This window comes from Oryzias latipes, chromosome 8 (assembly GCF_053564925.1).
Source record: "Oryzias latipes strain Hd-rR chromosome 8, Olatipes_Hd-rR_3.1".
Classification (NCBI taxonomy): Eukaryota; Metazoa; Chordata; class Actinopteri; order Beloniformes; family Adrianichthyidae; genus Oryzias; species Oryzias latipes.
In genome coordinates this window covers 5720314-5850662 of record NC_136244.1, presented here as the reverse complement: position 1 = coordinate 5850662, position 130349 = coordinate 5720314, and the positions used below count along the sequence as shown (strand labels likewise).

General features: G+C 41.5%; 9 protein-coding genes and 3 long non-coding RNA genes across 23 annotated transcripts; 9 read left to right on the top strand and 3 right to left on the bottom strand.

The window, feature by feature from the left end:
• The first annotated feature begins 7290 nt into the window (after positions 1–7290).
• On the top strand, positions 7291–21759 carry tom1 (target of myb1 membrane trafficking protein). Of its 7 annotated transcripts, none has more exons than XM_023957752.2 (16): positions 7291–7666; positions 10890–10974; positions 11056–11134; positions 11208–11357; positions 12232–12366; positions 12469–12591; positions 12772–12888; positions 13092–13222; positions 13307–13349; positions 15238–15376; positions 16822–16885; positions 18409–18478; positions 18706–18771; positions 19063–19125; positions 19896–19935; positions 21194–21759. In XM_023957752.2, the coding sequence occupies exons 1-16, from the start codon at positions 7402–7404 to the stop codon at positions 21286–21288; spliced, it is 1665 nt and encodes a 554-aa protein (XP_023813520.2). In that variant the 5' UTR covers positions 7291–7401; the 3' UTR covers positions 21289–21759. The 7 variants fall into 7 exon arrangements, with proteins under 7 accessions (XP_023813520.2, XP_023813519.2, XP_023813523.2 ...); XM_023957751.2 differs by having other exon boundaries at positions 13089–13222; XM_023957755.2 differs by lacking the exon at positions 12469–12591.
• Positions 21760–28679: 6920 nt separating this feature from the next.
• gcat (glycine C-acetyltransferase) lies at positions 28680–33236 on the top strand. The gene is made up of 9 exons (XM_023957756.2): positions 28680–29003; positions 29835–29965; positions 30045–30146; positions 30230–30376; positions 30531–30685; positions 31099–31181; positions 32184–32355; positions 32481–32602; positions 32694–33236. Exons 1-9 carry the CDS (start codon positions 28784–28786, stop codon positions 32843–32845), a joined length of 1284 nt encoding a protein of 427 aa, XP_023813524.1. The 5' UTR covers positions 28680–28783; the 3' UTR covers positions 32846–33236.
• Positions 33237–35956: 2720 nt separating this feature from the next.
• On the top strand, positions 35957–39787 carry mcm5 (minichromosome maintenance complex component 5). The gene is made up of 16 exons (XM_004073590.5): positions 35957–36284; positions 36460–36586; positions 36668–36796; positions 36871–37043; positions 37119–37274; positions 37351–37520; positions 37607–37778; positions 37869–37980; positions 38055–38198; positions 38266–38331; positions 38401–38577; positions 38659–38771; positions 38865–38993; positions 39080–39222; positions 39322–39449; positions 39524–39787. Exons 1-16 carry the CDS (start codon positions 36112–36114, stop codon positions 39623–39625), a joined length of 2214 nt encoding a protein of 737 aa, XP_004073638.1. The 5' UTR covers positions 35957–36111; the 3' UTR covers positions 39626–39787.
• On the bottom strand, positions 39782–43764 carry hmox1a (heme oxygenase 1a). Of its 2 annotated transcripts, XM_078951322.1 has the most exons (7): positions 43513–43764; positions 41916–42018; positions 41790–41852; positions 41575–41686; positions 41246–41461; positions 40893–41165; positions 39782–40078 (listed from the first exon to the last, which is right to left on the bottom strand). In XM_078951322.1, the coding sequence occupies exons 3-7, from the start codon at positions 41837–41839 to the stop codon at positions 39926–39928; spliced, it is 804 nt and encodes a 267-aa protein (XP_078807448.1). In that variant the 5' UTR covers positions 41840–41852; positions 41916–42018; positions 43513–43764; the 3' UTR covers positions 39782–39925. The 2 variants fall into 2 exon arrangements, with proteins under 2 accessions (XP_078807448.1, XP_004073637.1); XM_004073589.4 differs by lacking the exon at positions 43513–43764 and having other exon boundaries at positions 41916–42230.
• On the top strand, positions 43311–51615 carry foxred2 (FAD-dependent oxidoreductase domain containing 2). The gene is made up of 10 exons (XM_023957757.2): positions 43311–43470; positions 45807–46023; positions 46115–46420; positions 46490–46741; positions 46833–47150; positions 47220–47386; positions 47495–47660; positions 49266–49492; positions 49565–49735; positions 50857–51615. Exons 2-10 carry the CDS (start codon positions 45809–45811, stop codon positions 51090–51092), a joined length of 2058 nt encoding a protein of 685 aa, XP_023813525.1. The 5' UTR covers positions 43311–43470; positions 45807–45808; the 3' UTR covers positions 51093–51615.
• Positions 51616–52085: 470 nt separating this feature from the next.
• ankrd54 (ankyrin repeat domain 54) lies at positions 52086–56690 on the top strand. The gene is made up of 6 exons (XM_078951019.1): positions 52086–52458; positions 53832–53924; positions 53995–54093; positions 55725–55796; positions 56332–56456; positions 56523–56690. Exons 1-6 carry the CDS (start codon positions 52086–52088, stop codon positions 56688–56690), a joined length of 930 nt encoding a protein of 309 aa, XP_078807145.1.
• hmgxb4a (HMG box domain containing 4a) lies at positions 56523–67137 on the top strand. Of its 3 annotated transcripts, none has more exons than XM_078951243.1 (13): positions 56523–56630; positions 60852–60936; positions 61118–61254; positions 61338–61413; positions 61494–62072; positions 62149–62349; positions 63435–63613; positions 63694–63775; positions 63851–63915; positions 63988–64084; positions 64219–64382; positions 64454–64576; positions 66565–67137. In XM_078951243.1, exons 2-13 carry the CDS (start codon positions 60915–60917, stop codon positions 66607–66609), a joined length of 1770 nt encoding a protein of 589 aa, XP_078807369.1. In that variant the 5' UTR covers positions 56523–56630; positions 60852–60914; the 3' UTR covers positions 66610–67137. The 3 variants fall into 3 exon arrangements, with proteins under 3 accessions (XP_078807369.1, XP_011476859.1, XP_004072014.1); XM_011478557.4 differs by lacking the exon at positions 56523–56630 and adding an exon at positions 59304–60199 and having other exon boundaries at positions 61118–61224; XM_004071966.5 differs by lacking the exon at positions 56523–56630 and adding an exon at positions 59304–60199.
• A 1654-nt stretch (positions 67138–68791) lies between these two features.
• Positions 68792–72719, top strand: si:dkeyp-69e1.8 (GTPase IMAP family member 7). 2 transcript variants are annotated; one of them, XM_011478559.4, is made up of 3 exons: positions 68792–69645; positions 70003–70145; positions 70639–72719. In XM_011478559.4, the coding sequence occupies exons 1-3, from the start codon at positions 69633–69635 to the stop codon at positions 71449–71451; spliced, it is 969 nt and encodes a 322-aa protein (XP_011476861.1). In that variant the 5' UTR covers positions 68792–69632; the 3' UTR covers positions 71452–72719. The 2 variants fall into 2 exon arrangements, with proteins under 2 accessions (XP_011476861.1, XP_011476860.1); XM_011478558.4 differs by lacking the exon at positions 68792–69645 and having other exon boundaries at positions 69764–70145.
• Positions 72720–85438: 12719 nt separating this feature from the next.
• Positions 85439–102189, bottom strand: LOC144994127 (uncharacterized). 2 transcript variants are annotated; one of them, XR_013657548.1, is made up of 5 exons: positions 101347–102185; positions 87248–87292; positions 86114–87171; positions 85709–85834; positions 85439–85610 (listed from the first exon to the last, which is right to left on the bottom strand). It is a non-coding gene; the product is annotated as an uncharacterized LOC144994127 (long non-coding RNA). The 2 variants fall into 2 exon arrangements; XR_013657547.1 differs by having other exon boundaries at positions 85709–87171; positions 101347–102189.
• Positions 102190–111795: 9606 nt separating this feature from the next.
• On the bottom strand, positions 111796–112749 carry foxd7 (forkhead box D7). The gene has a single exon (NM_001160454.1). The coding sequence runs from the start codon at positions 112747–112749 to the stop codon at positions 111796–111798; it is 954 nt and encodes a 317-aa protein (NP_001153926.1).
• A 786-nt stretch (positions 112750–113535) lies between these two features.
• LOC144994126 (uncharacterized) lies at positions 113536–124345 on the top strand. Its single transcript, XR_013657546.1, has 3 exons — positions 113536–113683; positions 114875–115036; positions 121652–124345. It is a non-coding gene; the product is annotated as an uncharacterized LOC144994126 (long non-coding RNA).
• Positions 124346–126941: 2596 nt separating this feature from the next.
• On the top strand, positions 126942–128368 carry LOC111947713 (uncharacterized). The gene is made up of 3 exons (XR_002873607.2): positions 126942–127373; positions 127569–127642; positions 128044–128368. It is a non-coding gene; the product is annotated as an uncharacterized LOC111947713 (long non-coding RNA).
• Positions 128369–130349: the final 1981 nt, after the last annotated feature.

Genomic DNA, 130349 nt, shown 5'->3' with positions numbered 1-130349 from the left:
GACACATTGGAAAAAGTAGATGAGGAACCTACAAGGAGTAATTTGGTTTTATTGCTCTTGAGTTTGAGGAAGTTTAAAGTGATCCAGATTTTTATTGTAGACAGGCAGGAGGAAAGGGAGGCAGGTAGAAGAGAAGAGTTGGGTTTACTGGGCGGATAGAGGTGAGTGTCATCTGTTAAATCAGTGTTGAATTTACGGAATGTATTGCAGAGGGGCAGGAGGTAGGTAATGAAGAGGAGGAGACCGAGAACAAAAACTTGAGGAGCAACAGAGGAAAAGGAGTGAGGTTTGAGGTTTAAAGTATTTCAGGGGGTGGACTTGAGGCCAAGAGAAAAAGTCTGTGGAGGAGGATGGAGTGAGATATGGTGTCAAATGGCGCGCTCAGGTCAAGTAGGATGACGATGGTGATGAGTTCCGAATCAGCTGCTAGGAGAAGGTCATTAGTGATTTTCAACAGGGCTGCTTCAGTGCTATGAAGGGGCAAAAATCGGATTGAAAGATGATGGTGAAGTTGGGAGGCTACATTTTTGAGCATTTTAGAGATGAAGGGGAGGTTAGAAGTAGGACGGAATTGGGATCAGAGCCGTGTTTTTTTCAGGATTGGTTTGACAACAGCGGTCTTGAGAAGTGAGAGTATACAATACCGGATGTAAATGAAGTGTGGATGATAGCAAAAATATAAATGAGGAGGAAGATTGTCATGTGGTTGAAAGATATTATTCATTAAAGAAAAAATAATTTTGGAATTACTCTTATTTGCATTAATCAGTTAAGTAAAATAACTCTTTTTAGTATAACTAATATTTAATAAAAGGTTTTGCTCATTTGGGTGCCAAGGTTTAATACATCATATACATGGATATTGTTTACTATAAAAGGCAAGCATAATATAGGCCCTTTAATATCAGGTTTTGGTTCTGAGTCCTTTCGAGTGACAAAAACATTGCTTGTTTGCACACGCCTCATAAATATCAGCACACCCCCAGGTTTGTTGACGGTGGCCATATTGCAGTTGTTCATTTTATTACTTTCAGCCTCTCTCAGCTAAGTGGGCTCCATTTTTCAGTTGGGGGAACAGCTTGCCAACTGTCATCAGCTGAGCGAACCCTGGCCCACCAGCCCCTTCCAGCAAGAGGGGAACCAGCTCTACCAGCTGAGCAACCACAAGAAACTGCTTCTCATTGTGTAAAGCAGACAAACAAAGCCTTCACAGCCACATTTCTGCCCATGATAAATAAACTGCATCCACTGCTGCCTGGTTCAAATATCCACCGGGAGCTAGAAAAAATGCAGCTGTCTTTGACAACAAAAACAGACTTTTAGAGGATCTTTAAAATAAAATAAAATAAAATAAATCGTGTTGCTCCTTGGTAGCAAATAAGAAACATAGATTTCACTGACACAATCGAGCAGCTGCCATCTTTGGCCATGACAACAGCATCCAAAGATGAGTGTGCTGATGACATTAATGTGAAGAGTAATAGATTTTCCACATACCTCAGCCTCATTTACATCTTTTCACAAACCCATCGCGGTCACTAATGACTCACTCAGTGGACTTAGAGATTCATTTCCTCCACGCTAATTTATTCAGTTCTGCAGCAGAGATTGGTGAGCATCCAGTGACACACCGAGCTCCTTTTGTCTTTACTTCTTCTGGTAAAGACAAAAGCAGTGTGGATTGGCAGTGTGGATTGTTTTGAGGTTTCATTCTCTCGGAGGTTGATAAAAACCAACACAGCTGCGAGCAGACCACCGCAGAGGCGAGCGGCACTCTCTACTGTCTTTACTTAAGAGCTAAGAAGACTAATCAGTGGGCTGCACACTGGGAATGTGGACATGCTGCAGCCAGCCCCTGCTAATTAGGCTCCACAGAAAAATAAAGCTGCTTGCTATTAAACACAGCACTGCTCACAGTCCCTGACAGGAGGAAATTATGGTCTGCCAATTATCAGCTCTGTGCTTTTTCCCCTTTTTCTCTTATTTTTAGTTAACACAGCTGACTCAAAGTTCCTGGTATGAGTGGAGTTGTGTACAGCAAGATGTTTGAATTCAACTTTCTGAAAAATTCTTTCCATTTTATTGCCTAGAAAAATAAAAAATAAAACTTGAAATAAATTTGTATTGGATCAAACTTGTAAACTCCAAATCCTTAAAGAGGGAAAAAAATTCAAACTATTTTCCAAAAAAAGCAAGATGTCAAACTTCCAGGGTGTTACTTGAAAGTGTGATCTCAATTTGTACATTGCGAAAACCTCAACCTTATTTAGTACTGGGGGTGGGAGAGTTTTCGTTTGAAATGTTTGAAAATGTAATTTTAGACAATTTAATGAGCTGATAAGACATTCTTTTTAAATAAAAAATTTTAAATGTCAATATATTACTTATTGCACAGACTTTTCATATAGCTATTTGTGAAAAGACACATTTTCTCAGTTTCCTTCATGTCAGGTGTTTTTTAATTACTTTGGGGATGAATATAAAGTGAAAAAACTGAAGAAAACATGATTCCTTTTTGCAAAAGCAGCATCTCAGTGTGTTGTGGTATTTCCATTCCAACTTCAACATAAGCAGGCCTCCATCTACTTATTGAACCACTGGTCGGATGTAAAACAGTTCACACTGCAAAATATTCTCACTTTACCAAGTTTTGTCTCTATTTCTCATCCAAGAATAACATCATACTCATGTGAAACACATTAACCAAGTAGATCACATTTTATTAGATGAATTGAAATGTTTTTTGCTTTTGTTTTTTTTAGAAATTACACTCCTTTTTCACCAACAATACACAAGAAATTCTCCTGATAAAACAAGGAAAGTATACATATTTTTAAGATGCAGTGTATTGGGTAAAAACAAGTCATTTTATTTTTACAAAACTGTTTGTTGTTCACCCTCCGGGACATCCCGTTAGGGGTCGCCACAGCAAATCAGCTTTTTACCGACCCGCACACTTGGTTTGGAAGAGAGAGTTACGCCGGATGCCCTTCCTGACACATCCCTGTATTTTATCCTGGCTGGGGACTGGCACAGGGGGACCCAGACTCAGGCCACCCTATGGCTACATAATTAGGCAGCAGTGTGAGCATGAAGCTCATTGCACGCCCTGGGAGTCGAACACCGGTTTCCCAAGCGCCAGTCGTGCAGCCAGTTAATCGGTTGATAAACTTTAGTTTGATAAGGCTGAGAATTCTTGCCAAGCACAAACAATGACAGGCAGGAGACTGTCAGACAAACAGCGGCAGCTTTTGCAAAGGGTAAAACTCTCCAAGGACCTGAATGACCATCAACACTTTCAAATGTCCTTCAACAACCAAAAAACCATCAAAGGAGCTGCACACTGAATGGCAAAGGGCTGTTTGGGTAAAGGGAACAGCTTGAAACTTAATAAGCTTAAAAAGCTTTTCATCAAGAAGAGAATCTGGGATAAGCTTTATTAGAAATCACAAGGATTTATCTTCTCTCGTGAATCCAATGAATCCATGAAATCTAGTAGAGAACTGAAGATCTGGAGTCGCTAAAGCAGATTCAACTCAACAGATACTCGTGAATTCCTCCATAACCAAGATTTTCTGTTTCTGGAAGAAATTCACCTCTGAATTTGATCAAAAGAGAGATGGATGGTCGCGTGCCACATAGCCTAGTTGAACTGTTAGAATTTTTGCATCAGGAGCATCAAGTTTTCCACCAAAGACATTAGTGGGGAAGAAGATAGAAATGTAGTGATATGGAAGATGGACAACCCAGTAAGACTCTGTGGTGTGATTAGAAGCTTGGTTAAGGTATACAAGACCACAGAAGCAGCAGATGGAACACCCATAGACGGTAAAAACAAGGGACTAGTCGAGGTGTGACGTCACCCATAGTTAATGCCTTACATCCAACTCTTGCTAATTGAGGCCAAATCCCTCACCATTGCTTCCTGATATGGGCGCCTCCATGTTATATCAAGACAATTATTAAAAAGATCCTGTAATTTGATTCTTGTTTTTATTTTTCCCTTCTTAAACTAATGTGGGTCACAGAGACACGGCCGTAGCGCCAGAAAGATGCTTTTGCTGCAGGAGACTGAATGATCTCATGAACCCAGACATGGAGGCGTGATTACCGGTGCTTCTGTGGAGCTCTTTAAAATAAACGAACCCGATCTCTAAACATCCTCCATATTTTCCATGCATTGTAATGAGATGTATACAGACTGAAATTTGAATGGATCTACTGCATTGTTCACATTCGTGTTTTTGAATTTTGACTTATCGTGTGAGTTGGTTTGTGTTTATTTGCATAATTATGATTTAATGGAAACAGTATTTTTGTAAATTTTCTTTCAGGTCTACATTTTCAGGTCATCTGCTTTATCAGTTTTTTTTCTTTCTCCACAGTTTTTGTCCTGTTTTGTCCTGCATCTGATCTGGAGCTAACCAACCATATTTTTGAGCCAGATGTCTGCTAAGACAGAGGGAAGCGGAGCAGGGAGCTTGTGGCCCACCCAGCATATTTTCTATGTTACAAATTCTCTTCTTCTCCAACTGCTTTTTTCACCTGCTCCTGATTCACAACGATTTAAATAAATTAAAAAATCTCAGAGAAGCTTTTTTAGTCGTAATTTTCTTTATGTACCTCATCATCAGAAAAGCGCTACAAGAACACGTTAAAAACACGCAATTTTATTTTTACGTATTTACTGTTTCTGTAACTTTAGTGTTTGTAGTCCGGAAATTCATCCATGAAAGGGGTTCATCCTGCTCGGGAACATGTATAAATTAAATAAACAAACTAACAAACAAAAACGTAAAAAATAAATATTGGGTCTTAGTTTAATAACTAATTAAATATTTCACATAATTTACATGTCAATATTAGTCTGCGTGTTGGATAAAGATCTTTGCATCTTTTTTTTATTTTATTCTTTTGTATTTTTTCATTGTTCATAAATGCCTTAAACAATATTTTTGCTTTGACATTTCCTTGAAAAAAAGTAAATATGTTAACCAAGACATGTCTAAAAATGTAAAGAAACTTACAATTTTTATTAAACATGTGTTGACATTTATCTAGTAAAAATTTAAAAGAGCTAATAATTTTAGATGCTCTCCAATTTCTTTATTTGTTTTAGAGCTGCAGATATTGTTGCTTATAGCCAGCGTGCTTCTCTTTGTAAACCAGCAAACATTTTCAGATAATAAAATGGCTTTTGCGAGATACTGAGACTGAGATGATGCTCATCAGAGTGATTGCGATGGTGTGTCTGACATTTCAGCCCACAGCATGAATGCTGGGCTGACATTTCAAGTTGCTGAATCAACATGATACTCCCACAATGAATTTTGACTTTTATTTTGTGAGCCTTTGTTTAAGGTGAACAACATGGGAGTGTTTGAGTGTTTAAGCTTCATTATGATCTTTATAAGGAGACATAACCTCCGTGGCTTTTTGTTTCCTTTGAAGTTTTTTTTTTTTTTAGTTTGAACTTGATTTGACGATAAAGAATGCATAGAAATGTATAGAACAATGTCCTTAATAAATCAGCATTCTTTGTCAACGTTTTGAACACGTGGACAAAATAAAGCACTTAAGGTTTGTGAAGGAGCCAGTTTTTGAGCAAAGTGGTGAGGAGTTATGATAGGGATATATTTTAATGCTCCTAGACGTCTCAGGAAAGACTTGGCTGATTGGATTTTATTATAACTTTGATTTATAGCATTTTATCCTTTCATGTTTAATTAAATATTATGGGCTGTTTTTTTGTGTTTCTTTTGCCTGATCGTTTCCAATCTATTGATTTTATATTGAGATTATTCTTGTGTTTGTATTTCTTCGCAAAAAACTGCAAGAATTTGTAATTTACTGGATTTTTTTAATGTATTCATGCAGAAATTATTCTGTGTTTGAAAAAAGATGGATTATAAAACGGAAGTACCTGCTGGCTCCAAGAAGCCAGAATCCCATTGACTTCTATTGAGAAATAAACAGTTATGACTCAGTCATTCTATTTGCCAGAATAACTGTTCTTGCTCTGATAACTTTTTCTCACCATGTTCTTCCCAATCTTAAATTTTAATGATATGTGGTTCTTAATTGCATGTTACTCAACGTAAAAACTGACCAACCGGATGCCTCGGTAAAAGAATGTTGTCCGCGGTGGCCCCCACCTCAAACATTTGTTTGGCAGATTTTCCCGGGCCGCTTTCAGTGGGAGGGGTGTGGACCTTGAACAATCCTACTCCTGATTTGCCATAGAAATTTTGACTCAGACCGATCCGGACCAATCACTGTCGACTGGCTCCAAATGGCGGCGCCCGCATTGCGGAATAATGGCGACTGAATTGGCTTAATTTCGCTGGAGTTGGTGGTGGGGCATTTTCTATGGGTGACGTCACACCTGGCTGCGTCCATCTCAATATACGTTCTATGGCCAAGAGCCTTCACACTACTGTCTGGTACAGGGTTGTGTCAGGAAAGGCATCCGGGGTAAAAATCTTAGGATTGCTTGCATGTTATGGATCACATTTTCCACGGATAATTATTATCCTTATTAGAAACATTTTGTTTAGTAAAGAAAAATGTTCCCATAATTAACAGAGTCAGAATTACTTTATTGATCCCACTCATGGGAAATTTGTTCGTTACCATAGCAACTGACAGCAGAGAAAAAAATAAGAAGAAGAAGAATATAAAGACCAGAACACAAACATGTAGCAGTTGTGGTTTAATTTAAAATGCAATTTACAGAACAGTGCAGGTAAAAAGATGTGCAAAAGAAATGTGCAAAAAAAAGAAAATACTGTGCAAAGGTCATCTGTTGCATTGTGAGTTATTTTATTGGGTATGAAGGATTTCCGGTACCGGGCAGTTTTGGAGCGGAGCTGTCTGAGCCTCCTAGAGAAGGAGCTCCGCTGTTTGTCCAGAACAGTTATGAGTAAAAATAAGTAATTATGAGAGATAGCCCTGAAACAAATAATACAAAAACAATTAATTTTATATGTAATTTTTTTTTAAATGTGCCAAGTTAATGTAAGCAGAGCCAACATATTTTTTTGTATGTGGATTGTTTGAAATATGATGAGAGGAACATGGAATGTCCTCCATTTCTGTAATGACCCCCATCAAGAAAAAATCATTAAAAAATAAACTTTAACTATTTTTGTTATATAGTAACACTGTAACAATGTATTAGTTCATTTTTAGATTAGGTTATGACTTCAACACTGTTTTTTTATGATTTTCTTCTTAAGGTTTTGTGTTTGCTTTTTATTTATTTATGTATTTATTTTTTCCCATTATTTTTTAATTCTACAAGTGAATTTTTTATTGCTTTTTAAAGTTAGCCTAGTTATCGTTTTCATCAAAGTTGCCGAAGCAAATGAGTCATCAAAGAAAGCATCAAACTGCGCTCCCATGGTGCGTTCACGGAGCAGAAAACCAAACCGGCCTCTAGGGGGCGCAGTTGCGTTAAATGAGCCCCATCAGACAGCAGAAGGCTGCTTTCCCTTTAAGCCTGACGTACTTCAACTAGTGGCCCACTTTGTGGAGGGAGCAACGGCAGCAGGCTGCAGGAAAGCCGCTTCTCGTCGCATAAGAGTCTCCCCGCCGGGCCCCTCTTCCCTCACGATGGAGTTTTTCCTGGGAAATCCGTTCAGCACGGCGGTGGGACAGCGGATCGGTGAGCGCCTGTTGAGCCAAGAAGGGTTTATTGCGTAAAAGCGCAGCGCTTCTTTGCGGTGGCTCCCTCAGCCGCTTGCTGCAGCCTCATCTCTGCCGAGCTGCGCCTGTTTGCCTCGATTCACTCCGGTCTGATGCGCAAAAAATCCTCCTAAGGAAAGCGCAGGTTAAATGTAACGCAAACAGGCGCTTAGGACGTGGCGTCACTGAGACAATGACTTGGCAGAGGAGCGAGGATGAGGTGCTTAAATCGATTGGTTGATGCCTTCTCGGTTTAACCCGTAAATGGCTGGGCGGGACATCCCCCTGACCCAAATGTGATGCAGCATATGGTCAGCTGAAGCCATGGATGTGGAACATTGTGTTATTTTTAACGCGTGAGGATGGAGAGGTGGACGCGCACAGGAACTGCATGATTAACACTTCTTCATTAATATCATGTTAATTTTTTCCCTAAAGTGTAACTGTGACTTTATTCTCAACTCTGGCCAAAGTATTGTCTTCCTAAAAACATAACCCCTGTTTTAAAGAGTAATAATCTAAACATACACAAGTTTATTATAGTATAATATTAATGTTGCTATAAAATAAGGTTTTCTTGCCAACATTTTAATAAGACGTAAAAACTGATGAACAATATTTTTCTTCTTGCTTCCAAATTTGCTTTAAACACATATAGACAAAGTTATTCGTTTATGTTGTTGTTTATTTTATGATATTTTATGTGAGCATGATAAAAAATGTACAACCAAAACTAAAAGAAACAACAACCTTGCCTTTGCCTCAGTGCATCCTGATTTTTATGACCATCTGTTTTCCTCATTACCATCTATTTGACATGAAAATCTATATTATTTATCTTTGACTTTACCGTTCCAAAGCTACCTTTGTCTTTTTGTATAACTTTGAACAGAATCATTTACACGTTTCAAAATCTAAACTGTTTTCTGTTATTTGTTTGTGACATTAACAGCATTTGTGTGGGAAAAACATTTAATTTTCATGTAATTACTACTTTACATTAAGGGATGTTGCACAGGATGAACACATTATAAAATGGAAGAATATGACAAATAGACTGTTGGAAACTTTATTTAAAAACCTTTGTTAGCATTTAAACATAAGAAAACAGAAACAATGTACAGTTTCGTGCTGCGGTTACTTGAACTGGCAAACTTGACAAAAAGAACGGAATCAGAAATCTATCTCTTTAAGCATTTTGATGAGCTTGAAACATGCAAACGGAGTTTCCTGAAGTTACCTGATTTTATCTTCATCACCTTCATGACTGATTATCTATCATCCATGATTGCTTCTCCTCAGCCCATTTTTCCCCTCTCTTTTTTTTGTTTGTATGGGTTTGTGTAATTACCACCCCTTTCCGGTGTTTTCAGACAGTTTACGCCCAAACTGTAACCGGCAGCTTCTCATTTTCTTGGTTCTCGCCCTAATGTTTGCAGACATCTGAGCTGTGTCCAGCATCTTTTTGTTTATCTGTGCATTGAATTGCCCTCTTAGAGAGTCTTATAATCCTTTCCATTGTTTCCTGTGGACAGCTGTTTGCTTGGCTTTCACAAAGCCAGGCTGTTCAGCCGTTAAGTAAGATGTCATGTTTTGATGTTTAGACTGTTAAATCCACATTCTCTGTTCATCCACCTTTGTTTTGTTTTGAAGAATAGGATGTGGTCTGAGTAACACTTTTTTATGACCATGATCTTTTAAAGTCTCACTCTGATCATCTTTTAATCTATTTCAAAAGTATTCCCAGTGAGTTTTTTTAACTATGATTTGTATGGTTTGTAGCCAAAATCGAAAAACATATCCTTTTCAAGAACGTAAATTCTGCAGAGCAGCAGTTAGAAACATCCCTGTGAGTTCTGGGCGGGACCACTGGCATGGAGTACGCTAACACTCACTTCCCGTCACCCATTTGTTTATAAGCTCTTCTTTAGTTTACAGCCCCCACAGCCCCAACCTAACATTAGCAATGCAACAAAAATGGTGATCAGTATTGGAGCTATGACGCCGTTTAGTTTTCGGACGAGGAAAACACACGTGGATTTAGTTGTCTGCAAGTCGATGTGTATCAGAGTCTGATTTTTTTGCCAACTGCCTTTTTTCGTCTGCTTTGATTCACAGAGAATAAGGAAATACTCAGAAAGGCTATTTTAAGCAGAATTTTCTTTATATACAGTATATCCTCCATTATCAGAAAAAGGCCACAAGAACAGATTAAAAACACCAAAAACACAAGTTGCTTACTTTTTGTTCGTTCCTGCGTCATTATTTTCTTAAGCTTTCTTGCTCTAAACTTGAAGTTTGAAAGCATAGTTTATTATATGTACATTGATGTATGACATTAATGTGCACAAAAAAAATTGTATTTAGACAAATTTCTCAAATTTGGGAGTTTTGCTCCTTTTCTTTTTTGTCTTATCCTTGTCACAACATTGTTTTGAATATCACCAAACCCTCACAAAGTTGTTTCTTGTACTTGTACTTGTAGTTAAAGGGTTAACTGTTGCCATCAAAATACCATCAGCAGTGGACGGTCAGTTCACGTGCTTCTCAGCATTGCAGGGCATTGCCTCTAGGTTTTAGAATAGGTTTTTAAAATTAAATTAACAAATGAAATTAGTCACAGTTCATTTTTATCTTCAGAAAGTGAAAGGAATCTGGAAAAAAAAAATTGTTAGACGTAAAAATCTAAATCTGCAGAAAAACCAGGGTGAGATGACGTTTTTGCCCAAAAATCCATGAATGTTCCACATCCATGTAGATTTAATATTATTTTAAATACATTTTGTACAGTATTCGTCTTTCTCACTTTTCTTTCTTGACCTAGTTGCAAGTTTTCACAGAGAAAGAAAATACAAACCAATGACTTTTTGTAGTTTCTTTCAGAAAAAGTTCCATGATTAATTTTTTTTAATTCCTGTGTACGAATTTCAAATTTGTGTCTAAAACTACAGTCATTTGTTCTCATCCATTTTGTTTTTAAAGAAAAAATAATACCTTTCAAAGTCAAATGAGCATTGAAAAATATGGGGTTTTTAAAACTTTTTAAATCATAAAATGAACCAAAAGGGAAATGGATTTTGTTAGTTTTACATTCAGAAATGAAAGTTTTTTGTGAAACGTAAAATCATTTGTGAAAAAACACATAACCCTTACTGTATGGTGTTTTCTGTACATTCATGTTCCCTCTGACTTGCTTTTGCCAGAGCGGGCCACCAGCTCCAGCTTACAGTCTGAAGACTGGGAACTCAACTTGGAGATCTGCGACACGATCAACAGCTCAGAGGAGGGGTGTGTGTTTTCTGTCAACATCTGGGAAAAGTCGTCCGTGTGGAGCTGCACACCTCAAAATCCTCTAAATACTCTTCACAGGCCCAAAGATGCAATCCGAGCAATAAAGAAGAGGATCATCGGGAACAAGAACTTCAAGGAGGTCATGCTGACACTGACTGTGAGTTCTGCTTCGGTTTGTCATTGTAGAAGCTGGATCGTTTTTCCTCTTACCTGTGCTGGTTGTACTTTAGGTCCTGGAGACCTGCGTGAAGAACTGTGGCAACAGATTTCACATCCTGGTGACAACACGGGATTTCATAGAGGGGGTTCTGGTACGCGCCATCATCCCGAGTAACAACCCTCCGCTGATTGTGCACGACAGAGTGCTCGGCATCATACAGGTGAGGCGTTCAGGGAGGAAGAAAAGTCGGTTTTACTGGCACTGCAACATTTTTTACCCATGCATTAGCAGATGGGTGAGGTAACACAAGTCCTTTGGGCTCCAGGCCAAAGGGAGGTGCCAGTGAGTACCAAAAAGACTTAAATAAAGATTTAAAGTTCATTTTTTACCAGCTGCTGCACACTTGGGTGTGTGAAATTTGTTCCCAGGTTTTTTAGTCCTCCCCTGCGCTGCAGTCAGATCTTCTTTCAGAAAACATTTGATGCTTAAACCTCCCCCCATCCAACCACTTATCGCTTAGAGTCAAGCATTTGATGGACCTTTACTAATGTAAACTAATGTAAACTTTACTAATTTAAGTCTTTCATGACGGTGCAAAGCCTCTGTTCTCTGCAACAGAATCAATTGAATAAAATAAACACTTTACTACTGTACAGTGTTGCATATCAGCACAAACCTGCCTTTCTCCACTACAGAATCCGCTGGATTTATGTTAATTGCATAAAATGGTTGTTGAAAGCTCCAGTGTTAAAGGGTTAGTTAATTTGTTTTGCTTTTTTTATGTTTAAAATCTTTTAATAGATACTAATGATGTAAATGTAGTTTACATTTCACATTTTGTTTGGTTATTTATAAAAAATAAGTCTTTCCACAGCTTTCATTCTTTTAGCGTGTTCCACTCTCTTTATTTTGTCTTGTTGTCTTTAATTCGCTCATCACTTTAAATAAAAATTATGCCTTATTGACCAAATGTGAGTTTATTATATACAGTAAGAGTGATAACATGTGGGTGGAGAGGCCTCATGTGAATTTTTGCCCTGGGCCCTATATTCTCTTGCAGCACTCTTGCATGTCAATAATTCTTGTCTTTCAAGGCGTGGGCTGACGCATTCCGGAGTTCGCCTGACCTTACCGGAGTGGTGTCCGTGTACGAAGACCTGCGCAGGAAAGGACTGGAGTTCCCTGTGACTCCACAGGAGGGCTACATGCCGGTCCAAACCACAAAAAAGGTGCAGGCAGGGCCGGATGCCGGTTTTCTTCCCTCCTAACCACTGTTTGACATCTGCGGTCGTTTTCTCTTTCTTGCTGCTTCTGCTCCTCTTGCCTGTCAGACTTTGTCTGGAAACGGACCTGCTGTCACCGCTTTGCCTGCTGTGCGTCTATCTTCCCAAACTCCTCAGACCTCTGTGCTAACTCTGGCTCTCGACGGGACCAATCCCTTCACTCCCAGCCAGGTGACACAGCAAGAAAATGGTTATCTTAACGTCCCGCTTGTCTTAGTGAATGAACAACGTCTGCAAACTCAAAAGAGACACTGTCAGCATACACAACTGCTTTTGCTCTGTGTGGTTCTCAACTCATCATGTTTGCTGTCATGCAAAGTGCCTTCTAACAGGAAAATATCACTCATGTAGGTGCAAAGGCTAAAGACTGATCTGGGAATGGTGCGAAGCAACCTGAGCATAATGTCAGACATGATGCGTCAGCTGGACCCCGTCACGGTGAAGCAGGCAGACATGGAGCTGCTGGAGGTAAAAACATCAATCTTTGCTCCTTAGTCCGGAAATATTGAGGCTATTTTTTCTCTCAGGTTGCTGGATTCTTTTTTTTTTTGTTATGTGGATAATGCTTCTGTCCCCTTAACTGATCTAGCTCCTTATGCGTTGTGTGATGCATCGGCCCCCTCAATCCCCTCCCCACCCACACATTCTTTGTGTCGTTGTGTCTTTAGCAGCTATACACAGTTTGTAAGGAAATGCAGGACAGGATAGTGAAGATCATCCCCAAACTCAACGAGGAGAAGCTGATTGAAGAGTTACTGGCCGCCAACGATGAAATGAACACTGCCTTTACTCGCTACCAGAGGTACCTGCAATGGTTGACGTTCGCTCGCTCCGCTTCTGCCGAATTTGTTTTATTCCTCCTGATGGGTTTTTGTGCTGCTTCCAGGTTTGAAAAGCGAATAACAAACGGGCAAGGCTCCGATCTTCAGGTAAGCACCTCTGTTTGATCAAGTTCTTTGAAGAAAACGTTATCATGTGTCAATTTTATTTTCCTCGTTTACAGTTGATTACCGGTAGGTCAGTAACCTTAAAAAAGAAAAGAAAAGGTACTCAAATTCACATTTTCAATTTAAACAAATGCTTTCAAGCATTTCTTTGTGTTGGGAATAATTTAATGCAAAAGTAATATATTCGAGTAACTTCTTTTCCTGTATCAAAGCAGTGCAAGATACTTCTCAAATATTTTCGTAATGTTTTTCTGTTTACAAGTTCCGTAACTATTATTTTTTAAGATTCAGTACCAACCATCCATAAATCTAAGACCCAAAAATTGTGTTTTTGGTGCTTTTTTTCTTCTTTGTGGCATTTTTCTGATGATGGATGTCACATATGAAGAAAATGAAGCCTTAAATTTCCTTTCTGAGGATTTATTTATTTAAATCGTTGTAAATCACCAGCAGATGAAAAAAGGCTGTTTGAAAAGAAGAATATTTTTTTGACATAGGAAATACACTGGGCGGGCAACAAGTTCCCTGCTCTGCTACATTCTGATGCATACACTTGTAGACAGATAGATTCATATATGTCTTTGTTTTCCTCATCTGAGCTGGTATCTGGCTCAAAACTGTACGACTGGATAGCTCTGGTTTTGCTTGCATTTTTTGTTGTATTACTATTGTTAGATTTGGGAGTGTGATGGGCTGTAAGATAGCGGGAAGGCACGTAAACAGATGGATGACAAGAAGTAGGGACAGTCTTGTTGCTCCACGCCAACATTCAGAGGTGAATTTCTAATGAACACTTGCCACTCTGCAGAAACTATGTCCTAGAAAATGACACACGTCTTTTGATTTTGGCCAAAAACAGCATAATTGTAATTAAAAGAACACTGGGAACGATTTTACAATGCAATACACTTACTGAGTCACTGAGCCAAATTTCCTTGTTAGACTTTATAGGAAAAACCCTTTCATTGGTCCCTAATATGAGTTTCATGCCCTGCAGCATACTGGAGGTACCTGTCCTGGGTGTACCCCAACTTTGCCCAACAGTAGCTGGGATAGGCTCCAGCAGCCTTATGACGCCAAAAGGGATTAAGAATTTTTGGAAAAGGAATGGATGGATGTATGGTTGAGTGTTTTTAACCTCAACGTGTTGCATTTTAACCTGCTTTCATCAGGTTGCATCATGCTCTTTATCTGTTCTGCATTTTGACATTTTTCATAGTAGAAATTCTTAAATTTCTTTATTATGAAGTAAACTGACTGAAGCTGAGGTGTGGTCTTCCATTTGGGCTTCATGTGCTTTCATTTACCAAAAATAAACTTTATTTTAGAGATTATCATTAAACCATTTTGCCTAAAAATGTGAAAAAAAATAGCTGTACACTTGTAATTTTATATTCTACTTTTGTGGGTTTTACAAAGGAAAAACATTTAAAAGCAAAACAAGAGTCATTAAACGCATTACAGTTCTGACAGCAAGATAGTAAGGTATGGGTTCACTTTAAAATATCATTAATAAGTAATGTATAATGTTATTAATCTGTTACAACAGTATTAAATAAAAATCCAGAATTTGGGTAATATTTTGTGCAAACGCAAACTAAAACTACCATTTTTCTCTTACTAAATAATATTAAAATTAATCTACAACTAATTAGATAAAATATTTCGGCATTGGGAGTCCAAACCAGCTGTGTCTAAAGACCTACTGGAGACTGTATCTCCTCTTTGTTTGCAGCTTTTGTCTTCAGAGAGGAGCGCTTCTTTCCCTCAGAACATCAACACAGTTTGCAGGGGTGGTCCCTCCTTCCTATGGCATCTGAACACAACAATGGAAAGGTTCAAATGTGTGTTTTTCATTTGTTTCTTTCAGAGCCACACCTACATCAACCTTGCGGATCAGGACGGGAAGAGCGAGACGGTCAGCCGGTCTGGCATTGCCTCTGTGAAGAGCGACAGCTCCCTCAGCCTGTCCAAACCTGACAGTTTATCCAGTCAAATGGCCAAACTTAGTAAGTTCTTTGTTTGGCTTCCTCTTTTTGTTGTTGCAGTGAACAACGACATAAATGGGAAACATTCAGGCCACTCTCTGTTTGTGTTGTTCCTGCTTCTCCATGTCGCCTTCTGCATGATTTTTCCCAATCAAAAACACATCATGACAACAGCAGCTCCTTAAATATTTCTAAAATCCTTTAAATACGGGTGGGAAATGATGTCCCGAATAATCCCGAAGGAAAATTTCCTTCGGGATTATTAAAGTCTATCTATCTATCTATGTCCTGACTGGTTTGCAGCATTAGACAACGTTCAGAGGTCTAGAACCTCCAGGTAAAGGAAAAGCAACCAAAAATCTGTAAAACTGTTTGACAAAGTGTGTCCGTTGGTTTGTGTTAAGTCCATTTCAAAGCCGTTTTTGTTCATTGGTTGTTTTCATATTGGCTAGACGTGACGTTTCTAAACTTTCCAAAAAAGGAAGAAAATAGGCGAGAAAGATCAACTTGTCAGTTGCTGGAACACACCCAACATGGCTGAGCTCACATATCATCAGTCACCTGTCAATCAAAGTAAAAAAACATGGAAAAAGATCACTCTTCAAACAGCTGACCTTGATGTTAGGTTACAGACAGTCACGTAAAGGCAAAACACGGGTTCTTAAAGACACATTTAGCCCACGGTGTTTACACTGGACAAGCAGGGAGGGGCTTCTTCTTCTTCTTCTGTTTTCTAGTGCATGTCCGCCACTTACAGTTGGAAGAGTATTGGTGTGAAATGTCAAAGTGGTGCAAAACTCACCACTCTTGCTCCAGGCTGTTTCTTTCACAGCTCTATTCGGATATATGAAAGACTTGGTGTCATAGAATTCCAGCCGGGTACAAACCACGATTATTATTTCCCCCTTTGTGATCAATGTTTAGACGGTTGGCACTTCTGTCAAAGTTTGACAAGGTTTCAAAGGACGCACCTTTGGGATGTAGAGCTGGAATACAATCTTAAAATTGGGCACAGCCACCCATGTATGCAGGAGTTTTAAACGTGGAAGCCCGAAATGGGAAAACATTTACGTAGAATTTTCATTAGAAGTGGTTGCTATGTTGCCAAAGCCAATGTGAACGTAGCTTCAAAACTAATCACACAGTTAAAAAAATGGATTACAGTAAAATTATGTACATTTCTGTTGTGAGGGTTGTACCATTATTTATTGGAATGAACGGACAAGCAGGCAAACATATGTGGCTTTCAAATGTAAGTGTGCTTCATTGTGGAAGTTGCCCCTTGAATATGACCTGAAATGTTTTGGCTTTTTGATGTGTTTAAAACCAAACGCCTTTGACATTAATGCTTTCAAAAACACCCCAGTCTGTGCGTTTGCAGTCATGACAGTTTTGCTGCAGTAAGCCAAAGTTCTGTGCCGAAAGCGGTCCGTGCTCTAACAGTGTTTCACATGTTGCTCTTGCAGGTACGAGTGAGTCAGATGACACTTTATCACCCAAAACAGAAGTCCTAAGTCAACCGAAAGCCGGGTATGGAAACATGCAATCAAATGTTTGTGGTTTGGTGTTTTATAAGAAATTCTCATTTTAGGAAACGGATGACAAATCACAAAAATATCACAAAAACAGGATTTTATCATCTAAAAAACGTTGCCAGAGTCCGCCCGTTTCTCTCTCTTGCCAGTACAGAGGTGCTAATGCATGCTTTTATTACCAGCAGATTAGATTATTGTAATGCCCTGCTCTCTGGTCTTCCCAGAACAAGAATAGCAAATCTTCAACTGCTGCAAAATTCAGCAGCACGCGTTCTGACGAGGACCAGGGGGCGGGAACACATTACACCAGTTTTAAGATCGCTGCATTGGCTCCCTGTGCAATTCAGGATTGATTTTAAAGTTCTTTTATTGGTTTACAAATGTTTTTATGGTCTCGGGCCTTCATATTTATCTGACATGATTTTAAAGTATGAGCCCCTCGCGGACCCTGAGGTCCTCTGATACAGGCCTTTTGGTTATTCCAAAAGTAAGAACAAAGACATACGGCGAGGCCTCATTCCGTTTTTACGGACCTCGCCTGTGGAACAGCCTCCCAGAGAGCCTAAGGGCCGCAGAGACTGTTCATGTTTTTACAGGAAGGCTTAAGACCTACCTTTTTAATTTAGCTTTTAGTTGAATTTTAGGATTTTAAATTTTCTTTTTTTATTATTTATTTATTTATTTATTTATTCATTTATTTATTATTTTTAAAATATTTTAATTATTTATTTATTTATTTTTCTTTTAACTAGTTTTATATGTGTATGTAAATACATTTATTTATTTATTTATTCTATTAATTTTTAAGTCGCTCTTACTATTTCATATGCCTATTAAGGTTTATGTAATTATTTGTTTTTGTCCATGTTTTATACATATTTTAATTTTATTCCTTTTACATTTTATTACACTCCAGTGTTTTCCTCTGAGGGATCCTCCACATCAGTGACTGACCCTTCTCAGTGAGCGGGGACGCTGCAGTGGGATCTCCTGGGTCTGACTCTTTTGATCGGATCTGGGGGGTTCTGTGGTAGTGTTCTCCGTGAACTTGGGTTGGGGGGTCGCTGGTGTGGACATGTCCCCAAAATATCGTTTCCCCACGTCAGGACAAAGCCTGGTCTCTACATTCTATCATTTTATCACTTTTTTATTTATTTATTCATTTATTTATTGATGTGTGTGTGTGTGGGAGTGTGTGTGTGTGTTTGTGTTTTTGCGCGCGGGGGGGGGGGGGGGGGGGTTGTCGCACAATTTGTCTTGTCATCTTGTTTTTAAATTTTATTGTTTTTTATGCACAGCACTTTGAGTGACATATGTTGTTGAAAAAGTGCTATATAAATAAAGGTTGATTTGATTTGATTTGATGAGATCCACACAAAACTGAAGCTTTGAGGAAATGTGAAGCTAGTTTAATAGTTGTGTTCTGTGGACCAATGACTACTTAAAACAGGTCTCTCCTTGTTGTTTTGCTCTATAATCTCATTTATTGGCCCCTAACATGCGAATGGTGTCCTGCAGGAACAGCAGTGAGGACACAGCAGATGGTTTGGCTCAAGCTCAGAACAGCAGTCTACAAATCAGTGGAATGGTGAGTCGGGACGGCGTGTCATCTGTGTTTTTCTACGGTTCAGAAGTTCACTCATGGCCTTAATCGGGCTGCTGATAAATCGGCTCCTGTGTGTCATGTGATCTTTAGAAGAAAACTGAAGGATCTCCCTCTCCCTAAAGACGAAAATGTGCCAACTAAACTTTAGTGAATGTTGTTGGTATGACTCAGCCGCTCACTCCTGTTATATGAACTCTGTGTGCTCTAAGGATGACAGTCCAGCCTCGACCCGCAGCTCTTCACCCAAGTTAGAATGGATGATAAAAAGGGGAATGGTGGGTTCTTCTCAGAAAATGACTGTCCCTGCTTGGCACCCTCCAGCGCCCCCTGCCTGTTGGTTTTAGTTGTGACACTGGCAGTTCAAGTGCTGTGGTCTTGTTTGCTTTTTTTGGGTTTTCTGTTTGAGGGTGGTTTGCATGCCGTTTGTGGAACATATGAGCATGGGAATGTTTGGTTCACGTTGTTCAGAAACGATTTTGTCTTCTTTTGGGGGTCTGGTGGCGTGAGGTGTTAATGGTGGTGCCCCTCTAATTTGAGTCACTAAGCTGCTCCTGTCTGTCTCTCAGATTCCTCTCAACCAGTCTTCTGTGATGGATGACATTGAAAAATGGCTTGCATTGGAGGATGAGGTCAGTATATCACATTCACTAAATTCAGAAGATGAATATTTACTTTCTTATAGTTTGTCTGATCAATTCATTTTTGAGGAATTGGAAGCAGATTTGACAATCAAAGAATCTAAATTTAAATTCTGGTTGAGGTCATTTACTGCTTCCCTCATCTCTGACCTCCAGGTTATTCATTCAATGATGGAAAGAAATCAGCTAGATCCCTCTGGGATGCAACACCAATGACTTTGTGTTTGAGAGAAGAGACATTTCATCTGATTTTATGGGCAGTGAGCTTAAAAAGAAGCCCATTGGACTATAATTAAACTACATATATTTCTATTTATTCTTCTGAATTGCATCGTGCATCAATTGCTGCATTTTAAAATAAATGATGTTCTCACTTTGTGGCATATTCTCTTCTAAAATAATGAAATAAAATGTGTTTTCTTTTTGAATTTATAACAGATGAATTAGTGCATTTAACAGAAACTGTATTGATAAAAATGTAAACCCCTGAAATGTATTTACCAGTTAAATGAAGCGTTGTTGCTTTGTGTCAGTTTGATATATAAAACCATAAATCTCTCTAACTTCTACATAAAAGAACTTATTGTACTTGATAAAAACACATACTTTCCTGAATAACATTTTACTGAAAAACATTATTATGGAAAATAAATCTAATTATTGTCAACTTTCTGCATGAAGCAGAAAGAATCTTTTAACATGTTTGCATTTATTTATATTTTTTATAATATTTCTTCATGTGTGTTTGTTTTGTGTGGCAGTACGATGACTTTGAGGAATCTGATGGTGTGACGAGTGAAGGTGAGGACCTCCAAACCTTGTTTTTACATTTTTCCAAACGCTATCAATATTTTGGTGAAACATTATTACCCTTTACATTTTAAAAGGAGGCTGCTGCATGAAATAATTAATGTTTGAACTGTTTTTGACTGTTTTGAACTGTTTAAAGACCCACTCTGATCATCATTTGATCTATTGTAAAGTCTTTTCCAGTGGTCTTTAAGTATGATTATGCCGTTTTTAGCCAAAGTCTAAAAACCTGTCTGACACAGTTTCTGCAGAGCAGCAGGAGTTTACTAGAAAATCATCTTTGAGTTGTGAGTGGGACTGTTAGGGCAGAGCCAGCCCGCCCCCACTTCCCATCACGCATCAGTTTATGCACTCTCCTGCTAGCTTACAGCCCCTCAAACCCCCAACCTAACATTAGCGGTGCAGCAAAAAGGGGCGAGAAACTTTGGAGCCGTACAGTTTTAAAGCAGTCCGGCTCAGACGAGGAAAACGAAGACGTACATAGATCTACAAGTCTGTCTAAAGGCAGGGATGCCCAGTTTAGTTTAGTTTGTTTGGTTTAGTTTGAAGTCAGTTGTTGTATTTTATAACTGATTTTATGTTTTGCACAATGAGTGAAGGCTGTTGAGACAACTGTGTTGTAACATTAGACTATATAAATAAGGCTGAATTGACTTGAATGGAGTGGAGCAGGAAGCTTTTGGTCCAACCAGCATATTTTCTATGTCCCTAGAGACAGCATTTTATTCATCCGCTCCTGATTTACAGCCATTGAAATGAAAAAAGTGCAATTTTGAGCTTAATTTTCTTAATATATATAAAAACATGTTAAAATACCTCAAAACACCATTTTCAATTTGGAGTGGGTCTTTTAAAACCTCAAGTTCCAAGAAGTTTCCTTTAAACTTTCAACTTCAAACCTCAATAAAAATGCTGAATTGCATATTTTTTACCCTCCATAGATGAAACAAAACTCTCACAACCAAATGTTATGACACAATTGATTTCACTTCCACAAAATGTTTTACGTTTTTTTCTTCTTCAACAAACTGGACCAACCATAAAGTTTGCATTTCTGTCCTTTTATTTTATTTTTTTCTTTATTCTTTATTATTTCTATCTCTTTATTTTGGATTGTTGGCTAGATTCCCTTAAATAACTACTTGGATAAATCCAGTTTTGGATAAATCCATTTGTTTGAGAAACTTTGACCTAAAATAGTGACCACAGTCCTTTTTCCATGCTGAATCCTGTCTTCCTGTCTCTGCAGAGTTTGACAAGTTTTTGGCAGAACGAGCAAAAGCAGCTGAGCGCCTGCCGTCTCTGCGAGCGTCCTCACAAGAATCCCCTTACTCTGAATCTTAAGCTGAGAAAACTAACAAGACGCTGGAAAAATTAACATGAGCAGCAAAGAAAGCTACTGGATAGAAAATGCACATTTCTTACCGATGAATGGTTAAGAGGCACAAGTTATGTGGAAACGACATTCCATAGTAGACAGAAGACGTGTCGACTAAATGAAACATGTTTTTAACTGGACGCCTGAAAATGGTTGGTATTTAAGCAAATCTTTGCACATTTTGTATAGATCTGTTCATGCAGTTGAAGTGAAAATGGAAATTGTTTGAAAAAAACAGCATTTACAACATGTAGATGATGTATAATAATACTGTTAAATATGTATGTATATATAGGTGATAGGAGATCATGGAAAAAAGCCTCCTGATAGTTTGATGCTTCACATCAGTGTCGTCAGAGGTGGAAGAAAAGCTTTTCTACTTCTGATTTTTCCCTATGAAGACCTTTTACTTGAAAATAAACAAAATAAAATCCTGACGGATAGCTGTCATTATCTTCTTCTTCTTCTTCTTTCTCTTTCGGCTTTTCCCATCAGGGGTCGCCACAGCGAATCATCCTTTTCCACCTCACTCTATCATGAACATCTTCTACCCTAACGTTAGCCAACTTCATGTCCTCTGTTAAGACATCCATATATCTCCTCTTTGGCCGTCCTCTTGCCCTCCGGCCAGGCAGCTCCATCTCCAACATCCTTCTACCAATATATCCACTATCCCTCCTCTGAACATGTCCAAACCATCTCAGTCTGGCTTCTCTGACTTTGTCGCTAACACAGGCAAAATGAGCCGTCCCTCTGATGTACTCGTTCCTTATCCTGTCTAACCTGGTCACTCCTAAGGAGAACCTCAACATCTTCATCTCCGCTACCTCCATCTCAGCCTCTTGTCTCTGTCTCACTGCTACCGTCTCTAACCCATAGAGCAGAGCTGGTCTCACCACTGTCTTGTACACCTTTCCTTTGAGTCTTGCTGGCACTCTTCTGTCACACAACACTCCTGACACTTTCCTCCACCCGCTCCAACCTGCCTGCACTCGCCTCTTCACCTCTTTTCCACACTCCCCATCACACTGAACTGTTGACCCCAAGTACTTAAACTCCTGCACCTTCTTCACCTCAGTCCCCTGTAACCTAACGCTTCTACCTTGATCCCTCTCGTTCAGACACATGTATTCTGTCTTACTACGACTGACCTTCATACCTCTTCTTTCCAGAGCAAACCTCCACCTCTCTAGCTGTTCCTCCACCTGCTCTCTACTCTCACTGCAAATTACAATGTCATCCGCAAACATCATTGTCCAGGGAGATTCCTGTCTTACCTCGTCTGTCAGCCTGTCCATCAGCATAGCAAACAAAAAAGGACTCAAAGCTGATCCTTGGTGTAGTCCCACCTCCACCTTGAACTCCTCTGTCTGACCTACAGCACATCTCACCACCGTCATACTTCTCTCATACATGTCCTGAACTACTCTGACATACTTCTCTGCCACTCCAGACGACCTCATACAGTACCACAGCTCCTCCCTCGGCACCCTGTCATACGCCTTCTCTAAATCTACGAACACACAATGCAGCTCCTTCTGACCTTCTCTGTACTTTTCCATCAACATTCTCAAAGCAAAAATGGCATCAGTGGTGCTCTTACGGGGCATGAAACCATACTGCTGCTCACAAATCTCCACCTTCTTCCTAAGCCTGGCTTCCACTACTCTTTCCCACAGCTTCATTGTGTGGCTCATCAACTTTATTCCTCTATAGTTGCTGCAGTTCTGCGTGTCACCCTTGTTCTTAAAGATCGGGACCAGAACGCTTCTCCTCCATTCCTCAGGCATCTTCTCACTCTCTAAAATCCTATTGAACAACCTTGTTAGAAATTCCACTGCTGTCTCTCCTAGGCACTTCCATACCTCCACAGGTACGTCATCAGGACCAACGGCCTTTCCGCTCTTCATCCTTTTCAGAGCCTTCCTAACCTCATCCTTTCCAATCTCTGCTACTTCCTGCTCCACAACAACCACATCTTCCTCCCTTCTTTCCCTGTCATTTTCCTCGTTCATCAGCTCCTCAAAATACTCCTTCCATCTTTTCTGTACACTCTCCTGGGTTGTTAGCACCTTTCCATCTCTGTCCTTAATCACCCTTATCTGTTGCACGTCCTTCCCATCTCTGTCTCTCTGTCTGGCTAGCCTGTACAAGTCCTTTTCTCCTTCCTTTGTGTCTAACCTGTCATATAGCTCATCGTAAGCTTTCTGTTTGGCCTTTGCCACCTCTCTTTTCACTCTACGCTGTGCTTCCTTGTACTCCTGTCTACCTTCCTCAGTCCTTTCTACATCCCACTTCCTTTTAGCCAACCTCTTCCTCTGGACGCATTCCTGTACTTCCTCATTCCACCACCAAGTCTCTTTACCGTCTTTCCTCTTTCCAGATGACACACCTAGCACCTTCCTACCTGTTTCCCTGATAATCTCTGCTGTAGTTTCCCAGTCCTCTGGAAGCTCATCCTGACCACCCAGGACCTGCCTCAACTTCTGCCTAAATTCCTCACAAGTTTCTTCATTCTGTAGCTTCCACCACTTGGTTTTCTTTTCTGTTTTCCCTATCTTCTTCTTCCTGACCTCCAGAGTCATCTTACACACCACCATGCGGTGCTGTCTGGCTACACTCTCTCCTACCACCACTTTGCAGTCATTAACCTCTCTCAAATGACCTCGTCTACATAGGATGTAGTCCACCTGAGTACTCCTACCTCCACTTCTGTATGTCACTCTATGTTCCTCTCTCTTCTGGAAGTAAGTGTTGACTACAGCCATTTCCATCCTCTTCGCAAAGTCCACCACCATCTGTCCCTCCAGATTCCTATCCTTCACACCAAACCTGCCCATCACCTCCTCATCACCTCTGTTGCCCTCACCAACATGCCCATTAAAGTCTGCTCCAATAACAACTCTCTCTCCTCTGGGGATACTCTCTATGACCTCATCCAACTCACTCCAGAATCTCTCCTTCACTTCTAACTCACAGCCAACCTGTGGCGCATACCCACTGACTACATTCACCATCACCCCTTCAATTTCTAACTTTAGGCTCATCATCCTGTCTGAGACTCTTTTCACCTCTAGAACACTGTTTACAAACTCCCCCTTCAGAATCACTCCTACCCCGTTTCTCTTCCTATCAACACCATGATAGAAAAGTTTGTATCCTCCTCCAATACTACGTGCCTTGCTGCCCTTCCACCTTGTCTCCTGCACACACAGTACATCTACCTTCCTTCTCTCCATCATGTCTGCCAGCTCTCTGCCTTTCCCTGTCATTGTGCCAACGTTAAGAGTCCCTATTCTCAAACCTATGTTCCTGCCTTTTCCCTTCTCTCTCTGGCAACGGACCCTTCTGCCTCCCCTCTTTCTTCCACCAACAGTAGTCAAATTTCCACCGACACCCTGTAGGTTAACAGCATCGGTGGCGGTCGTTGTTAACCCGGGCCTCGACCGATCCGGTATGTCTAAAGTTTGGATAGCTGTCATTATATTTAACTAAAATTATTTGTTGAAAAACAGATTGAGTTTGTTTATTTTTGCTTGAAATGTTCCAACTTTGTAATTTACCCCAAATTGAACTAAATGTGAATTCTCTGAGCTGAATATGGTCAGGGAAGATGCTGAAACAATTTATTTTAGGAAGTTGAAGTTTGTTTTCACAATCTCAAGATAGGGACGAGACTTGAGATTAGAAACAGTCACTAGATTTAGAATTTGCATATGGGAGAGTTGACTAAAGCTCATCTCAGATTTTGGGCTCACGGAGGAAAAGTGTTTGCCCCACAACTTTGAGAGCGTTGTTTCATGAAACTAGAGTCATATTCTTACGTTTTGCTGAAACAATCTTGACTCTGACTCAGTGTAGGTGTTATGGCAGTTTATCAGGAAGAAATGTAAAGCCCCTCTCCTCACATAATCAGAACACAGGCAGGGCTTGAGCTGATCTTTTTAACAGATGGGGCCAAATTGCACTAGACATCATGTGATGGATTGATGGATAAGGGCTAGCAAAAACCAGTCTGAAGTACAGCCAGGGTGCGTGTACTGTAGATGGGTTGTGGAGGACAGTCCTCAGGAATTAGGACACGCAGAAACGTTCTGTCCTGGTGCTGCTGGATCTTAGGACAACCTTTGATACAGTAGATCCCCAGATTTTATTAGACAGACTTAGTCCTCTCAGGAACTGCTCCTAACTGGTTTATCTCTCAGATCGACATGTTTATGTAAGTATGGATACTTGCTCTTCAATAATCCACGAAATAAAGGGTGGATTTCAGGTCCGATGCTCTTTAATACTCCAAGACTCCTGTTGTTCTTCAAATCCAACATTTTTCAGAATAAAAGCACGTTCAAACGTTGTCATTTTGCTCCTCTGACAATATTTTTCAGCTCAATTGATCGAAGTTGTAGCTGAAAGAACCCAGTTATTTTTCAAAATAAAAGAATTTTCAAAATAAAAGATTATCGAGACTCAAAAGAAAAAACACGGTCCGAATTAATTTCTGCGGCCCAGTGCAAATTGATCCATGGACCGGGCTAATCTAATAGAATGTTTTTGATTGTTTTTATTATTTTTTTTTTGTTTTGTTTGTTTTTTAGGGGCGGCTCGCTAACATAAATCTCGAGATTTTCGAGATTTATTTTTCATTATGAATGATAATGAGACATTTTGATAGTGATTTTTTTATCATATTAATTTATTTAGTAAAGTTTTAGTCAGGTTGAACGTTAAGGACGCAGTGACTAAACACGAGGAAGCGGAGTTTAGGGAGCATCAAGTCAAAGTCTTCCTAAAGTGACGTCACAAAGCTCAAAGAACTTACCCATGTGCGTAACCATGAGAACGGTTCAAAACAATTCCTAACTGCCGGTTCAAATCTCTGCTTGACCTGCATGTGTTGAGACGCTCAGACTGTGCTCCTAACACATTTTGGAGATCAACCTTTTACCAGAAATAAATCCTCCTCTCTGCCATGGCGTATCAAGGTCCAGGTTCTTTTTCCAGAAGGCAGGACCACAGGGGGCAGAACCACAGAGGGAACATGCTTCCCCACCCCGCCCACCTTCTGCAGGAAATTGACCGTTTGCAGAATCTGCTGATAATGGAGAGATCCAGATTCATGCATGAAAACGCCAGAGCAGCTCACCTTCATGTGGAATTACAGCAAACCAGAGAGACTCTGGAGTATCAGAAGAAGCTGAAGGAGAGATTTATCAATGAAGCCAAAGAAACAAAACGAGAACTGGAGAGAATCCAAAGATATGCTGAACCTGAGACTCTGGACAAAGCTAAAATAGCTTCCATGATGCAGAGTACTCTGAAGCAGAAGAAGAAAAAAGATCTGCACAGGGATTACGAAGAGCTGAAGGTGGCTTTTGCTGTCAGCGAGGAAAAGCTTTCCAAAGATCTCCAGGCAGAGAGAGAAAAGAGCCATCTTTTAGCAGAAGAACTGGATGTTCTCCGCCTGCAGATGGCCACTCTGCAGCACAGCAGCAATAATGAGGCACTTCTTCAGAAAGAGCTGGAGGACCTAAAAGTGTCTTATGAAGAGCTCAGCTGCAAATATGAAGCCGACGTTTCTGCAGCCAGAGAAGAAGCAGAAAGTTTGAAAGCTTCAGTTCAGCACCTCACAGAAAACAAGACACTGCTTCAGAGAGAGCTGGAGGATCTAAAGGTGTCTTATGAAGAGCTCAGCTGCAAACATGAAGCCGACGTTTCTGCTGCCAGAGAAGAAGCAGAAAGTTTGAAAGCTTCAGTTCAGCACCTCACAGAAAACAAGACACTGCTTCAGAGAGAGCTGGAGGATCTAAAGGTGTCTTATGAAGAGCTCAGCTGCAAACATGAAGCCGGCATTTCTGCTGCCAGAGAAGAAGCAGAAAGTTTGAAAGCTTCAGTTCAGCACCTCACAGAAAACAAGACACTGCTTCAGAGACAGCTGGAGGATCTAAAGGTGTCTTATGAAGAGCTTGAAGCCGGCATTTCTGCTGCCAGAGAAGAAGAGACGCCCAGAAAAGAGCTGGATCAGGAAACAAAAGTTCCCTCAGGAGAAGATTTGAAAACCGTGGAACTTGCTACCAGCCTCAAAGTTGAGCAGGACGTTCTCTTCCAGACGTCAGGCAGGCAGATGGACTCTATGACAATAGCGACATCTCAGAAGGACCTGGATTTTCAGATGGAGAGTTTAGAAACTCAACTGCAGGAGAACATTTCTCTGGTTGATCTGGTGCTAGAAGATGATCCTGACCAGCAGCAGATGCTTTTGCCTGTAATCTCTGTCAACCCCACCCTGATGGAGACTCGAGCTTCAGAGACCATCACAGAGACCAGAGACCCCTGTGAACCCGAGGAGGCTCTTCAGGAGATGGAGGAGGCCCCTGAAAATCTCTCAGAAAAACCCCGAAGGAATCCATCCTTCTGGAAAAGACTTAGACACTTTCTGGGTCTGAGAAAATCTTCAAAAAAGAAGACAAAAAAGGGAACCAAATGAAAGAACTTGAATCCCCCAGAGACTTTAGCCCCAGGTTCCCTTAGTTTCTGCTAAATACTTTCGAAAAAAAAGTTTCAGTTAAGAACAATGCTTGTTAAGATGTGTGTGTTTTTCCTTGTTCCCTATTATTCCAGTATTTCTTCAGTAGTTTAAGGCTTTTTTCACTTTGTTTTGTTGTAAATATGACATTTTTTGACATAAAGTATGCCAACAGTTTACCTTTTTTTCTCCTGTAGTTTTTATTTTTCTCTTCCCTTCTCTATAAAAAAACAATAAAAATGTAAGTTAAAGCAAATTATTAAAGAAGACAGGAGGACAGAAATGTACACACCCTTCTGTTCGCTCTCATGGCTTCTGAGGTGGAGGATGTGAGTAAAGTCAGAAAACTGAGATAAAAAGTCAGAATTCTGCCATTAAGGCGAGAATCTTTGGCAATTTTTTGTCCATGGCCCTAATCATCTTCTGTAGGTAAAGGCTAGTGTTTGAAAACAGCAAGAAACCAAAAATATTAATTTATCAACTTTTATGTTCTAGTTAATATATATATATATTTTTTTTGTTTGTTTGTTTAAGGGAAACATTTTTTTAAACAAAAATCTACTGCATTTTGGAAGCTTTAAAAAAAACAGCCAAAGTTTTATTTGACATTTAATTAAAAAGCGAAAAATATTCTCATTCCAGGAAGAAGAAAAACATTGAATGAATAATATTGGTGAATTACGTTTCATGTTGAGGCCAGATAAGGCTGAGTTGTCTGAACCCAAACTGTTTTACTGTGAAATCGCAGCGGAAGTAGCGTCAGGGATCCCTGTATTGTGATTGGACAAAATGAGCCACCTGCTGAATTTCTCAGCCACCTGATTGGTCCACTTCCAACGACGCCCCCAGCTCCGTTACATCACGTGACGGTTGCTCTCACCCAGCGTCGGCGGTGTGTCACTTCTTCTGGACACCTCAAACTAAATTATTTATCAGTAATGTCTTTACGGAAAGCTAGCCACAGTTTACTTAAACCAGCCTTGGCGGTTCTGCGATGTCCGGATTCGGTTCTGAGCCGGAGCTACGCGGCGCTCGCCGAAGCCAGAGCGGTGCTGGAGCAGGAACTGGATTCGATTCGAGTCGCGGGGACGTGGAAAGCAGAGAGGATTATAACCTCCCAGCAGGGGCCTCAGATCAACGTGGACGGCGGCCGCGGAGGTTCGTTCCACAAGAATAACCCCCCTTAAAGGGTGGGGGGGGGGGGGGGGGGGGGGGCAGATTAGTTTACACAGGTCAGGAAGCGGACGCCAGGTTTCTTCTCAATCCTGCTCACATGATGCACTTAATCTGAGAGTAACCACAAAGTTTACATCAGATTTCTTTCAGTTTTTGTAAAAATAGATGCCTGATAGTCAAAGTCTTTAAGATTTTCAAAAAAATCTAATCCAAATTAGCCATGTTTATAGTCTGAGGACTCTCCTTCTAAGACTCAGACTACACTTCTGCTCTTCATTTATTCTCATTAGCTTTAATCTGTCCTTTTCCACTTGCACTGTGACTTTACAGCTGCTTTTTGTTTATTTCATATGTTGAGATTCAAAACAGTCAGATTAATGTTACAGAAACATAAATAAATCAGATGTTTGTGGAGAAATGCATCAGAACTCATGGAATAACTGTCATTATCTGTTAAAAGATTATATGTTTACCAATAATCTGATGTAAGAAGTCAGATTTTTGTGCGTGTAAATGTGATTTTTACATAACGGTCCCAGCAGAAGTTGCAGATGAGGGTGTGATCTGCTTTTGGCAGTGAGCTGAAGTCCATGGTGATAAAACACACATGCTGTCGCTGTCCCTTCAGCAAAGTGGCTTCTCAGATGTTGACGTTCCACTGTGGACCTTTGCCAGCCGCTGCTACCTTATGAAAGGCCCAGTCATTTGAGGTCATGACCTCTCATGAGGGAAACTCATCTGTGCTGCGGTGCCACTTGCTGAATCCTCGTTTTAATGTTTGTTTTTATTTCCATTTCACTGTATTTCTATCAGGTATACTGAATTTCTGTGCCAACAACTACCTTGGACTGTCCAGCCATCCGGAGGTTGTGCAGGCAGGAATTGAAGCTCTGAAGTCTCACGGCGCTGGATTGAGTTCTGTCAGGTTTATCTGTGGGACGCAGGTATGACAGCTGATCAGCACCTCATCTCTCTGACGTGTGATTTAGAAAATTCATAGCTTTAACTATTTGTGATTTGAAGGATCTGCATAAACACTTGGAGCAGAAGCTTGCAGAGTTTCATGAGAGGGAGGACTGCATCCTCTATGCCAGCTGTTTCGATGCTAATGCTGGGTTATTTGAGGTCAGTCAAAGTGAAACCTGGTCTCCTACCAGGATTAGAAGAATGTTATTTGGAGCAGTGTTTTTAAGTGGCATTTGGAATAGGTGCTGTTGAGCCCAGAGGACGCAGTGCTGTCAGATGAGCTCAACCACGCCTCCATCATTGATGGGATCCGCCTGTGTCGAGCCAAGAGGCTGCGCTACAAACACATGGATCTGAAAGACCTGGAAAGCAAACTGCAAGAGTCTCAGGTTTGTGGACTTCTCCTCTCACTAAAAGGGTTCAGAGCCAACTTTACGCATGTCGGTTCCTCCTAACACTTTCTATTTGAGAAATCAAGGAAAAAAACCTCAAGAATTGTGAAAGAGTGGCATTTTCAATCTGTGGTTGGTATGTCTTCCTCAGTCTTCTCGCATGCGCCTGATCGTGACGGATGGAGTCTTCTCCATGGATGGAGATGTGGCTCCTCTCAGAGGCATCTGTGACCTGGCTGAACAGTATGGAGCCATGGTCTTCATAGATGAGTGCCATGCCACTGGTTTTCTCGGACCCCGCGGCAGGTGAGTTGAACATTTATTCAGAGAAAACGCGCAATGAACAGATTTACTTTAATGTTTCAGTCATTTTTGTTCGTGCTGGTTGTTATCAGTGAATAGTATTTACAGCATCACACATTTTCTTTAAGGCAAATGGATTGTTTTAAATGGCATTTTTGTTGAGAATGTCACATTATGATATTAAAATAACTAAAATTATTTTAAGCTCAAATAAGCAAATATTTACAAACTGAATTAACTTTTAATTCATTATTGACGCATGGAAGTTAGAATAAACTGTCAAATCTAGTACATCATTTGTAATGCATAATACCACCACAAGGTGTCGCCAAAAACAGCCAATGAAAAAAAAAGGTTTTTAAAAATCTTTACATGGTAACGCCATAAATAAATCTGTTTCACCTCCTGGTTTCCAGGGGAACAGATGAGCTCCTAGGAGTGATGGACAGAGTCCACATTGTAAACTCCACTCTTGGAAAGGCACTGGGAGGAGCTGCAGGTATGTCTGACTTAAAGAGCCACTCCATTTAAAATTGTGTTTTTTTAACATGTTCGTGTAGCATTTATCTGATGATGGAGGACATAAAATAAAGAAAATTAAGATTAAAATTGCATTTCTGAGTATTACCTAATTAAAATCACTGTGAATCAGATGGAAAAATGTAGTTGGAAAAAAATCATAGTTGTAACGTAGAAAATATCCTGGCTGGGCGACAAGCTCCATTCTAATGCATCTGCTTGCAGACAAATCTTTTCCTTGTCTGAGCTGGGTCAAAACTCACCATTTAGCTTGGTGTTATGAGGGGCTGTAAGATAGTGGGAGACAGTTAAAAATAATTGGATGATGGGAAATTAGGGCAGGCTTACTCTGCACCAATAGTCCTGTTCACAACCCAGAGGTGAAGTTCCAATGAACTCCTACCACTCTGCAGAAACCATGTCCTAGAGAACGACACAGGCTTTTTTGCATTTGGTTAAAAACAGCATATTCATAATTAAAGACCACTTCTTTTTTTTTTTTTTTTACCTTAATGCTTCATTAAAAATGTTTTTTTGCAATCTTATAAAACTGCTATTATGGCAAAATAAATAAAAATGTATCAGATATTAAAGCCCAGGCCCTTAAAGATTTTTTGTCGTTTTGGGGTTTTAACTCTAACTAATCAATAAGTAGATGTAATTTTGAAAGATCCATGCATATTTATAACAATGTAATATGTTGAATATAGGTTCCATAGATCCATATAGGTTTCTACTTCTTCCTGCTACTGTCTCACATAAGCATTGTTCATTCTGTTCCTTTTTTTTTCTGGTTTAGGTCATTTTCTGACTTATTTTCATCTATTTTTTATTTTGTTGGTGGGTTAATCTACATTATTTAAAAAGCATAAAAAGGAATAATTTTCCATGTTGACCTACAAACTTTTGCCCTCATATTTACCACAGTAGACTGGTGATTTGTGATAAAGATATACCTTCCATCTGGTATGTGATCCTTTAGGTGGCTACACAGTTGGCCCCAAGCCTCTCATTGACCTGCTCAGACAGCGCTCACGCCCCTACCTGTTCTCCAACGCCCTCCCCCCGCCTGTGGTGGGCAGCGCCATCAGCGCCGTGGAGATGCTGCTCACCTCCAATGAGATTGCACAGAGCATGACAGCCAAAACCATGAGGTTTGTGTTTCCATTCATTACGTCGAGGAATACCAGAAAAAGAAAGAAAGACAGTGGAGCTTAGATGATGGCTGATTAAAGAAAAAGTGTGATTTTGAAATCCACTCTGAATGCTGTCCAATCAGGTTCCGGAACAAGATGACGCAGGTCGGCTTCACCATTGCAGGCACTTCTCACCCCATCTGCCCGGTGATGCTCGGCGACGCGCGGCTGGCTTCAGTGATGGCCGATGACATGCTGAAGCTGTGTGAGGCGCTCCCTCCGATCCCTTTAGCGGAGAACAAGCGGGGAAGAAACTTTGAAACGTTAGCCTCACTTCACGGCTCCTCTCTCCACAGGCATCTATGTGATCGGATTCTCCTACCCAGTCGTACCCAAGGGCAAAGCCAGGATCCGAGTCCAGATTTCAGCAGCACACACAGAAGAAGACATTGACCGGTGTGTGGACGCTTTTATCCAAACCGGGAGAAAGCACGGCGTCATCTCCTGAGCGGCAAAAATTGACCAGAAACTGGAGAAACGCAACCATCCGCCTTGGCCTTACGGACCACGCTGCCTGATACTGCTAATCTGTGATTGATGGTGATTGGAATATTAGTCACGTTTGTAGGTCAATGAAGCTGAAAGTTTTTCTCTTGTGTGTGCCTTTCTGATAAAAGGCATCAGGACAAAGAAGATTTAATATCCTCGCCTGCTTTATCAAGCTAGAAAAAAAATCTAGTTAAATAAAGGACCTTGAAGACACTTCACCTTTGATTCTGTCAACTGAACTTACATTTCAGAAAAATATATACACACTGTAATTTTCTTTCAGGGTAATTGTGGAGTCAAATATATAATTGATCAAATTTTATGAATAAATTGGTAAGAAATCTGCAAAATGGGCGTTTCCATCTTTACGCTGTTAACACCAGAATCGACCTCGATACATCTTCAGTTCGTCATTGCCTGAGCTGTGTGCTACTCTTGCTCATGTTCTTTTGTTGGCATAGAGATTATGTGAAGAAAAGGGACTTCATGTCTCCTCTACAAAGTGGACACATCATGTTGTCTCTTTTTGAAGCCCGAAAAACCTACACAGTACGGTACTTAATAGCAGCTCTTTCCTATATTGATTAATATGCACCACCTACAGAGGGGAGGGGTTGTTTCTTTCGATATTTTTTAACAAATTTCTTTACATTCTAACAACAGAAACTCAAATAATGTTTAAAACAGAAATGTAAATGGACAAAAGAAATCGCTGAGATCCAATTATGATCTGTCTGTAAGGGAAAAGCTATGCAGCCTCACTTTGTACTGAATATTTTAATTAGGGACTGTTTTAGTTCCATGAACTAGAAAAACCGCTATTCCTTTTAGAGAACTATTTGGCTGGATACATTTCAAGGCATGCTTGATTGGGTTGAACCCAAGTGCTGCCATGCAGCGTAGGACACTGAAACAGCTGAATGGAGAGGCGGAGCTTAGACGCTAGTTACCAAAGGGTTGGCTGCAATTCCCTGACTGATGCTGAAGTAGTTTCACTTGTTTCATTACCACCAGGTCCATCAAATGGCTTTGAGTGAATTTAAATGCTGCTGCTGTTTTCGACTGAAACTTCAATTCTTCTTCTGTTTTGTGATACAAGCTTTGAAATAATTGTACATACCGGTACTCTCATTAATAGTTTTTTGCCTTTTTGGCAAGTCATCTATATAGTTGTTCACGTCTTCCTCAAAATAATCTTTTATCTCAGAAATAAGACCGAATAAATAAACATAAAGCTGTTTTTGTTCTAAGTTATTAAAATAAAAGAATCGGATCTTAAATAGACTTTGCAATAGTAGGACTAGGTCATTTTCAAAGGGACCTTCTTCAAAATAAAATGACAAATAATGAAGTACAGTGTGGCAAAGATGTATTTTTTTCAGCCTCCAATTGTACAAATTCTCCCACTTAAACAAATGAAAGAGGCCTGTAATTTTCATCATAAGTATACATCAACTATGAGAGACAAAATGAGAAAAAAAAATCCAGAAAATCACATTGTCTCATTTTTGTAGAATGAATTAGCAAATTATGGTTAAAAATAAGTATTTGGTCAATAACAAAAGTTCAGCTCAGTACTTTATTTACCCTTTGTTGGCAATGACAGCAGTCAAACATTTTCTGTAAGCTTTCACAGGGTTTACATAATCTTTTACAGTTGTTTTGGCCCATTCCTCCATGCAGATCTCCTCTAGAGCAGTGATGTTTTGGAGCTGTCGCTGGGCATCACAGACTTTCAACTCTCTCCAAAGAACTTTTATGGGGTTGGGACCTGGAGACTGGCTAGACCACTCCAGGACCTTGAAATGTTTCTTACAAAGCCGTTCCTTCATTACCCGGGCAGTGTGTTTGGGATTGGTAAATGGTAAATGGCGTATACTTATATAGCCCTTTTCTACCTTCTTCAAGGCCCAAAGCGCTTTACAGTCACAGACCCATTCACCCAGTCACACACGCATTCACACACTGGTGGCGGCTCTGCTGCTGAAAACTGGCACCAACCTCCCACCAAAGGCAAGGTGGGATTCAGTGTCTTGCCCAAGGTCACTTTGACTGACCATACATGGCCCCATTCATTCTTTCCTTTACACAAATCTGTCGTCCTGGTCCCTTTGCTGAAAAGCAGCCCCAAACATCATGTTTCCACCCCCATGCTTTAGAGTAGGTATGGTGTTCTTTGGATGCAACTCTGCATTCTTTCTCCTCCGAACCGACGAGTAGAGTTCTATCAAAAAGTTCTATTTTGGTTTCATCTGAACATAGGACATTCTCCCAATCCTCTTCTGGATCATCCAAATGCTCTCTAGCAAACTTTGGATGGGCCTGCACATGTACTGGCTTTATCAGAGGGACACGTCTGGCACTGCAGGGTTTGAGTCCCTGGCGTTGTAGTGTGTTTTTGATGGTAGCCTTTGTTACTTTGGCCCCAGCTCTCTGCAGGTCATTCACCAGGTCCCTCATGTGGTTCTGGGATTTTTGCTCACGGGGGAGCCCACGGGGGAGATCTTCTGGGGAGTCATAGATGTCATTTTGTCTCTCATAGTTGATGTATACCTATGATGAAAATTACAGGCCTCTCTCATCTCCAGTGGGAGAACTTGCACAAGGCTGACTAAATACTTTTTTGCCCCACTGAACATATTCAGATCTTATTTTGAAGCAGAACAAAGACAAAAGAGGTGCTAGAAGGCTGAAGCGTCATCCATCAGCAGCTGTAATGTTTTCCTATTAGGTTAACACATTTCACATTTAAGTTGCCTTATCATTGATAAAAATGTAACTTTATGTGGAAAAAGTTGCTTTAATTAACTCAAAATAAACTGTGCTTGCATGGGTTTCACTGTCTCACTTCAAATTCTACATCTAGGAGAAAATGTGTCATTAGGTTTCTCTAAGCTCGTGGCCCTTCTTTGTTATTTTGCTTTTCTGCTGTCGCCATGCTTCAGAAGCTCCTCCTCTTCTGTTTTTCGCGCCATCGCGACTCAGCGCCCCGCCTTCAGCTGAAGAGTTCGCCCATATCTACATGTTCGACAAATAAAGAAAAGCTATGTTTGAACCTGACCAATCAGAGTCTAGGAAAGGGGCGGAACTAGCAGAGAACCCGCGGGAAACAGAAAGGAAGACGCTTCAGTTTTTCCCGCGAAACGTCGTCACAAAGTCGGGTCCTTCCTGTCTGTTTGGCTCCAGAAAAGCACAACTTTTGGTGTCAGCTTCAGCCGCTTCAGCATGTCTGGCTTTGACGACCCCGGCGTTTACTACAGCGACAGCTTCGGCGGGGGAGAGGGACCCGGCGGGGACGAAGGTGGACAGAAGCGGGTCCAGATCAAGAAGCGGTTCCGAGAGTTCCTGCGTCAGTTCAGAGAGGGAACTGACCAAACCGGGTTCACTTACAAATACAGGTCAGGCTCCTTATGAACTCAAAGCGGTTCTCAAATCTGCATCTACTTTCAAAGTAAACGATAAGTGAAGTGGTGCTATATCACGAGGCAGTTGCATTATGGGAAATGTAGTTATATGATTAAAACATCTGCTTTAGAAGCTCAAAAGTCCTGATTGTCTCCTGTTGTTCCGCAGAGATGAGCTGAAGCGACATTACACTTTGGGGGAGTTCTGGTTGGAGGTGGAGGTGGAGGATCTTGCCAGCTTTGATGAAGATCTGTCTGACTGCCTTTACAAACTTCCTACTGAGAACCTGCCGTTGGTGAGTATCCTAGTTCACATTTTTATGCGGTCATGAAAGTCTGACTCACGACTAATGTATAGATAAAACGTATCTCTTAAGCTGGAGGAAGCAGCTAAGGAGGTGGCCGATGAGGTGACCCGACCCCGACCTGTGGGGGAGGAGGCGGTGCAGGACATCCAGGTCATGTTGAAGAGCGATGCCCACCACACATCCATCCGGAACCTGAAGGTACCTTAGGACCCTGCTGTGCCCGACGTTGCAGTCATTCCACACATGGATCACCTTTCTGTGTGTCTTTCCAGTCGGAGCAAGTGTCCCGTCTGGTGAAGGTCCACGGCATCATCATTTCTGCCACAGCAGTCAAGGCGAAGGCCACCAAGGTGTGCCTGCAGTGCCGCGGTTGCCGCAGCGTCATCCCCAACATCCCCCTGCCTCCGGGCCTGCAGGGTTACGCTCTGCCCAGAAAATGCAACAGGTGAGGAATCGCATTCCGGTCTCAGGTTGACCCTGCTAGACGACTCAGCCTCAAAACGACCTTCTGTGTTTTCAGCGAGAATGCTGGCAGAGTGAAGTGTCCCATGGATCCATACTTCATCATCCCGGACCGCTGCGTGTGCGTGGACTTCCAGACGCTCCGCCTGCAGGAGTCTCCCGATGCTGTGCCGCACGGAGAGATGCCGCGCCACCTGCAGCTCTACTGCGACAGGTAGCCATGGAGATCACCGGAGTCTGCTGCTCCGTTGCTTTTGCGGCACGCCACTGAGGTTTTCCTCCGTCCCCAGGTACCTGTGTGACCGCGTGGTCCCGGGCAACCGAGTGACCATCATGGGCATCTACTCTATCAAAAAAATGGCTGCTGTAAAGGCCAAAGGCAAAGAAAAGGGTATCGGCGTGGGAATTCGTTCATCTTACCTGCGAGTCGTTGGCATCCAGGTGGACACGGAAGGAGCAGGTAAAGATCCCGATGACAGGGTTGGTTGTGAGAAGCACATTGTTAGGTTTGGGGGGTCATTTTATCTTCTTGTTTCTTGGCTGCAGGCCGCGGCGCCACCGGACCCGTCTCTGCACAGGAGGAAGAAGAGCTGAGAGCGTTGTCTACCTCTCCCAACATCTACAGCTCCCTGGCGCAGTCCCTCGCTCCCTCCATCTATGGCAGCGACGATCTGAAGAAGGCCATCACCTGTCTGCTGTTTGGAGGCTCGAGAAAGAGGTACGGCGATAGAACGGTTTATTTCTTCATTTTTGTTGCTGCTGCAACGATGTTGTTTTGAAGCTAAGAGTCTGTTCTTGTGTCTGTTAGGTTACCTGACGGTCTCACGCGCAGAGGAGACATCAACCTGCTGATGCTTGGAGACCCTGGAACAGCCAAATCCCAGCTGCTTAAGTTTGTGGAGAGATGCTCACCGATCGGGGTATTTGTTTGTGTTTTTTTTTTTTTTTAATTATCCGGAGGGAAAAAAGTTCTGATGCTGACTCTCACTTGCAGGTTTATACATCAGGTAAGGGCAGCAGTGCAGCTGGGCTGACCGCCTCCGTGCTGAGAGACCCCAGCACTCGTGGATTCATCATGGAGGGAGGGGCTATGGTGCTGGCGGATGGTGGTGTCGTTTGCATTGATGAGTTTGATAAGGTAGGTCCAGGGTGAGCTGGGGGGCAGCATCGGGGTTGCTCGTCCTTCAGGCTGTTTTTCTCCTCAGATGAGAGAAGACGACAGAGTGGCGATCCACGAGGCCATGGAGCAGCAGACCATCTCCATCGCTAAGGTAACCGCCTTAAGTTTGACCTCCTTATTGGGCTTCATTGGAAAAATGCTAATAGTCTGCGGCCTTTAGGCTGGAATCACCACCACCCTGAACTCCCGCTGCTCCGTGCTGGCGGCGGCCAACTCTGTGTATGGCCGCTGGGACGACACCAAAGGCGAGGACAACATCGACTTCATGCCCACCATCCTGTCCCGCTTCGACATGATCTTCATCATCAAGGACCACCACGACCAGCAGCGAGACATGGTGAGAGGACGCGACGGGAGGTTTGATGCTTCAATTCTCTTTAGTGCTTCCGCTGACTTTGCCGCCTGACTCTGCTCGCAGACGCTGGCTCGCCACGTGATGAACGTCCACCTGAGTGCGCAGACGCAGACGGAAGGAGTCGAGGGCGAGATTCCTCTCGCCACCTTTAAGAAATACATCGCCTACGCCAGAGCGTGAGTCACTCATTCTGCAGCCAGACCGCTTTAAAGTTTAGTTTCCTGTGGATTTTGTGGAGTAAAGAGTGTGTTCTGCGTGTTCCCTCACAGTAAATGTGGCCCCCGACTCTCCGCGGCAGCTGCTGAGAAGCTGAAAAACAGATACGTGGTGATGAGGAGTGGCGCCCGAGAGCATGAAAGGGAGTCGGACAAAAGACCCTCCATCCCCATCACAGTCAGGTAACTGTCTCCACCCGTCTTTGAATCAAAAGCAGAAACGTGTGCCTTCGATTCCAGTCGGTGACCTTCTCCTGTTGTCCGTTCAGGCAGCTCGAGGCCGTCATTCGCATCGCAGAGTCTCTGGCCAAAATGAAGCTGCAGGCTGTGGCTGGAGAAGAGGAGGTGGACGAAGCCCTCAGGCTCTTCCAGGTTTCCACACTGGATGCCGCGCTGTCCGGGAGCCTTTCCGGTGTGTATCTGCTGCGTTCATTTCCACCACATTACTCCTGAGGATGTGCAGTGCAAACATTTCCTGTAATGAGTTCCCCCATAAACCGTCTGTGTGCAGGAGTGGAGGGCTTCACCTCCCAGGAAGACCAGGAGATGGTCTCGCGCATCGAAAAGCAGCTGAAGAGGCGCTTTGCCATCGGCTCCCAGGTGTCCGAGCACAGCATTGTGCAGGACTTCACCAAACAGGTCAGCTGTTGTAGATCAGAAATATTCGTTGTTAATTTTCCTAGCGCTAACGCACGTCTGTGTTCTCCGTGCAGAAATATCCCGAGCACGCCATCTACAAAGTTCTCCACCTGATGCTGAGGAGAGGAGAGCTGCAGCACCGCATGCAGAGGAAGGTCCTCTACAGAGTCAAATGAAGCAGAAGCTGTTCAGTGTTGACGATGGTGTACATAGTTCTGATCTGTTGTCCAAATGTCTTGATTTTTGTCTAATGAGAAATGGATCAGCTGTAATCCACTGATGCTGCAGCATGTTCACTTTGTAAAGAGAAAACGATCAATAAAATGAGCTCATTCAGACTTTGATCTGGTCATTTTTATTTAAAAAAAAACAGTGAATTGGGGTCTAATGTTTGAACACATGATAATGCTTTTTCCTCTGAGTAAATATCAAACAAGTCAAAAGTTAAAGTGCTCTGATATGAGATGAACTCGTGTCTAGAAGACGAACATTCCCACTCCGATGGTGGCCAGTGCGACGCACACCCCCGCGGTGAACTGCATGATGGGGGATGATGGGAGCCGAGTTGCTGGAATCTGCGACTCTGTTTCTGCTGTGACACTCAACATTTTCTGCAAGTCATCAAAAACCTAAAAGGGGGAAAAAAACAGTTTTAAAGCATCAGCAAGATGGGAGGAGGCTCAAACTGCAGGAGTTTCTGTTCCTCGTTCTGTCAGATTCACATGAGGCGGGAACACTCTGCATATCAGATCCTTCACTGATTTCACGTCTTGAAACAAAACAAGTAGCTGAGGTGTGAAATTATTTGTTTTCATCCATTTTGAGAACTCACTGAATCCCTTTCATGGAGACGGTGTTGCTGGAGCCTATCCTCGCTACTGTTGGGAAAACACCTAGAAACTATATTTTGGCCCCAAATATCCTACGGAGCGTGTTTTTGGACTGTTGGAGGAAGACAGCTCAGAGACCAGGACCTGGAGAACACCCTGATATATCCCTGAGAAGAACATGCAAAGCCCAAGTGGAATGGACCCAGCTGGGATTTGAACCAGGACCTTCTCACTGTAACGCAGGAGTGCTAACCACTACACCACTGTGCAACCCTTATTTGTTAAGAGTAAATTAAAAAAATTCTCTGTTTCTCCACCAAAAATAAGTATGTAGAGTGTGTGACTTTAAGGTCCAAACACCAAACCATGACTCGTCCACCACCATGCTAGACAATTGACATACATTTAGCCCCAAAGAAGGTGGTTTAATGTTTTACAAATAACAGGAATTGTAAAAATATAGTTTCATTTAAATGTGTTACCACTGCACATTAAAGCACAAATACGTGTTTGCTCTCAACATTAACATCCTAATATTCATCCAAATAATAAGTCACATTGTTATGTTGTACCAAGGCTGCTTAGGGGTTAGGTTTATTTCCTGTTGACCTACCTGGATGTTTAACTCGAAGGCCGACACGGCCTCCTCCAGCACGGCCGCCTTCTCCTGCTCCGTCAGCTTGATGCCGTTCATGCGGCTCCTGTACAGCTGCTTAAAGCGGTTGGGACTGCTCACGTCAGGGAAAGAGAAAAACGACAGCCCCTCTTTGCTGCTCAGCCCCAAAGATTTCTGGGTAATTTTCCCCAACACCTGCCCGCCTGATAAATCACCAAGATAGCGAGTGTATGCATGGGCCACCAGCAGCTCTGGGTTCTGTTTTCCAATCTGTGACAGACACCAACAAAATCAGCATGGAGGTTTATGTTGTTGGACTTTTTAATTGATTTGTGGGGAATTTTACCCACTTTTCGTAGTCTCTGCTCATATTTGTGCGTGGCTGCAGGGACGATCACTTTCTTCTTCCAGTCGGGGCCAAAAAAGTGCTCCAGATCTCTTTCCAGAGCTTCCAGACGAGCGAGTTCCTGAGGGAAGTATATGGGTGCAACAGCCAGATGGGAAGAATTCCTGTCCAGCTCTTCCTCCAGAGCCTTATAGATCTCATAGAGGGAGCAAAGTAGCACCTGACAGAACAACAGAACTCACATGTTCACATTTGGAAGATGTTTCAAAATTATTGTAAGCAGTTTGAATGCATTTTTAGAGGGCAACACATTGGGAGATGCCATCAGCTTACCTTGTACTGCCTCAGCGTGATCTGTCCCTTTTGGTAACTCAGCATCAGCTGCGTATTTTCCGCTCGGACATGGTTCTCTTTAGTTGCTGCTTTAATCTGCTCTGATAAATCACTGTGGGTAGATTTCACACAGAGTAACACATCGTGTCCTTTAAAGAACAAAAAATAAAAAGTTTGAACTCAATTCATTTAAAGAAAAGGAAAAACTGTCATACCTGCCAGGATTTCCTGTTTCAGCTTTACGCACACTCTTCATGCTCTCCATCTGCTCAAATGTTCTAAAGAGATTATTTGGTTTATTAAAAGTACTTTCTTGCAGAAATCAAAAAGAGTTCACTTACTCTCAGCCAGTTTGCTTCTCGGTTCCCTGTCAGCTGGAGTGTCCCTTTTGGTCTGTGGCCTCTCAGTTCTCCCATGCTTCTTTTATACAGAAAAGATCCTAAACTGATGAGTCAGATAGGAAGTGTGAGTGATGCATCATAGAAAAAAAAAACAAAGCTGCTGGGGCTTAACATGACAGGGCAGGTTTGAAAGAGTCAGAAAACATGACAGGGCAAAAAGGAACAGAGAAATACAGCGGGTAAAAAGACAAGAAATACCTGTGCTTACAGGGAAATTAAACGAATAAACTGGGAGAGAAAGTGAGGCAGTGAGCGATAGAATTCAAATTCAGACCTTTTTTAACTCTGACAGATTTCTGGGTCCGTCCATCACGTGCTTTTATGTTTAGAAACCTTTTAAGTGCTTCACAGAAATACAAAAAAAAGCATAAAAACATTCAAATAAAGTGAAAATTTTAGAAATGATTGGTTATGCAATATAGAATACATAGAATCTTAATTGTTTCATTGCACCACTCGTGTCTCATATCATACACTTGTTTATTTTCATGCATTTATATTATGTGGTAGTGTTTATGGTGCTCTCATGAAAGGAATAGAAAACTATCAAATTCTGTGAAATGTTTAAATTTCTCCCTGACTATTAGGACATGAAAAGTGAGTATTCTGCTTAATACAAAAAAATCAATTAAAGACAACTTTTTTTAACTTTACAAAACTGAAAGTTTAATGGGATTTTATTTCTAAAATGATTTTTTTTTAAAGTGATCCCCAAATTTGCAGTAAAGTACTTTAGGATGCCATCAAGAACCCCCCGTCAATCTGCAATGGCAAGACTGAAAATAATTTCTGAAATAATTTAAGGTAAACTAAAACGTTTTGAATGGAAAAATAAAAATTTAGGAACAGAAGTGCAACAGCAAGGGGCACAGGTGCTGTTTACAGGTGCTTGTCCGGTTAAAAGCTAAGGTAGGGCCAGGAAGGGCATGCGCAGTAAAGCTAAGCGATGAGCCAAATCACGAGTCCAAACCGCAGGTCGTGACCCCTGACGAAAGTCGAAAATCATAAACTCATATTCATTACGATGGATGGAGCAAAGAATGACTACTACACAATGATGACTTGTGGTAATTGTCATAAATCAAGAGTGACGCAATGACAGGAAGCTGTGCTCACACAGCTTTTCTCACCAAAATAAAACAGGAAGTGGCACTGCTAGTCCACGAAAGTACACACTTTACAAACTATATTATTAATCAACAGAAACATGATGTATTACTAATTCACCCTGATGTATTCTGTATAATTCTAAAGCAAATAAAAGCAGCCTTTACCCTGATCTATTCTGTAGTGTGTGTTTTTTTTAATAATCACGCCTCCTAATGCAAGCAGCCCCACACTGCTTTCTGTGTCCTGCGGGGAAGTGGGTTGTCCTAAAGTACAGAATCTCCGAGGACGACTCCCGAGCGCGTTTACTGGCGCACATAAACATGTAGCAGTCCGGACGCCGCCTATGCCCCAGATGTTGCACGCCAGTGAATCACGCAGCTGAAAGGTAAGGTTCGTGTCCGTGCGGGAGAGCGTTAACCGTCCTCACATCTGGCCGCCGCGTCCCCCACGGAGGGATCCCATCACCGGAGAGGGAGTTCACTGGCAGCCGGGGACGCTTGTACCTGATGCCCCCGTCTCCGTCTCCGTGCGCGGGCTCCCCACAGTTGTTCCTCCTCAGCCCTGGTGTCAAACTGCGGGGTTTCTCCTTTAGTTTAACGTTTGTTTATGTCAAACCGTGGAGTCCAAACATGTTTTTTGTTTGGGAGGTGCTCCTCCATGGTGGCTAAAATACCATCGCAGTGTGGAATTCTATCAGTTATACAAGCAGGGCTGTAATGTAATGAAGCTGTTTTGGACATTGTTTTAATGTAGTAAATGATTCTGTTGGAAAAGTACTGCAGTGATTTACATCTTTCAGCTGGAAACCAACCTCTGTGGATGCTGGGATTTTTAGCTTTAAGTGGGAAAAGGCATAATCCCCAGATTTATAATCCCATGAAAAATCTTTAGGAATTATTGATGATTTAAAGCCGTTGTGAGATTTCAGTAAAATTGTGTTTTTAACATGTTCTGAGAATGGATGATAATAAGAAAAATAAAGATTACAATTGAATTTCCGAGTATTTTTATATTCAAATCGTTGTGAATTTGGAGCAGACAAAAGATTTAAAATAAAAACAATTTTATCTATCTATCTATCTATCTATCTATCTATCTATCTATCTATCTATCTATCTATCTATCTATCTATCTATCTATCTATCTATCTATATATAGATATATATCTATATCTATATCTATATATATATATATATATATATATATATATATATATATATATATATATATATATATATATATATATATATATTGTATTTGTGAGGTAGAAAATACGCTAGGCGGGTCACAACCCTCCTGCTCTACTCCATTCTGATGCATCCACTTGTAAACAAATAGATCCACGTACATTTTGGTTTTTCCTCGTCCAAGCTGGGATCTGGCTCAAAATTTAGAGTATGCATTCCACTGCATCCCTGTAGTGTCCTGTGGAGGGTACTCTGGGATTATGGGGAGCATTACTGACGGCTCTGGGCTCCGGGCTCTGTATGACCAGAGCTGGAGCTAGGTTTGCATAGCCCGCAGTAAGTCATACCTGTTCCTGGTGCATGTGGGACTCCAACAGGCGTCCCCGTTATCCACGTTTCTAGGCGCTGCCAGGGGCCGGAGGGTGTCTGGTTTGGGGACCACAGGATTTCATCTCTGCTCTTTGCAGGTGTTGTTTTCGCGTTTACTTCATGGAGCCAGGAGCTCCAGCACGCATTGGGGCGGTTTGCTGAATCTGAGGCCATGCTTCCTGACTGGAGAAAGTTAGTTTGCCCTCTCTGGGTGTGTGGAAAGCCAAAGATGGAGGAGTTCAAATATCTTGTTCCCAAGTGAGGGAAGAGTGGAGCGTGAGGTCAACAGGTGGATTGGAGCAGCGTCCGCCATTATTCGGTTGCTGTATCAGTCCGTTGTGGTGAAGAGAGCCAAAAAGCAAAGCTCTTAATTTACCGGTCAATCGGCGTTCCAATACTCACCTATGGTCATGAGCTATGGGTCATAACCGAAAGAACGAGGTCCCGAATACAAGCGGCTGAAATGAGCTTCCTCCGTAGAGCGGCTGGGCGCTCCCTTAGAGTTGGGGTGAGAAGCTCGGTCCCCCCCAGAAAGCTCGGAGTAGAACCGCCGCTCCTCCACATTGAGAAGAGCCAGTTAAGGTTGCTCGGGCATCTGCTTCAGATGCCTCCTGGACGCCTCCCCAACTTCACTGGGGAGGTGTTCTGGGAATGTCCCACTGGACGGAGGCCCCGGGAAAGACCTAAGACACAGCTGAGAGACTATGTCTCCCAGCTGGCCTGAGAACGTCTCGGGGTCCCCCCCAGAGGTGCTGGAAGTAGTGGACGGGAAGAGAGAAGCCTGGGCTTATTTGCTTAGACTGCTGTCCCTGGGACCCGGTGCCGGATGAGCGGAAGTAGATGGATGGATGGTAATGTAAGGTTGGGGTTTGTGGGACTGTAACCAGTAGGGGATAGTGTAAACAGATAGATGATGGGATGTGGGGGTGAGATACTCTGCGCCAACAGTCTTGTTCACTGATGAACTCCTGACGCTGTGCAAAAACTACGGCCATGAAAATGGCATTGATCTTTTAAATTTTGGCTAAAAACTGCATAATTACAATTAAAATGCCAGTGGGAAAACTTTTAAAATAGATCAAGAGTGGGACTTTAAGTCAACTTTTCCTTGAAATGCAGCAGCCCTTCATTATCAGTTTCTCTCTGTATTGATTCATGTCTACAGGGATGGAGCCCGGCCTTCCATGTTTCATCTTCTTCACCCTGGTTGGCTTTGTCTTCACCTCTTTTAATGACTTCCATCGTAACAACACCCAACACCATGATTACTGCGTTCTTGGAGCTGGACCTGCAGGCCTGCAGATGGGCTATTTCCTGTCCAAGGCTAAAAGAGACTACATTATATTGGAGAGGAACTCGGGACCTGGCAGCTTCTTTAAAAAGTAAGAAACCTTTCAGGACTACTTTTACATTTTAACTATGTTTGGACTAAAAGTTTGGTGTTTAAAACTGTTTCTGTCTCTGTATCTTAAGGTACCCCAGGCACAGAAAACTCATAAGCATTAACAAGATCCATACAGGAAGACGCAACCGAGAGTTCAACCTGCGGCACGACTGGAACTCACTGCTGAGCGATAGACCAGACCTCCTTTTCAAGAGAGTGAGCAGTGAGTTTTACCCGCCAGCGGACAAACTCCCCCTCTACCTGTCTATGTTTGAGAAGGAGCTCGGGTTGAAGGTACAGTACAGGGTGGATGTTGGGAGGATTAGGGCCGTGGAGTCAGCAGCAGAAAGGAGCTACATCCTCACTGATCAACAAGGTGGAGACTACACCTGCAGGTAATTTGAAGAGCTTCAGATTAAAAGAATGTTTATGGAATGTGGATCATGTTGTCTTGTTTTCGGCAGGGTCCTTTTGGTAGCCACTGGGTTGTGGGTGCCCCAAGTGGTGGAATTTGTTGGCTCTGATCTTGTTGAGGGGTATGAGTCCATCTCTACTAACCCAGAGGACTACAAGGACCAGGCTGTGCTCATTCTTGGGAAGGGGAACTCTGCTTTTGAAACTGCGCAAAGCATCATAGGAACGGCGAGTCGCGTGCACATGCTCAGCTCCAGTCCTGTTCGCTTGGCATGGCAGACTCATTATGTGGGAGATCTGAGGTACAGGAAAAGGAACATTCTTTGAAAAATCTGTCTTAGTCTTTGATTTAGCAAATTGAAGCCAATGCTGACATGAAATCTTCTTTTCCAGAGCTGTTAACAATGAGCTGATTGACACGTACCAGTTGAAGTCTCTGGATGGACTGGTGGAGGCACGCTTGGAGAAAATTGTCATTGCTGAGCGAAAGGATCAAAGCAAGAGGGCACCAGGAGGAAAGAAGAAGGCCAAAAGGCGACAGTTTTACCTCATGTTGAAGAAGTACCCCCAAAACAGTCATGACAAGAACAGTTCAGGTGTGACACAAGAAGAGCTGTCAGGGTACATCATCGACAACTTCCCTATGAGAAAACCCTACGACCGCGTCATCCGATGCCTTGGATTTCGATTCAACTTCAGCATATTTGACAGGTTAGCATTGGAGTTAGTTGGGATGCTGGATTATTTTTTATTTTAAGTAAGTACTGAACATTTCCTCAGCTCTGCAAGCCCACCAAACAGTGAAAATGCAAAAGGGAGGTTACCGGGCATTACGGCCTGGTATGAAGGGAAGGACAGCCCTGGCTTGTTTGTGCTGGGAACTGCCTCTCACTCCAGAGACTACCGTGCTTCTGCTGGCGGCTTCATCCACGGTTTCCGTTACACAGGTGAGCATCAAGACAAATTACTTGAATGTTGCTGTTAATTGAGCTGCATATTTTTATCTGTGTTGAATCAATCTGCCTAAACCAACTTCACTGCTTCTTGTGCTTCAGCCCGAGCTGTGCACCGTGTACTTGAGCATCGTTACCACGGAAACGCATGGCCTTCGATAAATCTGTCAACAACTCAGCTGCTCTCTTGGATCCTGAAGCGGATCAGCGAAGCTTCTGGGCCTTACCAAATGTTCGAGGTGGTTGGAGATGTTATACTTCTTCAAGGGTAAGCAGGGGCTGCTCCACTGATCATTTGTTCCCTGCCTCTGTTGATTCGTTTGATTACCTGATGAGTTTCTTGGGTCTGGTCTTTCCATATGCCTGTACCAAGAAAGCGTTTGTTTTTGCACACAGAAGAACATATTTTTTTGAATACATATGAGGTATTTTCCTAAACTCATTTTCCAACACAGAAGTAAGACGACTTGATCTCGGAGGCACCGCCTCTCGCTCCTTGTCAGTGCAGCGCATTTCATGACGTCAACCTAGAGCTGACCTGGGCAGCATGTCTGTGTTTCGCCAACAAAAACAAGCAATATCCAAACTTTTGCAAAGAAGGATGTGCATATTGTGCATATAAAAGGAACAGCGTTAAGGCAATCACTGCTATTTCCACAGAGAAACTGGGTGTGTCTGTTAGCCTGGGGGCGGTGCTGGCAGCACAGACTCTTCCTGGAAGGGGCTGTTCTTTCCTGTCTAAGTGAGCCCCTCCCAACCCACTCATTTTCATGGGTTGGGAGGGGCTGGTGCTCAGAGTTTTTAGAGTAATACTCATAAATGTGTGAACAGTTCAAAATTCCACTTTGGGGTTTCTTTTCATGAGAAATGAACATTATAAAACACATAAAAGCTCAAAAATTGATTTTGCATGATATAGGTCCTTTAAATGTTTGCTTGTTTTCAGATATTTTAACAAATAAAAGTAATGATTAGACCTGCTTTTATGGGCTGGCGCTCAGCCCAGTCAGCCACTAATTACGTATAGAAGTATAAAGAAATAGGCAGTATTTTTTTATTTGGTGGATTGTTTTTTTAACATGTAAAAACTTTAGACATTTCAATCCCATAAGTTTGGACCTTCAGGAGCAATCATCTCCATGTTCATGAGATGTATTCTGTGTTTTCTTCCTCCATAGGCAGTCATTGATGTTTCGGGGAATCCCTATTTTTTTTCAAAATAAAAAAAATCATTTTCAATTGTAATGGTTTACTTTAGACCTTAAAGTTTCATCAGTTTAAAAATTGAATTTATTTTTAACTATTCCCATTTGACTTTCAAAATAACAGCAACACTTAAGACTTACTGTGCCAAGGATCCTCGTTACACACGCTGACTCACTGAATTTCCATATTTATGATATCTAAAAGTGGCTAACAAAGCTGCAGAAATTCTGCCTTAAATGTGTTCTTGTTGAGAATAGGATCAGCTGTGAGGGGTGCAGGTGTTTTCCTCTAACCCAGGAAACCCTGTTCGAAAAGCTCTTGTGGTTAAAAACCATTTGGTAGAAGCCAAACTAATTCTGTATTGTTTTACCCAAAGTAACCATAATGAAAGAGTTTGAATGAATGGATATATGAAAGATATTTTCCAATATTCATAATCAAGAAAAAGAAAAACAAAGTACAAAAAATCTGTATGTCTATGCACACCCCAAATTCAGCCATCTGCGACAGGATTTCTCCAGTATGTCTTCCATGGATTTCCAAAAAACAAACACTCCCATTACATTTATGGAAGACCAGACGTTTAAAAAGTAAAATAGAACAACTTTATTGAAATTTGAAAAAGAAAAGTCTTGAATGTTTGCATCTATCCCTGTTTGATTCCCAGCCCCCGGTGTGAATACGTGGAAGAGTTTCTGCTGCAGGCCTTGCCACAGTTCTCCTCTCTTTCTGGACATCAAGTTTCCAGGCATGGATTTATAGTCCTGGTCATGCAGTACGGGAAGAAGAAGATAGATTATCTGGGACGTGGCAGGGCAGAAACAGACTGGACTAAAGCTTGGAAATCTAACTTCCTGCACCCCGTCTTATATTATTATGACAGACTCCCCACTGGTGAGTAAACCTGCTTTCAGTGTTAGCGCTAATGTCAGAACTGCCTTCATCTGCGTTTTGCTTTGGTTCCAGAGGAAGAAATGAGTATGCGTCCTCATGGTTGGCCTTTACCAAGACCCAGAGCAATTCATCACATGGTTGAGGACTTTCTGACTGAGTGGGATGGTCCTCTATCCCACATCCAGCCACTGAGACACTTCTTGGAGCACTGTGTCCAGACTGACCTCAGAGCTTTTTATGCCGGTAAGACTGAAAGGGACTTTTCAGCTCCTTGGGGTCCTCTTGCACTTTAAGACCCACTCCAATCAACTTTTGATCTTTTTCAAATCAAGCTCAATCATGGTTATGTTGTCTTTAGCCGAAATAAAAAACAAAAAAAAAACCTGTTGTTTTCTAGGATATAGTTTCTGTAGTTCTGCAGTAGTTCATTTGTAATTTTCCTCGTAGTGAGCAGGACCATTGGCACGGAACAACTCCATTCTCCCTTCCTGTTGCTGAGAGCTCTCTGCTCACATGCTCTCCTGCTGGTTTATAGCCCCTCACGCCCTGTAACATAATGTAACAGACGCAACAAAAATGGCGAGCAATATTTGAGCTATCCAGTCGTACAGTTTTGAGTCAGATGCCAAGTCAAGCAAAGAAAACCATGATGTTCATGGTTGTAGCTGTCTGCAAGTGGATGCATCAGAATGGACCAGAACGGGGTGTTTGTGGTCCGCTCAGCAAATTTCCGGGACAAATTTCTGTGACAAATGGGATGTTTTTGAAACCACATTTTTTTGTCTTTGCCTAACTCACAATCCCTTTCGGGGTTACGGGGTTGCCGGAGCCTGTCCAGCAGGTGAAGGCGGGGTACCCCCTAGACAGGTCGCCAGTCTGTCCCATAGCAAACAATCACTCCCACACACACGTGCACATCTAGGGACATTTTAGAGTATACAATTAACCTGTTAAGTGTGTTTTTGGACTGCGGGAGGAAGTCCATGCATGAGGAGAACATGCAAGCTCCACAAAGCAAGGTCCCACTCTGGATTCAAACCAAAGCGAGATCCACTGTGCCAACGTGCCGCCCCTCCTGTATCACAATGTTTTGAACAATGCAATTCGCAGAAATAATTCCTGTTTTGAGCCAAATATTCATTCTATATGTCCTCCATCATCAGAAAAATGCCACAAGAACATGTTAAAAACACCAAAAACACTATTTGTATTGGAGTGAGCCTTTTAGTGTCATTGACAATGCTCCTAGACTGATCATTATTCTGCTATCATGTAATAAATATCATTGTTCCCCCTGTTTTTTAAATTCTCAAGACAAGAAGTCAGCATATGGTTTAGACTCTGTTTATATCTGTTTTCTGTAGAGTCATGCTTCCGCGCTGCGCTCACCCACCGCAAGCCACCATTGTTCTGCCAGCAGGGATACTTGAATCGGCAGGGTCTCAGTCGGAACACTCAGCTTTTGCAGCATGTTTTTGATAATGGACCCCCCAGACCCCAACACCATGATGCAGGCACGTCAGACGCCAACCCAGCATTCCCCAGTTACCTGGCACCAGCCGGAGCTTGTCTGTCTTCAGGACTAAAACTTGACTTCTGATAGTTACATTAATGCATCTTAGTTGTGGGAAATAGCTACCTCCATCATTCATAATTATCCCTTTTGCAAGACCAAAAACTTTACATGAAAACTGTGTCTTGTGCTATTGTTTATCAAGCTTGTTCACTTTCCCATCCTCAAAAATACATCATTTTGTGTTTGGGTACATCATATCAAGTCAACATTTATACATTTTCGTGATTTGACCCAAGACTGTATTTTTGACCGTTTTTATATTTTGTTTATCAGGTTTAAGGATGTGGAAAAAAATGTTTGTTTTTTTTGTAGTTCTTGACACTCCTTTTAATTTAGTAACAAGCTGGTTGAAACCACTATTTATCACTGGAAAGGCACTTTGTCTCTTATCAGCTCCCAACTTTAATTGTGTCTCATAAATATTTATGTTTTTTACAACGCTTTTTGTCATTTCATATCATAGAAATCTATACAGGTGGAGGTGAAGTGTCAAAAATTATAATTTTTATAAAAATAAATATTAAATGTTTGTAAAAATAGAACGAAAGACTACAGTTTTTTTTTTATATCGAGTTTTTTGTGTTACTGTGCCTTTTACAAGTGTGCCATTGCTGATTGGTCCACGAAGGAGCACGTTTGATTGGCTGCGTGGCTGCGCTGTTTCTATTGGTAAATGACAGGTAAACAACGTAGATTCTGATTGGTCGGACTGGTGACGGTGCAATAGTAGCTCGTCTTACTGGTTTCACACATTAGGATGGAAATACGGGGACATTTTGGTGTTGTAAATGGAAATCTGTCCGCTGTTTTGAACAGTGTTTAGATATTGTCGGGAACGGAAATAGCTTCAGGGCAGATTTTGTTCGTCGACGCTCTGTAACATGTCGTCAGGAGTAGCTGGAAATACGGGCGCTGAATTCAAAGCTGACTCCGTCTCGGGTTAAGGTAGTTTTCCTCCCGGGTTTGGAGGACTGCAAGCGTGTTATGTAAAAAATATCTTCCTCATGCTGGTTAGCCATGGACGGGTGGAGCGCCATCGTCGCTTCTGATAGTAGCGGGTCTGGCTCCGAGGTTGCCCGTGGAGCTGTGGGTGAGATACGTGTGGAGCAGGGACTAGTGCAGCCGGGGGAGGCGGAGAGGACGGAGGACGTGGGGAGCCCCGCTGTGGGGTTTGGGATCAGTGACATAGGGGAGGGGAAAGTGGTTCTGGGTCGAGTCGGACCCAGAGACGACAAAGAGCTCAGGTACCTGCACATGTTATGGGACCCGGGGCGGCGCGAGGCCGACGCGGCGGGAGTGACGAGCAGGCTGGGGAAGGTAACCGCGAGCAGGGCCAGGAGACAGCACCGAGCCGCGCGGACACTGGGACCCATTGGGAAGGATATTTACGGTGAGGTTCAACAATTTTTGAATATAAAAACTTTATTGTAACTTTTTTTTTACAGCACCTCAAGAAGCTCAACTACCTTTAAAATCATCTTGTTGTTATAAATGTTTATTTACACATTTATTTAGGTATTTACACATTTATTCACAACGTTTATTTACACATTTATAACAATAACATACGGTTTGTATGTTGTTGTTATAAATGTGTAAATAAACGTTCGTGCACTAACAATACCTTTTTTTTTTCTAAACTGAGAGGATTAAAACACATTTTCTGTCAAAATGAGTATTTTTGTAAACATCTATGACTGTTAATGTCTGAATAAGCGATTTAAAGAAAACATATTTTTCCAAAGTAAAGCAAAAGTAAAGCATATGAGTACTTACAGTTGAAATTCCTTAAGAGCCTAATTTCCCAGCAAATTCACATTCAGAAAAGAACTTAAAGTTGGATGCAACGTTTAGATTCCTGAAAAAATAAAAAAAATAAAAAAATCAATTCAAGTCTTAAAAAATACAAGTCAAAAAATTTTAGAATTATTTCCATTTTGGAAAACTGAGTATAAATAAGTGTTTTTTTATTTGAAAGATTAGACATATACTTACAAATAAAAATAAAAATTCAATTCCTACAGCAGGTTAGTACAACTGTTAATTCCCTGAAAATTCATTTTTACCAGCAAATTACATTTTTTATTTTAAGCACAAGATTAAATGAAAAAAATCCCAGTTTTTAGTTACAAAAGAGTATAATACAGTATTTCTGATTGTGTTACAGAAATTAGGCTATAAGCTATAATTTTTTTAACCTCTTCACACTGTTTGTCACAAATTTGTCACAATGTATCGTTAAATCCAGGAGCTGCCTTAATTTAGCAAAACCCTTAAATAGAGAAAAAAACGGAAGAATGTTATTTTATATATTTAGTAATTGGACATAAAGGCAAGGTTAAGCCTAAAAAATGGAATTACATTTATCTGCTTTTACTGAATTATGAAGAAATATGAATTTCTTTATATTGATGTGAATAATAATGTGATTTTTATAATTTAAATGTGTGTATTGTTTTTTAACTGTAGTTTCTGTACCTTTATTTAGATATTTTTTATTTGGAAAGAGCTATATTATGTAAATTTTGTGCCACATTAATAAAACACATTATTCCGGAAGCAAGTTAGTGACGCCCATAATTCATTGTGTGTGCTTGTGGGTCTAATCATTACTGTGAAACTTAAAGGAATCTTTCATGAGGTTGTGGTTTGTTGTTGGACCTCAAGTTTATAAGCAAATGCTGTATTATGTTTACCCATCATCCATTGTTGCTAAACATTGTGGCTCTTTGTTTTTGCTTGCTAGCTGTTGCTGTTCACCAGGTCATCATGTCAGTTACATCTCTGTCGCTTTGAATATCTCCACAGCTGCAAAAAGACTGAGGGATGCAGCCAACAGCAATGACATGGACACAGGTACCGGCTGCTTTGGAATGCAAATGAAGAGGTGTGAGGAGAGAAGGGATGAAGAGTTGTGTTTTTGTAGTGCGAAAGCTCCTGGAGGAGGATGTAGACCCCTGTGCTGCAGACGACAAGGGAAGAACCGCTCTTCATTTCTCCTCCTGCAACGGCAACAACAGCATTGGTAGGTGGAAGGAACTCACCTCTGCTTGTTCATTCTTCATTTTCGATTGAGTTTGATTTGTTTTGACTTTTTCCTTTTCTGTTGCATGAACAACAGTCCACTACAAGAACATTGTTTACTTGGAGGATTTAGAGAATTTCTTTTTCCTTTATTTTGTCTAATTTGCTTTGACACTGCACTGTTAAGAGTGGACCAAACGTCATTGGATTGGATTACTAATTTTAACGGATTCAATAAGGATCCATTTGTTTGTCAGTCTAAAAGAATAAATTTTTGCATGGCAACGCCTTCAAGGAAGCATTACCCCATGTAAACCCAACAAGCTCCTTTATTCCTTCCCCTAGCAAAACGTTGTACACGGGTCATCCATCCTTGATGTAAAACTTTTTTCAGGATGACATGTTTCTTCTTTTCCTTTTGTTCATCAAAATATTTTTGTTCTATGTCCCCATCTTCTGTGTTGTGCAGATGCAACTGTGTCACTAACTTAGTCTTGTCCATCAGAGATTCAGCACTCTGCAGCACTTACAAACTCCCAAAGAATCAAAATCACACCAGCTGCTTTTCCCAGCATCAGGCAGAGCAGATGTTTATTTAAAAAAAAAACGGGCTTCATTTAGCCTATATCATGCAAAATCATCTTTTTTTTTAGCTTTTATTTGTATTATAAAATTAATTCCTTACTATAAACGACCCCACAGTGGTATTTGATCCTTTCATGCATTTAAAAATTCCTCTATAAACCTGGGCTCTGAGCACCAGCCCCTCCCAACCCATGAAACCGAGCGGATTCTCACATTGTGATGTCACAAAGTGACACAGCCTTTTTCTAGTGGAACTAGTGGTGTTCAGCTAAACACTTTTACTTTATATACACAATATGCACATCTGTCTTTGCAAAAGTTCAGATGTTGTTTGTTTTTTGGCGGCGAAACACGGACATTTTTTTTTTAAAATCAGACATGCTGCCGAGGCCGGCTCTAGAATGACATCATAAAATGGGCGGCACCCACAAGGAGCGAAAGCCGGAGCCTCCGACATCGAGTCGTCCTACTTCTGTGTAGGAAAATCAGCTAATTGTTTTAATTTTAAAAATGTCTTTAGAGTGTAGAAGGTCATACATTATCATATACAGTCAAGACCATAATTATTTGGACAGAGACACATTCTTTCTCATTTAGTTTCTGTACATTACCACAGTGAATTTTAAACAAAACAACTCAGATGCCATTGAAGAGCAGACTTTCAGCTTTTATTCCATGGGTTGAACAAAAACATTGCATAAAAATGTGAAAAACTAAAGCATTTTTAAACACAATCCCTTCATGCTCTTACTTCTGTTCTATTCATGTGGATATGAATGTGATCTTTTGAAGTTCTAATAAATAAAAAAAAAACAAAAAAAAAAACATTTTGCCGTTTCCTGCTTCGGTGACGCATTTAGTCATGTGGGGCAGTCGGCCAGTCGCGTACCTTCACGACCAAATATTCACTTGTCATCGTTTTAATGGTAGAATATCAGTTTCTTACCTGTAGTATAAGTTAAATCTGCAGCCTTAATTTATATAATTTACTCTTTCTTTTAGCAGAGTTGACAGCCGTTTGGCTAAAATGTCTTGTTTGTGTTACAGTGCAACTTTTGCTGAGCTTTGGTGCCGACCCCAACCAGCGAGACAGTCTGGGGAACACCCCTCTTCATCTGGGTAAGACTGCCGTCTACTTGTCCGGTTGGAGCCGTGTGCAGAGTTCTCAGTTCGCTGAGCTTAAAAAACAGACATAAAGCTTCATCGCTTTGCATGTTTGTGTTCCTGCAGCGGCCTGTACCAACCATGTGCCTGTAATTACCACATTGCTGAGGGGAGGTGAGGTCATCTTTTGCTTCTGGTTGAAAGCAACAGTTTGTTTTCAGTTCTTTAGGTTTATCTGACATTTGAGTTTGAAGTGAAGAGTGTTTGATTTGACTAAATCAGCTGTCTTTTGAACTGAGAAAAACATGGATGTAAAGAGACCAACCTTCACCCTTTTTTAGATTTGAGAAGATTTTTATACAAATTAAAACCAGTCGATCAAATTTCACCCACAATTAGACAAAACTTTGTTGTTCGCCTCAAGTGACAACAAAATACAGAATTTTGAGATCTGAAATAATATTGTTATTGTTGAAAATCCATATATCCTTATATTTCGGTTAAATACGATGCAGTTGCATGAAGATTTCTTTCCATTGTTTCGCTGTAGGGGCTAGAGTGGACGCCCTCGACCGAGCGGGCAGGACCCCGCTGCATCTAGCTCGTTCTAAGCTGAACATTTTGCAGGAGGGAGCTTCACGCAGCCTAGAAACCCTGAGGGGGGAAGTCACCCAGGTACGCATCAAAGTCTTCGGTCTCTGCCTCCTCTCCTGAAGCTGATCCCCTCGTGTTCTTGAGCAGATCATCCAGATGCTTCGAGAGTACCTGAACCTGATGGGGCAGAGTGAAGCTCGAGAGAGGCTGGAGCATATTTCAACACAGCTGCAGCACACACGCACCAAAGAGCAGGTGGGAATCACTTTCCTCTTAGGGGAAAGGAGTTTTGTTGCTTTCTCTCTACAACAATAATTCAGTTCAGTTTCAAAGCCTCTATCCCTTTTTAACTTTTCTGCATGAAATGAATATTTTTGGATACTTTTTAGTTTCTACACAGGCTCTTGATTGGCTCTAGAACAGGGGTGTCAAACTCAATCACACTAAAACAAAATTTTAAAACTTTTAAAAAGTCTCTTTTTTTAAACAGAAATACCAATAAAAAAAACTCACATAGGAATATTATTCCAGAGTAAATTAACTCAAACCTTAAATAACTTTTAATATGTTGCTCTCCACAAAAATATATTCTGTCAGATTTATACAAGTTAGAAATAAAGTAAACTTTAAAAGAAATGGAAAAAACACTCAAATTTCTTTACTTAAAAAAAAAGAGAAGCTTATAAATATCCCAAAAGATTTTGCTCTCCATAAATACATATCCAAATACAAATGATCTTTTGTTTATTAATTAATGAAAAAGTGCAGCCGTTTTCCTGCCTGCATCACCGTCTGTCTATATGGCAGATGCAAACTCTAAAGAAACCCCAGACGAATGTAAAATAGATGTTATATGGAACAAAACACTTGTATTAAAATGTCTACAGTGTTAAATAGTTAATAAAGAACGACACTTATTACCATACGCTGAGTAAATTAAAGACACGCGATGACCCAGTTTATTAAGGATTGCGCAGTGGAGGCTGCGCTTCCTACGCTCTTTCACCTCGCACTCGCTGCTGTAATTGTAAAGAAAACATGCAAAATACAGTGATTTCTGAGGCTAACAACTATTGAAAGTCATTCAAATAAATTACATTAAAGGCCCGTACACACCGGGACGAATATTCGCCAGGCGTTATTCGCCAGCGTTTTTCGCCACGTTTTTTGTGTTCACGCCCAGGTGATTTTCGCTGACGATGAGCCGAGTGAACATGCAATTTCATTCCCTGACATTAGATGGCGCTTAATGTAAAACAGAAATACTCCTGTACACAAGGTGGCGCCGCGCAACTTTACGCTTCTTAAAGTCGCTTTTCACTCAGAGGAAGAGAGCAAGTATTTATGCGCTTGTCAGAATCAAACAAAGAAAACATGAATATTTTAAGCACCAGTAGCTCCAACTGGTGCTTGGTTCGGGGATATTTTAGAATGTCCGTCATTATTGCTTTGCGGCAGTGTAGACACTACTTGGCGTCTATCTTCTTCGCTGGTATGTGTGCTCAGCAAGGCAGTTTTGTGTTTGAGCGCCCCCAAGTTGTGTTTTACTGTAACTTCAGAAGCTCCAGACACGTGTGCAAAAGCGCCATTCTCATTGGTCGAATAGATATCGACGCGAGGCGTCAAAAAAAAAAAACGAACCCGAGGCGTTTTTTTTTGACGCTTTGACGCGTTTTTTCGCGTCGGTGTGCACACTCTCATTGGTGAACTTTGTTTATTCACGAGGCGTTAAACGTCGGCGAAAATCGCCGGCGGAATTCGTCCCGGTGTGAACAGGCCTTAAGAGAACAGATTGTGGACACATTTTTACTCTAATATTAGTTCCTCACGATGGAGAAGATAGTTTACAGGTGAGGAGATAGCTCACCTGCCGTCCCTGCTGAGAGCTGTTTCAACCGGGAACCACCGAACCAAATCCAAATAGATCTAGTTAGTTAGCTAGTTTAACCTGCACATTTAGAATCTAAGTCCCCCCAGTCTGGCAACACTTACTGTATGTTCGGAAAGGCAGCTGACGCACTGCATGATGGGATTGTGGCTAATGTTATAGTGAAGGTCACAGATACACTGTGATTGGGCCTGTTGTCAGATCTGGCAGCGCAAGGAATTTGGGGAATTGTGGGATACCATTCCCTTTGGCTGTCTGCAAAGTGTGGGTCTTTGTCTATATGTTTTGTCATCTGGCTGTTTTATAATAATAATAATAATAATGGATTGAATTTATCTGCGCTTTTCAAGACACTCAAAGCGCTTACATTGTGTCCATTATTCATTCACTCCCGTCATTGGACGACCCGCTCATCCGCCTGAGCCACTGTCGTTTTACTCTGTTTTGCCCTTAGTTATTTTATCCTGTTATGTTTATTTATTTCTGCACCATGAATGAGGGGGAGGGAGAGGGTGATGACTGACCCCCTTGTGATGTACAATGTGGTATAGTCCAAAAAAATAATGTCAGAGGTCATAATAACTGATCCCTTAGTCTCCTTAATATATATCCCTGCGTGGGATATTGCTGGGCCATTATGATCAATAGTTTAAAATTATCTTGCAGGCTAGATATAATATCTTGATGGTTTGGATGACTTTGATACATGTGCTCTAGAATATTGTTGACAAAGAAGTTTGTGGTCAAGTGTAAAGAATTATTCTGCAAATAAGGCCCAAGCCATCATCCTTCTGCTATAATGCTTGACAGTTATACGGTGTTGGAGCTGATGGTTGGTAATTTTATGATAAACACCCATTAAACCTTAGTTTTGGACAGTCGGTGGGTTTGTTCAGAGTGAATATATAGTGAATATATGGTAAATATATTTGGTTCCATCCATTATACTATACCTTTTATTTCTTTCAGGTGGATGAAGTAACTGATTTGCTGGCTAGCTTTACATCCCTCAGTCTCCAAAAACAGAATTTCGGTGACAGGTAGAGGAGGATGGCCTTCTCAGGTCCTTAAAAAAATTGTCTTCAGGCAAGAATTGAAGTTTAATGCTAAAAGGATCGGTCTCAAACACAAACCTCAAGCCCTGCTGTGTTCTACACCTCTAATGAAGTTAAGCCACCATTTATAGAAATCTGCTGTGCTTGGTACCACATTTGCTTTTTTTGTTAAAATATTTGGCTTCAAATCTAAAGGTATTAGGAAAAAGTGCTTTGTTTGTTGACTTTTGTTTTGAATGCAGATGTTCTGTTAAAGAGCAACAATGGAAGTGGAGCTCACAGAACATTAATACGCCCTTACATGTTTGCATGAGAATAGTATTGAATGTTTTCTCATAAATCCTGTTTTTTCTTGCCTTTAATTGTAAAGTTCTGGATTAATTTGGGAAATAATTATTGAAAAGTTTTCTAAGGATTTTTAAGTTTTGATATATTATAAAATGTCTTTTTTGTTTTCTTTTTAATGTGCTTGTTTGTATGTGGATTCTGTTGTAAAGTAATATGAATTTTGCTGTTATTTGAAATTATTGTGAACGAATAAATAGCTTTAGTTCTATTAGTGCCAAATTATCGTTGATGCTGCTTGTGTTGGTCCGTGTATGTCAAATAAATGTATTTTTAAAAAAGTCAATCAATTGTTTGTTGTTTTTTAATCAAATGTTTAAAAGAATTAAAAAATGTATAAATTTTTTTATGAACATAGTAATAAAGTAGGAGTAATCATTCATGTCTTGCTGGTGCCCCGCCCATGTTTTTACAGTCGATGGCTCCTCCACACAAATTGGACGAATGGTCGAAGCTCCGCCCCTTCAGATACGTATTGTTGCTTACTGATAACAAAGATGGCGGACGGACCCGCGTAAATTGACGATCCCATTGAGGTAGTAAAACTGAATAAACACATTACTGTCTGCGTCTGGTCAATTAAAACGATACATACAAACAATATAGAGCCGGTGGACATATAAACAATTCAGACTTCAAGTCAGTCGCTGCTTTTTTTCTACTTGAGCCAACCTCGGCCTACATAGTAGTCAAAGCCTCGGACTTTCCTTAGCTGTTTTGCCTGTCAGCTGCACGTAAAGTCGGTGGCACGTATTTTTCCAGCCGGGCACATGGGAGACATTGAGCTGCCAAAGTGTAAAGAAAGGGGGTGTGTTTGTGTATGCTTGCGGTAGAAGGCGGGAAGTTCATTTTTGAATATTTATACTCGTTTGTTACAAATTGATTAACTAGCAGTTACAACTTAGCTTATTATTTTGTCGTTTTTCTTGGATTGCTGCTTGTATACTCTTTTTGGTTACACCATGGCGACTTAACCAGCTTTCTTGTGGGGAAATCCGTCAAGGGAGCCGCCATGCACATATTAAAGAGATTATATTTTGAGAGAGAAAAAAAAACTGTAAAATTCGATTTTTTTCCCCCCTGATACACTACAGCAGCCTGTATATCAAAGACAAACTGTCTTTTGGCAATTGTTTAGCTAAACGTTGAGGTGTTTTTCACATAATCTGTCACGTGATTGTCTTACAGGTGAGAACCTGCTGTTAATGTTGACCAAGACATCCCAGGACAGGTGATCATAAAGAAGAAACCATGTCATATGAGGAAATAAAAGGTAAGGGAGCAAAGTAAAGTCATTCCTCATTACACTTCTGCACTGTCACATATTTTAAAAAGCAAAAACAAAAAAAATTCTATTATTTTTTCAAGTGAGAAATTAAACTAATTTATTTAGATAGCCATTTTTAAAAATAGAAATGGACCCAAATAGGAATGATCTTCACTCAATCTTTCAGAAATGGGGATGGAGGGAGACAGAGGACTCATTGCCGGGCGAAGCCAGAGGGAGAAGAGGAGGTCCTACAAGGATCTGTTACGAGAGGAAGAGGAAATCGCTGCCCAGGTACGAAAGACATCCAAGAAAAGGCCGAAGGTAAGTTTGTTGTCTCTACCTGAATACATGATGTTGAAGCAGAGCGTGATGGCTTAAATGGACTTTCTCTTGATGCATAACAGGATTCAGAACTTTTCATGTTGGGTGGGGACTCGCACAAAAAGAAGAAAAGGCATAGTGATGACTACTATTACAGGGGTGAGGGGTTGTACAGCTGGAAAGTCATGAGTCGATGGCGGGCAATAAGGAAAAAAAAACGGTATTTGTTTTCTTCTCAGACCACGAGGGCTCAGCTCCACCTCTTCATAAGAAAAAGCACAAGTCTGCAGAACGCTCTCCACCTCTTCATTCCCCGTCATCGTCACATTCGACAGATACAGCGATGGGCCTCCTTCAGGCCATTACCTCTCCCCTTGCCACAGGCTCAGACCCCAGTCCTCATTTGCACAAGAAACCCTCCTACCCGCCCTTCTCCTCGCACTCCTCCAAAGAGCGGAAGCGTGAGAGCGGGAGCAGCGGGAGCATCAAAGGAAGCCACTCCTTCTCACACTCCAAGTCCGTGTCCTCTTCCTCCAAGAAGCACTCGTCATCATCTTCAAAGTCGTCTCTCTTTCATGGCGGAGTTCCCAAAGAAGAGCCTTTGACTTTACGTGAGGCTGACGGGCTGAAAATGAAGCTGATCATGTCTCCAGAGAAGGAGGAACCGGAGGGCTTCCCGTTTGTGTCGCACTCATCCAAAAGTGGAGGGCGCAAAGAAAAGGACAAGGAAAGAGGGCAGACGTCAAAGTCCCCCAAGAAGAAGCTGCAGCAGAGTAAAGAGCCTCTCCCTATTGTGGGGAAAGAGGTGGAGGTGGAAGGTACGTGGAATGAAGGCGGCTCCTCCGGTGGCTTTTGGCGTGATTGCAAATCAATTTGGGTTTCTGTCTCGCACAGGTCACTACGGAGGGGGCATGGGGGATGACAGCTCTTCGTCTGGGGGAGAGCTGGAGGCTGGCGAGCTGGTTATAGATGATTCGTACTCGCACATGTCTAAAAAGAAGAAGAAGAGCAAAAAAAGCAAGAAGAAAAAGGACAAAGAAAAGGACAGACAGGAGAAAAGCGGAAAAGAAAAGAAGCACAGCAAAGGATTTGGAGGTGAGTTTATGCACAGATCAGCAACTCCTATGTTCTATCAAGTATTATGCAATGTTTTTTTGGTGAAATCATCTTAATATCTTCTGTATGTATGATTTATAGAGAAAAATATAGTAAATCTTATCATAGGGCACTGGTTATATTTTTAAAAAAATATATATTTACATATATTTAGGTTTTAGGTTATGTTTAAAATGTTTGTCTAATGTCAAGTTTTTAAACGTTTGAAGAAACTTATTGCATCCCTCAAGTCTATTTTGAAAAAAACAGTTGTGACTTTAAACCACTAACCCGGAAGCAAAAATGAGAGCATTTATGGCCTCATCTTTACACCAATCACAATTACCTTCCCAAGTCAGCAGCTGCAGTTCAACAGCTGCAGTTCAACGCATAGTCAGAAACAGGAACATGTTTTTTCTTCTTTTGTTGGTGCCTTTTCGTATTTAGGGCAGCCATCTATTCATAGAGGGGGGGTCTTTTGTCAGTGCATGAGTGCCATGGCTACACGTGTCTTCATGTTAGCTGTGCTCGGCCTGAGGCGTTTCACAGTTGGATGGCTCTTATGGAAAATTCTCCACTAGATTTTACTTCAAAGTCTTGGCTGCCATAAAGGAACTCAGCGCTCCATGACCTGAAGAAGACTCCAACGTCGCCTTTGATAGATGATGATGAGCCTTAGTGGCAGAAATTTGAACGTATCTGCTGTAAACCAAAGTATTGTTCACATCTGTTCCAATGTTCTGGAAGGATTTATTGCGTGAGTTGATTTGTGTTTATTCACATTTACGGTTTATTGTAATTGCTATATTGTTTTTTTTTCCGACACTTCTAAAGTTCTGTGTATGCATGTGTGTAACGGAAATGCAGCTACTTTAACTCTCCAAAGTTAGCAACTTAAAATACATCCATTGTGGTATTTTTGTGGTTAAGCTAACATCAAGACTCCAGGCTTCTTCTGTGATTTCCAGAAACACCGCCGTCAGATTGAACTGCGCGTTTGTCGGTCCCTAAAGTTCCCACGTCTCCTTGAAATGACAACGGCAGAGCTTTGCTGAACTGTTCTCTTGTTGAACAATTTCTTTCAGACTCCTCAAGAAGCCACAGTCACTCCCATCCCACTGTGAGCCACAGCGCTGTCGGTCCAATGTACGCCATGAGCAAAGTGACCACCCCCCACCACCAAGGCAACAACACAACAGCAGAGAAGAAGAAGAAGAAAAAAGATGACAAAGACAGAGAGAAGCATGAGAAGGATAAAGAAAAGGTAGATTTTGAGTTGCTCTTCTTTGGTGGTTGGTTTTATGTTTGGGCTTCTTTTAGCTTAAAGTCTTTTTTTTTTGGAAGCCCAAGAAGAAGAACACGACAGCATACCAGGTGTTTTGTAAGGAGTACAGGGTCAACATAAACGCCGAGCAGCCTGGACTTGGTAAGCGAAGCTCCTCGCCACATTAGTCTCCTTCAGATCTGAACCATGAACATAATTGTTTTTGCTTTGCTGCAGACTTTGGGGAACTTAGCAAGAAGCTGGCTGAGGTGTGGAAGTCGATGCCAGAGAAAGATAAGCTTGTACGTTTGCATCATCTTCGTCTGCTGGATCAGAGCGTACGTTTGCTCACGGCATGTTGTTCATCCTCGCAGGTCTGGAGGCAGAAAGCTCAGTACCTGCAGCACAAGCAGAACAAAGCGGAGGCCACTACCGTGAAACACAAAAGCAGCATCGATGTTAAAAGCAAAGGTGAGTACGGCGTCAGCCGGACCCATTTGTAAACCCCTCTTTGTCTAGAAGTTGAGTCATCGCAACTGGATTTGAAATGTTCTTCCTTGAAACGTTTCACCTTCACTGACATAAACTCCTCTTTGTCATGGAAGCTGCGGGCGCAGGAGCAGCGATGGTGTCACCCACCCGAACGCCGAGCACCATGTCCCTGTCCCCCGCCCGGGTACCAGACGTCGACCCCATCGATGCGGCGGCTCACCTGCAGCTGCTGGGAGAGTCTCTGTCTCTGATTGGCCATCGGCTTCAAGAAACAGAGGTGAGCATTGGGCTAAGATTTTTTTTGGGACTTTTCCGTGAACGCGCTGATGTCTCCCTCCCTGCTTTCAGGGCATGGTGGCGGTGTCGGGGAGTTTGTCTGTTCTGCTGGACTCCATCCTGTGTGCGCTGGGCCCGCTGACCTGCCTCACCGCACAGATACCACAGCTAAACGGATGTCCTCGAAACGTCCTGGTAACGTTTTGATACGACGTGTTGAATCCTTTTGTACCTCTCTATGTCAGTCTTTACTTTACTGCACTTTACTTAAGTTTATCCACTGAAACATCAAAGTTATTTGTTCAGCTTTCATAAATACAATCTTCAAGTTTGTATTACCCTGCTAGTTGTTTAGCTAATTTAGACTTAATCTTTGGTTTTTCAGTTACAATTATTTTATATTATTATATTTGATTGTTTTGTTGGGCTGATTTATTAGCAATTTGTTAGCATTAGCATTATTTAGACATCTTTACTTTCCATCTTTAATTTATTGAGTTAGGGTGTCACCTTTGCTATCAGCATTATTTAGCATTATTCTGCCACTTTGGGCTCTCTTATACTATACTCAATGAATTTAATTCTTTTTTTAGCATTTTATTTTATTTATCAGTTAATTTTGGATTTATTTATTTTTTAACTGATTTAAAATGTATCCCTGCTCTTGTGTTCAGGATTTTTTAACATTAATTGAGCTTTTTGGTGAATTAAAAGCTGCTGAGTTTCCTGTTTAGCTTTTATCATATTAATGCTTAACAAAGGAAAAGGTTTTGTGAACTTTTCTCTGCAGTTGCAGCTGTTTGATGCGGCATGCCTGCAAAAAGGCTGCACAATGTCCTTAGATTAGCTGGAAAAAGTCAGCCTTTGGTTTTTCAGAGCAGCGGTTGTTAACCTTCTTTAGCCCACAGACCAGTTTAATGTCAGACATTTTTACACATTAGGCTGGTCGAGGTTAAAGTTGGTATCCAATTCCTGGGGGTGGAGGGAGACAGAGGACTCGTTGCCGGGCTTTATCCTTAATAAGATAAAGTTTCTGATTTTTTGAATATAATATTAATTTAAAGGACACGTGTGTGTGTGTGTGTGTGTATATATATATATATATATATATCTACGTTTCTCCCATGAAAACAAACTGACCCAACCTTTGCAAAGTTGGTTGTGCATATTGTGCATATAAAGTGAAAGCATTTAGCCTATCAATGCTAGCTCCATGGAGAAAGTGTGTGTGTGTTTTGTGTGTGTGTGTGTGTGTGTTAGCCTGGGGGCGGTGCTAGCAGAAGTCAATTCAAACGACCATTTGTCGGCGATGTGTCCTTCGCCGTGTTGGTACCAGACGTCCTCAGTAAGCCGTGATTGGCCTGTCTATGTTAGGATTAGCAGGAATATGTTAACAAAAGGTATTAGAGCAAGAATGGTTATTCTGGCGAACAAAATGACTGAGTAACAGCTGTTTATTTCTCAATAGAGGTCTGAGACCAGCGGGTACTTCCTGTTTGAAGCATGAGGGGGGGAGAAGTTGTTCGGTCCTGTTCTTATTTTACTGTCAGTGATTAGAAGGGGCTGGTGCTCCTAGCGCAGGAGTTTAGAGGAATGCTCAATGGATCAGAATACCGCTTTGGGGTTGTTTTCATCAGAAATGAACATTTTTTAATACATTTCAAAGCTCAAAAAGTTGAATTTGCATGATTTAGGCCCTTTAAGGCAAAGGTACTTTTTTCTCTTCATAAAATGCCTTTATAGCACAGAGACAACTCATTTCAGACTCAGATCATCTTTCAAGGCAAAAAGATTCATCATACTTTGCCTCCCCCCCCAACCCCCACCCCATTTTGTTTTTGTTTTTAACACAGAGGGCAATCCTTCGTGAAGAAGTTTCTTAAATTAACAGGGTCCGGGCTAATTGTTTATCTTTGCTGCAGGAAAATTCTTAAATTTTCTTTTTCACATAGACTGACTCTTTTCGTGCAAGAAATGTATAGAAGTGAGGCGAACGTCTCGCATGCATCAACATGCATCATAGACGGATGTGGAGGAGAGAATCCAGTTGTTTTCCAAATTAAAACTCCCTTCAAAACCAAAAAATGAATCATTCAGAAATAATGAGAGTTATGTATATTTTTCTGTAACAAGGGGATGAAGCATATAGTCACTCTATAACCTGAGCTTTTCTTTTCTTTCAGTCAAACACCTTGGATAACATCGCCTACATCATGCCTGGACTGTAAGCGAGGATCGTGAATTTGAACTGACGTGCTGTCGACGGTCCATTGCCAGGGAAACCCTCGGACTTTAAGCTTGGCACCAAATCTGTACATTTCTCGTACTGACATGTTTTTAAAGTGTATTTTTTTAGGAACGTCTCCCTTTTTCTAATCACTGAACATCTGAAGTCCGACTTTGTCCAGAGTTTGCTGTTGTTCGCGTCCCTTCTGCTCGATTTTACTGTTCAACAGTGCGTTTTATGAACAGATGTTTGCTTTTATGTCGTGTTGGAAGAACGCGTGTGAAGAGCGACTGTGAGAAGTATGTCTGAGTTTTTTTTAAAGTAAATTATGCCAACACATTTTAAGTGTTCTTTCTATTGATGAAAGCTGTCTTTTATTAACATGTTCAAAGTACTTATTTTATATATCGTTGTTAATATACTATGGATGCAGGATTTCAATTTGGGCAGTGTAAAGGAAAAAAAAAAACTCAACAGTGCACTGTTACATCAAACCTCCGACATTGAAACATTAAAAAATTGGTGCAAATTCCTCTGAAGGGTTTTTATTGATCATAGACCAGTTTACATGCACACCAGAGAACTGCTTCATTTAAAGATGGTGTAAACTGTATAATCTGAATTGCTTTAGATAGATAGATAGATAGATAGATAGATAGATAGATAGATAGATAGATAGATAGATAGATAGATAGATAGATAGATAGATAGATAGATAGATAGATAGATAGATAGATAGATAGATAGATAGATAGATAGATAGATAGATAGATAGATAGATAGATAGATAGATAGATAGATAGATAGACAGACAGACAGACAACTTTAGTTATCCATTTGGGAGGTTCCCGCATGGAAATTGACATCTCCATCGCATACAGCACTGGTTGACATACATATAGGAAAAAGCAGCACAGTGACTAGAAAAATTAGATTAGAACAGTAAGAAACAATTTAAATATCTGCAAAACAGCATATACAAAAAAAGGTCATTCAGGCCCTTTCCCTTTCCTTTTCCGTCTTCCTTCCCCCTCGTAAGTGGAGGTTAAAGAGTTTTTAAGTGAGTGTAAGAGTTTTTTACGAGCTAATCGCAGAGATTTGACTTTTAGAAATATGATCAGGATCTTTGACATCTGAGAATGTTTTAAAGGAGGGAAAACCGGAAATGTTTTGGTGTTTTCTTGAAGGAATATAAGCACGAGGGAAGATCTGCAGCTGAATTATGCTTTTTTTTTTTTTGGGGAGACTTGTTATCTCAGCGGGACAGATGTGAGTCTGTAGGAACGCCACAAACCAACAACGAAGAGGAGATATTGAGGAAACAACAGAAAGATTGAGCCACGTCCACATAACTTTACAGTAAACCCATTGACTGTATAAGAGAACTGGACCGAGTGAGTGATGTCACCCATAGATACCCACATCCTTTCAACCAAATGAAGTTAATTTAGTCAAGTTAATTTAGTTAGTTTCGAAAGCGCCATTTGAAACCAGAAAACATTAGTAAGTAGTAGAGGGGTAACCATGAATCGATTTATCCAACTAGATCGATCTGTCTGAGAGGAAGAATGTAATTAAATTGACAAATGCCACTAAAAAATTATTTCAAAATGAAATTAATCGATGACAATCAATACTGGAAAATACCATTTGGGTTGAGAATCAGAATCAGAAAATCAACCACAAATTAGGATATGAATCGAATCGTTAAAATTAATTGGTGCACCCTTAGTAAGCAGTGATTAGTCTAAGTAATGTTTCTATGGCAACCATTCTTAACAATCAGGTGTGAGCTTATTGGAAGGCTACACCCCTAAGCAGGCTACATAAAATCTGCTAATTAAGTTTCAAACAGACGATGTGAGATCACCTACTTTTATTCAGGCATCTGATTGGTCAGTTTATAACTTTAATATCTTGCAATGGAGAAAAGATATAATGACAAAAAAAAGGATTAGTAAGAACATGTTAACAGTGGCTATAGCTTAGTTCCCTGCATGTAGGAGGCATTTGAAACTAGGATTCAGGATGTGGGTCTTTGGGCAAGACCCTACTGCTTACCTATGTAGACACAAGGAGGGCCCGAGTCTGGGTCTCCCTGTGCCGGTCCCCAGCCTGGATAAAATAAGGGTTGTGTCAGGAAGGGATCCGGTGTAAAAGTCTCTGCCAAACCACCTGAGACAATCCCTGAAGGGAAATGGCAAAAGGTGAACGACAACATCTTATAAAGGAATTCAGATTACCCAGTTTACACGATCAATAAATGAAGCAGTTTGGATGCATCGAAATGGAGCGGAGCAGGGAGCGAGTGGACCGCCCTGCGTATTTTCCACGTCACAAATTCTACCTCTTTCTAGAAACATTTCTTCGTCTGCCTCTGATTCACAACATTTAGAAAAAAGAAATACAATTTTAAGCCTAATTTTCCTTAAAAAATGTCCTATCTTGAGAAACATGCTACAAAAACATGTTAAAAAAACCATTTACATCGTAGTGGATCTTTAACTGTTTACTTTTGAAGAAAATAAGTAAGCCAGACCATTTAAATCTTAGATTGTATGTTTGCAATGTTTTGAGCTGAACACACTTTGTGTTATCTGAAAGTTTACTTTTGTTGTGAACAAAATACTTACTATAAAATATTTAATCATACAAGTACATATCTATTCAACCTATTTTATTGACATAAAACTGATAAGAAAAATCTCAATTTTTACATAAAGAAACTTCTTTTACAGTAACTTAACAAGTAACTTTTACCAATAACTTGTTGCTTTTATATTCGAGTAATTCAGTTACATACCCTTTAACTTTTGGAATAAAGTAATTAGTAACTTTAACTAAGAGTAACTATAACTAATTACTTCTTATGGTAATGTTCTCGTAAACCCGTTAGATCAGATTCTTGTGGTCATGATGTAAACTAACCCGTCTGTCCAGCAGGGGGCGCTGTATTAGTTTGACAGGTTCAAGGCCAACTCGGAAGTTTAGTTCATCTCTGATTCAGCGCGAGCGGTAGCACAAATGTCCGCCTCCGGTAAGCTGGACACTCCGGGGGGGAGGGCGGTGGAAAGGGACACGGGTGGAGTGGGGAAGAACCTCCTTGATTTGTAGATTTGGGCATTCAGGACAATGAGTCATTGATACAGGAGGTCTAGTCTGGGTGTAGTTGGCGCTCGTGAAGGGCGCTGCCCTTTTCTTGGAAAATTCTAACTGATTCCAGGCGTGCGCGGTGATGACGTATGCGACAAACGAGCAGCACATGAAGTAAACACTGACTGCGACGCTCGCGCCACACTAAGCGTTAAAAGTTACCCGCAAGAGCCGCCCGCAGGTTCGTAGTGGAGATAAAGTGCGTTTCTCGTGACAGTTTTTGCCATGAATGTTCCCACAGAACTGAGGCTGGTGCTGCTGGGCCCAGCAGATGCCGGAAGGAAGGCGGCGGTCTGCTCCCTGCTGGGCCTGCAAGACAATCCGCAGGGCAGCACCGACGTTCAGGAGTGCAGTAAATTCAGCGGAGAGGTTTGCGGGACGCAGGTAAGAGCACGCGCAACACCTGTCCGCGAGCTGTTCCTCTATTTGAATCCAGTTTAGTGTTAGTCCCACATGATTAACATGACATGAATGTGTTTGCTCCTCAAAAATGTTTAGTTTACAAAAAAATAAACAAACAAAAACTTTACAGGTGAAGAAAAAAGGGGGAATCAAGAAAAACATGAATCAGTCCAAGTGCAGAAAGAAATATCGATTCATCAAATATATGGATTGAATTTCTAATGAAATCCTGCCAGAAAAACAATTCTAAAAATATATTTTACTTCAAAACGGCATAGTCATAATCAAAACAGCTCTCTTCGTTATTTTTTCTTTCAAAACTAAAAAAATGTTCCAAATAATGTAACCTTTTATCGTCATATAAACATGACATTAAAAATGTAAAGTAACAGTCTGGCACGGCCTCCTGAAGTTCTGCTGTACGTTTTTGTTCATTTTGCTGCTTAGAGGAATGCGTTTGTGTGCCTCCCTGCAGGTGACTGTAGTCTCCAGCCCAGCCTGGTTCAACTCAGCCTGGAGCTCTGCGGACAGGAGAAAGGTCATCTCCTCCTTCATTGCTCTGTCCAGCCCGGCGCCGCACGCCTTCCTGCTTTGTGTCCCTGTGAACCAGCCGGCGGATGGAGAGGCCAAGGCCCTAGACGCCCTGGAGACGCTGTTCGGCCCCTCCGCCGTCGCAGAGAACACCATCGTGCTCTTCACCCACATGGAGGAGCTGTGGGAGGACGAGCAGCTGGAGGACTACATTGTCACGTGGCGCAAAGACCTCCGGGAGCTCGTGGAAAGGTGCGGCGGCTCCTACCACACCCTGGAAACCCGGAATGGGGGAGAAGAGGACAGGAAAGCTGTGGAGGGGCTGCTGGCAAAGGTGGAACAGGCGGCGCTGAAGACGGGGGCCGTCAGCTGCCCCCTCTATGAGGAGGTGGAGGAGCGATTGAGGGAGAGGCAGCAGGAGATCCTGAGGCAGAGGACGGCAGAGATGACCGATGAAGAACTGGAAGCGGCGCGACTGGAGGCAGAACGGAGCATCGGGGGCTTGGATGTGAATCTGGACCACATCTTCTCCTCCACCACCGCCCCCCCTGACCCCCCTGCTCCCTCTCTTCTCTGGGGCTGGTGGGAGAAGCTGGTGGGCTGGATCCGGTGGCTGCCCAGCCTGGTGAGGAGGGAGGCTCTGTTCGGCTCTCTGATCGGCCTGTTTGTGGGAGGAACGCTGGGAGGAGCGGTGGGGGCCACAGCGGGCTCTGTGGTCACTGAGGTGGGGAGGAGAAAGGAAAAGAAAAACGAATAAGACACAATTTTTACTTTCTTCTCCAGAAGCCGCACCTTTGATGCAATATTAGTGCCTTAAGCTCACATAACAGCTTTTAGATAAAACTGCCTGTTATGTTTCGAGCTTTAAGTGTTTCGGTGTGATCCACAGAAAGTAGGTCACCGTTTCTTATGCAAGAACGATTGAAAAATGCAGTGGGGGTATCATGATCAGGGCTTGAAATTGATTTAAAGCATGACTTTATGATGACTTTTGCTTTATAAAATCAAGTCAGATTTGAAAATATTTAATTTACATGAATGATAAATTAATGCAAAAGACAGAAATTTAGACTTTAAAATCTTCAAAACTTTATTGGTATTGGCTTTCTAACTGATCCTGGTTTGGTTCTTTTGGTGTGGAACTGTTTCTTTCTTTCACTAACACTTGGTGTTTTTTTGTTTGGTGAAATATTTAGGCTTTTATGACGGAATCTGTTTCTACCAGAGGTCATTATACAGCTGGAAAAACTAACTTTTGTTTTGATCTGTAGTTTTTTTTAATTTCCAAATATGAGCTTTTATTTTGAAAAAAAAAGTCATTGTTTTTCATCTCTGTTCCAGCCACTCTAATGTTTCCTCACATCACATACATGTGAAGGTCCAGCTTTAAACACTGTGCACTAAAATGATTTGTTAGTTTTTTTCTGGAGGACTTTCATCCGTTGACTGTATAGGAGAACTGGACTGAGTGGCTCCTCCACCCTGGTGTTCCAAATAGGAAGTACCTGCTGGTTCCAAGCAGCCAAAATCCCATAGGCTACTATAGAAAAAGCTATTACTTGGCCATTCTATTTGTAAGAATTTGCGCTCTTCCTCTGATACCTTATTTAAAAATGTTTTTGTCAATCCTATTTTTTAATGATATTTTTAGTGCAAGTTATTCAGGTTCAATAAAATGCCTCCACGTTCGACGTTCAAACGTGGGAGGGGTGTGGCCTTCCAACAAGCTCACTGTTTACTGACAACATCTGGCTCCAATATGGTGACATCCCCAAAAATGGCAACTTATTTGACTTCATTTGGTTGAAGCTGAAACCAAGTCATTTTTTTTGGGTGATGTCACACTCCTATAGTCCAGTTTTCCTATACAGTCTAAAACACTGTGGGTTTGGGTGCAATACTGGGGAATGTCCACTAGGTGGAGACACTGGTCTTTATTTGACATCTTTTGAGTGGGCTGTATTTGAAGTGCTGCTTACAGAGCAAATAAAAGCTGCTGTGTGATATTTGGAGATCATCACTTTACAGCTGATTTCTTGTGTTTCTTGGAGACGTTTCTGGAAACCCAACGAGTAGAGCTGCAGCTGAGATTGGCATAAAAAAGAAGAAGTTCTTCAGAGACTTTCTCCTCCTTTTGATGAGGGCAGGTTGCTCCTCGCGTTGCTCCTCTTTTGCTCTCTTGTGGCTCCGCTTTAGAAAAGGCGAGGCGTTTCCGAATGCGGGTGGTCCAGCGGGGAGATGGTGGTGGGGCGGGAATTATCTCAGCTCATGTTTCCCCAGAAGAAAAAGTAAGGGGCTGGGAGAAAGTGATGGGAATACATCTGTCCACCAGATGTGGCCTCCTCCCGGCTGGAAAGAATAAGAAGAGTTTTAAAAGTAAAGGAAAATTGGTGCTGAACAGTTTTTTTTTATTGTTGGGGATTACACATCCAGGAGTGCAGCTTCTCAGAAACTGCACTCTACTCCCTTTAAGTGAGTGTATATGAGGGAACACCTGTCCAAATATTATGCAGGTTCACTGGATACACAGAAGACGTAAGCGCTGATGGGGCGGGACCAGCATCTCTGCAGGGGATTTTATTCTCTCAGGGAGGACACAAATGACCAAAACTCACACAAATCAGAGGCAAAGTTGAGAGTTTTGGACGCAGGGCAGCCGGATAGCTTTGATTTGTGGCTGTTTGTGCAATAAAAGCTGAAATCTGAACAAACACGCAGAAGAATCCACAGTGTGCCATCAATACCTCTCAGCCTAAAGCGTCTGCTGTGCTCCTTCTCCTCCAGGTAAGCGGCTGAAGGGCCCATAGCGTCGCTGTTCACAGTGTGAAGGATGTGGACACCGAAGTGTTTTTTCTATTATGGCGCCCTCAGGATTTAAAAAAAAAAAAGCAAACCAAAGAAAACAAATAAAGTGAATTCCTTTGCTACAGAAACATCTGATGCAGTCATCAGACACTTCAAAGAAGAGGTAAAAAAGGTTTGAACTATATTTATTAAACACATTTTCCTATAGAACACAGTTTATTGTAACCATTAAGAATATTTTTTCTTCAGGAAACAGTATTTTTCCATCAGACACTAAAGCTGTTGAGCCTTTATATTTGATCATCACCCTCATCTTCCTCCTCTCATCTTTTGCTGCTGTTTCCACCATTTTATTTAGGGACGCCTTTCATGAACTTCAAGAATATAAAATAAAAAAGGGATATTTGTTGATTAAATCAAAGGAACAGTGAAAGTTAAACAATAATGTAGTCATTTTTCTGTCCTGTTTGATGGATGGTGTCCCACATGGAAGATAACATTTCAGCTTTCTCTAGAGGAGATGAAGAAATGCATTTCAGATCACTAAACCTTTGAAAGAAAACAGCTTTCCTGGTTTAGTAACTGCCTAAATATGTGGTCTAATCAGAAATAACTCCGTTTCATAAAATACATCTGTTTGCCTCCAAATCACCTTTTAGAAAATGTAAGAATCTCAAAATACAAATAGAGTTTTTATCAAAAATGCAATAAAGACATAAATGATTAACTGAATTAAGTAGAAACTGAATGAAAGTAGAAATACATATTTTTGATCCACTTTTACAATTTATGTGAATGTTCCTTTGGCAATTGAAAAAAAAAATCAAATTAAGTTTCTGATATTTTACCAGAGGTTTCAAAACTAAAGTAAGAGGAAAAGAAAAGCTAAACCATCCAAAATTATTTGTTGAAACCTTCACAATTTATATATATATATATATATATATATATTTTTCAGATATCACATTACATTTAATTCTTTTTAGCTTGTTTAAAATTTAATTAAAGTTTGTTTATGTTAAAAATCAACACAATACATTTTTCTTCCAAATGAAAAGAATTACTCCGATTTTAAAATCACTGCATTGGCTCCCTGTGCAATTCAAAATTGATCAAAAGTTGTTTTATTGGTTTATAAACGTTTTTATGGTTTTTAATTGTTTTTGTGTCTTTTTTATCTGATATGCTTTAAGGTATGAGCGCTTTGGGACCCTCAGTTCCTCTGATACAGGCCCTTTGGTTATCCCAAAAGTCAGAACTAAAACATACGGCGAGGCCTCATTCAGTTTTTCTGGTGGAACAGCCTCCCAGACAGCCTCAGAGCCGCAGAGACTGTTCCTGTTTTTATAGGACGGCTCAAGACCAACTTTTTAAATAGATAGATAGATAGATAGATAGATAGATAGATAGATAGATAGATAGATAGATAGATAGATAGATAGATAGATAGATAGATAGATAGATAGATAGATAGATAGATAGATAGATAGATGACTTTATTAATCCCACAATGGGGAAATTTCATTTATCTGTGGCAGCAACACGACATTCAGAAATAATCTATATAATATAACATCAATAAAGGACATCACAAATTACATTTATATTAGATAATTAAAAATATTACTAAAATTATTATGAAAAATTATTATCAAAAATGAGAATCTTATTAAATAAAGAAATAAATATTAAATAAATACAGCTGCAAAAGTGTAAAAAACATGCGGTCTGCAAAACATGTATACTGTAAAAAAACATTACAATTTTTTTCAAAATACAGAAATAACTAATGAAGTTCACACCAAGAACAAAAACAAACAACTGTTCAGGAACAAAAAACAATTTAAAATTGAAAAACAACAACTACAACAAAAGTAAATGAATCAATGACTAAACAGAAAAACACCCCTGGGACCGTGGAGTGTCACTTTGACACGGTGTTGTACAGTCTGATGGCTGTGGGGAGGAATGACCTGCGGTAGCGCTCCTTCTTACACTGAGGGTGTAACAGTCTTGTGCTGAAGGAGCTGGTCAGTGCCTCTACAGTTTGGTGTAGGGGGTGGGAGGGGTTATCCATGATGGATGTCAGCTTAGCTAACATCCTCCTGTCCGCCACCTCCTCGATGGACTCAAGTGTGCAGCAGGATCTAGCAGGCAATCTAGCTTTTAGTTGAATTTCTTTGATATCTTAATTATTTTACGGTCTCTTTTTTTCTAATTTGATACAATTTGTATTCACATTTAATGATTTGTATCTGTCTTTTAAAGTTTATTTATTTACTTATCTGGTTATTTATCTGTTTTAACTTTTATTTACTTGATTCCTTTTACATTTGATTTGTAACTCCAGTGTTTTCCTCAGAGGAATCCTCCACATCAGTGACAGATCCTTCTCAGTGAACGGGGTCGCTGCAATGGGATCTCCCAGGTCTAGCTCTTTTGTTTAGATCCGGGGGGGGTCCTGTGGTAGTGTATTTTGTGAACTTGAGTAAGGGGGGTCACTGATCTGATGTGGACATGTCCCCAAAATATTGTTTCCCCACTTCAGCACAAAGCCAGATTTCTGCATTGCATCAGTCTAGTGAATCATTTTATGATTCACACGTGTGTGTGTTTGTGTGTGTGTTTATGTGGTTAGGGGGGTATTGCACAGGTTTAGACAAAATATTTGTTAAATTTCTTGTCTTTTAAAAAAAGAAGTGTTTATGTTTTTATGTAATGCACTTTGTGTAGCACGAGTTGGAAAAATGAAAAGAATAAAAGAAAAGTTTAGACTGTACCTACTATGGTGGGAAACCAGAGCTCTTAGAGAAAACCCCAAACTAACCTTTCTTTCACTAAATAAAACTAACTATTTACAGAAAACAGCCCAAGAAACGTCAAGAATTATAACATTTATAGGAGAAAAAGGAAAGTGGAGAAAATGCCCAACGTTGAGTGTCAAACATAAAACCTGTCAATACATTTGTTTTTAATTATAATTTAACCTATTACAGGTAAAAATTTACAGAAAATGCCCAAAGAACAGGAAAGATTTAAACATTTTTACAAAGAAAAAAGGAGGAACATATCAAACTTTGAAGTGACAAACTTAAAAACTATCAATACATTGTTTACTAATTTTACTTTAGTTAACTAAATAAAAATAAATGTTTACAGAAAAGTAAACAAGCTAAAAGACATATAGAAAAAAAAATTTAGGTAGCACAACTGCATGCTGACTAAAGAAACTCCCTGCACTCCATGAGTGCCTGGGAGCACAAATGAACCAGCTGCTAAGAGATGGGACTCACCAACAATGGATCCTGATCCAAAAGGATTGCTCAAAGGGATGCAGTCCTATCCAATTACCGCCCAATAACCAGTCCTCATTGAATGCTTGGAGCTGTACAACATCAACAGGACTCTAAGAGCCTTCATAGGAAGCTGTGGGATATACCAAGGTGACGCTCTGTCCCCACTGCTGCTTTGCATAGGTCTGAACCCCCTCAGCCAAATAATATACAAGACTGGCCATGGATACCGACTCAGAAATGGGGCCAACATCAGTCACCTCCTCTACATGGATGACATCAAGCTATATGCTAAGAGCGAGCGTGACATTGACTCCCTGATCCACACTACCAAGATCTACAGTACTGACATTGGGATGTCATTCGGGCTCGAGAAATGCAGTCGGATGGTGACAAAGAGAGGCAAGGTAGTCCACACAGGAGGGGTCTCACTCCCAGAAGGAACAATAGCAGACATTGAGGACAGTTACAAGTACCTTGGAATTCTGCAGGCAAAGGGCAACCTGGAACAGGCAACAAGGAAAGCTGCAACAGCCTAATACCTCCAACGAGTAAGGCAAGTCCTGAGAAGCCAGCTCAATGGTCTGCCTATTTCCACCTTCGCAGCATCCGTCGTCTTCGCCCTTCCCTCAGTCCGCATTCCACAGCCGTTCTGGTGCACAGTCTTGTCACTTCCCGTCTGGATTATTGCAACTCCCTTCTTTTTGGTTTACCACAAAAAACTCTACGAAAACTACAGTATGTTCAGAACTCAGCTGCCAGAATAATCTCTCAAACACCTTCCACCCAACACATCACACCTGTTCTGCAGCAGCTCCACTGGCTACCAATCACACACCGGATTACATACAAAATACTTATTCTGACCTTTAAATCCATCCACAACCTTGCTCCATCATATTTATCAGATCTTGTTCATGTGGCCATTCCCACCCGTACCCTCAGATCCTCCTCCTCCCTTCATCTGGATGTCCCCACTGCTCGCCTTGTCACTATGGGGGGCAGAGCATTCAGCTGCTCTGCCCCCCGGCTCTGGAACTCTCTGCCTCCGGACCTTTGAAACATCGGGTCTATCTCACAATTCCCCAAAAAACTGAAAACTCATCTTTTCCAACTCGCCTATTCCCTCAGATAATTTCCTATTTCTGGCCTATTTATATGTATATTTTATTGTGCATTTGATTGCTTTTATTTTATTTTTATTTTCACTTTTATGTACGGCGACCTTGGGTTCCTTGAAAGGCGCCTAACAAATACAATTTATTATTATTATTATTATTAATGGCAAGAACAAGAACCGGGCAATAAACAGCTACGCACTGCTAATTATCAGATACCCTGCAGGAATAATAAGATGGCCAAAGGAAGAAAGACAGACCACGGATGTTAAGACACGATAGCTCCTCAACATACACGGAGGGTTCCATCCCAAATCCAGTATTCTGAGACTGTACGCTAGCCGCAAGGAAGGAGGCCGAGGACTAGTGAGCATGGAAGCTACTATAGGATGAAACATCTAAGATGCATGAATACATCAAGCTCAAGGCCCCAACTGACAGTGTGCTCAGTGAATGTCTCAAGCAATGGAGAGCAGAGGATGGAGTGCTGGAGGACAGATTCTCATGGGAGGACAAACCCCTGCATGGGATGTACCACCGGAAATTAACTGAAGTGGCTGACGAAAAGAAGTCCTACCAATGGCTGGAAAGGGCTGGCCAGGACAGCACTGAAGCCTTCATCCTGGCAGCTCAGGAAGAAGCCGTGAGCACCAGTGCGATAGTGGCTCAGATATACCACACCCTCATTAAGGTTCAACTGGTCAAGAACTCAGCTGCCCGTATCATCTCCAGAACCCCATCCTTTGTTCATATCACCCCGATTCTCCACCAGCTGCACTGGCTTCCCATAACCTCCAGAATCAAATTAAAACTCCTCCTGTTTACACTTAAGGCCCTCCATAACCCGGCTCCTCCTTATCTTTCCGACCTACTTCATATCAATACCTCCTCTCGTTCTCTTCGGTCCTCCTCCTCTGTTCAGCTCTCTCTTCCTCCGGCCCGAATCGTTACCATGGGAAGCCGAACCTTCAGCTGCTCGGCTCCCAAACTCTGGAATTCCCTCCCTCCTGACCTGCATTACATAGACTTTTTACAAACTTTCAAATCAAAACTCATCTGTTTAATTCTGCCTTCTCATCTCGATTCACTTTTGATTTTGTGTCAATTTCTATTTATTGTGCTTTTAATGATATTTTTTACCTTTGTTTTGTACAATGTCCTTGGATTCCTTGAAAGGTGCTTATAAATAAAATGGGAGAATTTCAGGCAGGCAGCTCAGCAGTGCGTTTACTCCTCCCTGCGGGCGGTTCAGCTCAATAAACTCACCCGTTCCGCGTCTTACTTTAGAACCAGGTGTGCGCTCTATGCCCTCTCCCTCCATTTCCGCGAGTGCTGTGTTTGTTGACCCACCCTCCTCCCCGGCTTCCACCTGTGAGCTCTGTTAGAGGTAGTTTTATACCCGAAGTTTTCTTTGGGGATCTTGTTTTATTGTATCTGAATGGAGCCTTATGCCAAACTAAACGAAATATGGAAAATAGAGCATTCTCTACTGCATGAGTTGTCTGATTGAAATGGATTATTATTATTAAAAAAGAATAACAAAAGCAAAGAGAAAAAGTCCCAGAATCAAAAACAAACAAACAAAAACAAACCTCCAAATGAAGGGGGTTAAGGGTTCTATGTAGAGCTCTGGTTTCCGCCCAGAATTTTTAAATTCTTAACTTTCCCCACAATCACTATTGATAATTCTTAAGCCAAACAAAATTTTTAATTTTTTTTGTAAAACAAACAAACAAAAAAACACTAAAAAGAATGACAACAGCAAAAACAGAAATAAAAAGCATGTTTGATTTTTTTAACACAAAAACAAAAGAAGAACTAAAATATATATTATGAGTTTTTATATAAAATGTGAAAATACTAAAAGAATACCAAAACTATAAAAGTAATGTTTTAAAATATAAGCCATGAGTGTTTGACCAGTGTCATTTCTAACAGCAAAGCAAATAAAGTGTTTGGGGGGTACCACTTAAAGAAAAAAATTATTTATATATATATATATATATATATATATATATATATATATATATATATATATATATATATATATATATATATATATATATATATATACTGTATATAAATATATAAATTTTCCCCTTTTAAAGTTTTTACAAAAACTACTCTCAAAGAAACGTTTTTTTGTACTATGTGAATATATGTATTGTCTTTGTGAATGTGAACAATGCAGCGCAGTGAACCATGCCAACCCAAATTCATGCAAACATTTCCCTAAGAGTCCAAATTTGGACTGAATCAAATTCAAAACTGTCAGCAAATAATTTATATCTTTGCAGCATGTCACTGTCATCTGTTGAAAGCTGTTACAGTTGTGAAATGAAGCTTAATGTTCTGTATTAAGCAGCTTTTTGCCTCTCAGTCGGGTGTAAAGATCATATTTCACTTTAACTGACACAAAAATGACGATAAAATATGAGAATCAGCACATAATTGAAGATGATGTGAAATGACACAGAATCGGTTTGATTGCAGAGTGGATTTCACAAACATGTTATATGGATGATGTGCTACACTTTTGCAACATTAAATGCTCAGATACAACAGCGCTGTGTCTGTGGGGAAGCCCACCTCTATGTGACGAGTCGCTGCAGCCGCTGTGCATTGACAGAAACAGGGTGAGCAGATGAGCACCATCATTTTACTGTCCTAGTCGTGCAGCTGTAGTTAGAAAGTGACATTAAAAAAGCTTATGATCTAAAGCAGTGTTTTTCAACCGGTGTGCCGGGGGAAATTGCCCCCATTAACTGACCTAAAAACATTTACCATCTCCAGGATTTCAGCTCTTTCTTCATCCAAGCAGGCCCTGATAAAACACTGAGTAGTTAAGAATATAATAGATCGTAAAAGACTATTTTCTTTGTGTTTACTTGATTCTATTAAAGACATTTAAGATAAGAATGACGGTACTGCGATTTAGCCGCAGCTTCAGCTGTTTTTCGGAAAAGTCCCGCCCCTTTAACTGTCTCCACCAATCATTGTTTGAGGCTTAATCATACATCATTCAATTCAATTCAATTCAATTTTATTTGTATAGCCCAAAATCACAACAACAATAGAAAAATACTAAAATGAACTAACAAACTGACTAAGCTATACTGGCATCCCTGCCCTTAGACCTCCCTTTATCATCAGTCTGACCAATCAGAAGTGGTTAAAGTCTTCACTTCCTTGTTCCGATTCTGCTCATGAAGTCGCTCAGTTCCAACAAAAATAACAGCTAAAGCTCGTCTTTAGCGGTGTAGCTTTCCACAGAATCTGGTATCAGTCCGTGGAACAAGTGAACAAAACAATGAAGCTCAGTAAAGAGAGTCTGTCTGCGTTCGGCGGCTGATGGCACTATATCTCCCATGATGCATTGGGTTAAAGTGACAGCGTCTCAGCACACAATGAGTCTTCCTTGTTAAACGTCTTGAAACCACAACAAACACACATCAAACAGTTTTTAAATCTTCTAACTTAACTTTTATTACATCTTTTAGAAAAACCAGCTGCAACTTCCAGCTTTTTCTGCCACAATTATGACAAAAATGCATGTGAGATTGCGGAGAGGCTGTTGATCAATACAAACTAAGAGTTTCTCCTCTTTTACATTTTTGGATGCTGGTGTGCAGCGGGATTTTTGTCAAGGTTAAAGTGTGCCTTGGCTCAAAGAAGGTTGAAAAACACTATCTTCAAACATGATTAAGGGTTAAATATTGAGTTGTTCATTTTTGCTACAGATTCTGCAAACTTTCTGCAGAAATTCTGTAAAAACCTTTTGCAGACATACAAACACCAACCTTTACCCATTGGTTATATTTATTAACTACACCAAATGCATGGATAATAAAAAAAAAACCTTATAGATGAAATCGTCTTTAATTAAAGGAAAAAGTTATGATATGTGAAGCTAACCTTTTGCCAGAAGATTAAGAAAAGAGATTCACTTAATGACTCAAGCTTCTTTATTTATTTATCCTCCTGGACCCGGAAAAAAACTTTTTTGTTAAAATTGTTTTAAAACCTGGCAAAACTACAATTCCCAGAGCCCCAAATGAAAGCATCAATTGTCCTCTATAGTTACCAAAGGAGTTATTAAACTGAGATTTGAACCAAGACCTTCTTGCTGTCAGGGGAGAGCACTGACCACTGCACCACCATGCAGACCACCTTAAAACTCTAATAAACATTTGATTTTTTTGGTGGTGATTTTAAAATGTCTTTGTGGCATTTTCTCATGATGGAGGACATGTATTTGGACAAATAGGCTCAAAATTGCATTTCTGATCATATCTTCATTCGTCTATCCTATGATTTATCAAAATCACACACTGAATAAAAGGGTTTGCATTGTCAGTTTATTCTGCATAATGGTATGTTTGGGTCAACACTGAGCTCTTTGGCATTAACTCAACTGTATTGTTTGGAGGAAGAGAAATGCTGCCTATGACCCCAAGAACACCTTCCCTACTGTCGACCATGGAGGTGGAAGCATTATGCTTTGGGGCTGTTTTTCTGCACAGAGCTAATTCCGTGTTGATGGATGGAACCATTTATGAAAAATCCTGAGTGAGAACTTCCTTCCTTTGAATGGGTCATGGATGGGTCTTCTAATAGGTTAATGACCTAAAACCTACAGCCAAGCCAACCAAGGAATGGCTGAAGAAAAAGCATTTCAAGGTCATGGAGTGGCCCAGCCAATCTCAGTCCTATAGAAATCCTATGGAGAGAGCTGAAGCCGAGAGTTGCCAAGCAACAGCCAGCAAATATTTACGATATAGAAGTGTTACAATAAGGGCAAATACACATATATAAATTCTTTAAAGTTGATTTCTTTCTAGGTGTTCAAATCTGCATAATCATAAAGGCCAAAGACTTTTCCTCCACATGAGGGGAAAAGCCTTGAAACTTCATGTGAGTTCTTGTCAATTGTCATATCACAAATTCTGCTCATACTGGACTTATCATGCACATCTTCACGTTTTAGATATAAGTAACTAACTTGCCAATAACCAAGACTAATTAAAGGTCACTGAGCTGCACTATGTAGAGAAGCATTGAAACTGTATGGTGTAAGGCTGATCGGCACAAATCAAAGACCATGAAATTCCTCTTGGACTTCAGAAGACAAAGAGGAGGGTTCACAGCTTCCCTTTCCTGGGCATCCCCATCTCAGCTGACCTAACTTGGTTACCCAACATCCAGAACATTATCAAGAACGCACATCAGCATATGTGTCAGAAGCTGATGGCAACCTACCACTCCACCAGTCCAACTGTATCACTGTGTGGTTCTCTGATCAAACTGAAGAAGAGCAGCAGAAGCATCAGAGTTCTGAAGATACTATAGCAGATCATCAGCTACCCCTTTCCCTACCTGTCATCCTGCCTGAATTAAGTAACGTGTCAAGGACTGCACCCATCCTGCAGCTAACATATAATAAACACACTTACTCTTTTACTCTTAATTTAAGAGAACTCATTGTCATTTTGTTGCATTTTAATCCAGTCCTGCAACAATTTTGATGTAGTCTGTGACATTTATTAAATTTAGTTAAATAAGTCAGTGTTTCATTTGAAGATGTTGGGCATGTCCCACTGGGCGGAGGCCCCAGGGAAGACCCAGGAAACGTCTGTCGGCTGGCCAAGGAACGCCTCAGAGGAGCTGGAGGAAGTAGCTGGGGCGAGGGAAGTCTGGGCATCTCTGCTTAGACTGCTACCCCTGCAACCCGTTACCGGATAAGCTGGGGGTCGGCAACCCAGCTCTTTAGCGCTGCCCTAGTGGCTCCCTGGAACATTTTCAAAAATGTTTGAAAAAGTAAAAAGATGGGGGAGAGAAAAATATTTTTTGTTTCAATATGGTTGCTGTAGGAGGAAAAACAAGACAAACATTCTTAACGTTTTCCAATGCAGTAAAATGTGTAGAATAAATATTGTAACGCCCAGCAGGTACGTCACTTGTAGTCAGAAATACGGGACACCGCACGACTTCCAACAATCTCAGAGAGGAGGAGGCAGAAAGAGAAGCTGAGAGCACAGTCTCTTTTCCAGCATAACAAGCCCATTTACTTTGAACAAACATCGCATTGAACATTGCACAGCCGTCATCAACCTCTCCCCCTCCCACACTCATGGTGCAACATAAAGAAACAACATAACAGGAAGAATAAACTAAGGTGGAACAACAAAACTGCCATATGAAAAGAAACGTGGGCAAACAGAAATGCTAATGCTGAGCCCTAATTAGATCAGGAGACCGCGTCCCACAATCAAGACCTAAAATGCACATGACCGCCACTACAATATTAAATTTCAACATTTCTGTCAACGAAGATTTGCGTCATAGCCTGCGACACACGTTTCTACCACCAGGGCAGCGGACCGCTAGGCAGGTGGCTAATGTAAATCGAACCACCGTCAGTTCCGTACATTGCTTGATGAAGTTGAAAGCGAATATTCTGATCTCCCGTTACACAACAAAGTCCGATGGCTGTCCAGGGGTGACGTTTTGCGTCACTTTCTCATCTGTTTAGAACACGTGAAAACATTTCTGAAAAGCAAAAAACCTGAACTACCCGCAACTGGAAGATACTGAGTGCCTCAAAAAGCTGCACTTTTTGGTGGATATGACTGACAGGCCACCTAAACGAGCTGAATGACAATCTCCAGATGTTGCAAATACTTCAAGCTGTTCTGTCATTTGAGCGCAAGCTGACTGTCTTTGCCCGAGATGTACAGCGAAAGAAGAGGATGCTGCTGCGTTTTACCCTTGCACTGAATTGCTTGGCATTTGCACAGAAATCAAACTTAACTGTATTAATTTGATTTTATATACTTTACCTTTTAAAAAGGCTGCTGTTTTCTTTCTTATAAACGCAGACTGCGTTTTATTGCACTCTGTTTGGTTCCCAGAGGGGCTCATCATGCATGTTCCATTTTGTTGTTTTTTGTTCGAATCCTCAAAATAAAAATGACATCAAAAATTGGATTTCTTTATTACATTTCTTTAATTTTATCAAAGCAATGAAACATAATTCATCGATATTGTAATGAAGTTAAACTTGCACGACAGAGCAGTCACGTGACGCGTCATTCTCCGCAGAATGCACTGCAGGACAAATATACATTTAATCGTTAATGCTCATTATGTATTTGTAGCAACTTAGTCATTTTGATAGTAGGCTAATAAAGTTAATAGATCGATATTGCATGTGTTGCCTTCATTATAAAGCTTAAACAGGGCTTTTAATATTTTGCGGCTCCAGACATATTTGTTTTTTGTTTTTGTTGTCCAATTTGGCTCTTTCAACATCAACAGGGGTTGCCGACCCCTGGGATAATCGGAGGAAGATGGATGGATGGATGTTGGACATAAAAAGCCAACAACTTTAGTAAAAAAAAAAGTGTCTTTAGCACAGGTGTGAGCACTGAAATGTTTAGGGAGAGGTTTTTTAGAAACTTCAATGGCTAGTTGAAATTTAGGTTGAAAAATCCTTCATTAGCGTGGTGCAGAAAAAAAAAATCTCTCATTTCAATTACAAGTAATTTATTGGTACAAAGTTGAAAGGAGGGTTTCCTTCATATTAGCCCTTTTTTGAGGGGTGGGGCTGGGGCTTGAACTGCCACTTGATCTTGAACTGCAGAAAATCTCCTCAGCAGACAGTTAGTCCCTCACGTCTTCACTCTGTGCCTCTTTGCTGCCTAAGAATTAAATTAGGAGGAAAACACATAAGTGCCACAAGCTCTGGACATCCATGCAAATGACAAAAAGAAAACTTCCTGGCTTTGCTGGGCAATACCTTCCAAAAGCAGGGAGGAGAGCTCTCCAACCACACTTCAAGGACCCCCAGCGCTGCTGGACTTCACGAACCACAGTCTGGTCAGCAGCATGACATCATAAAGCCTATTTACCATGACACCATAATCTGCAATTCATCACATTATGCTTGAACATGTATGTAACAACATTAGAAGGTAAAAGAAAGTTTTTTTGTTTTTTCCCATATGTTGATGACACAGCTGGTACTAATTTTCCTGATGCTCAGATAAAGTCCTTCAATGTTTTTCTCCTGATCATTATGTTTGATCCTTGTGGAAACAGCTTAATTCATTAAAATAATGAAGTAATATTCCACATCAACAACATGAGAGTAGCATAAAAAAACAATCTGAGACTTTATCTACAATGCTGTTCATTTCTTTACCCTGGGAGTATCATTTTGGTAATGTCTGGTCCAACTTTTCTGGCTTCCGCTTGTTCCAATCACCGGCCTGAACGGTGTGGATGTCTGTGCAAAATGCAAGGATCAAAATGGATTGAACTGAGCAAACAAACTACACAAAACAGATGCATAAGTATTTACCAGCTTTTGACATACATGTACTTGGAACATGTGTCTGCTGAAGAGAGAGAGGAAGCTGTTCACTCTGTTCAGTCCCTTTCCCTACTGTTGACCCTTCTTGATGATATCCTCAGATGTTTATTTTTTTCTGAAGAGGAACCGGCAACCAGAAATGAGGAGGAGGCGTGGCCCACCCTCCACCAGGAAAGTTCCTGTAACTATGGACTGTCTTCCCCCCAAAATAGTGAAAAACAGAAGCAGAGAGCTGAGCCCACCCCCGGATCATCTTGTGAACTGTGCCCCTCTCAAATAGGCGTGCAGGTGGGACGTCAGAGCCGGTCTCCATTAAGATGTTCTCCAACTTGATGTCCCGATGGAGGATGTTCTTTTCTTACAGCTCTTTTAACCCTTGTGTTATCTTAGATGACCCCCCCCCCTTACATTGACGTGTTCTCCCTACCATGACAAAGGTGGATAAAGGTGGAAAGATTTCATGTAATCCATGGACACCAGTGAAGATCACAAATCATTGAAGAAAAAAGGTTCAGAGCACTGTCTAGTGGGTCTAGATGACCCAACTCCCAATGTTAAAGTGCCTAGGATAGCACAAGGGTTAAAGCTTGGACTAGCTGTTTCATAATGATCGGAGGAAAACACGAAACACAGAATACTCTGAGAAGAAGGAGAGAGAGGGAGAAAGAGAAAACAAAGACACGCTGTGAACAGGCCGTCATGTCAGAACCAGCTTACCTTGGTTTCTTCTTCCTCTAAGCTGCCTTTGTTGAGCATGTAGTCACAGAGACACTAAACAGGGTTTGGTCTCTCTAACACAGGATTAAATGGTTTTACAGGTCGTAGAAATCTAGCAGGGATACGGAGCCTGAGGTTCCCACTGCTTTCCACTGCTTTCCACCATCAGCCTGCAAAAGGCCAGAAAAGTGTAAGATGAGGGTCAGAAGACTTCAGGTGAGCAGCAGTGACTGCAGCTGAACCTACCAGCTCTCTAAACACGTTCTCAGCTGTAACGAGTTTGATTGTTACCTGTAGGACACAAACAGAGCTTTGGTGAGCATTTCCCTCCTGATCTGCTCCATCAAGAGCTGCTCTACGTCACACTTACTGGATACCCATCCAAAATGCTGTGGTAAAAGAGCGATTTATATGCTTGATTCTGATCGTTTAAATAATTTTTCTGCATTTTGCGCACTTCCTGTTTAATTACAGCGTAGGCTGTGAGTTTCTGCAGCACAGATCAATGTTTCTCGGCAGATTGCCCTAACTGGCTTGAACGTGTGTCATAAAGTGTATTTTGGGCGGGTGCCTTTAGTTTACTCACCATATGCTAAAAATATTGTTTCCGCTTTTTAACCTTACCTTCACAAGTAGAATGGAGCTCAGTTGAGTTTTCCAACATTTTGCAGTTGTTTCGCGATTTCGACAAAAAATATTTTTCGGAGAGGATCGTAAAATGAACGAAGCTGCCTGCGTGTTGACTTATCGGAGTCACTTAGCATTCTGTTGATCTCCAAGTGTGTTGCTATAAAAATAATCTGTGACATCACAAAGAAGTACCCAAAGCCTGACGGAACTGTGACATCACGACCACCGCAGAGATGTTGATTTGAATAATAACAATGAAGGGATACAGTTTTTACAATACATACCTTTATTTGTTTTTACCATCATCTACATCAATCTACATCAATCTAGCCACAGGGGTTGCAAGCCAGTTGCCTCTGTGCCGGTCCCAAGCCCGGATAAATAGAGAGGGTTGCGTCAGGAAGGGCATCCGGCGTAAAAATTGCCAAAATAACCATGCGAATCATCCACAACACTTTAGACAAACCGGATCGGTCGAGGCCCGGGTTAACAACGACCGCCACCGATGCTGTTAACCTACAGGGTGTCGGTGGAAATTTGACTACTGTTGGTCGAAGAAAGAGGGGAGGCAGAAGGGTCCGTGGCCAGAGAGAGAAGGGAAAAGGCAGGAACATAGGTTTGAGAATAGGGACTCTTAACGTTGGCACAATGACAGGGAAAGGCAGAGAGCTGGCAGACATGATGGAGAGAATGAAGGTAGATGTACTGTGTGTGCAGGAGACAAGGTGGAAGGGCAGCAAGGCAGGTAGTATTGGAGGAGGATACAAACTGTTCTATCATGGTGTCGATAGGAAGAGAAACGGGGTAGGTGTGATTCTGAAGGGGGACTTTGTAAACAGTGTTCTAGAGGTGAAAAGAGTCTCAGACAGGATGATGAGCCTAAAGTTAGAAATTGAAGGGGTGATGGTGAATGTAGTCAGTGGGTATGCGCCACAGGTTGGCTGTGAGTTAGAAGTGAAGGAGAGATTCTGGAGTGAATTGGATGAGGTCATAGAGGGTATCCCCAGAGGAGAGAGAGTTGTTATTGGAGCAGACTTTAATGGGCATGTTGGTGAGGGCAACAGAGGTGATGAGGAGGTGATGGGAAGGTTTGGTGTGAAGGAAAGGAATCTGGAGGGACAGATGGTGGTGGACTTTGCAAAGAGGATGGAAATGGCTGTAGTCAACACTTACTTCCAGAAGAGAGAGGAACATAGAGTGACATACAGAAGTGGAGGTAGGAGTACTCAGGTGGACTACATCCTATGTAGACGAGGTCATTTGAGAGAGGTTAATGACTGCAAAGTGGTGGTAGGAGAGAGTGTAGCCAGACAGCACCGCATGGTGGTGTGTAAGATGACTCTGGAGGTCAGGAAGAAGAAGAGAGGGAAAACAGAAAAGAAGACCAAGTGGTGGAAGCTACAGAATGAAGAAACTTGTGAGGAATTTAGGCAGAAGTTGAGACAGGTCCTGGGTGGTCAGGATGAGCTTCCAGATGACTGGGAAACTACAGCAGAAATTATAAGGGAAACAGGTAGGAAGATGCTAGGTGTGTCATCTGGAAAGAGGAAAGACGGTAAAGAGACTTGGTGGTGGAATGAGGAAGTACAGGACTGCGTCCAGAGGAAGAGGTTGGCTAAAAGGAAGTGGGATGTAGAAAGGACTGAGGAAGGTAGACAGGAGTACAAGGAAGCGCAGCGTAGAGTGAAGAGAGAGGTGGCAAAGGCCAAACAGAAAGCTTACGATGAGCTATATGACAGGTTAGACACAAAGGAAGGAGAAAAGGACTTGTACAGGCTAGCCAGACAGAGAGACAGAGATGGGAAGGACGTGCAACAGATAAGGGTGATTAAGGACAGAGATGGAAAGGCGCTAACAACTCAGGAGAGTGTACAGAAAAGATGGAAGGAGTATTTTGAGGAGCTGATGAATGAGGAAAATGACAGGGAAATAAGGGAGGAAGATGTGGTTGTTGTGGAGCAGGAAGTAGCAGAGATTGGAAAGGATGAGGTTAGGAAGGCTCTGAAAAGGATGAAGAGTGGAAAGGCCGTTGGTCCTGATGATGTACCTGTGGAGGTATGGAAGTGCTTAGGAGAGACAGCAGTGGAATTTCTAACGAGGTTGTTCAATAGGATTTTAGAGAGTGAGAAGATGCCTGAGGAATGGAGGAGAAGCATTCTGGTCCCGATCTTTAAGAACAAGGGTGACACGCAGAACTGCAGCAACTATAGAGGAATAAAGTTGATGAGCCACACAATGAAGCTGTGGGAAAGAGTAGTGGAAGCCAGGCTTAGGAAGAAGGTGGAGATTTGTGAGCAGCAGTATGGTTTCATGCCCCGTAAGAGCACCACTGATGCCATTTTTGCTTTGAGAATGTTGATGGAAAAGTACAGAGATGGTCAGAAGGAGCTGCATTGTGTGTTCGTAGATTTAGAGAAGGCGTATGACAGGGTGCCTAGGGAGGAGCTGTGGTACTGTATGAGGTCGTCTGGAGTGGCAGAGAAGTATGTCAGAGTAGTTCAGGACATGTATGAGAGAAGTATGACGGTGGTGAGATGTGCTGTAGGTCAGACAGAGGAGTTCAAGGTGGAGGTGGGACTACACCAAGGATCAGCTTTGAGTCCTTTTTTGTTTGCTATGCTGATGGACAGGCTGACAGACGAGGTAAGACAGGAATCTCCCTGGACAATGATGTTTGCGGATGACATTGTAATTTGCAGTGAGAGTAGAGAGCAGGTGGAGGAACAGCTAGAGAGGTGGAGGTTTGCTCTGGAAAGAAGAGGCATGAAGGTCAGTCGTAGTAAGACAGATTACATGTGTCTGAACGAGAGGGATCAAGGTGGAAGCGTTAGGTTACAGGGGGCTGAGGTGAAGAAGGTGCAGGAGTTTAAGTACTTGGGGTCAACAGTTCAGTGTGATGGGGAGTGTGGAAAAGAGGTGAAGAGGCGAGTACAGGCAGGTTGGAGCGGGTGGAGGAAAGTGTCAGGAGTGTTGTGTGACAGAAGAGTGCCAGCAAGACTCAAAGGAAAGGTGTACAAGACAGTGGTGAGACCAGCTCTGCTCTATGGGTTAGAGACGGTAGCAGTGAGACAGAGACAAGAGGCTGAGATGGAGGTAGCGGAGATGAAGATGTTGAGGTTCTCCTTGGGAGTGACCAGGTTAGACAGGATAAGGAACGAGTACATCAGAGGGACGGCTCATGTTGCCTGTGTTAGCGACAAAGTCAGAGAAGCCAGACTGAGATGGTTTGGACATGTTCAGAGGAGGGATAGTGGATATATTGGTAGAAGGATGTTGGAGATGGAGCTGCCTGGCAGGAGGGCAAGAGGACGGCCAAAGAGGAGATACATGGATGTCTTAACAGAGGACATGAAGTTGGCTAATGTTAGGGTAGAAGATGTTCATGATAGAGTGAGGTGGAAAAGGATGATTCGCTGTGGCGACCCCTGATGGGAAAAGCCGAAAGAGAAAGATTTGTTTTTACCATCATATCACTAAATCACATGTCAAATCTTCTCTGAACTATTTTCAAATGTATTGCTGTTTATGACATCTTTTGGTGGTGGTGGTGGGGGGGGGGTTGTCAATTTAATTTAGTTATGTAAGCCAATCTTTTCATCTTGAAATCCATTGTTTTTTTACTTTTGTCAGTTACGTAAACCTATGTGTGCAGTGAACAACACTCAGTTTACTTAGCCCTGCCCACAGAGCCATTTTTGGCATATTGGGCGGAACAAACTCTAGTCAACATGCCCCTCCCACTTCAAACTTAATTTTCACCTTCCAAACCCTATCTGAACCCCTTCAGTCCCCAATAAAGTCACAAATCAACCTCTAACATGAGCACACTCAGTGTTAATATAGCTGCAGGGATTCGAACCATGGCCTTCTTCCTGACAGGCAACAGTGTTAACCACTGGGCCACAGTACATGTCTTTTATTATGTTTTTCTAGGTTTTATCCCTGCCAAAGCTTCTCTGTAAAGCTTCATGAACTGCTTCTGCGTGTGAAAGCTTTTGTACAAATGAAGATGCATTTGCTTGACTCACTGTAGAAAATATGACCTTCAATGTCTTCCCTTTAGGGACATGTCTCTGCGACAAGAAGTACTTGTCCAATGAAAGGGAATCAATGAAATAAAGAATTCTCTGAATTTTCAAAATAAAACACTTGGCTATTGGGGTAAACTCACATGTGTCCATTAAATGATACGGCCTGACTAGAACTAAACAGACATTATTAGGAGAAATGTTTGAGACCCTTTGGAAAACTATGCCTCTGTTCTGGTGCATTCTGCCCATTAATATAGTCAGAATTCTGATTACATTTAGGGGGACCTTGCAACTCCAGAGGAAAGTGAAAACTGTCAATGTTTTAAGAATTTTTGGCAATTTGTGAGCCCTGCTCTCAATTTGTCAGCAGCAACCACAGCTCAGTGAGATCCAACCCTGAACACAAGAAAAACAAACTCAGAAAATGAAAAAACTCAACATGCAAATTGACACAGAACTGCAGAAGCTGCAGTAGCATTGGCACTCTGTGGATCAGGAGGCTAAAAGGTTTGATTTCACAAAGAACCAAACCTGATCGGAGTCTGCATGAGACTGCAAAGAAAAAACACAGCTCTTCCGCCAACCTTCCCTCTTGGATGGCAAAAAGCCTTAACCAATGCGGCACAGAAAGATGTCAGAATCAGACGGTGTTAAACGAGTTCCAGTTTAGCACACGGCTGACAGATGAAAGCGAGGAGGAGGTCGGCCGCTTGTGTGTGTCAGAGGCACGCGCTTCCCTTCTGTGGGATGCTTCAAAGTGCAAACAGGGAAAAATTGGAAAAAAATGGACACTCAAAAATGACATCTACATTAAAGAGGAGGTGAAGGGAGCTATCATGCAGCAAAAGAGCTCTGCAGGAGGCCATACTTAAAGGAGGACCTTTCAGCGGTGTCAGGGTGACAGCTCCGAGGAGTTAGCAGAAGCCTCCTGCAGCACATGGGCTTTGAGGTCTCCAGGAGGCCGCATCAGTCAGAGCAGGAGACGACTCACTCTTGGAGCATCTGTGGCCGGACAGCACCAGAGCATGCTGGAATTGATAAATGGTGAGGTTTACTTCAAGTGACGTGCGCCGCTGGCTGTAAGTGGGTGTGATGATCGGGGGCCCTTTGAAGCTGGGGCCTTGAGCCGTGTTTGAACCATTAGCAGAGACCCTGCTTCTCTGGAAAGGACACCAGGTTGTGGTTTGGTCTCAGCTTCAGCACACATGCACCCACTCCTGCCTTTGCAAGTATTACAGTTTTTTTTGTTGTTTTTTTCGGGGGGGGGGGGGGGGGGGGGGGGGGGGGGGGTGCTGTATTATTCCTGACTTAATTCAAGGCAGATCTGACCCAAATTATGCTCCTCCATTTCAGCTCTGCTGGATCAAACCTTAATCCCACCCTCACCACATGAACGAGGAGACACAAAGAGGAGCTGCACTCACTCCTGCCACATACATCAAGTGTCACTCAGGTCCATATGCTGTCAAGCAGCTCATGATGGGTATGGCGTGGCATGTGAAAGCTAAGAATGGAAGCCCAGACATGGAGACAGACATGCAAGACTACAGGAGCCACATCTTTGGCAGATTCAGCGATTTTTAGGTGCCATCAACGTGGAGCTGATCTTGACGATTGACTGTTGACACCACTTCAGGGGCATCGGGAACAACCTCCAAACAGGAGCATTTTACAAACCAAGAACACGTCAAAATAACAGATGTAAGCGTGACATTCTATTCTAGAAACACAAAAAACTCAAGCTGCAGGGCCCACTGCTCCGTACCTTAAACCCCTTCAAGCAGTAACAAGCAAACCTAGAGCCTGAAGTGAGTTTCAACCCTTTTTTGAGGCCTGGGAAGCGTGGTTGGGGCCCCTTGGTGTCGCTGAGATAACTTGCCCTTCAATCTCCATCTGAAATGAGAGGCGGGGTTCACGGATGGAGGTAAAGATGTGCATCTGTGGTGGTTGTAGAGTCAACGTGGAGGTGACAGTGTTACCAAAGAGAGCTCTTTGGTCATTTTGGGTCCATGTTTTTATTTGGAAAAGCTATAAAAAAAAAAAAACCCCAAAAACCACATAACAAGCAACAGAAAATCTTAGAGCTTGGAGTGTGTGCGAGTGAACGCACACACCAAGGGAAGCAGGAGGCAGGCTTTGATTTTCACATGCATGGATGAAGAAAAGTGCAAGAATTTTTTGTCTGCAAACCGCGACAGTGACAGAGTGTGCGGGAATGTGGCTGTTTGTTGGATGTCATTATCAGCAAATAGCCTGCACGCATTCATTCATGTGTGCAGGCGATCACAGTGGAGAGAGAGTCAAACAGAAAAATAACTTTTTTTTAAATCCTCGAGTCGAGCAGACGACCGACACGCCTTTAACCAGAAACCAAATGCCCCCACCACATGCAAAAGTTGTTGTATTTTTCTTCTACTCTGAGAAAAGACCTGTGTGATCCCAACTCTGCCACCAACATGCTCCCCATTAGTCCAAATCCAGACCATTCTGTCAGAGGAACTCATTTTTTTGTGACCATCTTAAACCATCAAGGAAAACATGCAGAAATCTAGACTTTTGAAGAACATTATTTACATTTAAATTTAGTCTTAATTCACATAATTCTTCTTTCTTGTTTGGCTTCTCCCATCAGGGGTTGCCACAGTGAATCATCCTTTAACTTGTGGATGAGTTGCATGGTTACCTTGGCAATCTTTCACGCTGGATGCCATCCTGATGCAACTGGGCTTGGGACTGGCACAGAGGTAGAGAAGGGAAATAGGGAGCAGCCCAGATTTGAACCCTGGTTTCACGGACAGAGGGTGCTGCAAACCAGCACGAGCTAAACCGGCTCCTCTTAATTCACATGATTAAGGAACATAATTACACACTTTCAATGTCAACACGTTTTATTGTTCTGAAAAATTCTCATTGACTTTATGTCAGGGTTATAGTGAGCTTTGCTGATGTCAAAATGATGATTTTAACACAGTTAAATGTAAACTGTAATTGTTTTAGCTAAATCAATAAAACCATGGACATTTTTAAAATTATTCACCATGTATGGAAATGGAAAACAAATTTTTAATAGAAATGCAATATTTGTTTTACAAGTAAAAACTTTTTTTTTCCGAACAGTTTTATATTTCAGTGAATTTTGTTAAGAAACAACAACAACAACAAAAAAGAACTTTCCTTTATTGACACTTTGATTAAGTTTGTCCTGCAACAGACTGGGATTAGGTTAGTTTAGGGATGGGAGGGGCTGTGGGCCAGTGGAAAAACACGTAAACAGAGAGGTCTCAATCATTGGTGATGGGAAGGGGGGCAGATTACCTTTTACTCAGAGGTGAATATCTAATGAACCCCTGCAGCTCTGCAGAAACTATGTCCTAGAAAAAAACACTTTTTGAAAAACTTTTTGGCTAAAAAGCCATAATCATGATTAAAAGACCACTGGGAATGCTTTGAAAATAGATCAAAAGATAATCGGAGTGGGACTTTAGTAGCTTGGGTCTAAATAAGCCTGCCAGGAAAAGTAAAGGAAAATGTTTTTTAAAACTTGATCATTCCAGCCCTACATGATACTGGCATCAGGCCTAAAATACCTGTAAAAACCTGGAGGCTCCGCTAAATGCACAAAGTTTTGCTCTTTACCTTAAATGATTCAAATGAGCATCAGTTCTGCCAGCCACTTAGTAGGATTGATAAACCAACTGAAACAAACCCCAGATCATGATACAACCTCCACATACAGAAGTGCTGGCTCTTTGTACAGTGCATGTTAATCTCAGGGCACGATTCTGCACTTTTGGGAATAGGATGAGCAAAAGTCTTGGACAACCCATAATCCAGTCTAAGCATGCTCCTTAAAAAGATGTATTTGTGTGGTTTATACCCATAATTTGATTCAGTTGAAAGAGAGAAACGTTTTGCTGTTTGTTTTCAAACACAATGAAGTCCAAAATGCATTGTGTATTCTGTAAAATTCATTGATGGTTCTATGTTTGACTTATTTAACTGAAGTTTAAGAATGAGTTTGAAAAATCCTGCAGGAGAAATTAAAAAAAATAAATGTGGGTTGATACAGAAATCCTACAAACCCTTTCTTTTATACAGCTACTTATTATAATTTACTTATTTACTTATTACAGTATTATTTCATTTTTTTATTTAACATTCTGAAAAGTATTAAGGCACAACCTGTAGCCTTACCCGCAAATAAAATCACAAAATCTATAAATTTATTCAAGAAAAGGTAAAATCTTATTTGATAAAAAATGTGTGAGACAGACAGTTAAATGTTATTTGATAAAATTCAGAAATTACAGCATTAATGAAATCAATGAAGGGCCCTCTTGGGTCCTTTTTATTCAGAATATTTAAATTTAATGTAAATCTGTTATAATTATTTAAAAAATAGATATTAAAATGACATAGAAATGTGAAAACATGCATGTATATTAACATTTTTTTTGAAAAAATAACGTAATAAAACAGATCTTGACGGCAAAAGATAATAACTAAACCACATAATTAAAAAAATGTATTTGATTCCATCTAATGATATGATTTAAACATTTCATTAAACAATGGGAGGATTAGCCTCTTAAGATGCCACTTTTAGAGTTATACCAAAAAAAATTAAAAAAGTAGAATTAAGAACAAACAAAACAAAGAGAAAATAAAAAAGGAAAATACAAATTATGATACAGGTTAGATATTTCACCAGCACAAACACACATACACGCACGCACATACGCACAGGAGCTCTCTTTTGTGTGTGTGCATAGTATAAAATAGTTTTATATTGTGGTTTAAAAGGCTCCATAGCAAATTTTAAAAAGGAAATGCAACCATCAGTAAAGACTTTGTGTCATTAAAATGTCCAAAACATCATTAAAAACATTTTTTAGCAAAGTAAACATTTTTGTTCTCTTAATTTAAATATTTTATGAGATTCACAGGTTTTAATAGGGAGCTGTGTTTTTCTTGAAATCAGAAGACTTACATGTTGCTAACCTTTTCCTTTTGCTACACACGCAAACTCTCCATGTATTCTCAAATGCAAAGCAACCTTCTGTCAACAGCATCAGCATCAGTGCTTTTCTAATCTTAATTCCACCATTACTTCACTTTTTAGCGGAAAGCCAAACCCCAGTCACAGCCAACATCTGAATACACCATCACTCAGTAAAAATCTGCAGAAACACAGAAGGGTTTGAAAAATGAGCCCATCACAAAGCCCATCTAATAATTAACGGATGCTGTGACTCAGCGCGGTCGCGGGACAGTAATTATGTGAGGAGGCCGCCATATTTATTTACCCAGGAAGCTGCGACAGCTGCAGCGCAGCCATGTTGCATGTTGGATTGTGTTGGATCCAAACCGTGACACATGAGGTCGGTTCCCCACCCTGTTTGGACGGAGGCAGAAGCAGGGTGGTCCCCAGCTCAGTCTCCGGTTCTGTGTTTTGTAAGACAGTCACAACAACATGGGGAGCCAACAAGGCTGCCATTGACGCTGACCCCCGTCCTCCCTGGCCCCTCCCACCTTGCTGGAGACCAGAGTGCGGTTCAGGTGCAGGCCTCTGCTGTTTCCAATTAGCGAGGCATAAATTAGCATCAGTCTGCCTGGTCCTCTCTCCAAACATTGCTGTCTCTTCATCCTCGTCGACCTTCCACACTTCCCTCTGCCTCTGACCTCCCGCCCGTATCTCCCTGCCACATAAATTCCCCTCCTTTATGTCGGGTGTCTGCAACCTCTGCTCCCCCAAAAAACTCACTTAAAAAAACATCTTCAGTAAAGGAGAGCATAAATTCAGCCCCATATATCGAACCTTGAAGGGAATATAATTCAGGTTTTACTGTACAGTGGGGGTACTTTAACTACGATAATTCACTGTGTGCTGCAGCACGGCGTGCTCTGATAAGGTTACAGTGAGATAGAGCCCCCCCCCCACACACACACACACACACACACTCACCCGGGGAAACGAAGCTTTATTTTATGACTTATGAAGCAGAGTTTGCAAGTTTTTTCCGACACAGGTCAGTCTGTTAAAAGCGGTGTTAGTCTTTGAGGGCGGCGAGATCAGCTGCAAGCAGGAGCTGAGGTCACGCCGGCACTAAGAGTTCACATCTGTTCAAATAAATCATGTGCTGTGCCATCAGCAGTAAGAAAAACACACTAAAGGAAACATTGCAGAGGTAAAATTAAATCATCTCCAAAAATGTGGGATTGTATGTCAAATTTTGTCTGCAACGCATACTTTGTCATTTTACCTTCATGTTGGGATGAAATTAATGTTTACTGAGCTAATACTTTAAAAGATCCTCAATAGACTTGTTAAGAGGGAAATGCTTTGCAGATATTGAACTTCTGTGCTCTTTTCTTATTTTTATCATGAATTAAACATCCAGTAGTCCATAGGGTTTTACATTCATTCACTTCTCAATGCTCACATTTAAATCAACATGGTATACAGTGGCCAAGATGAACATGGCAGTTACAAAAAATAATTATTTAAGACCATTTCAAGAAGTAAACTGATTGTAAAAAGATCACAGTGAAAGTACAATGATTCCAAATTTTATAATTTAGAATAAAAAAGTCATTTCCGGCAGCTGTAAATCTGTTTTATGTTAATAATATCTATGAACTAATGTACTAGTATTTTGTCCTGCATTAGTTTGCAGCATAAAAAGTTTTTTTTCTTGCTTTTTGCTCCTCCCACTCCACTGCAACAATTTACATTTGAATACCCTCCTGACTCCCTAACAGACAACAGTGTGGGACTATCCAGTGCCCTGGATTTTAATGCAATTCTGAAGCATGTTCACTACTAATTTTTACACCACTGAGACATCAAATATGATGTCACCCATTTTTATAAAATACAAAGCTAATTAATATCACCATTTTACAAAAGAATATTGATGAATCCACATGATTAAAACTTGGATGATTTATAAAACATAAATTTAAATACAGTTTTTTCAAATGACAACTTGTTTAAACGCACTGTATTGATTGATGCATCAATGCATCAATCAACCAGTTAGTAGTGAGAAAACTCAGCCAGAACCTGTGTTTGAGGATTAGACTCCACCCCTGCAGACTCACACACCTTTCTAATTGGCTGATATATCAGCATAAGAATGTTTGCTTTCTTCTCATTGGATCACTGTTTAGAGTAAAGAAAAATCATAAAAACACACATGGGGGGAGGCAGATTTGTTAACATACAGGAAGAACTTTGGCTAATTTCTTTTGTACTTTTAGATGCTATATAATTTATCTTCAGCTGCTATCAAACATTAATTTGAACATATTTCATTCAATACATTCTGCAGGCCAGGACTTAGCCAGCCCCTGGGGTGCAGGTAGACTATCTGGTACTGTGGGGCAAGTTCGAGTGTGTAGAGTGTTTGGGGTGTCATATCTTTCTAAGTAACCTCAGCATTTACCGGGTTTGGCACTGGCACTGGCTGCCCACTGGTTTGTGCCCTGTTTAGTCCCCCCCCCCCCTGTCTGTCCATTCTTAAGGTTTTTTTATCTTTCATATCATTTTTATTGTTTATATTTTTTGTTGGGTTTTCTGCACGCACAGTCACAGCATCTTAACCCTTGTGCTATCTTAGATGACCCCACCCTAACATTGACGTGTTCTCCCTACCATGACAAAGGTGGATAAAGGTGGAAAGATTTCAGGTAATCCATGGACACCAGTGAAGATCACAAATCATTGAAGAAAAAATGTTCAGAGCACTGTCTAGTGGGTCTAGATGACCCAATTCCGAACGTTAAAGTGCCTCAGTTAGCACAAGGGTTAAGGAGACAATGCTCCCTCTTGCCCAAGCCTACATCCAGCCTTGGACTATATTGTAACTCTTTAGACCACATGTGTCAAACTCAAGGCCCGGGGATAAAATGTCATTTTATGTGGCCCGTGAGAGCATAAAAGTTTTTAATTTCTTAAAATAAAAATTTTCTTTAGTTGATTACACTTTATCTATGTGTAGTTGCTGTAATTATTCAATGTTCGCAGGCCTTATGTCTTTATGCAGACAAAATGTTATACGTGTTCTTTCTAGCTCAGTTTTATGTTATTTTTCTTTATTCACTTGGACAGTTTGATCCTTCATTAATAGAGTTATTTGGGTTTTAATGAGAGAAAAATATGTAAAAGGATTCAAGTTAGAGTAACAAGCAAACATGTTTTCTATCCAATTGTAATTGTAACTTTAAAAAGTTAGAATAAATAAATAATGAGTAATTTAACATTAAGGAGTAGTTAAATTCATTTTTCATTACGTTTAGTAACATGTATACGTTATATCAGGCCCTTTGAGGACAGCCAATATGCTAATGTGGCCCTTGGTGAAAATGAGTTTGACACCCCTGCTTTAGAGGTTGCACTAAAATGTGGCGGCGGCCATGGTTGCAGTGTAGAGCCGTTGATGTCTAATCGGAAGATCACAGGCTCAGCTTGCCCATGTTTTTGGGCAAGACACTGAACCCCTTGCTCCTGGTGGTTGTAGGTTGGTGTTCGGCATCATCCATTTATTTTAACCCTTGTGCTTTCTTAGATGACCCCACCCTTACATTGACGTGTTCTCCCTACCATGACAAAGGTGGATAAAGGTGGAAAGATTTCATGTAATCCATGGACACCAGTGAAGATCACAAATCATTGAAGAAAAAAGGTTCAGAGCACTGTCTAGTGGGTCTAGATGACCCAACTCCCAACTTTAAAGTGCCTAGGATAGCACAAGGGATAAAAATAAGTACACGTATTTTCCAACATTTCTTCAACTTATTCTGAAGTATTTCTTCACTCCAAACATAAAACATGTTCATGTCATGTTTATGTCATTACAATTTTGATCACTTAAAACACTTCTGCTGCTTTAAAAAGTGTTTTTGAGGAAAATTCTGCTTCAGAGTAATTTATGATACAAAGATGTTGCTATGAAATAGTTAAAACGAGCAAAAGCTATGTTTGTGTGACCAATCCAAAAAAAACATAAACTGCATACACTACAGCCTGAATATTATTTTAGAATGAACGTGACAAAAACTCACTCCTCCAACACCACTAGTTTTTCCCCCCGGTTAATAACAAGTATGAATGCCTAAATTTCAGAGTTTGTTTTGCTATAACTTAAATAATTGTAAAATGTAAAAAAAAGCGTACTAGTGAGCCGTCGTAAATGTTTTTATAGTTTGAATTTTTTACGTTTCTGACTTTGGCACCTGCCATGTTTTCTTTTTTATTTCTTCACAAGCTCAGGCTGCTGTTTCAGAGAACACGGCACTCAGGAGAGAGAGAGCCTTGCAGAGCGTGGCCTCACTAAATCGTGCAGTGTTTACAGGGATCAAACACTCACAAAGTGTGGAGCGTGCTGCAGCGTTTTACAGAGCCTGGGACCTCAGAGCGTCCTCTGCTGTTTTTTTATGAGCTCCAGCTCATCCTTCACTTGCAAAGAAAACATGGCTGAGCCCGTTTTATAGAGCAACTGGGGAAAAGAATGAGAAAACATACGAAAGCAGGCTTTTACACAGAGAGTTTGGGGCTAATTCTTGATGACTAGACTTTTGTAGTTGTTGTAGAATTGCACTGAATTTTATAATCTGCGTTTGAAGCCCATTTTTCCATGAGATGCTGGCCAAATGTTCCAAAAGAAGCACACTTCCACTGACCTCAGCTCACCCAGTCATGTCTTCTTGTTGTAAACGCTCTCCTCTGCTGCTCCTCCTTGTTGCTTCTTCCTCCATCCAGATGTTTGGCCCGGCAGCAGCAGGACCCGGGGGCTCGGCGGTGGGGATCTCCAGCGTGGATTGGAATGCTGACCCTCCATCCATCTCCATCAGCAGAGATGCGTTTGTTTGACAGAAGATGTGATTGTGTTTTCTCTTCCCCACACCTGCAGCTTCCTCTGAACCCCCAAACCCCCTCCCAATCCATCTTTGGGCCCTCACTGATCAATCCAGATGCTTTCTCCTTGTTTTCCTCCAGAGCGACTTGCAGAAAAAGAGCTGCAGTTGTGTGTCGGCAGACTTTCTCCTTGCGAGGATTTAAGAGCAGAAATGAAGTAAAGCAGGCGCGCTCAGTCTGCTGACAGCTGCTGTCTGTTTCAGGTATTTGCTGTCACTTATGCTCTGAATGAGTGCTGGGGGGCAGACCTCTTTGGGGGGAAGCAGCCTTTCTATCAGAGACAGATCATGTGGGACTTGGAGCAAACAAACTGGGATTCTTTTTCCCTGTTTTTGCAGCTTCTAAAAGTCCTTTTTGAGTTGCAGTCGTTGTGGTGTGTAATCCAGCGCTTCATTTCAACCTGGCGGGGCCGGCCCCTCAGCCGAAACCCTCTCAAGCTATTCCAGACGTCTGACATGAGCCGCGTTTATTTATTGACTTCATTTCACATGCAGGGCAGGCTTTACAGCTCCCCGGAGTGATGCAGAGTTAATGTGAAGCTGTTCATTGCCCGTGAGTGTTGTTTCGCTCCTCCTCCGCGCCTCCTCACCCTCCTGTTTAACTGTTCTTAAGAGTTTAAACACTGGCGTAATGACGTGCTGTTATGGAAGTGAAAAACCATGTGGGATGAAAAAAGGAAAAAAAAGTTTTTTTCCTCTCCCCCCAGAGGAGAAAGTGAAACAGCGGGGATGTGATGAAGACAGCCTTGTTAATCAAAATGAATGAGCAGTTCTCTGAACACTTCCTTTTGTAAATGTGATCTTTAAAAACTCCGCAGGATTCTGCACCTTTTTTCCAGGCTAGATTCCCCATAAAAAAGTCATTTTATAAGTAATAATGTGTCATTTTTTAAATGGAAAAGTAAATTTTTCAGGTTTAAAATGTGCATCCCTGTTTTTGTTAATGAGCTGCATGTGTTGAGTTCAACATTGTCTTCTCTCTCTTTATTCCTTATTTGATTAGTTCATTTTTCTCCTATTTCACCCCCCATATTTTTTGTGAGGTATAATTACTATCATAAACCCAATTCTATCTGCTTTTCTTGTGTTTGTTCATTTTTTTGAAAGTCCCGCTCTGATCATCGTTTAATTTGTTGTAAAGGCGTTCTCAGTGGTCTCCTAATTATGATTACGCCGTTTTGAGCCAAAATCAAAGAAATGTGTTGTTTTCTAGGACATAGCTTCTGCAGAGTGGATTAGAAATTTGACCCAGAGTTGTGGAGGACTGAGAGTTGCCCCCCCCCCCTTCCATCACCCACAACTGAGAGCTCTCTGTTTACACTCTCTCCCGCTAGCTCACAGACCCTCACACGCCCTAACATTAGCAGTACAACTAAAATGGCGAGCAATATTGGAATATTGGTGTCATAAATACTCTTTTTTTCAAACAGAATTTTTTTGTCTGCTCCTAAAAAACATTAATTTGAATGAAGAAATACTCAGAATTACAACTTTAACCTTAATCTTCTTTATTTATGTCCTCCATCATCAGAAAAATGCCACAAGAACATGTTAAAAACAACAAAAACAACATTTTCATAGGACTGGCTGTTTAACAACATTTTAATCCAGACATGGACCTCCTTTCTTTTTCAGGAAAGTGACGTTTCTTGTGAATATAAGCTCATTGACACAAAAACGTAGAATAAAATAAAACAAAATGATGGATTCCCTCAATCGACATCTGTAACCGCTGAACTTCTAGAAAAGATTCTAGGGTCAAAAAGGCTAATTTATTTGAATCTTCCAAAGAGCCTTTGACTGATGAATCTATAAAGAAAAAAGTGTTAAAATTCTGAAGGTAGTTCACACATTTCATATTAGTCAATAACACTCAGGAGGTCAATATGTGTGTCAAATAATTTCCAACTATATATAGAAGATTTTTCAGCTAAAGATGTGAATGTTTATGTCTAAATATTTACTAAGCTGCTGCATTGAGTCTTCTTTTGAGTCTGTGAAAGCGTTTGCTTACAGTTTTCTTTTCCTCTCTCACCGTCAGTCTGTGTTTACTAAGCTATGGATCAGCTTTGGTTGGACACACTGTTAAAGAAGGAGGGAAAGAGTTTATTTGCTTCGACCTGATTACTGCCAGACCTGCTGAAGACAAAGCTCAAAGATCTCAGAAACACTTTGTTTGCTGTCTAGAGAAAGTCCAGAACAGACGAGAAACAAAGTCGGTGACAAGTTTCAGCCGGAAAGATCAACGATGGACATTCCTAAAGATTAGAGGCTCCAGATATTCATGGAGTGAAACATCCACAAAGAAGAAAACTCGAAAATGTGAAGAAGCACCAAAATGACTCCAAACAACAACCAGGACCTCTTTAGGAAAATTACAACCCCTATAAAAACACATGAATACTTAGCTGTGGTTAGAGCTTGGGATTCAACAATCAGAAACTGGACAGAAAAGAGAAAGAGAGTACAAACACTCTGCAGATCAAAAAGAAAAACCTGGAATTTCATTTGGAGTGTGTGTGACCTTGGGTTAAAACTAAAACAAAAATGGGTGGGACTCAACAACAAGTTAGTTAGCCTCTGATTGTCTCAAATGTTTTATGCTCTTAAATCTGATTGAGATGATGGGTATCCGACTGTTCTTTATGCCGGAAAGCTGGTCCATGAGGTTAAATTAAAAATGATTCTACAGAGAAAAAATAAAATAAAACCTCAAAATGATGCAAAAGATTATTTTTTTCATCATAGACTCTCAAATGTTAAAAAACGGGGCACATTTTATAATGTGGAGGGCAATTGCTTTTTAATTTTTGGCATCTTGGTGGAATGATAACATTCTTTCTATAGTATAAATGTGTCAAAAATCACAGCAATATGTCCACATAAGTGGGATTTCTTACCACTCTTGATGTGTTCTTAGCAGAAAGCAAGGAGGAGCCTCCCTTTGTGTGGTTGGAGGTGCAGAAAACTCATTTTAATGTGAAGTAGACACAAAAGTGACGTTTATTTCAGAAAGGCACACTGGAAGCTGCAGCATAGCTCTCACTGACTTCTTTCATCCTTTCAGCAACATGATGGCTAAACCAGAGTCCTGCCTCTTATTAAATCACACGTAAGAAGATACAGACGTTTTCTCCTCACATATGACACACTTTGCATCATATTTACATCCTAAAAAAAAGCGGTGACATTCGAGCTTCTCTGTTTCATCCAGGATACTTGGATTAGTTTATGAGTGTCTTTACATGCTGAAAAGACACTCAGGGGACAGATAAGCAGACTTGATCTCTATCATTTCATCTAAAAAAAAACCTCATCTTACATAACAGTTATTACTGAGTTGCAGGCTTGCTGTGATTTTGTGTTTTTCCTTCTCATCTGATTGGGTTTAGGCCCTCTTACTGTCTCTGCGTTTCACTGAACGCCTTCAACTCAGCAGCTTTTTCAAATTTGGGGCTTGCAACACTCAGCCAAAAGCCGCAAATTACCCCCCTCTAGCAGCAGCGAATTAGGAACAATTTTGTGCTAGCCATAAAAAAGAGCCTGCGAGAGGGAGAGAGGGATGGAAGCGAAGGGAAAATATAGCTTACACCCGGGACCACCAACAGAGGCAACATGGGCTGAGCGGCTCGCCGGCCTACAGTTTGGGTGGCAGGGCGGTGCTAGAAAGCAGCCCGAGTGATCTTCAGAGCAATCAATCCCATCATATCTCATCTACATAGAGGGGCATAACATCCATTAGCAGACACAAAGGCTGGAATTAGTGGCTTTGTGTTGCTGTTACAGGATGTTTGCAGGACTGTGGATTGGCTTTGCAGCTCCTGGTGCACACAGACCTGCAGCCGTGGGACTGACAGTCCTGCACTGCCTCGCAGTCTGGTGACACGGGGTGGAAAAAGCTTCCAATGAGGTGACAATTCACCGCCTGGAACTTACATTCTCCGCTTGGAAGAGAGTGGGATTTGAGACCCCCCCCTCCCCCTCCCCCTTGCTATGCGGTTGGTCTGTAAATCAGAGCACTGATGTATAAATGGGTCTTGTTTCTTACAAAGCGTGAGGTTTGGCATGCCCACTTAATCTGCTTCCCTTTAGCCTCTCCATGTTTTTTCCATCCTGGCACGCTTCTCTGCTCCCCCTTAAAACTCATTTCCAAATTGTAATACGCCACGGCAGACATCATGGAGGGGAGAAAGGCCAATGGTGAGGAGAGAACGTGCATGCTGGGAGTTTTCACAAACGACCTGGTTGGATTTTATGTGTGTTCTTCTTTTCTGGGTGAGGCAGATTAGTTTGTCTTCCTCAGAGATGAGACGGAGCGGGCAAGCCAGCGCGGTGGGGTTACTGACTCTCATTATGCACCGCCGCCATGCCGGCCATGTCTTCTCGACTGTAACCAGAGTCTGCGTGGTTTCAGTTTGACCTCTCTCTGACATATTTTGGCCCTGAAGCTAATTGTGTTTCCTGCTCTCGTTGGGATGAAGCGGCGTGGAGCTTTAAGTCTTTGTTTGCATGCTTAATGGCTCTCATTTGGAGCAGTAAATGGTTTAGGGGCTGCCGCGGATGACATCACATACTCGCCGCCTTTGATGGCAGCCCTCGTAAAAGCAGAGCACTGCTTTTGATGGCAGAGATTGTACCTGCAGCGCGTACCACACACGCCGCCACTCAGCCACCAGGTGCTTAAAAAATCCTCGAGAGGGGGCGGTTGTTGTTGCAATGCCAGGCTTCACAGGAACGGCGAGGGCATGAGGGGGGCAGCTGCACACTCCCAAATGAGAACACTTTCACCACATTAACACAAATATCTCTGAACAGCTTGGGAGCTACAAACTTTCTAACTTTTACCAAACCACAAACAAACACAAAAAGTACTTTTATTTGCGGTTTTACTATGATGAGTAGTGTATCAGGATTTAGGTCAGGACTCCCATCTTTGTCGCAACAATCACTAACCTAAATGTTTCCAATATCAGATGGAGCAAATCTTCTCCATACCATAATAGAACCTCCACCGTGCTTCTCTGTTTGTCAAGCATTTTCTTTTCAACTTTCTCTAGTTTTGTGTGATTCCAGGAAGGATGTGTTTGCTTCATTAAGGTTCTTTTAACTAACTTCTGTGATGATTCCTTTTATTCTAATTCTCTGTGAAACCTGTGGCATGGACTGGATCCACCAACTCCAGAATTTAATGTCTTCAGTTTTCCACTCCACTCCTGACAGAATGTTTCCACATAACACTTCTAGAGATTCAGTAAAAGCAACACATTTCCACTGATTTGATCTGCCTTTAAATAAAATTTCAAACTACAAATTTGAAGGACTCAAGGAGTTTTGAGTAATTTAAAAAAATAACATATACCATTAATTATCATTTACAACTTTAAACAGCAATTTAACAAAAGTGAAAAATTGGCCTTCAGTCAGAAGCAAGAAAATTATTTAAATCAAAGATTGTAAACACTTTCTTAGAATTGTATTTATAGGATAGCAAAACGGGAACTGAAATGTGACAAACTGAACACCTGATTTGCTGAAAGGGGAAGAGAAGAGGCTCAACCCCAGCAGAGAAACAGAAAACCAAGCTTTCAAAAACACTAACAGAAAAAAAAATGGTCGATCACCAACTCAAAGCTGATGTGTTCACAGCACTGGAGGAGCGGAAACAGAAAACTAATATCCTAAACATAACTTGAACATCAAACATGACTTACATGACCTGAAAACTCCAAAAATACTGAGAGATGCCATTTTTACATTTAAAGGGAGTTTAACTGAATTGGAAAAATCTTGATTTGACTATTAGTTTTGCCTGGCACGTGAATGATGGTGTCAGGGAAAGAAGAAACATTTCAGAAGTAAACGCATTTGGAAATATCGTCATGTTTCCCAAGGCAGCCAAACAAAAACGTATACATTTATGTTTGGTTTGCTTCTGTGAGGATTGGTGTTCTTTTGCTAAGTTTTCACTTTTGTTTTGCTTATTCAGCTGTTTCTGTTCGTGTTTATTCCCCTCAATTTATTTAAATTTGTGGTTGTCGGTTTGTCATCGTTGAGTCAACTGTTTTCACCCTTTTTGTTTCCCTTGTTGGTCATAGTTTTGCCATGTTTACGTTTAGCAACATCTTTTCCCAGATTATTCATCAATGTTTTAGGTTCCTGACACAAACTCAAACCTCTGCATTTTTGCTCCAGTGCCATCATTCCTGACAGAATGACCCAACCACGTTAGACCCAGCAAGAGATGTTTTCCAGGTGAAGTGCCACATCATGCCAGAGAAAGGTTTTTCCACCTACCAAGTCAAACCACGCTGGACCATGCCAAGCCATTCCCCTGCTTACCTGTTCCTCAGAGAGATTTGGCCAACCCTCTTCACGTTTCCATTTTCTGAGACTCAGGGCCCCTTATCGTTACACCACCTGTCCTTGAGAGGCAGTGAGGGGTTGCTGGGGCTGACACTCTTGTCACCTGTTCCCAAAAAGATAACTAACTGCTCCGCCTCATTTTTCTTGCCTCCAAAGATTACTGGGGCTGCTCATTTTCATCCTCTGGCAGTATTGTACTTTTATCTGTGGCCCTCCTTCAGACTCCCTCGCTGCTCCTGAGGAGTTCTGCACAAATTGGTAATTTTTGGTTGGGTGTAGGTTTGGTTGTTTTAGCCCCCCCCAGCCCTTGCACATCTGGTTTAAGTTGTAATTACTCAGCTATATCTGCTGATTACCTTCAGCTCATGCAATTCATGGTTTTCAGTTTGTCATGGTTACGGTACAACAGGGGTGGGATTATTTAAGTTCGCTTCCTTCCATTCCCTTTCAAGGAATATTTAATTTTATGTATCCTAAGTTTGATACATCATTGTATGAATGTATAACTGATGATTGTAATGTTTTTGTGTATTATTCTTATTTAATTGCTTGAAATAAACCATTTCAAAGCAAATCAAATCATGGTGAGGTCATCTGTCACCCTTATTGCTTCTCCAGTTTTGTCATATTTGAAATTTCGCCCATGAACCTGTTTCCTGCATTTTTGGGCCCATTCCTGAGCAGTTTCTTCTGGACTGATGCAGCAGCGGTTTGTTCAGCTTTTACTTTTCCCAATCGTTGCACCTAATCTTGATTTTATTGTCCCCTCTTACCCGCAGATGTAAATCTCCTCTCTTTTGCTCCCAGCCAGCACGTGCATGGCTGAGGTGTGAGATCATTTTCTCTCTGGGTGGCTTTCCTGCTATATGTCACTGTCATCTGTTGGCACTGAGGCTTGAGAAGGGGTCCCTTTTCCAAAAACACTCTACTTCACCACCCTGAGCACAATAAATTATTGGGCACGAGACTGGAGAAGGGTCTACCAGCACAGCGGTGTGTTTTACTGGACTTGGCAGGGCGACACACAGACTGGCGAGTGGAGGAGCGCACGGCGGGCGGATTCAGAGAAACAAGGGTGGAAGATTTATAATTGAATAACTCCTTGAAGCGGGGTATGGGCTGATTTGCCAGGAAAGACGAATGCGAAGGACCAAAACGAGTGGAAGTCGGCCATTAAAGTGAGAGGATAGCAGACCTCAGCTGCCATCATGCTCAATGAGAGGTGTGAGATTTACTAATAAGTAAAACAACGCATTTCCTCCTGACTGCATTCCTGCAAAGCAGCAGATTCTTTTCGGATTTACTATAGGAACAAAAGCAGCTTTCAGGTTGTGATTTTCTTTTCTTTTTTTAGGCTAATAACAGATAATCTAAGAGTTACAATTTTGCAGGCATCACTTTTCAGGGACAATAATATTGAGATGAATTGTTTTCATCAATGAGCTCCTCTACATGCAGTCCATACTCTACAATCCTCCTGAAAACTGTAGAAAAACGGAAGGAAAATTCATATTACATTAAGCAAAACAGTCTCGTAGCATGCTTTGCTGCACTTCCGAATTTGCTTCCCAGCATGCACCTCTCTCCCTGCACTCTGGAGGAAAAAGGAGTCAAAGCAGTTAGGCCTGTTTGGCTTGGTGTTTGCAAATTTCAATTTCAATTTCAATTTATTTGTTTAGAGGATAAGCCCCTTGAGATGTGTCATCTCGTTTTCAAGGGGGTCCTCAAAATACAACAAAACAAGCAAATAAAAAAAAAATTGGAGAGTGGAGGCATAGAAGACCTTAAATAAAAGCACTGACTGCAGAATCCAGCTGTAGGGCAACACAGCACAGTGAGGAAGCACATTAATTCATGTTCGTTTCATCTGTGAATCGCCTTTATATGCCAAAAAAAAGAAACATTTCGGATGTGGAACTGAAGTTTTTTGTTGCAACGTCTTAAAGATTCAGATTAATTTGACAAGCTGAGCAGAAGAGCTAACGATCTGCAGGAAAACTTTTTGTTGGGAATTTTTGGAAAGACCAAGCCGTGTTACATTTCTTGAGGCGCAGAGGAAGATGGAAAGTATAAGGATGGAGCAGCCAGCTTACTGGCAAATGCTTAGGATGGAAACTGATGTGCAGCCACACACATACACAATAATAATAGGCCAGGGGTCCCTAACTTGCTTATTTTATCAGGTGCACAGGCTCCCTCTCCCCCCAAGAAAAGCACACTTCCCTCCCCAGCTGCCAATCACCTTCTGCAACAGTGTTTGTCTGCTTCATCATTTCTCCTCTCTGCTCCTCTGCTGAAGGAAAAGCTCATAAACATTTAAATCACTTTTCTTTCTTTGGAGTTCCACAATTTGGCTGCAAAAATAACAAAAGACTTTTGGTTTACATAGACTTCATTTTAAATGAGTTTTTTTTCAGCTTGGATTTAGATTTTATTTTATTTTATACGAAAGCAGAAGTCAAACTAAGAGCTTCTGATGGGTTTGAAAAAACAAGAAAAGCTGTGATGACACACGTGGATCTGCTAGTTGACCAGTTTTACCAAACTGCAGAGAAGAGTAAGACAAACATTAGACATTTGGTTGTGAGAGAAGAGAGAAAACTCCACAGCAGTCACAAAATATTTAAATAAATTAAGAAAGAAAAACAACAATGCGAGTTTGTGAAGTTTTCTTTTTTCAGAAAACCTTTTTTTGTTTACCAGCCTGAAACCAGAAAGCAACCTCTTCATTTGCTGCAGTTCAAAGTCTATCAGAAACTTCATAACACTGATCCATCCCAACACAAGAACTAAACGCTGTCATGCTCTGAAGCCTATATTACAAAGGCTGTTGAGAGAAAAGATAGTTATAGGTTTAAAATTGGAACAGTTTTAAAAATGATTATGTGAGTATTTCTTTTATTTCCTGCACTAGATCAGTGTTTTATACTTCAAATGAAGCCAAAACGTATGAATCAAGATAGCCATAGTTTAGTTTGGAAAACATCTGGATTAGAAACATGCAACTCGTTAAAATAAAATAAGATTTTTTTTCTTTGACATTTAGGATTAATTGTAAAATAATAATTGCCTTTTTTTCCTTCTCAAAAAAGCCTTTTTTATTCACTAAAAAAATTGCATTTTAAATTTGAACTAAAAATTGTTTTTTAAAAAAAAGAGGAAAAAGAAAAACAAAGCAAAACTTAGGTTTATTTGTGATAATTTTTTATTGATAAAACAGTTCTTATTTTTTTATACTATTATATAAACTTTGTTATTTGGAGGCTTTTTTGGTTGTTTTTTTTATCAGTTCCCCGTTCTTTAACAGACGCGCGCGGGGCTTCCGTGCTAAGTTTGGGCCTTTAAAGGTTTATTTCCACGCAGGGGCTTGTCATTTTTTAGACACAATTACTGCAAATTGCAAACATTTCAGGCATTTTAACGTCGTTTCAGAGTTTTTATTTGTTGATTTCTCCCCTTTAAAATGTGTTTAACCTCTAAAGTTTCCTTTGCGCATGCCAGGAGCACGGATTCTTTTTTCACCCTCTTTGTTTCAAAACTGTGGAAAACATTACAAAAGTATTTTTTCATATAATAGAAATCCTAAAATTGTGGTCTCGTTCAGAAAAACTGTAAAAAGTTGAATATTTTCACACAGATTTTACGCAGGCTTTAAATATTTATCTTTATTTTCTTTTCCAGAAAAACAACAGGAAAGTCGTTTTTTAAATAGGTTAAAAAGTTCAAAATTCCGGACGGAATTTTTAACCTCTACGTATGTGTGAAACTACCATTTGTCTGGGAAAGCTGTAAAAATGCTGCTTTTATTTAAAAGTCTCTGTTACCTGAGAAAAGTGGAGCATAAAGTTTGCTTTAATGCGCTTGCTCGTTGTGAGAGCTGAGGAGTTTGGGCAGGTCTGCGTTGCCTCGATGAGTCTGTAGTTTCTGGTATTCCTGCTGTAAACCAAGGAAATGCGGGGACACTGCGGGGTGTAAGAGTGCGGGAGACACGTAGGCAGAGCTGGAGGTCAAGGGAGGGGTGTACGCCACGCACTGAGCCGTGGAGAAAGAGTTGATGGTCGGCTGGGACTGGAGGAAAGCCTTGGCGGTGAGGGCACCGCGGGAGAAAAAGCTGGATAAAGCCGGCAGGATGCTGTTGACAGGTGGAATGGTGACGGAGCCACACGGCGCTGGCGCGTGGTGATGGAGGAAGGGGTGAAGCTCCAGGCAGGGAAACTGCAGAGTCATGCCTCCCAGCCCGCACGCGCCGTGCGTAAAGCCGTGCAGCGCGCTGGGCTCCAGGTGCTGCTCCTTGAGTGGATTGAAGCGAAAGTGTTGCCGCTTGAAGCGCTTCCTCCGTCGCAGGAAACTCCCGTTCTCGAACATGTCGGAGGAGTTGGGATCGAGAGTCCAGTAATTGCCCTTTCCGGGGTTTCCAGGCTCTCTGGGCATCTTCACGAAGCAGTCATTAAGCGAGAGGTTGTGGCGGATCGAGTTCTGCCATGCTGGGAATTTTTCCCTGTAATAAACGAAGCGTTGGCTGATGAAGTCGCAGATCTCACTGAGAGTGAGACGCTTCTTTGGGCTCTGAAGAATCGCCATGGTTATCAGAGCGATGTAAGAGTATGGGGGTTTTACGGACGTGGGTCCTTTGCCCTTTGCGGGAGGATTGCAAGAAGGGCCGATGGAGGTCCCCGTGCTGCGCTCCTGCTCAGTCCGAGACTCATCCAGGGGCAGGAGCTGCTCCTCCCCGCTGTCTTTGACTCCTTCTCCAACCACGTCGATAACAGTATCCTCCATGATGTTATCCTCCAAATCTAATGTCATAGTCTGAATGGGAAGAGTAGATCACCTGGCAACAGGTGGGTGAGTGACAGCTCCTCTTTGAAAACAAACTTCACACGCCGGCCATGACCGTCCGAGGAAAAAAACGCGCAAACCCGCGCCAAGTCCCGTTTCTGAATACGGGACGGCAGCGCAGCCGCGCAGAGGTGCGATCCGAGCGCAAACGAGAGACGTGCGAGCGGCTGCGCGTAGAGCGGAAAAGTGCGCGCGCCCTCGGATATGTCCAGCATCATCTGCGATCACTCTCGTTTTCCTGTGAGTCTGGTGGATGTGATGTCACGAGGGAGAGGATCCCGACCAATGAAAGTGCGTCCCGTGCCAGCCATGCAGCCGGTGCACCCGCACCATTTGGGCACTGTTGAAAAAAACTGAAATTTCAACGAAAACATTCTTAAATGGCAGAAAATTTTACAACATTTTCCAAAACTTCCTTTGGCTTTTGTTATTAGTTCCAGCCAAAACACACACACACACACACAACAACAACTCACTGACTTCTTTTCATTAATTTCATAACATTCCTATAAACATTTTTGCAGGAAGTTTAACAAAAATATTGTTTCACGGAAATACTGATAAAATAACAAGTGAGAAAATAATCCTCGAACACTTTTCTAATTTAAGGCTGGGATTTACGCCGTAATCCTTTTCCAAATCAGCAGCAGCATTCACGCGCACATTCTCGTTTTCAGGCAGCAGCTGAAAGTCTAATGGCTGATTTGGGCCTGCTGTGAAAATAATAATTTGTTGCCCACACGAGGGCTTCACTGAACAAACGGAGTCTGAATGCCTGCGCGCCAGAGAATGATCAAAAATATGATTTGATCTTCGGGATTCGTCCATTCTTTTCTCTGCGTTTCATCCCAAACCCCGACAGATTTTCTTCCTCAATAAGTGCGCATCTGATGTCTGCGATGTAAATTCAGATTTTCTCCCGATTATACATGAAAGAGCAGCGTTGAGATGAGAGCGCTCTCCGGATTGTTAGAGGGCCTGCAGTTGTTTGTGTTTAATGATGGAGCTCTTTGTTGGGGATTCCCACATTTCCTGCCTCTAATAGTGTTGATGTCCCGCGGGGCAGAGGAGGTCTGGGTCCGGGCTGGGTGGGCTGTGCGGTACCAGCGCAAGGCTGCAGATGATTTCCCAAATTCACCACGCACGGCATCAGATTGGAAACAGGCCCGCGCGTGTTGCGTTGTGTGGTTCCAATAAGCCAGAGAGCAGGATCACTGAAAAGAAGACAGAGGTGTTGCGCGCTTACAGCTCCTGGATCCGTTTTTACGCAGCACCTGGATGCGTTTTTACGCACAGATGATGGACAACACCCACTGACCTGTCTCGGGGGGATGATCCATATTCGACTCTTTCATTTCTGAAACTATTTTATGACCTCTAAAAGCACAAAAAACCTAATGGGAGGAGGGGGGGTCTCTTTTCTTCTTTTTGAAATGAGCAAAAATGTGGAAACGTTCATGATCAACAAAGCTTCTTTGTCAGAAAAGACTCTTCTGCGCACATTTAAACAATAAAGTGGGCTATCTTACAAAAACAGCCTTTGTGATGATGTATTTTTTTCTGAATTGCACATCTAAAACCAGCAGCCACCAAGGACTTGGAATCATAACATCATTTGGCAGGAACTCCGGTGGTCTGGGAGATCTCTCTGGATCACAATGGATAAATGAAAGCCGCACGCTTCAGAGACATGGAAGCTGTTAAGAGCTCCTTTTATTGATCACAGACAAAAACCTAACTTCTCAAAAAAAAGAAAAGTAAAAGTAAAGGTCAAAAATGCAATAAACGTCGGGGAATTTTCTGTGGAAAAGTTGAAGTTGTTTTTCTCACAACACCCCATTTTCTCATCTTGATTGCCTCAGAATGTTGGCAGCGTTACTGTAACGCGTAATTTAAGGTGTCACAAATCATAACTGTGCGAAGCAGAGAGGCCACTCGTTACGCCAAGCCCACGTGTGAAACATACTGCAGCATTTAGATGCATGTGTAAATTTCACGAGCTGAACAGCTCATTAACACGATATTTATGTGATGGCAAACAGTCTCGACAGATGAATTTATGCGCAGCTCTCCTTTTGCCTTCTCATCCCAGTGTTTCCCCTCTGCACGGTCACCATGGTGATGTTTGGAGGACTTTGAGGAGGAACGGTGGCTCAATCTGACAGGCTGTCAATCACGGTACATTGCAATCCTGCGATGTGGCGACATCTTGTGGTGGAAAAGGGGATTGCGCGTTTAAGGGATGCGCCAAAAGGTGAACATTATTTTTTACTTGCATTACTTTAATTTTGTTATTTGGATTTGATTTATTCTGTCATAAAATGAAGCGTGGCATTGTTGGCACAATATTAGAGTCTATTTCTTACCTTTTTCTCATTCATTATTTTGTTTTTTGAAAAGTGAATTTAAAAAAAGGTGCAATTCATTCACACACATTTAATTTTGGGCCTACATGTTTTCTTTAGAACAATAAAGTTTGATCCTTACTGAACAACACATTTACTTTTTAGCCTAGCTTACTAGCTGATTGCCCAGATATCCCGTTTGCTTCATAAAACCGAGATTGTAACAGCAAAAGTAAGTTATGAGATATTAGATTTAAATTCTTAAAAAAACCTCCTGAAAATAAAGAAATTAAAGCCACAGGTGGCATTGTGTGGTCCACAGGTGCTAAATGCCCCTCACTCCCCCCTTCTGCCTCTGTCAGCCTGCAGCTGCTTTTAGAAGAAACTGCAAACGTTTATTTTTGGATTCCTGGGCAAAAGAGCTTTGTCATATTTATTTGTTCAGCTTGAGCCAATGAATCATGTATTACATTTTCACAATGTTCCAGTAGGAAAAGTGTGAGCAACAAGGAAACAGCACTTTTGGGAGCCAGCCACGCTAATGCCATTCAAAGATATACAAACGTATTGTTCCAACATTTTTTCCTAAGTAGCTTCCAAATTGTTAAAACTCAAAAGGAGTTAGGAAAAGCTAGAGGAAAATCCCTGGGAAGAGTTTGAATTTGTGAAAGGCAAATTCACAACAATAAAAATTACTTCAGCAGCTTCCTCCTTAGGTCAAAGGTCAACAAAACTTTGGTTGTTTGTCGACGTAACCTCCCCGTTTTGGTTTCCATACTCGATTTTGAAATATTTTTAAGAGCCCCATACGAGATTTTGTAAGAGTTTCCTCGATTGTGATGTCTTTTTTTCTGTGGGGGGCGGGGGGGGGGGGGGGTATCTTCCCTAAATGTATTGTCCACGGTGAGTTTTTAAGAGGCAGGGGTCAAACTTTTGCTGAAAGGTGCAGTAAGAAAGAAGAATTGTGAAAACAAAGAAAGCCCAAATAAAGAAAGGTTAAAAAAAACAACATAATTTTGATTATTTGATTGTGCAGAACTTGCCTTGTTCTCGTCTTGACTTTCCACCCAGTTAGTTTCTGTACAAAAAGTTAATTTGTTGGATTGTGCAACATTTCTAAAACCTTGTGACTTTCACAAACATCTCAAATTATTGTCAAGTCCTTTGCTTTCGCTTCAATCGGCAATATCATTTTAAGAATTTTTCCAGGCAAAGCAAGTTAACTTTACGCTCCACGCAATAATATGACCTTCCAGTAGAGGGCGCTCGTACTCCAGCACTGCTTTCTTGATTTCAGCAGTAACTTTTTTTTTTCCATTTTGCACCAGTTCTAAAGAAAACGTGAAATCAACAACTACTTTGACATGGACCCTTTTAGGGTCCTGTGAGCGATTTCACATCACTCACATGAGGTGCAATTTCGTCCTGATGCTATCAAGATGGGGAAAAGACTGAAAACCAATGAACTTTTGTCCCTCATGGCAGCGTTTGCCCTCTCTGGGGAGCATTTTTATTCACTGACTCACAGGGCCACAGCGTTAGGCCAAGTTTGGACAGAACACCATACATAAAATCTCCAACGTTGTTTCATTGTGGCAGCAGTGAGTTTTTTCCTCTCTGCAAAGCTGTTTGTCCTCCGCTGCTGAAAGAGGAGGTCTGAGGATGGAAGGAATGCAGATGTTGTGTTTTAAAGCACAGCCTGTACCACACTGACCGACGGTCAGGAGGCAGGGGACTAGCCGGGGTGACTGATTATCTCTGATTTTGCGAGTAAAAGTCAAGGATGTTGGCTGTGTTTCTCCTGCAGTCTGGTTCGCTCACACACAACTGCCCTTAATAAGTCTGGCAACTTTTTTCAAACTTCCTGCTTTATCCCTCCCGCAACTTGTCTTGGCAATGCCAAACTTCCAAAGTATTCACTTTGGCCGTCACTCCTGTGAGAAAATGTCATAGTGTGTCGGACATAAAGAAGAAGAAAAAGAGGTTGTCGGTGCAAAAATTCAGACAAACAAGAAACAAAAGCTGAAAGAAAACACAGAAACACAGAATTACACTTCAGTATACATTTACTTAAGTAAGTAAATACTCTACTTAAGTACCGGTACTAGTTTTGAGTGTTTGTACTATGATTCTTCCGAATATATTTTGCAGCATAATATGAGATTGTTATACTGTGATACAGATATTTTAGGATTTCGGAAATGGTTTTTATGATTAAATTATCAATTTTTTGTGCTTTTTTTTGCTTTTATATTCAATTTTCCATGAATAAACAGCTATTTACTGTTTACAGTTCAGAGATGTGAAATAAATATATATAATGAATTAAAAAAATATTCATAGGAAATATTCTCACATCTTAAGTGCAGTAAAGATGTATTTGTGGAGTAAATATAATCATAAATATCTGTACTTTGAGTCAGGTGACGCAACACTGGAAATATAAAGTAGCTCACCAACTCATGTGCAGCCAGAACTACCTCTCATGAGGATTTCCAACTGTCAACAAACCCAGAGGTCAGCGGACCACCTGGTTCTGGTAACGCCGGAGAAGCATGAGATGGTTTGCTTTGACTGAAACCTGGCACGCCTGAGCTTCTCCATTTACGCTCAGGGCACAATTTGTCCAAACAGCTGCGCGAAATGAGGAATAAGATGTGCATGAAATCTCCTAAATCAGCTCTGGAGACGTTCACACGCCTCCTCATAGCTGTGAGGTCCTTTTTTTTTATTTTTAGCGGCCTTCTCTGAATACAGACATTTGTCAGCGTGGTTGTTGGGACTTGAAAGAACCACAATAAATTGTTGTCTGACATCTGAAGCAAGTGTTTCAATTACATGCACTGACCCCGCTGACCTGACAAGTAAAGAGGACCAACTGGTCCCTGGACAACTTGGGGGTCAGACCCCCAAGGGGTTTGGATGTATATTTAGAGGTCAAACTGCCACTCTGAGGGCACCTCAGACTGGGGCCCCTCATCATCAAACAAACGCACAAATATGTGCACTTATGCATGGAGACACAAAAAGTGAAGAATTTCAGTCATTTACTGCAGGAAAAATGATGCAACAAAGTTTCCTGTCACCTTCAGCTGCCACGGCAACCCATGTCAGGATCCGTTCTCATCGGACGAGCTCGGCCCTGACTGGTGCATTCCTTCCCGTCAGCAGCCCACTCGGTGGGTGTCTTTTTAGCCTCCATATGTCTCCCAGCCCCCTGACCTCCCTGCCATCCCTGGACAGCAACAGCTCAACCGATGTGACACCGGTGGGAATCCCGGAGAGGCTGGTGTTTGTTGGAAATGTGCACGCTCTGTTGGTTCGTTTTTTTTTCAACAGTCGATGTCTTGGGGGTGTATTTTTCATTGGAAGGAAGCTTTTGTCTCTGGGAGTGCGTAGGAGGTGCAGGATGATAGATTACAGGGTTCTATGTGTTAAGCTGATTTCACCTGGATGTGGCTTCGCCGTAAACTCACTCTTCAGGTGGAGCTACCCTCTGAGGCGGAGTCGCTGCTTGGCATCTTTATGACCGTCAAGTTCCTGACTCGCCCGAACTTTTCAGCATAACTCTTTAAATAATGTGAACTTTTACACCAAGTATCCTGAGCACCATCTGCCAGTAAATGACAGGATGTGAGATGATCTGTGAGAAGCACGGACAGTATGCTGACACACCGACTGCAGCTTCCTGTCCTGCTTCCCGAAGAAAGGAGGAATCCACGTCAGCCTCCTCCATGGACCTTAAAGACCCACAGCGATGAAAATTGTGGGTTTTGGTGTCTTTAACGTGTTCTTACGGCACTTTTATGAAGAAGATTAGGCTTTAAATTGCATTTCTGAGTTTGTCTTTTTTTTAAATTGCTGTGAATCAGGAGCAGATGAAAAAATGCTGTCGGAAACAGAGGTTTTTAGTGACGAACCACATGCGACTAGATCCATGTTCGTTTTCAGAAGCGTACATGCTCACATAGGTGCACAAATACAAACACACATTAATGATATTCCCTACTGTTTGAACAGGAGCACAAAAACCAGTAGGTGCATCCATCCGTCTTTCTGGCAGCGTAATCTTGGTGAGTAAGAGTGACAAAAGCCGTGCAGGCCCCGACAAGCACACAGCGTAGGCACGATGACTTTTATTTTTGTGTGTGTGGGAAAAATGCTGCACATGGATACTTTAAAAAGCAAAGACATGTTAGCTATAAAATCCCAAACACTTCCAGCACACAGATGATCCAAGGAAAACAGAAATCGGAGGAACAGTGTTTATCCTTTGGTTCTTAATGGTTTCTTACTTTCCAAACTGTGAAGCAACGGGAAGAAGTATTTTCAAATTCTCTGTTTTGATTAACTTTAGCAGTCAGTTTTCCCCATTGACTGTATGTGAGGCCAAAATCCCATAGACTGTAATAGAGAAATAAACAGCTTTACTCAGCCATTCTGTCTGTCAGAACAACCATTCTTGCTCTGATACCTTTTATTTTTTATGTTCTTGTTAATCTTAATTTATTTTCATGATAACTTTCTGTAGTTGAAGTTATTTAAGTCATAAACTGACCGATCAGATGCCTCAATAATAGTATGTGGTCTCACATCGAACGTTTCAAATGTCTGGTTAACAGATTCTGGTAGGGGTGTTGCCTCCCAAAAAGTTCATGCCTGATTGGTGAGAGTAGTTGCCATCGACATTTTGACAAAGATGGACTCAGACCATCGATAAATACTACTGGATTGGCCGTGATGTGACATAGGATGTGACACACACGCCATTTCTATGCATTGAGTCTTGCCCGTCTTGTCTAGTGAAGTAATGACGAGGTCCAAACAGGAACGCAAAAAATCACAAAAGGGGACGCAGTGTTTTGCAATAAACTGCAAAAAATTATGACAAGCAAATAATCCGATTGAGATAAAAATCAACTTTCACAGGTTAGTCATCACATAATAGGGAGAAATCAGGCTGAGAAGCATGAAGTGGGGGCTAAAGAGGGTGCTAGCCTGTCAGGTTGGTTCATCAATGTATATTTTAATGTTTGATTTTTAATGTAATGTTTTTACCTCAAAATTAGACAAACTTGCTCTTTTCAATACATGTTGGGGTTGTGGTGCAGGAATAAAATTCATTACTTTTACCTAAGGCTTTGTAGTTGACTGTGTATTATAAACATTTGTAGCCAGGCTACTACATTCTAATAACTAAGTAAAACCACTTTGCTGGGAATTTGTACACCAGTATAAAACTTATAAAACAGCAGTTAGTGGACTAGTTATTGGAATGCAGAACAACTTTCTCCAGCTGAACTCAAACAAGACCGAAGTTATTATTTTTGGCCCACAGAAACAAAGAGAAAGTGTCAGCAGCTACCTTCATTCTCTGTCTCATAAACCCTCAAATCAAGTCAGAAATCTAGGGGTAATCATGGACTCTGACCTGAACTTTAACAGCCATATCAAGTCAGTAACATCAGCGGCATTTTACCATCTGAAAAACATTCCCAAAATCAAAAACATAGTGTCAAAGCCAGACCTGGAGATACTTATTCATGCATTTGTCTCCAGTAGGTTAGACTACTGTAACGGCCTGCTCACCGGCCTCTCCAAGCGAGCTGTAAAACAGCTTCAGTACATCCAGAATGCTGCTGCTTGAGTCCTGACCAGAACCAGGAGGTATGATCACATTAGTCCTGTGCTCAGGTCTCTGCACTGGCTCCCTGTACCTCAAAGAATAGACTTCAAAGCAGCTCTGCTTGTGTACAAGTCTCTCCATGGCCACGCACCAAAGTGCATCTCTGACATGTTAGTGCCATATGAACCATCTCGTACTCTGAGGACCTCAGGGGCCGGCCTCCTGTTGATGCCCAGAGTCAGAACTAATCAAGGGGAATCAGCGTTTCAATATTCTGCAGCTAAAATCTGGAACAGCCTCCCTGAAGTCGTAAGACAGGCCTCTTCTGTGTTCATGTTCAAATCTAGACTTAATACATTTATATTGTATATGACTGAAAGGCCCTATCTGCACTTTTCTTACATTTCCTTCCTTTATTTTTAAATCAATTTTCAAAAATTTTCTTTTCTTTTAAAGTAATTTTTACGTAGATTATTTCTATGATGTATTGCGATTTTAATGCATTTTTCTGTTTTGTGAAGCACCTTGAATTACTTTGTGTACGAATTGTGCTATACAAATAAACTTGCCTTGCCTTGCCTTGGAAAATTTGCTAATTTATTTGTTTCCTTTGACTGAAGTGAGACAAATTTACTAATGTTTGTTATTGACAAATCACATAAAAATGTAATTTATAACAATATCCTTCACTCTCAAATGTTCTACAGATTCATTATCACCCAAGCCTACTATGAAAACCCCACAAGATGCAATATTTTCATAAACGTATGGGTTGTCTTTGACAAGTGTGCAATCATTGGAGCAAAAAAAAATGTTTTCAATGCTTATTTGTCTAGCATTTTATGAAGTTTTGCCATAGTTTGTCTTATAAATGTCAGTGTTTATTTTATTTTTATAGGTTGGACCGTAAAGAAATCTTCCAAAGAAGTGTTTTGTGAGACATGTAGAGGATGTCTACTGCTCCATCTCAACAATTTGCAGAGGCCCTCACTCTAGTAAACCTCAAAGATCTCCAGCGATCATCAGATTCAGTAACTGCTATCTTGCTGTCAGCAAAGCGTCACTTATGACGAACATCTTACTGCACATCTGCGCAGATACCTGCTGCAAAAACACAACCAACGCAAACCGAACACCAAGCAAATTATTTTCAGAGGACTATGAAAACGTCTGCTTAAATGTAATTTTTTAACGTAATTGAGAGATATTTGTCATGTTTGTGATACAAAAATAAAAAAAGGCAATGAAAGTTGTCGTTTCCAGTTATTTATTTTTATTATGGTAGATTTTTACAAGGTGTTGCTTACCTAATTTTATAGTTTGTGTGGAAGAGGGAGTTTTTTTTTTTTTTTAGAGTATTTGGAGATGTTTTTAATAGGAAAAGCGCTTTCTGACTTAACTTTTTCAAGTTTATCAGCCAATCATGTGATTGAGATTCCACAATCCCTCTCCTTTCGGGGTTTGGGAGACAAGCATTTACAAGCTCCGTTACATAGAAAAAATCACAGATATTTAAAAGCTGTTAATTTGACAGAAATGCAAAGACTAGGAGTTCTTGCAGTATTCACAGATTTTTCTTTAGACATAGTAAATATTTAAATATTCAACAAGATCAATAGTTTTTCAAACTTTAATTTGTGCTATGAATTGTTGAGAAATGAGGGAGCTAGCCTGATTTTTGTGGCTGATGCCTGCCTGTCCTAAACTGGATGAGCAGGGTTCTGTCGACTCAACTCATTGCAGTGGCGGTTTTACCTTTGGGCAATGTGGGCGCAGGGCGCAATCTCATAGGCAGAAGTGCCAAAAAAAAAAAATAAAAAAATTAAAAGGAAAACATTGCCAGGACACCCCCCCCCCCCCCTCTCCCGGAGTTTTTCTAGAGTAAAACCGCCCATTTCCTTGTAAAGAAAATTACATTTTTCACTGGGGTGCAGAACTCATGGAAGTTTTACTGTAGCATAATTAAAAATAAAAGTCAATACCAGAAATGCTTTTTCATTTTCAAAACAAAGCTGCATTTGTTGACTCATAATTAAAAAAAGAAACGCAATCCGTCAAACCGCTTTTTCTTTTTCTTCTTTAAACCTACTTATTCTGTCACTTCATTAAAATAAAAATGGTATTTGACATTTAATTTTTCAAAAAGTTCTCTGACGTCATCACCCCGCCTCCCCCCTGGAAGTGCTGATTGGAAATGAGTTATGCAACACTTTTCACAAGGTGGATGTGAGGGTGCCGTCCAATGTTTCGCCCAGGGCGTCGAACTAGTCACGACCGCCTCTGACACAATCCATAGGAATGGTGCCTGCGCATACATGTCACTGTTCATAGCAGCAAATTGGCAAAGGCCAATCCAGTAATATATATCAACAACTCAAACTCAACGGTTCCAACTATATCGTGAAAAAATGGTGACTGAATTAACATATTTTGGTTGAAGCCAGTGCGTGACATTACAGTGACTTGGTCCAATTCTCACATACAGTCAATAAACTCCGCTAAAGTCTTGTTCCACCAAGAAGCACATTGTATACTCAAATGATTATAATCTAAAATGAAAGTTCAGATCAGCAGTATTGCGTTCACAAACACCAACATATTCACTGGCTTCAGATAGACAAAAGCGATGCATGTGTCAAATTTTCAGAAGGATCACTCAATACTCCCTGTGGTTTTCCAATCTCTGTGTTTCTTATTTCTGTTTCTTCTCATCTTTAAAGAAATCTCTGCTTTAGTTTCCTTCAAGTCATTTGTTTCCTCCTGCTGATCATTTCTGACACTTTTCCTGTTTGCTGCCAAACGCAACTTTCAGCTCCAACCTCAAAGACCGACCAGAGATAGTCAAGTCTGAAAATGTTGTGACCTCTGGAGTTCTTCATTCCTTTGACACATTCAGATGACTGACATGAAGCCAACAACATGACCCCCCTCCCCCAATTTCTTTTTTTGGGTACAGTTTCACCGCCACATTCACTTCATCTTCTTTATCTTCAATTTAGTTTCTAAACATTTGTCGTGCTTTTTCTTTTAGCAGTTGCTTTCTTTCTTCAAACCTTATCTCACTTGAGACAGATGCACCAAACCATCAAGATGAAGATAAAACATGCAGATGAAAAGGAGCATTTTTACTGTTAATTTAAGTTATTAACAAAACAGTTTGAAGGAAGAAAATTGGAAACAAATGAAAACAAATTCCTTTTCCCTGTAGCTTTTTATTTCAGGTTTTGTAGTTTTTTGATCATTTTCCTTATTTATTTCTGTTTTTCTTTCCAATATCTAAACTCATCTAAAATGTCACAAACTTAGAGGTACTAATACATGTCTGACCAGCAATGCAGATCTTTTCAACCTAGTCAATTGCAGTGGAAGTTTCCATCCATCCTCTCTATCTGCTTCTTCCTAACTGGGGTTGTAGGAGCGTCTGGAATCCGTATCATGGCTGTCTTCCAGTGTAGATACAGAAGGACAGGTTCATGTCAGGGTCACCTGTCTGTCAGGGTCACTGACGGACCCCCAAACCCACTCTGAACCGACTAGAGGGGGCCATTAGAAATCTGCAATCTGGTGGTCTGGCTTGGCCTGGGGGGGTGGTCCCTTGCCTGTGCTGGGGGGGGTTGGCGGGGGGCCCTGCTCGGGGGGGGGGGGGCCCAGCGGCGCCGGATGGGCTGCCCATCTGCACCCGGGGCTGGGATCGGCCCTTCCCTGGCTCTGGGACGGGACGGGACAACCCTCTCGGGGCCCCCGGTCGCTCTGGGTGTCACCCGCTTCGGCTGCGGGGTCTGGGGTGGGGTCTTGTGGGGGGCTTGTCGGCCCTGTCCTGTGGGGGGGCGTTCTGGGGGGGAGGGGGGGCCCATTATTGGTACGGGTCGGGGGGGCTAACGGGTCGGGGTCTCCGCTGAGGCAATCAGTGGTTGCCTCGGCCGGTTGGCCTCCTCGGTCCCGTCGAGGCCTGACCAGAGCTCCTCTAGGGCCGGCGTCTGGGGGTGGGGGCCTGGGCTTGCTCCGGGGGGGGGGGGGGCGACGCTTTCTGGCTCCTCTCTCTCTGTGTGGGGTGGGTGGTGCCGGGCCTGGGGTGTCGGCGCCTCCGGGGGTGGGGCCCCTGGGCTGGGTGGCCCTGGCCCCTTTGCTGGGGGTGGGCTGGGGGACGGCTGTTTGACCACCGGGGGACAGTCTACCAGCTGTCCCCAACTTACCCCCTTCCTCATATAACCTCATATTAGGGTGAGGGGGTGGGGGGTCTAGCCTGCGATGAGCCTTGGGGGGGGGGGGGGGCTACTTGGGAGTGGCCCCCCTCCTATGGTTGCCGTATGGAGTGGGCCCCCCCTCTTTCGGTTTTATTTGCACCTTAGACATGTAGGGTCCTTGGTAGGGGGGTGCTTGGACATCACTGCAAGCAAGCAGCAGATGTCCTCCTGGCACCCTACCCGCCAATTTTAACCGCACCTTAGACATTTAGGGCCCCTTGGTGTGGAGGGTGAGGGGACATCACTGTGAGTAATCAGGAGATGTCCCCTTAGTGCCCTACTCGCCAATTTTAACTGCACCCCCCTTAGCACACACACCCCTCCCCCTTCAATATATACATTCAAACATAAACACACACACATGCACACAAACACCCTCTCAAACACTCATACACGCACACACATTTTACAATGAAGGTGGGACCTGGGTCCATCTGTCCCCTACCCCTTTCCTGGTGGGGAATGCGGGCCCCTTGGCGATGGCGGCTGTGTCCCCTGGGTGCCGGCTCCCTGGGCCCGGCGGTGCTCTCTCCGCACGGTGGGGGGGTTCATATTACACCTGAGCCGGGGGTGTTCGTGTCCCTGGGGGGTGGGTCCTGGTCCTTGCCCCTGGGCGCTGGGCCCCGCCAAACTTCCAACATGGCCGAGCCTGGTCGGGCCATATTTATAACACCCCTTGTGGGCCGCCGTTTTTTTCCCCGGGGTTCCCCCCTCCTGGGCGGGGGCGGCGGGCCCCTGCCTTGTTCCTACCTGGACCAACCGTGGGCCGGGTGGGTGGCTGCCTGGAGTGCGGAGCGGGTCTCCCTTGGGGGGTCCTGGCTCGTACCTGGAGTAGGGGCGGGGGGATGCCCGGAACTCCTGGGTGGTGGTGGGGTGCTCGTCTGGGGCTGTGGGCGTCCTTCTCCGGTGGGGCCCTGCGTTGGGCTCTTCCGGCGCGGCGGGGGGGCTGCTTTCCTGGCTGGGCTGGGGCGGCGCTCTCTTTCCCTCCGCGCCTCCCTGCTCTCTGGCTCTGGGGGCCTCGCAGCGGTCCTGCTGGCCCTGGCCTGGGTGGCGGTCTTGGTCGCCCGGGGGGCGGTTGTTCCCTGCCTGTTCCCGTATGGCGTTGGGGGATTTCCGGCTGCCGCTGCTGCTGCGGCAGGGGTCTGGGTGTGGGGGTGGCTGGGCGCTCCTCCTCCTTCTTTTCACATTCCACCATCCATTTTAGAAGAACATAAACACTCACTTGAGCACAGGTGTTAGCTCACCTTTGCACTAATAGTTTGCATGATTGAATGAATGAAAGATTTCACACTAGTTGGTTTAAAGGCATAGGTATGCGTTCGTGAACACTATCTGTTTTGTGTACATGTTGACATGTGGACATTCTTGCAGCTAGCAGGTGTGTTGATAATATTTGAGTGTGTGTGAACAGGCCCCGCCCTTTTTGTACTACATTTGAACCGTACCGTAATGATAAACAACCAGTAAACCTGTCTGCTCTATGCTGCTTCATGGTCTTACCCCCCTTCCCCTCCTATTATCACCCTCCTACCCCCCCCTCTCTCTTCTTCCCCTCTCTCTTCTTCCCCTCTTTCCTTTTCCGTCCGGTCCAACACCAAAGATTTTCAAACATGATTGAAATTAATAAAGTTTGGCCTCAATTACAAAAGGGGTTTATTCAGACATACCTTTGGTTTGTCTGAAGATGAATAACCCCTCTTGTTAAAATAAAATATGTCCAACACAAGATGCCCTCAGCTCTCATCTGTTTGCCTAGCTGTTGGACAGGACAAGTTAAAAAAAAAAAAAGAAATCTGCAATTAACATCTGAATGATGTTTTTTGGACGATGGGCAGAAACTGGAGATTTCAGAGTTATCATGTGCAGAAGACAGTTGTGATGCTCCATTGTACCATAGTATGCGCACCCTACTAACGACTACAGTGTGGCGTAAGGGCACTGTACAACCATGGCCGGCCCTCCCTATACGCGAATTACGCAGCCGCGTAGGGCCCCCGTCACCACCAGGGCCCCGAAGTGGCGACAAAAATAATATAAAAAAGACCCAAATCTGGCAACCCATTTCATAGAACCTCCGTACCAACGTGCGCTCTGAATGTTGTGCAAAAGAAAGTTGCCTGCACTTTGATGATCCCCCCTGTCAGCACACCTGAACCAATCTGGCAACCCAAATAATGACGTTACACCACTCTTAGCAACGATTGGTCAACATATTTGCATCTGAGCCTGGCACAGTGTGCATGTACGAGAGGAGTTTGTATCAATAAAGTTGGGGAAAAGAAAAAAAACAAGCACATTTTGTCACGCTGATCAAAGCGACAACAAGAGAACTTCATGCCACAGAAAAAGACGAAGAACTTCAACACCAATCAAAAGGTAAGTTTGGAAGATGTTGGGGCCGTATTTTTTACATTATCCAGTCTTTCTGTGCAGCTGCGCAATTTTTACGTAAGATACTAATTGATCCGAGGTGAAGTTTCCACACATATATTAACGACCCCGTTTGTCGTAATTTCCAATGGAAAACTCGAAACTAATTCTGATTCAGTTTCTTCTTCTGCTCTCAAAAAGTATCAAAAATATTGGAGGTTGTGCAGCGTCCACATCCCAAGATGATCCTGACTTCACTGAAGATGTCATCTCAGGTAATTTTAAAAGCATGTAAAGTAATTAAAAAAATCAGTGTCTGCATAACCCCTTTTTCATAAACAGCAGCTCAAAAGTATGGTGCCCAAACTGTTCATAATTAAATTAATAAATATGATCTCATGCAAATACACAACCAATAAATCTCTTATTAATATATAAAAAGATCATGAAATTGTGAAAAACCTGTACACAGATTTTAAATGAGCCACTAAACTATTATTAGTATTCTGCTATAGATATTTTATTAACTTTATCATTGATAATTGTATAATAATAATTCTTGTTTTTTAGCTGCAGAAGAAACTGCTGTCACCACTTCTACTGTTGAAAGGGAAACATTTGACTGTTTTACTTTTCACTGTTTGCTTTTATTGAAGTTCTGTATCTTATGTTCCAGAGGCTCCAAGAGAGGCGTGTATGGAAGAGGAGCAGACTGGATCCAAAATTCCACCTACCGGTACCTCGAATCCAGTTGGTCCAGATGAATGACCAACCACAGTCTCTGATCCAGTAAGAATGGATTTGGTGCAGAGAGGTCCTTTTCAGACTGATAAAGACTCTGACTTTCCAAAATCCCCTCATTGAGCTGTTGTGTTCTTTATGTTGGATTGTTTTATCGTTATTTGATTTTCTATTAAGTTGCTGTTTTTAATAATTTGGAGTTTTGTGAATGTCATTTGTTGAGGACCTAATGTTACATTAAAAATATATATCTATTTATATATACATTTGTCATTCCTTTTTTTCTTTGCATTTAAAATTTGTTTGGCACCACTTAATGTGCATCCAACATGCAGCTAATATACTGTATTCAATTCTTCGGCAGCAAAAATAATTCAAAAATGTATTAATAGACAGATCTCATTTATATTACAACAACAGTTGCGTTTTTTTGGTGCTGCTGACCAGTTAGAGGGCCCACAAATTAAATTTCGCTTAGGGCCCCCAGAAGACCAGGGCCGGCCCTGTGTACAACATCAACACACGTAAATCACAAATGCGTTTGACTTACAATATGGTTACATATACTTCACGCTGGACTTACCACACACACAGCCATGGTACATTTCATTTCATGACATTTCTCGTGGTGTCCATAGAAGCCTCAAGGGGGCAAGAGACACCTGTGCTACCCTAAAGATGGGGTTGCACCTGTCTACAACCCCCCACCATTCCAGACAACCCAAAAACCTGCAGCAATTGGGTAGGGGTTGACCCGTATGGGTGCATGTGACCAAGGCATCAGTGTGACCTCAAATATTAAACTGTTTTTAGATGCTGCCATGTGTTTTAGCAACAATCAAGTTATAAATACAAAAGGGTTTGAGACTTGACTTCCGCTTTGGGTCAATGGGTCTTTAACAGAGATAGCACAGTTAAAGCGCGGTGACTTATATCAATTAAAAAACCTCAAAGTGAGACAAAATCTGAAGCCCAGCAGGGCAATTTCCCACATGTTGACTATGGCTCGTTTTTACAGTCATTGTGCCATTATAATAACAGCGACGTCTATTTTGCTGTCAGCCGCCTCACATTCACAGAAAAGGATCGAAACAATATAAGATTTAAAACAAGCTGACAATAAAGTATAATAACTGAAACAAATATATTATTATCAGTATCACATCAGCACATCTTTCTTAAGTACAAAACAAGACTTTTACTGAAATACTTCCATTAGTCACCCTAGAGTACCCAGTACACAAAGTACTACTCATAAATAGAAAACAAAGGGAAGTTTTTGTATACAAAATATTACAGATGGACATGTTTTTATAATATGGTGTTTACTTGAATACTTTTGAATAAAACTGCAAAAGAATCTAAAAAGAGAATTGAGAATGTGTCTAATATTCCACTAAAGCTTTTTTTCTGCTTTTCATGGTAACCTACATTTTTTTTAGATTTCTCTATGCAGTTGCAAAAGTTTTCAGATTGATGTTGATTTTCAGAAATTAAGTATCAAACATTTCAAACAAACGTGCATTCCTTGTGTTAATTTTAGACCAGATCATTTCTGATTGGTGGTTTGATGAATCAGAAACATTCTGATTGGCTCTGATGACGGTGAAGGTTGGAAAAAAAAATTATTGAGCAACAACACAAATATTATCAACCAGCCTCAAAAAATGAATGGATTTTTCCTTCATATTTAATCATGGCGGCATAGCGGAGTTAATCCTGGACTGGTTGCCGGTCTGTCTTAGGTTCTTTTTTAAGCCATAATTAATTGATGTTCAAACAGTTCATATCTAAAACTAACTTATAGCAAACATAATTCATTAAAAATGTCTCATTTTGATTCTGTCTATGTCTTAGCTTTAAATAAAGTAAAAGAAAAAGGTCTAATTTCCCTTTTTTACACCCTCATATCTCTAGCATAGGTTCCCAACACAATGAAGATAGTGTTTACTGTGAAGCACCATGAGCCTCCTGTGTTTTTTCTAAGATTCCCTGTAGGTAAATAAAGAAAATATGATACAAAGGTTAACAATGAGCTCAGGTCAGGACTGTAAGTTTCCCTTTAGGGTTTGTTTTTTTGAACTAATCAGCTTAAAAATGTAACTGGAAAATCACTAAAAGCACAAGCAACACTGTTCTGAATAAATCCTCACTTTGATTGCTGGTAGTTTTTCTCTATGAGGTGGCCATACGTATCTTACCAGGCTTTAGCCTCCTGGCCTTCCTGCTTTGGGCAGCCTG

What these genes read in the sequence shown, in the direction of transcription:
- mcm5 (XM_004073590.5), top strand. Translation starts at nt 36,112, where the DNA reads ATGTCTGGCTTTGACGACCCCGGCGTTTACTACAGCGACAGCTTCGGC. An exon ending in TACATCGCCTACGCCAGAGC is followed by an intron (nt 38,772 to 38,864) that starts GTGAGTCACTCA and finishes GTTCCCTCACAG; the next exon opens with TAAATGTGGCCCCCGACTCT. An exon ending in TCCATCCCCATCACAGTCAG is followed by an intron (nt 38,994 to 39,079) that starts GTAACTGTCTCC and finishes TTGTCCGTTCAG; the next exon opens with GCAGCTCGAGGCCGTCATTC.
- gcat (XM_023957756.2), top strand. Translation starts at nt 28,784, where the DNA reads ATGTCTTTACGGAAAGCTAGCCACAGTTTACTTAAACCAGCCTTGGCG. An exon ending in CGTGGACGGCGGCCGCGGAG is followed by an intron (nt 29,004 to 29,834) that starts GTTCGTTCCACA and finishes TATTTCTATCAG; the next exon opens with GTATACTGAATTTCTGTGCC. An exon ending in CTAATGCTGGGTTATTTGAG is followed by an intron (nt 30,147 to 30,229) that starts GTCAGTCAAAGT and finishes CATTTGGAATAG; the next exon opens with GTGCTGTTGAGCCCAGAGGA.
- foxd7 (NM_001160454.1), bottom strand. Translation starts at nt 112,749, where the DNA reads ATGACATTAGATTTGGAGGATAACATCATGGAGGATACTGTTATCGAC.
- hmox1a (XM_078951322.1), bottom strand. Translation starts at nt 41,839, where the DNA reads ATGGAGAGCATGAAGAGTGTGCGTAAAGCTGAAACAGGAAATCCTGGC. An exon ending in GAAACAGGAAATCCTGGCAG is followed by an intron (nt 41,687 to 41,789) that starts GTATGACAGTTT and finishes ATCTACCCACAG; the next exon opens with TGATTTATCAGAGCAGATTA. An exon ending in ATGAGCAGAGACTACGAAAA is followed by an intron (nt 41,166 to 41,245) that starts GTGGGTAAAATT and finishes TGTCTGTCACAG; the next exon opens with ATTGGAAAACAGAACCCAGA.
- foxred2 (XM_023957757.2), top strand. Translation starts at nt 45,809, where the DNA reads ATGGAGCCCGGCCTTCCATGTTTCATCTTCTTCACCCTGGTTGGCTTT. An exon ending in CATTATGTGGGAGATCTGAG is followed by an intron (nt 46,742 to 46,832) that starts GTACAGGAAAAG and finishes CTTCTTTTCCAG; the next exon opens with AGCTGTTAACAATGAGCTGA. An exon ending in CCTCAGAGCTTTTTATGCCG is followed by an intron (nt 49,736 to 50,856) that starts GTAAGACTGAAA and finishes TGTTTTCTGTAG; the next exon opens with AGTCATGCTTCCGCGCTGCG.
- tom1 (XM_023957751.2), top strand. Translation starts at nt 7,402, where the DNA reads ATGGTGCGTTCACGGAGCAGAAAACCAAACCGGCCTCTAGGGGGCGCA. An exon ending in GGCAAGGCTCCGATCTTCAG is followed by an intron (nt 13,350 to 15,237) that starts GTAAGCACCTCT and finishes TGTTTCTTTCAG; the next exon opens with AGCCACACCTACATCAACCT. An exon ending in TGATGGTGTGACGAGTGAAG is followed by an intron (nt 19,936 to 21,193) that starts GTGAGGACCTCC and finishes CTGTCTCTGCAG; the next exon opens with AGTTTGACAAGTTTTTGGCA.
- ankrd54 (XM_078951019.1), top strand. Translation starts at nt 52,086, where the DNA reads ATGGACGGGTGGAGCGCCATCGTCGCTTCTGATAGTAGCGGGTCTGGC. An exon ending in CAGCAATGACATGGACACAG is followed by an intron (nt 53,925 to 53,994) that starts GTACCGGCTGCT and finishes GTGTTTTTGTAG; the next exon opens with TGCGAAAGCTCCTGGAGGAG. An exon ending in GAACACCCCTCTTCATCTGG is followed by an intron (nt 55,797 to 56,331) that starts GTAAGACTGCCG and finishes GTTTCGCTGTAG; the next exon opens with GGGCTAGAGTGGACGCCCTC.
- hmgxb4a (XM_078951243.1), top strand. Translation starts at nt 60,915, where the DNA reads ATGTCATATGAGGAAATAAAAG. An exon ending in GTCATATGAGGAAATAAAAG is followed by an intron (nt 60,937 to 61,117) that starts GTAAGGGAGCAA and finishes TCAATCTTTCAG; the next exon opens with AAATGGGGATGGAGGGAGAC. An exon ending in TGCCAGAGAAAGATAAGCTT is followed by an intron (nt 63,916 to 63,987) that starts GTACGTTTGCAT and finishes TCATCCTCGCAG; the next exon opens with GTCTGGAGGCAGAAAGCTCA.
- si:dkeyp-69e1.8 (XM_011478558.4), top strand. Translation starts at nt 69,987, where the DNA reads ATGAATGTTCCCACAGAACTGAGGCTGGTGCTGCTGGGCCCAGCAGAT. An exon ending in GAGAGGTTTGCGGGACGCAG is followed by an intron (nt 70,146 to 70,638) that starts GTAAGAGCACGC and finishes GCCTCCCTGCAG; the next exon opens with GTGACTGTAGTCTCCAGCCC.